The following is a 123,031-nucleotide window of genomic DNA, read 5'->3' as shown; positions in this document are numbered from 1 at the left end:
CTGTCTCTGTGCAGTGGCAGGGGAACTGGGGGAGAGGTGCACCCAGCTGAGGGGCACAGTACTGCCTCAGGACATGGCTGTCCCACCTCTGAGCCTGGGGCGTGCCACAGAGGCAATGCTTTGAGGAGCACTATCCCTGTACCAACTGGTGTCCATACAAATAGCCTGGCTGGAGACATCAGGTGCTGGGCAGCACATGAGCAGTGCCCAGCCTGTGCCCCAGGCATTGTTTTAAATAGCTGTTAGTACTCATTACTCATCACACCGCGCATCCTCTGAGAGCAAAGCAACCGTGCAGAGGATATTTTTTGCATCGGCTCATCTTCAACCACCTCCAGAATTCCTGCACGAGTTACCACTCCAGACAGAAACAGAGGAATTCACAAGTCATGGCACATACCTTCCTCATGAGCTTTAGCGTGTGGGAAGAGTCACAGAGCAAAATGCAAAGGAGATGAGAGCGTTAGGAGCATCAGAACCACCTTTCACTTGGGCAAAATGGAGCGGGGGGAAAGACTAAGACTACGTTGCAAGGAAATAAGATGAGTATGGATACCAAAAGCAGTGATGGAAGTGATGGTGCAAATGGTCTGAGATATTAAAAACATAAAGCTGATTTAAGCAGCCGTATCAGATGATATTTGTCTTATACAGCCATTCTTGCAGTCCTGCTCAAAGCCAGGAGCAGCACGCTGTTTCATAACCCTGATGCTTTACCAAATGGATTTACAACCTGAGGCCAGCAGGTTTTGGGTAGCTGCAAGCACTGCCATGAAACAGTGGCCTATAAACTCCATTATATGAGCAAGAATACCATCTTTAATCATTTGCAAAGCTAAAGCATCAAATTTATCACCACTTGCTTTATACCATAGAGTTTAAGCTGAAAAAAAGATGTGTGGAAAGGCTATTGTAAGAATATCAGCCAATCATGAGCATTTCTGCATAAAGTCTGCAGGCCAGATCCACCCCAAATGGTCCAAAATAAGCCTGCCAAGGAGACCCAACCAATCTCAGAGTAAAGGCTTTTCAACATTCATCCTTCTAAGAGGTTTACATTTCCCAGCACTTTTCAAGCTTTTATTTCATGCAACAGTTACCAGGTACATCAGCAGTACATTCAATGTCAAGACAGAACGTGACAGCAGACAGTACAAAAAACAAAGTGGTGGCAAGTTTTTTCTGTATTAATATGCTTGTTTGTAACTCCTGTTTCCTTTTGCCATCTTATGGTTTGCTGGCTAAGCCAAAGCTTACTCTTAAAGACAAGAATTCAGGAGTCATGTCACATACCTTCCTCCTGAGCTTCTTTAGGTGAGAACAGCCACGGACAGGATGCAAAGGAACATTGGGAGAAAGACATTGTTACATAAGCTGCAATAGGCTGAAAACCTTTCATAGGTTTTCTGCTCAGGGGGAAGAGTTTTATCCCAGTAAAGAACATGCTAATGGTCAGGAGGGGAAAAGAATTTGAGGCACCTGTGGCCGGGAAACAACTTCACCATGTGAAGGGAAGAAGCAAAAAATATATCAGAGAGGGAAAATCTCACAGCAAGCTCAAATATCACGTGCTGGAATTTCTCTCTGGTTCCAGTTTTAGAGGCCAGCTCCTGCCCTGGCCCAGATGGGCTTTGTGGTGAGCCCTGCACGGGGCAGGGGTGGCAGAGAGGCCGGGTTACCCCTGAGCCCACTCTGCTGGACCTCGCCCTGAGATTATTCCTGTGTGTTCCAGCAGCAGAGCCCGTCACAGAGGGGATGGACAGCAAGGACAGCAGAGGCAAAAAGGCAAAGTAACTGGTACTGCTCCTTTGCACCACCCTTGAGGCCCCACCACCACCAAGGAGACAGCAGGGAGCAGTTTGGAAGCTGATGGCACGTACCTGCTGGAGGAGCTTCGTCAGGACGTGGCAGGAAGCAAAAGCAATGAGATGGAAAATGAGAGCAGTTAGACTAAAGATTGTGTGAATGCAACAGAGGGTTTAAAAAAAAAAAGCACAGGATGTATGAAATAAGGAAACGGAGGAGGGGATGAAATGGAGACAGGTGACTAGAGCACACACAGATACAAGAAATGTAAAACCGTCTGGACCTGGATGCTGTAAAAACTCTGCAAACTGCTCAGGGTGGGTCTATCGTGGCACTACAGACAGGTTTACCCCTGTTTAAAATATGCCCATAGTGCAAAGCTTTGCAAATATGGAACCAACACACCCTTTGGCTCCTTGCACCTGGAGCACCACAGCCCAAACCTCTCGAATGCAAAGGGTGAGTTTCTTTCCAGCCCCTCTTCCACCCTGTCTGTGCCACCTTGCCAATGCTGTGTGCAATGTGGGGAGCCAGCTGGGGTCATTTACCAGCATCTGCACGGTTATAATTCTGCTGTATTATGTATATTATATATCATATTATATGTTATAGCTTACAAACTTATTACATATATGATATATTTTATACATAATATGACATTATAGCATATGTACATATACAACATATATAAGCATATATTTTACCACAGATGGATTTTGACTTCAAAATCCATCTGATCATGATCTGCCAAGCTATGTAGGAGAAACCAGTTGACACCTGATGGAAACCTTTCTAGGCAGACCCTAGTTATTCCATGGCACACAAATACCCAGGGCTAAAAATCAGCCTCAGAGCATGTTGTTTTGGATAAAGGGATGGTATCCACATTTTCTGTGCTGCTTCCTCCCCAAAACTGGAGCAGAGGTGTCTGCACAGATACTCAGGGATGTGGGGTACCCTCAGTGAAATTTGTGCAAAGGACAAGAAAAGCCCTCTGCAGATATAGTTTGTCCCAGCATCTTTTTCTTCTCTCTTGCTTTCTTCTACCACCTTGCAAAATCAAGGTGCACATCATCCTGCTGGTGCAGGAACCAGCAGGGCTGAGAAGCTGCTTCACCTACCTTCTTCCTGAGCCTCTTCTGTGGGTGGGAAACATCAGCAAAAGAAATGGGAGGAGAAAAATTAAAACAGGAAATATGTTATTGGAACATTCCTGGGGTTTGCCAAGCTCCCAGGCCATTATGGGTAAGAATACACAATGATGGAATTACAGGGTGAGAGAGAATTAAAAATAACATTTTTATGGGCACATTATGGGGTTATAAATGTTACTGAAATATGGGAATATGACCACAAGTGAAAACCACATAAAAAGGCATCCAATATGTTATTTTTTATTAGAGCTGGCTAAAATACCCCAAACCCAAACTTTGGTGAATTTTTAACCAAAAATAAAACTGTTGCCTTTTTTTTTTTTTTTTTTTGCTTTACATAATTTTCTCATATGGTGAAAATTTTCACCAATATTTATCAATTTTTGAAATTACAGACAAATTCATTCCTGAATTTTACCATAAGAATATAAACTTTGCAGGGGGTCTCCCTCCCTTTAAATTACTCATTTTGACACAATTATGCCAAAAATAAGTCAAGCAGTTCAGTAAAAAAGGTATAATAAAACAAATATATATATATGCTTGTTTTCATATACATATATGCATATACACACATATATATTTATGTGTGTACATTATATACATTTTTATACGTATATATCTATGCATTTTTTTCTTTCATATACATAAACGTTTTGATTTGTTTTTTTTTTTTTTTTAATAAATAAGAAAAAAAATTTAATAAGATGGGCCAGATTTCCTACCAGCTCAATAAACAACATCAATGTCCACTATTGCATTGATGTCTGTGGCTCAAGACAGAGTCCTGACACTGGGTGTGAAATATTTGATCTGGATTTCTTTACACACATTCTCCCTGCACACTGAGAGAGAAAGAAAGCAGAAGCCATGTCACATACCTTCTTCCTGAGCTTCAGGTGGCAAGTGTCATGGAACAAGAAGCAACAGCAAGCAGGAAAATGAAAACAGAAAATTGTTAGAAACTGATGTTGGGGTGAGCTAAGGTCTGGAGAAAAAAAGGTGGTTAGAAAGTGATGGAGAAAAGTTATATGGAAAAGAAATGGATGACATCAGAAAGAGACACAAAGGTCAAGCAAAAGTATGGAGCAAAGAGAAGATACACCTCAGAGGAGCCAGACATGCAGATTAAAAAGAAATTCACCTGCCTATTAATGTCATATCAGTCATTAAATTCTTGAAAACAAGAAGTAGACAGTTAGGGAAGAAAGAAGAAAGGAAAAAAATGCTTTTCCTTTAAGGAAGACTTGTCTGTAGGAGCTACACCCTTTGCTTGCTCTTTTGATATTTGACAAGACGTAAAGGATGAAGCATGAAAAATGCCTTCAACCTTCCTGGCTCTGCCACTCTATGCAGGACCAGAGAGACAGATGATGACTGAAGGCAGCTCTACAACCTATTGAGCGCCTCTATTTTCCTTTTCTTTTTTTGATCCCTTGATCCCTTCAGAAGCAATGCCAGGAGAAATAGTTACTTATGGACAATGTACCTTATAGCAGAAACACAACTCTCATTATGGCCACAGTTGCACCTCTGTTCCCACCACCACTGATGGGAATTTACCTGTTGCAGCAACTTAGAGGAATCCATTAAAAAAAAAAAATGCTCTGCTGTGTATAAATCCCCAAAATGGACATTCCTACACAGGCACAACTCTCTGTCTCTGAGCTGGTCTCATACCCTCCGTGTGCAAATATTCCACCTCCAGTAAAGGGTTTTCCTTTTGACACCTTAGAAGATGCCTTGGGCACTAAGGGCAGATCCTGGGAGGCATTCCAAGAGTTTGGCCCTTAGCTCTCTTCCAGACACCTTGGGAAAATGAAGGATGACAACTGGCATCTACACTTGCCTGAACTGAAGCCAGTGTGTCAAAAGTGCCCAGCAAAGACAGTGATACATCTCCAAATTATCTTCTCCCTGCTGCCTACAAAAGGTGAAACAACTTGGGTGAGAAGGATTTTTCATGCTCCATCTTTCCAGATCAGCACTCTGTGTCTCACAGCTTGTCAAATCACATTTTGCCAGCTAAAGGCATGGTAAGAAACTTCATCTTTGCCAGTTGGTTCTCTGCCTTGCCTTTTCCATCCTCAGCAGTGCCCTGTGGGCTGCTCCTCAGGAGCTGGACAACCTGCTCTTCTTTTCAGTTTCAAAATTTAAATGCAATCTGTGGACACTGCCAAAATGAGAATGGCGGGAGTTCACCAATGATATGTTATGGGGGATCTGCAGTAGTCCCTGCTCTAAAAAGCTCCAAGCTTATGGGCAGATGAGCCCCCAGCCTGTTCACCATCCCCTCATACAAACACTCCATTTCACTGTCACATGAAGGCTCTGCACACTGCAGCCCCAAGAAACTTGATTGTTTTTTTGTTTTCCAACTGGTTTACTGATCAAGTGTTTCAGATCGCCTTTAGCAGCAAGCACCAAAGAGAAGGGTGAATGTAGACAAGAGAAAAGCAGGACCAAGAATCAAAGAAAGATAAATTACGTTCCGCTTTTTTTTGTTACCTTCTTCTTCGTACTCCTCTGCATTGAAATGGGAGAGGGGGGAAAAAAGCAGACAAATCAACCATCAGCCTTGACACATCAGTAGGACATTACCCATGGCAGAGCCCTCTGTGCTCACAGGGATGCTGGGCAAGATGGTTTCTGAGAAGCCACTTGCAAACCAGCAAGTCAAATAATAGATTAAATGACTTTGAAAATAAAAAAGTAGTTATAAAAAGGGGAAGAAGATAATAAAGTATTGGATTTTTCCTTGGGCAATGGAGACTCAAGGTTAGACGTGCATTAGAAGGGAAAAGGTAGCAGAGAGGCCCTCTAAATATAAGAAAAGTGTTTATTGCTTATAAACATTGTGGGGATTTATGTTTTAAAACCAGAATATACTACACATACAGAAGCTTCAAAATGAATTGCCAGCAGATGGCAGTGCCCTTACAAAAACTAGCAGCGTCCCCTCCCGCCAGGGCATCAATTTGGGGCTGAAACCCCACAGGCTGCCCGCAGCACGGACACGGCCAGGGTGCCACAGGTATTGTAAAAACCCCAGAAGCTGCTGACAGTCAGACAGACAGGAGCACAAAAAAGAAACTTCAGATTTGTCTAACCATACCAGCTGGCACAGCCAGCAAATGTTGCAGGCTTGCACAGAAGCAATTACAGACAGATTTAAGACTTACCCTCTCCTTGTTCCCTGTGAGAGAGGAAAAAAGGATATTGAAACGAGGTAAGTATTTCTCCTGCTCTGTACTGATGTCAAGCTTTAAACTATACACTAAAGCAAACGAATGCAATGTTGCTTAAATTCTGTTGTCTGCAGGTCTGTCCATGATTTCTCTGATCCCATGACTGCCCTAAATCTCCCTTCTGTGCTACTGATGCAAAAATGTCAAATGATCCCATTGGGTTTGGTCATACTACTCCAGATTTGTTAAACCAAGGCAGAAAGCACTGCAGTGTGGGTTTTACTCCCCCTCCTCCAGGTGCAGTGCCACAGCCACAGAGGGCAGGCTGAGCAGGGTGGAGGTGTTTGGGGGTGTCCTGTGTTGGACAGGGGGCTCCTTGATACTCTGAGTCAAGATGATCCTTCCCCACTGCCTCGGGGGGGTCAGGCTGAGCACAGAGCAGCACCCTGCAGGGATGCCCTGGCTGTGCTGTGGGGAGCCAAGCTGAGCAGGTAAACACGCAGACAACTTTCTCTCTACTTACACTTCCTCGGTATCAGACATGTTGGCGATTAGTTTCTAGACAAGAGAAGAAAAGGAAAACAAACAAGAAGAAGAAAAAAGGTGTTATTAGTGAGTGCACCTCATAAAAAATACCAAGACAGAAGCAGATGGATTGGCATTTGAGGACAAAAAAAGCCAAGCACCTGCTTTCCCACACACCAACCAGTTCCCCACCAACACTGACATTTTGGGAGAAGCACAAACCTTTGCCACCCATATCAGAGGACAAAGGGCGGGGGAGAGAAAGATCATATGGAAAGATATATCCCACTGCTTCCCAGGGGCTGCCTAGTCCCAGCTTTGAATTACAAAATCCCCAGAGCTCAGGGAGACAGGCAAGGCCAGGGTGTCCTCCTGCACCCATCTGACATTTCCATTGCTCCAGCAAGATCAGAGGAATTTTTCCTTCTTTTGTGCTGTCATAGGTTAGAAGGTGCCAGCTCCAAAGCCTCATTCAGTTACAAAAATAACTGAAGCTACCAATAAACCTAGAGATAAGTACTTATTTGTCAGCACCCAAAAGTGTGTCTGGTTTATACAACTGATGAGTGAGTGAACAATAATTTGATGAATAGTTTAAGATGAAAACCAGCCACCTGCCTAGTCAGGCAGTTCACATTGATATAACCATTTCTATATAATGCAACACTGGCTTTCCTAACAGCATCAGCTGCCCTGAGGCCAGGGGAGAGATGAGGAAAGGCCCCAAAACTTTCTCCAAATCCACAGCAGATCTTAAATTAGAAAGCCAGGCTTCTCCTTGCTGGCCCAAACCCTAACTTTCATGACTTCATTATTCAGCTGATATATGAGAGATGTCTTGAAGGAGCAGGTGGGCTGACTTAGGTTCAAAAGGAACAACTGCAGCTCAGCAGCTTTCTATTTCAGAGGAAGGCAGTAATCCCACAGGCTCCAGCCCTGCCCTATAAGGGATTCTCTCCATTCCCCAGCAATGACCTTGGGCACCATACATTAACATCAACAGGATTTAAAACCCCCATGTTGCAAGGAGAGATAAACAGCCAACATTTTTTATTCTAGTTTCCCATTTATTCTTTTCCAGAAATTCAGCATTGCCCTGGAAGTGGTGCTAGCAGTGTCTGTGTTATGACCTGACCTGAGGTGCTGGATAGGAGGGGTAATCTACAGCCAGGTCACCTGAGATTTGGGTTCAGTGGTCTCTTGGTCCCAAGGCTGCTTTTAACTTCATAGCTATGGTTGCCCACTCCTTGGTTGCAACAGCTATCCCAAGGATGACTCTGGGGACTCTAGTTCTACCAGGCAGAAGGAACAGGGGGAATTTTGTGTTTGGGAGGAATTTCAGCTTTTAAAAGTCTTTTCTGCTCACCAATTTACACTGCTTCTTCTGTTAATTACTTGAATGTTACAACACTCTCTCCCCTGGTCTTTTCAGTCTAGATTTCATAAAATCTTCAGGATGAAGACTTGCACTTGCTATTTCCTCAGTGGGCTATCATGTTAGCAGTCTCATTTCAGGTTTCAAAAATTATTCAAGCTATTAGTAATAATGCTTGACAGCATGTTGTTTTAAGCAACAGGACAGCAGAGCTTCTCCAGGCAAAAGCCTGCAGAGGGAACCTGCCTACAGCCCAGCTGTTGGCTTCTTCCAAAATACATGTTCTGTAAAGACTCAGGGCAATGGCCAATCCTCCCATGGATTGAGCCTCTATAAATGCAGCTTTCCTTCTTCCCAAGGTGGAGGATTAAAAAAAATAATAATAAAATAAAATAGGACTTTTTAAAGGCTGTGGGCTAAAGTCCACTCTCATTCTAGTAAGAAGAAGAGTAATACCACTAGATGGTGAAGAAATCAGCTCGAGAACCCTCTGTGTGCAGACAGAGAGTGTCTGCTCAGTGCAGGGCAGGCACGTAGCGCAGTGCACGCTGTTCTTTCCAAGGCAATTGAAGTCAATGGGAGCCTTTGCAATCAGGCTTTCCATTAGCAGTTATTGGAATGAGCTCATCTCGTCCCCAATTTAGCTCTAAGGACATCTTGCTGAGCGTTGTCACAGTGGCTGTTCCCCTGCCCCCTTCCATATTTGTTAATCCAAGCGCTGCAAATGCGAATGGGATTTTGCATGGCATCTGTCCGTGTGCTATAAAAGCAGAGTGAGAATGCCAGCATCCCTAACACCATAAGACCCCAACCTTGAGGGGATTTCTTGGCCCCAGATAAAATGAATTAATAACAAGTGCGTTGGCAGACTTTGTACAAAGATGAGCCAGATGCAGGAACCCCATAGGCGAGGGCAGGGGGGACAAAAAAATCCAGGGGAAGATCACTGATTTCAGCCTTGCAAGGGCCAACCATTCAGCCAGGTTTGGTCCCTCTGTCAGGAGAAGCTGGCATTTAAGGCAGTACCTGACTGCCACTGCCCTGGCTGGAAAGGCAAAAAGGTTTAGTTTCAAGAAGAGCAAGGTGTCTGTCCACTTCATGGCATTCAAAAGCCATCTGGTCCCTTAAAGCCAGGGGCAAAATGCAGACTGGCATAGCTACAGCCACCAAAGACTAGAAAGGCTCTTTGATGCCCAGCACTATCCACATAGCTAACTCTCTCATCAAAGCAGCCAGGAAAATTGGACTATATTTACATCCAAAAGGCAATAAAGAAAGCAATCTGTTAAGAGCGGCAGTTTTTGCAACTAGGATTAAGTTTGCCCGAAGGCAATGGAAAGTCTCCAGCTGGCTCGGGATTAGCCTTTGGTGGAAATTACTTTACACACAGCAAATGCAGCCCAGGATTAAGGCTGTTAGCACCTTCAGGCAATAATTGGGCTTTGTTTGTATAGTGGCAGAAAAACGGATTCTGGTCTTGACTGAGGTTTAAGGATGTAATAAAATCAATTAGTTAATTCTGCCCACCCTTTGGAAGGAAATCAAAACACATGGGAAAGTTTCACCAGACAGAAAACTTCCTGCCTGCTCCCACCCCCTAAAGGTGAAAGCAAAGGTTATTCTGCATTTTGCTCAAGCCAAGCAGGTCACTGGAAGGACAAATACACCGATCCTTAGCCCCAGGTGGGCAGGAATACCATGTCCCTTTTGGCCCCAAGTGCTCCTGGCCTCAGCTGAAAGAGCAGAGCCAGCACATCCCAAGAAGCCTCTTAGCAGCTGGGAATGCACCCGGGAGGGGGAGTGGGCTGCCTTGCACCTCCAGGCCATCCCTGGAAATAACCCACCCATCAATCATCCCCTCCAAGCCAGGCCATACAAGGTAGGCAAGGTGGCAAGAGCCATATGGAAAGGGGGCAGCACAGAAGTGGCCATGCATGGGCAATGGGACCTGGCAGGGACAGCTCTGGGGCAAGGACTGGGGCCATGATCCACCAAACACCACACAGCCACTCTTTCCCAGCAGGAGCCACTGCAAACCCACTGCATGGATTTTTTTCATATACATACATATCATATTAAAAGAGAGGAGTATTATATATAATATATCTAGTAAATATGTAAACATATGCATATACTTCTCTCTGGTGCTGAAACAGAGTAGCAGGACTCCAGCACTGCTTCAGGGTCATAGGAAAATCCCAACTCCCTGTCCCAAAATGTACCCTTTATTCTTGTCTGCAGGGTAGTATGAGCTGCCTAATCCCTGCAAGGGGTTTTCTAAGGATAACAAAGCCGAGACAGAGAACAAAAAGCCAATGACTGTGCTCAGCTCACATCCCCTGCCTTTCCTTGGTCTTAGAATCACCAAGGTAGGAGCAGACCCAACAAGATCATCCAGTCCAGCCATCCACCAGGCACTCGCACTGTAACCCCTAAAGCACTCAGCCAGGTGCCTCCTGAACATCTCCTGGGGACCCCACCAGCTCCCTGAGTCTTGCCTCCCTGAGGGATGGCAGCCTGCCCTGGCAGTCACCCACAGCCCCCTGGAGCTGCCCCACACCAGCAGCACAGCTCCCAGCCAAATTGTTGGAGTCACCTGTTCTGCTGTGCCTGCTGCCCCTGTAGGATATCCACCACCTGACAGCAAGAAGCTGATCCAAGAAATATAAATATGCTCATGGAAAACTTTCCACTCTCACAGAAAATAAGAAAATTGTGAGAGAAATTCCTTGTGCGTGCAGAGGGGCAGGAGGAGGGGGTTAAATTCAGAGTGGTGATGGGATGCTCTCCATGTTCATGACTTCAAACTCCTTCACTTTGCTAGCCTGACCATGCAAAACTCAATTTTCTTCTTTCCTGTGGGAGGGGACAGTTTTCCTTGGCCACATATTTTTTTCCTGGATCTCCCTCTATACCTACAGCCCTCTTCATGCACCAGAAGCTCCCTGATGGTCTGCCCTTCATACCTCCTGCCTCAGCCATCCATTTCTCCAGGTGACAGGGCAGGGAAGGTCAGCATTTTCTTCCTGCTGCTAGAGGGAACTTTCCCTGATTGCCCCAAGAGATAATTTCCCAAATCCTGGTTTGGAAGGATCTATTCTCCCACTACTAATCCTTGAGAGTTCCAAGCACCCAAACCTCTGCGGGTGACATGAGACTTGTGAGATGCCCAGCTAAAGCTCAGACCTACAAGTGCCTTTTCCTTGGGATCCTGTATCAGATCCCAAATCCTGTGGACCCCAACCCTGCCCTGGTGCTTCTCCATTCAAACCAAGGTTCATCCCTTGTGTAGTGTTGCCCCCCTTGCCAGGGATCCCACTTACCTGGGAGGAGTGGAGAGAAGCACCAAGCTCCCTGTCAGAGGGGACGGGCAGGCTGGGATCTGCAAGCGTCCCAAGGTGATGCAGCTCTCAACTTATAGTGACATTTGATCGTCTGGAGGAGCTGATTGGCCCCAGGCTCCCTGTGCTGGGCAGGGAAGGGAGCAGGGATGGGCGGGGAAGGGGTGAGATGGAGGGGGAAGCAAGGGAAGGGGAAAAAAAAGGTCATACCATGTATAGGAGCAGCTGGAGGAATTGCACAGATGATGCTGAGATGGGAGGGACATGTTTGGAGAAAAAAAATCTCCAGGGCTTATGTTTCTATATTTACAGGCAGGCAGGGCTCAAAGAGGGGTATCTGAGGCAAAGGCACCACAGAAAAAAATTGGGGGCTCCCACAGCTCCGTGTTACATGATCACTGCTAAAAACCTGGCTGTGGCAGCCTGGATCTCACAGCCTCAGCACACAGCAGTGACCTCCACTCTCCCCCCTGGCCAGGGGCTCTTCCCAGCTGCCCCTCCACATGCAAAGGGTTTTGGCTGTGCTGCAGGGTGAGAGCTGTGGGAAGGGCTGTGGATCTTCCACATCCAGGCTCTTGGAAACCAGCAGCCACAGGCACATAAGAAGGCACAGGCACTTGGCACATGTTGCCTTAAATGCATCTGTGTGTGAGTGCTGTGTGCCTCACACCCACCTCTCACTGAGACTGCTGGGGCTCTGCCACACACCAGGGCTGGAGGGGACCTGGAGCAAAAAGCAAGAGAGCAGAAATGCAGCAAAAGAGCTCGCAAGCCTTTCTTAGCATGACATGAAATCGTTATTTAAGTCAGGACTTCTTAGGGAGGGCAACCCCAGCTGGCTGGAGCTTGGGTGCCTGGAGTGGTTTTGCTGCCAGAGCACTCTCCACAGTTGCCTGACTATTCCAGCAGAGGATTGCAGTGCCTCACACAACCCTCTGGTTCACGGTTTCCATTTCACTAAATATCCCAGGCTTCAGCTTCCCGTCCCCTCCCTCCTGCCCCTCTCCCTTGGCAGGGCTCCCCAGCAACAGAGCGTGTGCCCTCCTGTGTGCCTGGCAGCTCCAGCACCCCCTTCCTCCCCGCCTGTAGGAGCACAGAAGAAGTCCAGGAGCTGTGGGGCAGGCGATATTTTTGGCTCAGCTCACAGATTGATTCCTGCCCACTCTTTCCCTGCTGCTTGCAAGAAAGGGTCCCCATCCGAGGATGTAGAGAAAGCTTTCAAAGCCGTGGAGTGGGAGCACAGTGCTGCAGCTTCCCAGGCACCAGGTAACATGCATGAGCTAAAAATCTCCCATCCAGCTTGCCTTTTCTAGCTGTCCTGCAGCTTATCCCCTTGCCGCCCTCCTGCAACCCACCAGCCCACTCCAGCCAATGCTTTTGTTATTTGTCAGGTGGTGGGGGGGGGGGGACAGTACATCCATCCTCAGCACCCCAGCACCATGTGGGAGTTTGCTGGGTGGGGTGGGGAGATGGGTGGGCACCCCGTGCTGCTGAGGAGAGCAGCAGCTGCATGGGAACACATGGCCAGACCCGGTATCATCACCTCCACACCCCCTGCAGCTCTGCCCAAAGCACTAACACGGCAAAGCAGCGTTCACGCTGTGCTTTCGGAACCACCAAGCAGTTCTGCTGCCTTCCACTGGCTCCTTTCCCTCAAGCTCTCCACCAGCTGGGCATGCCTCCAAGAAATACCACATTTGCCCAAACTAGCAGCAGAGTGGGGATGCATGGGAGGGGAGGCTCCCAGCTGTTTCTCTTTTCATGCCTGTGGTGGGCCCAGTTTGGCAATGGCCTTCACCAGCCCCCTGTGCCCGCCTGGATCCAGCTACAGACTGTCCAGCCAATGGGGGCTGCAGCTCAGGCCTGTCACACCAAGGACTGGATCAATCAGCTCAAAAGAAAGCGTGTGTGTGTGTGGTTGTGTGCCCAAGTGCACGCAGAGCCTGGGCTTACAGCAGGGTGTTCCCAGCAGGTGTGGACTGAGCTCTCCCGTGGGCCCACGTGCTGCCAGCCATTTGGCAGGAGCAGAGTGAGCATCTTGCAGGGCTGCACAGCCTCCACCAGAGCAGTGCTGCTGGGCCAGGGGAGTGCTCACATCCCTCAGGTTTCACTGGAAGCATCCTGACAAACGTGCAGCTGGTACAAGCAATGGGAAGGGCAGGTAATCAGACCTCTCTGCTGCAGCTCCATTTGCAAATGGATGAGAAACAAACATTACTGCCTGCAGGATCCACTCAGTTCCTGTCAAGCAACAGCTCCAGACAACACCCATCTTCAGATCATGTGTCACGTCCATGCTCTGTCCTCCCCACCACCATCACCTGGGAGCATGGCCTTTCTGCTCAGTACTGTCCCTAAGGACATCTTTGCATCCCATGGGCTGCCTCTGTCAACTCATGTCCATGTCATCCATCTCGTTTCCAGTCCCAGCATGATCTGGATCCCTCCTCCCATGGGATTGAGGGTACCTTATTCATCCCTTGGTGAAGAGGGCTTGTCTGATGCACACCTCTTACATTTGCTCTGCTGACTCCTGGCTCACAACCAAGGCTCATTCCCCACAGCCCAATTTGTGTTTGTCCTTTCTTCCCCTTGTGGGTCTCTCTATCCAGTTTAGCATGTAACTACAGGCCTCTCCAGCATTTGTTTCATAGCTTAGCCACATACCCTGCTTTTCACACATTCTGTGTCAAGCCTTTATTTCTCCTCTTGATTCCATCACGCAGCAGTTTCGTTCACAACCTGCCACATTTTCCTCATCAGCTTTGTCTCTGGCTATTTTAGATGCTCCTGCTCTAGGATATATAATTATTGCATCATCTGCTGTCCCTGCACCAGCAGCAAGGTGTCTGGGGCTCTCCTCTGAGCTCCACAGCAAACACCACCAAGTGCCTCACACTCCCTACTGATCACAGAGACCAGATGAGGGGGAGATGATCCCAGCTGTGCCTGCCCAGCTGCCAAAAGCCACCCAATTTCATTAGGTGAGGGTGCAGCAAGCACCTGTCAGAGAAGCCCCTCTCTCCCACCAGGTTAGGAGACAGCACCAAAGCTAAAGAGCACACATGGGGTCACAGACATGAACCAGGGTCTCAAACCACAGAATGTCCCTCTGCCAGCTGACCTCAAGCCAGAGCCTGGCATGCTTTTACTGTGACAGCATACAGCAAACCAGCGTCCCTCCTTGAACAGGAACTAGAAGCTGGGGCAGAGATCTAGACAGGTTTCCATAGGTAGCCTGGCCCAATGTCACATTTCTTCTTGCTAAGTAGGAACACCCAGACTGGCTGCTTGAGAAGGGCCACAGGAATTTATTGTGTTGCAGTGAAGCTGTAATCAACTCTTCTCATCTTTTCTGGCTTTTGGTTGACCTATTGCAGCAGCCAGTGCACTCAAGGGAGATGATCTTACACACAATATGCACTCACATTAGCCCAGATAATTTTACAAACTGCATGAAGATGTGCACCATGGTCAAAGGCTGGTGTGTGTGTTTTGTTTGGTTGGTTTTTTTAAAATATCCTTTCCCTGTGTTCATAGCACACCAGTCAGCAGGCAGCATTTTCATGGATCATTGCCTCCATGGCTGGCTAATACTCAGCCAGCAAGCTGAAATAGCACTGGAAAAGTTCATCCGAAAACCTCTACAGCCCTGGAAGGCTGAAATCCTACATGTTCATTAAAGACTACAGAGTTTGTAAATAAAATCAGCTACATCCTTCCCATAAAAGTGCCCAAGAGAGATCCAATTTCTGAGATAAAGCAATGCCTATCCCTATTACTCTCAAACAGAACAAACAGATCTACTTTCAAAGCAGACTTTGCTTTGGCCCTGGAGTTGGGCAAGAGGAGCTCCCGAGGTCCTTCCTCACCCAGACTTGCCCATGACTGCACTTACACCTTCATGGTAGAGCTGCAGAGGAAGTTTCACTGAGACTCTCTGTCATTCTTAAATGGTTCAGCTATCCAGAGTGAATTTAGTTATGAGGAAAATGTATTTTACTTGAGCTCACAGTCCGAGTCGTTCTTTATACCCCCTCCTCTCCAAAGTCATGTTTGAATGCTTTCAAAACATTTTTTACTCTTTTGCATGATATAGATATTTTGGGTTTGGCATTGGGTTTGTTTGCTTCTACAAATAACAGCCTTGAAATAATTGAAGGTATCCAGAAAAATGTATTAAGCTGACTGGGAAAGTGTGCAGAAGTGTTTTTCTGCTCTGTGGCATTCAGTTATAAACCTTTTACCATGATTCAGGGCAGAGGGGAAATGGGAATCACAAAAGCCATTTAAGAAAGCAAAGTAAATTTTATACAGTTCCCCTATGCCCTTTCTGCTCTTCATCCCACCCCAGAGAGAGGGATTCTGCAGGGGGGTTTATTCAGCAGTTCAAGGTTAGAGTAGATGCCCTAAGTTCATTGAACACTCTTTCCAAGTTAATTGAAGTAGCTGTCAATAAAAAGGCAGATCAGATAGCAGCTAAGTAAGTACATTCAGAGAAAGGACAGAATATAAATACATATATATATATATATAATTATTTTCAGTTCCTGGGCAAAATCCAATGACCTGTTTTACACAGCCAGTCAGGAAGAGATCAGAATAGCCTTAAACTTTATAACCAGCTCCTCTGAGTTATCAGCAGACCACTATCATTTTACTGGTGATAATGGGATCCTGGGGAATATGAAACAGCCCAAAGGGGCTGAGCAGAGACTATCTTTTCCCCCAGGCTCCTCTAACACCATCCTCTTGGCACTTGGGCTCAGGATCTCTGTCCTTGGTTGCCTTTCCTCTCCCCAGAAGTGCCCTGGTGCAGGCTTTGCATGCACAGTGATGCACCTCTTGCAGCAGCCATTCAGGTAACAAGGAGAGCAAACAGTTGCCAGGCTCTGGGTTCACCTACCTGAATCCTGGAAGGCGGCTGGGGAGCCTCAGCGTGCCAACAGCTTCTCCTGGTTGTGGCTTCACGAAATCACAGTTCAGAGGCAAAGAAAGGAGAATAAAAGGCAACAAACTAGCATTCTCTTATTGATGACCACATTCCCTACACACACCTGCATTTAGCTTCCTGGCACCGCTGTTCTCCTCCTGGTATCTGGCGGGAGGGAGTCAACCAACATTTCCATGGAGGTCTCTAGTGTGTCATCCCTTCTGTGAAACTTGGTTGGTAGAAACATCTGCCTGTCTTATCCCCTCTTAGCCTGTAAGAACAGAAACTCTGCATCTTTGTTAAGAAATAGGAATGGATCTGGGCACTCCCTGCTTCAGCATGTGCAAACACAAGCCAGCCCTTTGCATCATTCATACAGCGTGTGCTGCAAATACATGCATTAGGCTGGTGTGGTTTCAGTGGTGACAGTGGCAGAGCAGGGTAAAATGTGTCCTTGGGCATTTCTGAAGTCTGTTAAAATATTCAGAACATGGGGTTTCTTCAGTTTCCAGTTGGGTTGTGATTGCCTGGTTGGTCGTTTTTTTTTTCTCCCCAGCAACATCTTCAGTGTTGGGGGCCCACAAAGTCACTAGCACTCCAAAAAAATGAGGGCATTTTGAGACATTGAAATTGTCAGTCAAAGAGGAATTAACTGCATTAGGGTATCTGTATGAAGGGCTGAGCAGCTACCCCAAATCCTCCCGGAGGTCTGCGCTGCAATAAGGAACAGCATGTCCTGCAGAGCCAGGCAGGACCTCACCAGTCATCAGGGAGGGGAAGAAAGCAAATGGAGAGCTCACCTCTGACACCCACTCCAAAGCACCAGCACATGCCCTCCTTCCCACAAGAATCAGCCTCATCAGATGGGCCAGACCTCTGATGGATGAAGGAAGAGCTTTGCTACCTTGATCCATGAGGGGGTAACTCAGATCAGAGAGCAGTCAGTGGGCAACAAGGCTCAGCAGGGAGAAACAGAAGGAATTTGCCTTCAGAGATGGCTTTGTGGAGTGGCTCACCAGCATCTCAAATGCCATATGAAACAGCCCAAGCTTAACCTGGGCATAAAGCTGCTCTGTAGACCTCCAGGAAGCTGTTCTCACGTGTCCCCTTCTTCCTGGGAACATGTTTAACTCCCCAGCTGCCATGGCATTCACATTTAAAGGCTCCTGAAAGCCTGGGAAAAAGCAAAACCTGAGAAGTCAGCTGGAAAACGGGATGAAATGCCTCAAGGCCAAGAGGCAGTAAGCACCTGCATGGTGTCTGGGCAGCTCACAGGCTGCCCCAGACAAGGCAGGCATTGATGCCATCCTTTCCAGCTCACTTCAGCAGCCTTAGCTGAGATCTTGGAGTCAAACCATAAACCCCTCAACCAAAATTCACCAAAGTAATCAACTCCAAACCTTCTCTGCTCTCAGCGCAGCATTTTTTACACTTGCATCCTCTGCACATTGCATGTCCCTTGCTAGGAACAAGTAAAGACAGAGCCAGAGTTTGCTCTCTTCCTCTCTCGGGAAGGTAATAATCAAAGCACAGATCCAAATTTGCATTTTGCAACCCTGACTTTTGCAAAACAGTAAATCTTACCACCCAACTTGAAAAGCCTCCAACTGGTTTCATCGCCTGGAGCTACTGTGCTAGAATAGCTGTCCTGGCACCATCACCATCCTCTGCCCTTCACCTCTCCAGTACTTCAGATGCTGAACTTTGCAGAGCCAAAGTTGGGAGCACGCAGAGGTGTCACTCGATAGCCCCTCTTCACTCTAATTTTAGGTGTTAGAACTTTAATGCTTTTAAAAAGTCCCTTTATTTATTTTTGAGAAACCTCTTTTACTTAGTGACTACCATAAACGCTTTTCTATCTGATGTTTTGAACTGACCTACAGGGCTGTAGAAGTCACAACCAACCAGCACCTGGCATGATCTCAAAGGAACAATCACCTGTTAAATTTTGTAAACTGGACTGAGTAGCATGATGCTCCCAACATGCAAATGATTTCAGATGGAAACAAATTACACATCAGTAAGTAATACATTTCTTTTTGGTTTGTTTTTTGGGGTGTTTTTTAGTTAATATTGATTTCTGATTTTTGTGGTAGACTGTTCCTCCATCACTCATTTGTTTTCCCTGGGACATGTCCTTGCTGCATCTGCTTTAGACAACTAAGGCACAATCCCAGTGGGATTCAGGGGATCCTGCCTGGACACCCTAGATTTAGTCTAGGTACCTCTCCAAGGATAAGTCAGGGTGGGCCATTCAAGAGAGGGGCTAGGTCTCATCCTCACACTATTTACACCTAAATGGATGAGAGAGGTTGACAGTGAGGATGATGACTGAGCAGCAGGATGGGAGTCAGGACCAATGCCTGGAGCTGCAGTTTTATGTCCCCAGATGGGGTGAGCAAGGCAGGAGACCAGTCATGGTGCTCACAGCTGCTCCACAACCTTGGGGAAGACCCACCTATCCAACCAAGCATCTCATTGGATAATTACACTTGGAATTTGCTGCTTTCATGCCTTAAAGGGCTCACTTGTATAAATCCAAGTGGGATCTCCCCCTTACTTTTACTCAACCTTCCCCCATTCTTCCCATCATCCTCACATGTCCCAAGTCCATGACACTTTTTTCTATTTATTTAATGCTGGTCTTCAGCATTGCTAAGCCACTATTTCTGAGAGTTATCAGGAAGAGAAGAAGCACTTTTCTGAAAATTTGTGATCTAAATCAAATCACTCCGCTGCAACCAATGCAAAATTCCAGGGGAACAACCTGTCTCAACATCAGGATCCTTGGAATGGTTCCATTTCTAAAGTAAATCCTAGCTCCAACTGCACTTTTGTCAATGTGAAATACATTTTCTCTCTTAACCTGCTTATATACAGATATAATGCAGCATCAGGGAAAATGTCTTGAGCTGGCAAGGAGTTACCAACAGACCAAGCTCAGAGCCTTGTTCAGCAGCATATCAGCTGCCACCTCAGTATTTATAGCCACCCTGCTCTTTGAGCTTGTTTATTTTCCTTCCCAAAGGTGGTGGTGGCAGGAGGCAAAGCTCTGATATTCAGGCTCAGGTGTCCCCAAGGCTGACCTTTCCTTCAAAGAGCAGAAGCTGCAGACACATTTCAAGGAACAAAGTCATTTGGAAACTCTAGACTCTTATGTCCATTACCACCCAGTGCAGAGCTGCAAACAAGGGCTGAGCAGAGGTCTGATAATTAGCATGCTCACATGTACACTAGGATGGATGTAAAAATGAACCTGTAATTATTTTATACCTGGAAAGAGAACCAGATGAAGTCCAGCCCCCAGTCTTGAGGCAGAATAAGTTTTACATGAAGACGTAGCACTCAAAACAGCCTTGAGTTTTCCACTATTTAAGTTTCCCCCAAGTTTAAATAATGCTGTTTTATAGCATTACAGTAGTCATGGACCACATTTTTCAATCCCATCTTGCATACATTCATGTAGAATTCATCTGTTAGACCCTGTTGGGGAATAAAGCAGTCCTGAAGCCTGCCACAGAAAAACAAACAGCACATTTCAGTAACACTAGAGCCTCCACAGATTTATTTCCAAGCCGATGCTGCCAAAATTATGTTCCCCTTCTGCATAATCTAGACAAGATGGGTAAAGAAACAACACCTCAAGGTATGCCACCAGCTCAGAGCACTGAGAGCCCACACAGGGGTTCCCAGTCTCTCTTTTTGGGCACTGCCAACCTGCCAAGGGGATGGCAATTTGGGGAAGCATGGCAGCACAGGGGATGCAGGCAGCTAGCAGATGCAGGCATCAGGAAAGCATCACTCCTCTCCACCAGGCTTTTGATGGTAAAAACTAATCCTGCAAGACTCACTCAGTGTGACAGTTTGTCCTTGCTAAGCTCAAAATGCAGCAGTCTCAGGAGAAGACAGAGCTAAGGTCTCATAGCAGAAGCCTCTGAGATGCCAGTACTGCAGAAACCACAATGCTGGGTAAAATGAACAGAGGAAAGAGAGGAAGCAGTCAGCAACTGACACCAGAGCAGTAACTGCTGCAGAGTGGCACCAGCCTGCTCTCCTTCACTCACAAAATCAGCCACAGGTCCCTACAGGTTCCTGCTGAGGGAAGAGATGAGCCTCCATGCCCTCATCCCCTCTTAGCATTGCCCAAAATGCACATCCAGCATATCTCAGCCCCAGCATCCCTTTTTTTCATTTTGGGGAGGTAGGGGAAGATTCTGGTAACCCCACTGTCAGTCCCACCACCCTGTGCACACCATGTTCCTTTGGGAGGAGAAACAGCACAGCATCAAGTTAATTCAGCTGTGGAAACATTCCCCTGGCAGATGTAAGTACCTCATAAAGAGCTGCACACATTCACTCCGAGCCAGTTCTCTCCCTGGTTCCTGACCACCACTAGAGAGCTCTGGTCTCCCACAACCTGCTCACTTCCCTGCTGTCACCACAACCTGAATTACAGCAGTTGTTTATTGAAACCACAGCTTGGTCCCTTGTGGGCTTTAAGTGGAGAAAATATACTCTGCAAATTAACCCTCCTTAGAGGAGGAATCTCACACAAACAGCCTTTAGGGCCTTCTCTGCCCTCTCCAAACTGGCAGGGCACAGGAGTAGTAACTGGAGAAGTTTTCAGCCATCATTTCCACCTGCCAGCTACAGAACTGTATTGAAAAATCAGTGCAACCAGTTTGCACACATGCAAAGTAGTGTTATTTTCACCTCAAGCCAGAGCTCTGCTCCTGCTCCAGCCCCACTTGAAAATCCCAGCACAGCAGAGGAAGGGCTGAAGGGAGGAAAATGGGGCCATGCTGCTCAGTGCTTTGAGGACCCCTTGAATTCCTCCATTCCCAGAACTGAAGCAGAGGATGGAGAGAACAAGGGTACCAATCATCAGAAATGCAAGAAGTTATATTTGGAATTCTCCTTCCGCACCTACCCTTTCCTAAAGTGTTAGGATAGCACAAGCTCTCCATTGTCTCTACATCATAAAAGTGTTATTACTTGGAAGGTCGCCCCCATAAAAAGGTTCTTCCATAAAAAGGTAGATGGTTCCAGATAGAGCCATCAGCTCATTAGTGTGCTGGGCTCCAGTACAGACAGCTATACTGACCTTATCAAAGCTGGATGAGCAGGATTCAGAGGATTTTTATTTTTTAATAGTTGATATCACCAGTGATTTTGGTTGAAGCCTGTGATGTTGCTCAGGTCTCTTACCTGGGGAGTTCAGCTCTGTGCTTCTCCTAGCAGATCACACTCCCCAGGAAGTCTCTGCAGGCTGCTCCATTGCTCACCCAAGCATTACTCCTTCCCCTTTTAGAGGGGAATTACAATTACTCCCAATGAAAAGTACAGCAAAAATAGCATGGATGTAGATGGGGCAGGCACACAGAAAGCCCCTTTCCTGAATATGCCAAGCTCCTTTTCTTCTTGTCATTCAGACTGATGCTTCTTCTCCTCCACCTCACATTCAAGCAGAGTTTCAAGGTCTTGGAAAACAGCTTTGCTGCAGACTCCTATATGAACAAAATCCTCAGAGCTGCCATCATTACAACATCTTCAAATTTTATTAAATGCTTACCAAAAAAAGAAAATCCAGGGGGCAGAAAGTTTTAAGCAGAAATCACACTGATGCAGGAGGAAAAACAAGCTGCCCTCCCTCCTCCAGGAGGGTAGAAATAAGTTGCAAAATTATGTTGATGTAGGAAGAAGGTAGGAACGAGACTAAAGAGGGGATGGGGGACATGTTAACACCATGAAGTATGAAGACATAGGAGAGTTCAGGAACAACCCTAGAAGCTGATTTGCAGACCTCAGGCCCAAGGCCAGACATGCCACTCTTGAGGGACTCAGTTTCCTCACATTCACAGCAAGCCTCGGTCTCCCCAAACAATTCACCAGGATGCCATTTCACCAAGATAGCTTCCAGCAGCAGCAGCCATTTCCCAGATATCCTGCTCAGCCTCAGGAACACAGCTCACAAGATACCAAGGTGCCACCACATCTAACTTTTAGAAGTGCTTCAGTCACTGGCACTGCAGCCCACAGGTTAGAGAATGAGGAAATCACCTTCCCAGAGAAGGGAGATAACACCAGTGGTCAGCACTCCTCACCTGGGAAAGGAGATCTCCAATCCATCTTAGGCAGAGGAAGGCAGCAGCTATTTGAAACAAAGCTGCTATGGCCCAACTGAGACAGAAAAGTGGCAGGAACATTTTGGCATGGGTACATAACTGATTAAAGAATGATCTGGGAAAAAAGAAAAGACTAAATTGAATGCAGTTTGATGTACACAGCAGTGATGGAAGTCCCTCAAAGCAGATGACAGAGGGACAGAGGCTGCATCATAAACAGGGCAAGACTTGACCCACAGCTGGCACCAACCAAGTGACAAGTGGTCCTTGCACTCTCATCACACTCCCCTTACAGTCTTTTTACACTCAGGACCTGCCCACTGCCCTCATTTCAAACATCAATTCTTCAGTAGATTTCTGCTGAGTTCCCTTCTCTGCCGCCACCCACCCACCAAGGGCCACAAAACCAGAAATTCTTAATCACATAACAAAAGCCTTGCCTGCTCAGCAGGGCAGCAGATCCCTCTCTTCCAACACTTCAGGTGAGGGAACAGAACCACTCATCTCCATAGCAGAGACAGATTTAAAAAAATATAGAAAAAAAAGCCAAGGAGTCACATAGAAAGTTAAAACAGGAATGAGTTTTCTCAGCTGATCTAGTTCCTTTCATCCATCTGGAGGCAGTGTGGGGTATTGCTCAAACCCCAAGAGGAGCCAGGCTGTATCCAAAGCAGACTGACAGCAGTCAGGAGAAGAGAAACATCCTTCAATTATCTTCTGTGGAGCAGAGGAAATAGTGGCATGGAGGGTCGCAGTGAGTCAGGACCAAGCTCAGCTGCAAGACAAGAAAACAATGTTATGGATGTCATTTGGCCACTCACGAGCAATACCCTGGGCTACACAAAAACTGTATCTCCTCCAGCAATTACAGGTTGGTTTCTCCCACCCATTTTCACAAAGCCCTGTGAATCATAAAGCTTTGGCATAAGTGAACTGTGCTGGGAATGTCCATGCCCATGGCAGAGGAGATGCCGAGGGCTGCACGCCCCGCAGAGGTCATGGCTGCACTCCTGCCACACTGTCCCCCGCCCCAATAAAAGAGTTTCACAGGCTTCCTCCCAAGCCCAAGAAAGCCACTAAAGCAGAGAGTGTCCCCACAGCCCCTGACAGCCGCAGCTCTGCTTGGGACCATCTGCAGCAGTGTTGGGTTCCTGCAGCTCTCCATCTGCTCCACGCACGACAGCTGGTGCAGCCAAGGGGCTCCAGCACACAAATGACTTTTCCATCACTTGATAAACGACTCCTGCATGCTGACACTCTCCCCACTATTCCCGATTTGGGGCTGACTGCAAATGGAGCCAAGTCAGGAGAACAGTTGGGGTCCAAGAGTGGATGAGCATCCATCCACCCATGGGAGCTCAACCAGCAGCAGAGGAACTTAACCCTTTGAAAGCCTCTTGACTTCAAGGTTCACCTCCTTCTAGCTTATCACAAACCCACACAAGTTTCTCAGGCAGTGCTTCCCCTATTATCCCCAGGCTTTCAGCTCCAGCCTTTCCACTGGCAATAAAGCAAATTTGTCTGCCCCTTTATTTTTGCTTCATTAGGTGGCAAGGGAGAAGACAAATCTTCCTTGATGAGAATTTCTCCTGAGCACACAAAGCTCTGAAGGAGATTCAAAACAAAGCCAGGCATGACAGGGAAGACAAATAAATTAACAGCTGATTTCCTTTTGCTGTCTCTCAGCATCTCACTGCTCCATTAGTCAAGCACACAGATTCCAGTACAGTCACATGCCATGGAAGTCACCACCCATAAGGACCCCAAGACCCACAGCACAGCAGGTTTCAAGTCAGATGGGATGCTGAGATAGGAACAAGAGTGATTTTTAAAGCAGAGACTATTTGTAAGAGACAACAAACCTTGAGGTTATACAGCATGAAGCAGCCTCTGACTTTGGGAGCAAAGGGATTTTCCTGGTGTGTGCATACTAAACTCTGAGAGCCCCCATGCCCCCCTCAGCAGCATCTGGCAGCTTGCAGCAAATCCCAGGCAAGCTCCTTCTCTGACTTACGTGGGGAGCTGCATTTTTCTGGAGTGCAGCAGTCCATAGGACAAGGAAAACACTCCAAGAGCTGATCAGTAGCTGGGAAGTTCACTGCCCTGCCTCTTTAGTATTCCCTACACAAGCCTGAAGCAGGTCAACCTTATAAATCTGGTTTACCAGTGCTGCTGGACCATAGCTCATCTTGTAGTACAGGCTGTCCATGGGACCACATTAAACAGAAGCAGATTAAGTCATTCCACAATAAATCCTACCATGAAGTGCAGATATTTGCTCACCCTTCAGCAGGTTTTTAAAAAGGCACAAAAAAACCCCCATAAACAAATACCAATTCCTACACAAAAAGAGCCAGAGCAGTGTCACACAAAAGTACCTACATGTCCCTCCAACTGAGACATTTTGCCTTTCTGACCCAGAAGGACCTAAAACACCCATGAGGCTGGGGAGGAAAGCAGGTATATGACAAAGGAATGGGCTCTCAGCCTTTTTTTGGAACAGTGCAGACTTGCCTCTAAGAGTAGCTCCTAGAACAAAGCAAATCCTAATGACAGCCTTGTGCCTAAGGAATGAAGCTGATAAGACACTGGGAATGTCCAACAGTTGTCACCCCCAGCTGACACAAATCCCCTCCAAGCCCCCTCACAGAAAACAGCAGGTCTCTCATGCCTACAGCTAAAGCAAATCATAGAATGATAGAATAGCTTGAATGGGACCTTTAGTTGAAAGGGACCTTTAAAGGTCATCTAATCCAACACCCATGCAATGAACAGGGACATCTGCAACTAAATCAGGCTGCCCAGACCCCCATCCAGCCTAACCTGGAATGTTTCCAGGGATAGGGCATGCACCACCTCTCTGAGAAACCCGTTCCAGTGTTTCAACACCCTCATGATAAAAAAAAAAACCACCAAACATCTTCCTTATATCTAGTGTGAATCTACCCTCTTAGTTTAAAAGCTTTACCTTTATTCTATTGCAACATGCCCTACTAAAACTCCTGTCCCCATCTCTCTTATGAGGCAACTTTACATATTTAAAGGCCATAATAAAGTCTCCCCAGAGCCTTCACTTCTCCAGGATGAAGAGCCCTAACTCTCTCAAGCCTGTCCTCATAGAAGTGTTCCATCCCTCTGATCATTTTCGTGGTCCTCCTCAGGACTTGCTCCAGCAGATCCATGTCTCTGGTACTGAATGCACCACTTGCTGGACACTGCCTGTACCCTGCCCACCACAGCCTCTGGAGGGCAGCTCATCCACCACGCTGAGGCCTTGAAGCTTTTGAGCTCAACATGCCACCTCTCCAGTGCTTTTATTTGCTGCTGCCTTAAAAAAAAGAAAAGCCATCCTTCTCCCACCATGGCCAACCAGTTTTGGCAGACACACCACCTGCTTGCTGGGTATGGATCACCTTCCCAGCCCAGTGCTGACAGCAGCACTGCAAGCCCAAAGCCAGCACTGGGCACTCAAGCACAAATAGCTGTTCTGCACTTTCCAGAGCTCTAATCAGGATAGTTTTCCCCACACAGCAGGTATATCACATTACACACCCACACTAACCAGAGCAGGCTGGGAGCCACCAGGAGCAGGACACAGCACATGAAATAAATGGGCCCCCAGGCAAGCCTGACATCACCCTGCCTTCCCCTTCCTTGTTTCAGGATGCTCAGTTGCATCCAGCACCAGGGATTAAGGGGCTCAGTGATTTATGCCTCATTTCATGGCAAAACTCAGCAACTCTGTGCTGAGCAAGAGCCAGGATAGAGTCAGATTTCCTTCCTGGGGCTGCCAAAGAGTCATTGCAGGTCACAGGCTGTTTGGTGCTCCCCAGCTTGCTCAGGAAGAGAAAGGAGAGAACAGAGACAAGTTTTATCTTTGCATCCCCAACACAAACCCTTAGCTCCACTGTGCTCCCTGATCACTCACTGAGCTTCACCGACCAGCACTCACCAAAAAGGAGGCACTGATGAGTTACAATAAAGAGCAGGAAAAGCAGCCATGCATCCCTGCAGGAGCAGCCCGGTATTGGCCAAAGGGCTGCAATTACCACTGCAGATTAAACCTGACACAGAGCGCAAGCCATTGCTGCTTCATTCAAGAATGAGTGAAAAAGGCAAGATGGGGAAAGCCTTCCAATGGAAAGGGAAAACTTGGTTTTATCTCAGAGGAAAATGTTGTCCCTGTGCTTCATGCAGTGAGAGACAACCAGCCAGAGTCAGTGCTGTGACAAAGCACTTCCCCACTGATAAACAGAGCTTCTGAGAAGCCTGTATTTCACAGGGGTGTCTTCATGCCAGCTGAAATGAATCAAGGCCAGCATTGACTTTGATTCAAATGACACATGTAGTTTATGGCTGTTCTGTTGTATGTAACATTGTATCAGAGTATTAATAACTGAAATTTGGAAAGCCATGAAACATTCCTGCTTTTTGCCTCTGGAGTTGTTTCAAAGCTTCAAAATTTCAAACCCACTTTGTTTCCCTTGACATTTCCTTCCAAATCCCATTAGGGCTTGCCAAGACACGAACATCTGGGGTCCCCAGGAGCTCTCACTGTGCTCATGCCAGGAGCAGAAGGGCTCCAGGTTTGGCAATACAGCTTCCCCCCAGGACATCTCTTGCCCTGCCACACCCACCCTCAAGACTGGCTGAGGTTACCTCAGGAGAGTAACTAAACAAAGACTGATGCTCTTCTCTCGCAATACTGACTCCATAGCTTTTAGACAGAGGAAGAGGAGGACTTGTATATAAATATTTCAGAATGCAGCCCAGTGCTAAAGCCCACACCAACTCTAAACTTGGTCTTTTCTTGCAGGAAATGACAATGCTGATAACAGTATCATCCTCCACCCAGCCTATTCCCAACCACCACCCCCTTTCTCCCCCTCCCACCCTACCAAAGCCTGGGAAGGACAACCTGCGGCTGCAGCGGCTGCTGAAGAAGGCAGCCAGGAAGAACGCCATCCTCACCTCGGAGCAGGGCAAGGCCTTCCGCTCCAGCCTTTCGCCTGTCAACGAAGCCAGCCCCGACCAAGAGCGTGCAGAGAGCGCTGCCCCAGCTGCAGAGAGCCCTGAGGCCACAGCAGCCCCCTGTGCCCCGCTGCCCACCCAGCTCTCCGTCAGGCCCGTCGGCCACCGCGCGCCCTCCCCGTTCCGCAAGGGGAAGCCTTTCGCGCTGAAGGTCACCGAGCAGCGGCGCATCGCCGAACACGTCAAGCTCACAGCCTCCTCAGCCATGCCCCTGCTGCAGAAGCCAGAAGCTCCTGAGACTCCACAGCAGCCTGAAGGCATGGGCTCCCACCTTCCCTCTCCATCTGACCCTTCAGTATCTGTTTTCTCCCAGCCTCCTCCTTCCAGTACACCCAGCAAAGAAAGGGCACTGGAGGTTACCTATGTCACCAAGGTGAACACGTTTTTCCACAGTGTCAAGCCACCCAGGGCTAAGACTCCCACACCAAACCCGACCCAAGGAACTGTCAGCCATGAAGACAAAAGGCCTACTACCCCAGCGCCTCAAACAAGCAGCTCTGAACCACCTCCAGAGCAGACACCAACCTCACTTAAAGACAGCAAGGCTGCTCCCCCCTTGCCAAAACCTCCCCTCGTTCCTGCTGCAGAGACAGAGCCTCCTGATCAGGCTCCCAAGCCTGTTCCTACGGAGAAGCCCAGCACCTCTGATGCCCACACCAGTAAGCCTACAACCCATGGAAGTGACACTGAAATATCCAGATCCAAGACAGCTCCTGAATTACTGGAACAAGACAGAGACATCCCAGAACCATCAACATCCAGCGCTCCCTGGAGGCAAGCACGCCCAGCAACAGTGACTCCAGCACAAGCTGAAGGTACCGGGTCCACGTCCACAGACACCAAGGCAGAACACGTCACTGAACCCCAGATGAATCCCAGCTTACCCAGCACCAGCTGTCCCCCCAAGGCTGAGCCAGTACTGTCATCAGGAGAAGCACCAAGACCTCCTGGAACCAGTGCCAGTGGCTGGCATCGCCTCAGGAAGCACTTGATGGTGCAGCCAGAAGCAACCAGCTTCCCAGAGTCCAAGCCAGAAAATCTGGAACAGGAGGAAGGGAATAAAGAGGATGCTGCTCAAGCAGTCATCAAACAAGACTGCATGCTGGTTAAATCGAAAGCCATGAGAATGTGGGATGCCATTTTATACCAGGTGGCACTCGGCAAGGAGAAGAAGCAGCAAGCAGAAGAGAAGAAGCCACAGAAGGAAGAAGGCTTCTTCCTTCCCCGCCGCTTACCCATCCTTCTACACAAGCCGCGCTTTGACGCCCGGAAGCTGAAGGAACTGGCTGCCAAGCCCATGACCAAGATCAGCACCGTGTTCGAGGTGAGCCGCTTCCGGCCCAAAGGGGCCGAGGAGCACGCCAAGAGCTTCAACAGAACGGCATCCGGATGGTCGGTCCACTGACGCCAGGCTGCTCCACGCCTCGGAGGGGCACCAGCCTCTGACCCCGCTGACTGCCCAGTGGAGCCAAGTGCAAGGAAAAAAGGAAATTAAATAAAACCCCTCCAAGCCAGCCGCCCCACATGCTGCAGGTTTAAGGATTACTCTCCATAAATTTGAAAGCTCAAATGTGTAACTACCGCATCCACAGGTCACAGGAAAACAAACATGTTTGTTTTAGGAAGAGTCAACAACAATCACTGGAGGCAGTAACAGATTGAAGGCACACAGGGAAGAGGACAAGCTGCCTATAGAAAAAAAGACCAGTTTAGAATAGGATAATGGAATCTGAATTTTTTTTGTTGCATTTATCTAAGAGATTGATCCTAGGAACAGCAGCAGTTGCATCTGAAATGAAAGAATCTGGGTTGCTCCACATCTCTAGGGAGCATCTTAGAAACCAAAGAGGGTACGTACAGCCTCTAACTCCTCCACTGAAAGTGTGCCCCACACCCATTTGCTGAGAACAAAATGGAAACTCATCCTTTCACCCAAGGCACAGACAAGAGACAGAGTAAGAAATCTTGCTCTCACCAAGCATTTCATCTGCCTATCAAAATGGGCATCATCTGACATCCTCCTAGGCCAGTCTACTAAATAATAATTCACACAAGAATAATTTTGGTTCAATAATCAAGTTCTGTATGTGTTTTCTCCACAATAGCTGATGGTTAATGTTTCCACTATAACCAACAAGACCCTGCTTTAGCATGTGGGTATCCAACTCTGTATTTAACAAGGTGCTGGTTTCTGAGGGGTTCTGCTAACCACGTGTAGTCTCATTTTCAGGGTGAACATCATGACAGTTGCACACCTGCTTGTCCCTGACATCCTGAAAAAAGGGCATTTAAAAGGAAAATCCCCAACTCTGCCCACTCACAGAAACAACAGGGCTTTCCAGTATTGCCCTTTGTGACTCCACTGCCAGCAGGCTTGTGAGCATGAAAGATTGGTTATTTCTGTTTCACAAGGGACTTGGACTTGCTGGGGTGTTCCTACACAGCTAATATAGGATTGCTATGTTTAGCCCAAACAGAATATAAAGAGCTGTGTACAGAGTTTCCTTTTACATGCACAGAGAGTATGGAACTGACCAACAGTTCCTCAGGCCAAACTGCAAACAGACTTAGAAACAGAGTCCCTTTTGCCTTTTTTGAAGTCTTCCTATTTTCAGTGATGCTATAAGAGCTGTTCATTTAGCAAACTTTCTCTTAAGTTTTCACTTTACCAGTCTTATCTCTATTCTGTAACCCCTTCCCTAATCAAAGGGCAAAAAGCAAGTAAGGATAACCCAATTATTTAAGGAGGGGATTTCTTCAAACCCCCAGTTTTCAAAGAAAAAGGTAACAAGAGGATGGAAATCACAAGTGAATCCTAGGTAAGCCTCTGCAGGATAATTTAACATTGCTGCAAGTGAAGGCTACAGAGAAACATCCACACAGCAGCACAGCCATAAAAATGTAAAGAGTGCAGTGTAAAACATGTAAAGCAGATAAAGGCAGCCTTACCAGAGAATGATAAATGGCACCTCACTGCAGCGCAGCCAGATGGATGCCTCTGCACAAAGGTCTCTATGCACAAGAGCCACAGTACTGGCAGGAAGCACAGCAGCCAACATCAATTACATTTGGGAGACTAAGTGAAGGTGGTTTAAGAAGCACTTGTGCTTTAAAGCAGCTTTTGTCCTGCACTGAGGACAACCACCCAGAGCAAACCAGCAACTCTCACCCAAGGCTTAGGTTTTGCATCTGCTGGGCTTCCAGTCAGGCTGCATTCACACCCCAGCCCCACTGCACATGGAGGAAGGATGGGGAAATGCCATTGATGAAGGATAAGGAATGATGGGGAGAGCAATTCCCACAAGCAGAAGGAAGGAGACAGAGGAAAGCAGGTCAGGGTGCATGGTTTAGCCCTTTTACCCCATATAAAGGGCAGAGGCACACAGCAAGCATGGCAAATCCTGCAGAGACAGACCCTGACACAAGAGTACCACAGATGGGAGGACACATCCCTGTAGGCAACAGACTTCTACCAATGGCTGCTCACTGGAAGTCACTGTGGGGTGTTCCAGCCTGAGCTGCTGTGCTGAAGAAGACAAGAGCAATGCTCCAGGGCACAGAATTTGCCTATTTTTCAATACCAAATGGCATCAGGCAATTGCTAAATGCCCAACTTGACACTTGCAGAAAAACCCTTGTTCCATTGCCTGCAGTGAGGTCCTGCAGCCTAGAAAGAGAGGGAAGGAGAAAAAAAAAAACACACCTGTGTTTAAGCAATTAGAAAGCTGCTAAGGTGATGTAAAGCAAGTGACAGGGGTGAGCCAGAAGGGTTTGGGAGCAAGAAGGTCATGACAGCGATCCAGCAGGAGGGAAAAAGGATAAATATAGTTCAAGGGGATGCAGAGGAGCTGGGGAGCAGCTCCCCAGAGAGCTAGAGCATACAAAACAGACAGCTAAGAACCTAAGTACACAAACAAGCCAAGCTCCTTTAGCTATCACAGCCATTTTGCTATTCACAGTAGAAAAAAAATCAATACTTCCATGTGAACAAACCCAGAGAACAACAGTGTTGTGCCATGGCTGTCTGGAGCACTGGGTGGATCCTAGGGGACATCCTGTGACAGTGCCTTGCCTTTCAAGAAAGGCTGCTGGACAAAGACCAGAGCCAAAGGCACTTTCATTTGAGCTGCTCAGAGAAAACCAGGTAGGGCAAACAAAACCTGCTGACAACCTAGCAAAACCTGTTTGCTGCAGAGAACTGAAGCTCAGTAGGTTCCACCTGGTGCACTGAAACAGACTTCAGGAGAAAGAGGAGACTGATCGAAGGGGAGACCTTACAATAGGTTTCTCAAAGTCACAGGCAGAGAAGCAAGTTGAGGATGGAAGTTCTGTGGACTAAAAACACAGCTTCAGGCAGTCTTGGGCTTGTACTGCTGCCCATCTCAAAGCAGCATTCAAAGGGCATCTCCTGTAAATGGGCACTACAAAAGGAAAAAACAAGCCTAAACAAACAAAACAATATGCAACACTCAGAAGCCAGCTCCTTAAGGGTGGGAGGGAGGGGAAAGAAGGAACACAAGCCCCAGAAGAATTCAGAAACAAAAGGTGTTTTGTAGCAGGCAGAGCTATTTTAACCTTGGCAATGAAATAAAGCTTCTTTTTTTATAGTAGGAAAAAAAAAGAGAATGAGCTTGTTTTCACCCTGAACTTCCTCCCCATTCACTGTGCCAGATGCTGCCCAGTTGGATCCAACCAGTTATCACCTCCCTCTACACCATTCCTCTATTGCCACAACCCTCTACTATCATCCACTCAAGATAACACCAGGATATCTATGAGCCTAAACACAGCAGGAACATGAGATCCAAAGGCCATTTCAAGAGAGCACAGAGCCAGCAGCACAGCTCTCCTTGCCCTTGCTGCACATCAGAGAACAGTCCTTTCTGCTCTGCTGGTCTACCCAGTACAGCAGATGTTCACATCCTTCCTGCTACAACCTTATTACAGACTGGTTCCAAGAGGTTACTGAAGTCATTAAAAGTTTTCTCCCTGATTAATTCAAGAAACCTGGGAATTAAACTCCAGAAACATTTGAATTTCAGAAGTAAATCAGCCCCCACCTCCAGCTATCTCTACTCCATGCAACTTAAGAGAGCATAAGGAAAGACAGCAGATAGAGACCATTCCTTTGAACTAGCAAAGGCAAACACATCTTCACCCAAACAGCAGCAGCTAAGAGACCTGCCCTGCAGATTAAACTAACAGAGGTATCCAGCAGCATCAGCAAGGCAGAGACCAAAACAAACCCCTGCTGTGTACCCACTCTGTTCCAGCCCAGACAGTCAGGCCCAGAAGCCAGGCTCCAGCTGTTCCCACAGAGCACCTTCCAACTCACCCAAAGTGCTGCTGGCAGAAACAACCCCAGCATCCTGCCAGAACAGCCCAGGAGGCTGTTACACAGAGCAGAGCCATATCCCACCTACCTGGTTAATGAGTTCTCCAGACATACTATTGCTCTGCAGCATCGTCTATCAACACCTTCTTGTACTGGCCGTGGCCTGTTGCAACAAATTTGTACTTTTTGCCAGAAGGAATGGACTGAACAGGAGAGAAAGGAAGAGCCCAAGTCAGCATTTTTCTCTGTTAAATAAGCAGTCAAAAATCAAGTAACTGATGCCAGAGGAGAACATAATTTGCCTTTAATCCCTGAGCCCATTCTGTACTGCCTTCTTGCCCCCTTCACACAAACACTCTGCACAGATCCATCACCTCCTTCTGTAAGCATAAGGCAACACAACAGGAACAGGATATGCAACAGGGAAGTAGATGCAATGCAGGCATTGTCAGGGAGGGCTCATCTAAGAGCCCAGACCCCCAAGCCAGGGTTGTTTTTCTCCATGGCAGGAGACTGTGGGATTTACCAGGTACTGGCAGCTTCAACACAGGAACTGACAAGATACTTTGATCTTCCTCTGCCAGCCTAGACAGTCTGAGCAGTAGCTGCTTGCTGCATTTTAGAAGACATTGCCACACAGCCCCAGATCCATCTGCAAGTGATACTGTCTTAGGTTCAGTTCCACTTAGTTTTGCATGTTTTGTTTACCCTCAGTGCCAAAAAGCATAACAAGAGCAAAATTGCTCAAATTTGCAGCTCCATTTGAGCCTAGAAGGCTGGGACTCCCAGCCCATGGGCTGAGAACCACATGCTACTCAAGAGACCTTTCAGAATTACAGGATATAGAAGTATTTTTGCCCCCATTTTCACTAGAGCTGAACCAACAGCAATCCACTGTTAGGAAGAGCTCTTAAGCATGCAATTGCATTGACAGATACAGGTAGCCCTTGTCCCTACAGAACATCTTCTCAATAGTGCCAACCCAGCCAACAGCTCTGTTCTTTTTCAGCAGAGCAAGTGCTCTCACACTCACAGACACCAACTCACCTTGATATTGCTCTCAGGTTTGGGATTCCCCTTCTGTTCCCAAAGGCTTCTTTTACTCACAATGTCTCCAGCCACGATATCCTGAGAAAATGATGCTTTCATTACCCTTCACTGCTAATGCTGCTGAACGTGCCTTTGTTCACATCCATTTCCAACCCACACATCTGACCTCCTTTTTTTATTTATAATATCACATCTGACCTATAACAGCTGCTGCTAAAACCCATGACTGTGAAAATGTCTTCCTGTTCCCAGTATACCCTATGTTTTCCTATAACTCTTCCACAAGAGTCTGAACTAGCTCCAAGATGTTTATTTTCTTAACTTTGTTAACTATTTAGGACATGTAAACATCGAGGCTTCTCTACCAAAAGGAATTCTGCTCTCATAAACAGACTTGCAACCAACATATTACAGAACCAGCCTCACCCACAACAACCAGAAAGTGAAATCCCTGAGAGCAATACGTAATGCTCTCTGCATTTTCCAAGTTTACAAGATTTATCACCTTGGTACTAGATGCAACTTCATGCTTGACAGCTGGAGCTCAGCCCTAGCCCCTGCAGGAGACACATGCATTCCCCACACCAGCTGATTTTATTCCCATTTCAAATCAGAGCTTCTTTTTATTCCCATTTCAAATCAGAGCTTCAACCAGTAACACAGAGATTTTCCGGCATGTACCACCAAGGAACAATTGGGGACCCTGTCAGAAAAATTGACTCTCCAGGGTGCAAAGCCTTACAACATGATGGAAGATCTCTAATATCAATGCCTTTGGAGCCTGTAGGCCCCACAAACAAGATGTACCAACAGGACAAACAAGGTCAATGCATGCTGTGCCCAGGGATCAGTCCCTGCCTGTGGCACAAGCAAGGCAAGTGCTCCAAGGGCTGTACCTTACAGGTTGAGGGCTTCACAGCAGACTGGGCTGTGACCTCCCCAGTCTCCCAGAGGCTTTTTGTGCTGGCCACCATCATGCTCGTGGTGGGAAGGTCAAGAGAGGGCTGCCGGACAGGTTTTGCAGCCTTTGTGGAGGTCTGGAAAACAAATGGAGACAGTTTGCCATCAGAGTGTGCCTCTTGATTATTTCTAACCCTGGAAGAACCTTGGAGATAAGGGGGTGTAAAAGGAGATTTGTACAGTCCTACTAGTTCCTGTCAGATATGCCCACACTAAGCAGAGAACACGAGAAAATAAGCATGGGACAGCCAAAGAAACCTACTTCATCTATAGAGGGACACACAGACAGGAGCAAGGAGTGCTCCCATCCAAGGGAGGACAATTTAGTCATCACCCCACAGATGGTAAGGCTGGGAGGCACAGTGCAGGAACAACACCAGCAAAGAGGGCTCCTGGCAGGGTGGGGCAGACACAGCACAGCAACCCACCTCAATAGCCTGTGTGTACTGCTCCAGCCTGTCATCAATCTTCGACACAGGGAGAGGAGGCTGACTCTTCTTTATGCTGTTGCTGCAGAACAGAGAGGAGCATTAAGGGGTTCCCCCAGTGCCTTGGGCAGAAGGGAGGACTCTGTGAGCCACAGGCAGCCTGTCACTCCTGCCCTTCCCCACAGCAGGACCTGCTGACCACCTCCCTCTGCAGCAAGTGACCTGCTTTACCCTGAGGCCAGCCCAGAAATACCTTTTCTGTATTGAGCGGTTCAGCGACTCGGTTCTGTCCGTGATCTAAAGGGGAGAAAAGACAAAGATATGACTTTTGTCCAGGGACCTCAGATGGATGCAGGTCACCTTAACTGGCCATTTCTTGGCCCTCATCTCTCACCCATATTTTGGCTAGAAGTGACTCACTCAGCCCCCATGTTCCCCTACAGATCAGTGGCAGTGAGCATTCTCCTTCCCCCTTCCCAAGCAGGGGAAGAGAATCCCAGCCAATTTCAGGGGCAAACCAACAATGTGTAAAATGGCTGACAGCTGAAACACCAACCAAGACCATTTTTTCTACTCCCTCTGGTGAAGGAGAAGGTCTCTCTCAGACCTTTGGTTTCCTAGCCAGACACAAAAAGGGAAATGGCAAGTACAGAAAGACAAGGAGAAAACTAAAGACCACATCTGCAGAAGAGAAGCCAAGCACAGGAACAGTACAGGCATGGGTTAGGTCAACTTGTCCACACCAGAGAAGCACACAGACAGGGCAAATCAGCACATGAAGCCACCTGTGAGGCAGCTCTTCATGTCAAGCCATCAGGAAAAAGAGCTTTGCACCAGGCTCCTGTGCAATAACTCTTTGGCCAAGACAGGAAGGCAAGCAAACACTTCACAACCACTGCAGGAAAGGAAAGCTGAAATGTTGCTAAACCTTGTGACTCTTTCATGCCCCAGAAAACAAGCATACAGAGAGAAAAATCACCTTGAAGCCAAAGAGGGGGCTTTCTTAACACCAGCTCCCACAGAGTCAAGGAGCAGCAACCAAGTAAAAAGGAGCCTTCTCCCCCTGTAAAACTGCTGCCTGTTGCCACAGGAAACATCACCTACCAAGTTAGCAGATAAAAAACAACACTAAATGATCCTTTAAGATGCTTTCAGGATGCCAGTGCTAAATTTCAGCTAAACAGAAGACAAGACAGTGTCACATAGAGGACACATTTACCAGATGTGCTCAAGAGCACGAGGCCCATTAGAGAACAACCAAATAGTGTAACCCTGGCTAATAGAGATGACCTGGGGAGAGCCACTCTGCAGGACCCCTGAAGCAGCACAAGAGAAGCCAGCTCTGTCTGCAGGGCAGGCTGGCTGCCTGCTGTCAGCTCGCTGCTGCCTGCCTCTGAGCTGTGACTTCAGACACTTCACCTGCTCTCTGATGGGCAGGCTGTACCTGGCAGGGCACAGCACCAACCTGAAAGGGGAATCTGGTAGAGCCTTGCCCCAGCTCCCCAAACACAAGTACATGTCAATAGGAAAAAGCCAACCCTGCCAGGGAGATGGTGTGCAGGTGCAAACCATACACAGGCATTCCTGAAAGGTCATGAACAAGCATCAGGTTAAACACAGAGGGGCCTAGACAAAGCTCTAAGTGACAATACATCTCAGTATGATAGCCTAGGTAGGAACAAGCTTTCACTGTGCTATTTTGGAGACCACCTCCCCCCACCCCTGGCATTTCCTTGTGGTGAGAATTGTGCATCTCCCTGGTCCCCAAGCACTTTCTGAAGGCCAGAAGAAGCCACAGCTGCTCATTCAGCCAGCCTCAAAGCTCAGGGCTCACAAGCAGCCTGTGACAAAACAGGACTGGTGCAAAACTTCCCCTTTGCCTCCATTCCCTCTATTTCAGCCCCCAGGCCACAATGGCCCCCTAAATCCCAAACACCCCAACATTAGCCTGCCCCAGGTAGGTGCTTTGGCCTTTCTGCTCCAAGCAGGGATTCTGCTGAGCTTCCTGTGCCAAAACACCTTCTTGGTGGCCAGTGTGCTTAGTTTTGAGTGCTCACAGAGCCCTACCAGCTGGGGTGTAAAGATCATCTTAGCTGGGGTGTAAAGATCATCCTTCCAAGCACAGATTTTTCCTGGACAGTTTTACATCCAGCTTGGTATGTGGGTGAGCTCTGACATCACCATTACAAAACAGACACTGCATCTCTAAACCTTTCCCTGGGCCAATCCTAGCAGCAGCAGTTCAGCTGAGGTTGAGAAGCTATGTGTGTTTTGGGGTTTTAAGGACAGAAGGTTCTGCACATACAAGCTGCTGAAAGCATTTTTTACATTTTCCAACCAGCCCCACTTCAGGAATATGCTTTGGCTACCCCCACCACTTTTCAAACCTGGCATTTGCACCCAGCCTGCATCCACACCTACTCTGCCTCCCCTCTTTTAATTTGGCTATAAAATGGATCCTCCACTAAGAGCAAGAATCTGATGGCTGTAGATGATGAAACCTTCCTCTTGCCATCTACTGACTGATGCAAAAGAAAGTACTTATACAATCATTCCCACTCAGGAAATATTGAGTAAGCTGAAAATAGCACAAAGCTAAACTCAAAAAAAAAAACCCAAAAAAACCTCCAAAGATTGTGCAGCCTTTTAATCTGCTATTAGAACTGACTCCTCACCATCTCCCTCACCCTCCCTGCAATCAAAAAGGTTGGTGCTTACAAAGGCAGAAAAAACCATTCAGTACAGAAACACTTATCTGTATCTATTGTATTCAAAAGCACACACACAGAAGTGAGGGTTTGTAGTAAATGCAACACAAGTCATAAGATGCAATTCAGGTGGTGTTAATAATGGGAGTTTCACAAGAGCACCAATGCAAACAGATGTGGTTGGGAAGGACACAGTGCTTCAGAGATCAGAAATCCCCATTTGTTTAAACAACTTCAGTCACACATTTTGTTCTAATTAAGAGAGAAATGCCACTGTTGCAGTTATTGGGGTTTTTTCCCTTTGGAAGGGAAATTTCATTAAGATTAAGTTCTTGTGAGTTTTGTTAAAGACTGCAGAAGTTGAAAGCACAGCTATCTCAGTATCACAATATTCCCTGGAGCCCTCAAGGAGCTTGAGGCTTTTAGAGTGACTGCTACAGCCTCCAACAGCTCAAGCAGGCAAAGTAGGAGGAGAGGAGGCTGACAGCCATGAAAGATGAGGCAAATTGCTCAGGTGGTTTGTCCCAGCCTGTAGCAGGAGGGATAATGGGATTCACACCCCACATTGCTGTAAACCTGGATAATCCTTCCCCATCACTAGCTGGGACCTCTGTTGTGACAGTTGTCATGCATCCAGCAGGGCCCAGGAACACAAACCTTTGTGGAGCACACTGCAGTGTGGTCAGAGCACAGCTCCTCCTCTTCCAGGCTGGCAACGCTTGGGGCCTTCTGGCGTTTCTCTGGTGTTTCTTCTTTCTCTCCATCATTTCGCCTTCTCTTCTTTTCCTAAGTGCAGAAAAAAAACAAGCCAGGAAGTGAGTTGGTCAAACTGCTTATTATGCAACAACAGTGATTTTTTTTCCCATCCCTCAGGCTTCCTACTTTACACTAAATAAACACAAAAGCACAGAAACTTTGAGTTAACATTATCTAATTTGGAAGCATTCAGGAAGAAGCTCATATGTCATTTGGAAGGGAGGGCAGAATCAGAAATTTTGCAGGCTCAATATTCCCAAATGATATGAAAAGGGGTCCTTGCATCAGTTATAAAGATCTCTTACCACAACTGAGATAGGAAAACATTAATTCCTCATTTAAAGGCCAAAAGGAGAGAGAGAAGCTGCCTTTAGAATAAATGGTTGGAAAGGGTAACAGTTCAAATACAAAAATCTTGCTAGCCCCAGACAGTCAAAGTCCATTTATAACAAATGATATTTGAAGCTCAGCCCCCTGACCTGCACACCACTTGAATTCCAGCTTTGTCTCTCTCCCCCCCTCCCCTTAGCCAGGAATTATCAGAACAAAAAAAACCTCAGCTGGGAGCAATGCAATGCTAAGTACAATCAAGACAAAGTACTCCAAAGGTGTGATAAAGGCTGGGGAGAGGAAAACAAGCAGTATCATTTAGATTTGAGCTCTCCTGTAAAGCTACTCACTGCCCACAAAGCCACAGGAGAAATAACACTTTCCTCCTCAGCATGACAGGTCATGGCAAAGCCACCACAAACTCTGAGAGCAAGCACACCCCCCTCACAAAAGGGCAGAGGCTGCCTGCAGTGACCCCAAGAAGGCACAGCACGCAGGCAGGAGGGGCACCAGCCCCAGGTTATGCCATGAAAGCACATCTGATGTGTCTGCATGGGCTCAGCTTCCAGCAAAAATGCTGAGCCAGGACACGGGGGAGCAGCCCCCAGCATCAGCTCTCCCACCAGCCCTCTGGAAAGAATTCAGCTCCCACCTCTTGCTCAGCTTGTGCCTCTTCCTCCTGCTCTTGAACCTCTTCTTCCTCCTGACACAGCCTCTCTTCCTCTCTGATAACCATGTTCTCCTCTGGGCTTTCCTGATCCAGCTGGATCTGCTCCAGTTTGACTTCGGCTTCTCTCACACCACTGTCCTCTTCCTCATAGGACTGCCTTGGAGACCTACAGATGGGGGAAGGGATCAAAGAACAAAAGCAGTTATGAGCCTACAGACACCATGAGGTACCTCACACCTCTAGAACTCCACTTTTATCACTTCCCCAAACCTGCAGCATGCTGGGTATTCCACACCAGGGCTCACAGCCAGTTCCAGGCACCCGGATGCAACAGCATCACAGCTCACTGCCCCCACTTTAAGTGCCCAAGACTCAGCTCAGCTAAGAACTGTGGCAGAGCTGAAGGGACCTGCACATTACCAGCATCATGATGGGCAAAACCCATAGGAAAGCACAGAAGAGCCCTCTGTTCAAACCCCTGGCAGACAGGGCACTGCTACCATGATGTGGTGCTGGCTCAATTCCCTGCCTGGCTACAGCTGAAATTCCAGGTGCACCAGCACATCCTGCAGTCAAACACCAATCTGATGCTGCCACCGTGGTTCCCAGCACTAATTCAGTGTGAGGCACCAAACACAGCCCTTCTCTGTCTGAACTCATCTTCCACGTTAACAGTCTCTTGCTGCAGGAGAGCACAAACAACACCACATGAGCATGCTTCTTAAGCTGAAGCTGAACTCTAGGGCAAGGCAGCAGAGCCACTCCCCTGGAATCATTCCATGGGCAAGGCACAGTGCTTCACAGGCCATGCTGTATTAGCACTTGGTCCCAAGCCTCAGTTTTGGCCACTGGAAAAAATTACACCTCTACTCACATCACTCATCTCATATCCCAGCAAAACAAAGGAGCTCCAAAGCAGATGGGGTCATCCCCTGGCTTAGGGGTTTAAAAGCCACAGTGGGTTTGGTACAAGAGAATTGCTCTGGGTCTCCAAGGCTGCAAGAGGAGACCCAGGAGTAAGTTTATGCAATCAGCTTTGCAAGAGCAGGGCAGCCCATGCCTTTGGGCACAGGACACTGGGAGTACAGAGCCCCAGAACTCTCACTGGCTCCCAGCCATGCACCAAGCTGCTATTGCCATCTTAGCTCTTTTGGCTGGGGAGAGTTTCTCCTCCCACCCAGTTCTTAGAAAATCTGGCTTGAGAGAGCAGGGCTAGAGAGCTGGCTAGCAGGCAGCTGCCAAAGGGCAAGGCTGACTCACTGCTCCTCCCTCAGCAGGCACAAAACACAAAAACAAGTTCCAACAAGACCTTTCCACCCACCTCTCTGCTGCTGGGAAGGCAGCTCACAGGTCAGCCACCATCCAGCCCTCCACAGTGACTACATGGTGAAAAAGATGATGCATGTGCTGGCTCACTTGGCTTGTTTCTCATCATCCTCTCACCAAGAGCAAACAGGCCCTGAAGGCCCAGCAGCTCTCCACCAGGATGGCAGCAATGTCTCCAGCTCAAGTACAAGCTCATATCAAAAATTAAGGCCAGCAAACACAGTGCAGTCTATAGGATGCCTTTCACACCACAGCCATGCTGTATGGGAGGCAGCTAGGCTGGCACAGCTTCACGTCCTTGCACAGCTGATGGCATGGATCTCCTACCTCATAGAGGAGAGCCAGGACCAAAAAGACCAGGACCAAAGCACCAAGGCCCTCAGGGGATGCAGGACCTGGTTTAGTTGCATCCAGCAGAGAGCAGCTGTCTCCATCCACTCTTTCACAGCCACCACCTAAAACCCAGGATTTGCCTCATCTTTAGCTAAACAGGAGAGAAGGGAGTTGGGAAAGTCTGACCACGGCACTGCTTGTCCCAGCACAGGCAGACACACAACCTACCTGTGCTCACACCACACTCCAAGCTCACCCCTTGGATGAGGCAGGTCCCCAGGGAGAAAGCTGTCACAGGGACCTTACAGCCCCTGGTGTGAGGACAAGCCAGCCTTTCCAGAAAAAGCTCACCCACAGAGTCTGAACTGCTCCAGGTGCCTCCCCCAACCAGCCCTCACCTTCAGCTCCTGCTTTTAAAGTACCACCTCCCACTGATGGGCTTCACCTGCCATGAACACCACCCGCCCTGCTCAGCACCCTTCCCTCCTGCTACAGGACAAACACATAAAAACCCAACGACAAATACCTGCAGAGGATAATGTTCATTCCAACTAATTCCCTTTGAAGGCCAAAGAGGGAAAAGCAGTAGCCTTTCTTTCCAGAAAAGCTCTTTGCAAGGGGGGCTTGGAAAAGAGCAGCAAACCAAAAAGCAGATGATTTCTAATTGCTCCCACAGATGTTATAATTACGTTGTGCTGGGCCTTAGAGGTGCTTGAGAAGTGCTTGTGGGATCAGGGCTGCAAAGGTACAGTTTGCAATGTGGTTTAGCCACAAGGTCTGGAGAAAAGTAACAAAACTTTGAGCTCATTTTTATTTATTCAGCAGTAAATATTAATCTTAAGCACTTTTTCAGTCACAGAATAGTTTGGGTTGGAAAGGACCTTTAAAGGTCATCTAGTCCAATCCCTCTGAAATAAGCAGGAACCTTTTCAATCAGATCAGGTTTCTCAGAGCCCTGTCCAACCTGACCTTGAATGTTTCCAGGGAAGGGGCATCCACCACCTCTCTGTGCAAAGAATTCTTCAGGGTAAAGCAGAGGCTATGCCAAAAATTCCCTACAAAATGAAGCTGCCAAGAGAGCTGAGTCACAGAGTTCGTGTGCAGGTAGATAGAATCCAAGGGAAGTGGTTCAGGCAGGAGTTTGGTTTAGTTCTGTAAGGGAGGAGTGATGGGAGGGCTCTCAGGGCTCTTTGCTGCCTGTTTTTCCCTGCTCAAAGAGGAGTCAGGCACAAGGTGGGTTGGGGCCATAACACCCACTATGCTGACATGAGCCAGGAAGCAGCAATAACTTAGAACAGCTTTTTAGGCTGGCCTGGATTATGTTAGAGACCATTTCAGCCCCTGCAGCAGCTCAGGTGGCTTAAATCTGCTGTTGTCACTCCTCCAAACCCAGGAGTCCTGGCAGGCTGCCACTGCTTGGAGCACAGAGCTCAATCCAAACATCGCCAAAGCTTGGGGCCATCCCTGGGCCATTCCCCCCTGCTAGCCCAAATGGCAGGCAGAGAGCAGCTGTCCCAGTGGTGTGGAGCCTGCTCTGTCCTGCTGATGCTCCAGACTTGACCTGGCTTTGGTCACCCCTCCTCAGGGACAGTCCTTTTGCTGGGGTACCCCTCCCCTTGGTTCATCTGTGTCCTACCCACCTCTGCTTGCGCTGCTCGAGCTTCTGGGACCAGTCACTGAACCCCTCATCTTCCTCCAGCTCCGAAGTCCCAGATGGCTTAAAGTCATAGCTGAAACACAGCAAGAAGGAAAATTAGCATGAGAGGCATGCAGAAAAATGCCTAAACCTGGCCTGAAAGAGCCACAGCCTGACACAGTTCTTCTCCTTTCAGTTACTCCATTTATTCTTCTCTGAGTGAGCTGTACTGCTGAAGATAGCCATGGCAAAATCATTCCAGCATCTTTGGCCCTGGCCACAAATGTGTGCTCAGGCTAACAGAAAAGCTCCCAGGGAGCAAGGGAGACTGGCTGAATGCTGACAGAAGACTGGCTGCTTCCCTGTGTCCCTCTGCAAACCCAGCCCCAGGAGAAGCACAAAGCCAGCACAGCCCCATCATCACCACTTCAGCTGATGTCCATCCCTCTGGCTCCCAAGAACACTCCTGTCTTTTTCCTGCAAACCCTCTGTCCTCCTGACTGTTTCTGGCTTTCTTTAGTGGGGGTAAGGTAGAACAGGAGGTAAACTCTGTCCCTTTGGAGCAAGGAAATGCAAGGGTGAGTTTGAACTAAGGGGAGTGACATGGATAGGACGAGTCCCAGCGTGGGAAGAGCCACAGGAAGGAGGGGGCAGGATTTACACAAGAGAGAATGAAGCTTTTCAGAAGATTAATAGCCAGGGCTGACCCTGGCTGCATGAGCAAGCCCAGGTGGCTGTCAGCAGCTGTAAACAAAACCAGGGAATGGCCGGAGAAGAAGAAACATCCTTGTGGTTGAGCCTGGCCCAGCAAGCTTTGGCATCATGGAGCAGGGAGCAAAACCCTTCATTTTAGGACTTGTTCTTGTCCTTGTCCTCTGAATTGGGCAATGCCAATGGTGCTGTGGGGCCAGCAGCACAGGTGTGCCCATGGCAAGAGGACTGGAGCCTGCAGCCTGGGTTACTGGGGCTGCTGCACACTCCCTGGGCCTGAGGCTGCTCACAGCACCAACCAGGAAGAAGGAGACCAGAGATCTCATCTGCTGTTTTAAAGACCTTTTCAAATTATTTCCCAGTCCCCACGTGAAGGGGGGGGGGGTTGGAAAAGCTAATAACTATTATTACTTTCCAGACCTTCTGTTTGCTTTTAGAGCAGACTGCAGCAGGTTTGTCTGCACAATATCACCGTGTGTATTTCCACAGAAGATTGTGAAGGAGTTTTGCAATGCTCTTCTATTAAAAAAAAAAATCCTAAATAATTTTGGAAGTATCATGAGGGAAGAAAATCTTTTAATGGAAAAAAAAATAGGTTTTCATAAATAACTTTTGCTTTTTTCCCAGTAAAATGAAGATGTTGCTTCTCTGTGACTATAACTCCAAATCCTGCCACCACTTTTCCATGGTGTTCAATAAATTTAGAAATACGTTGAACACATAAATAGTGGTAAGACTGAAGACTTTGAGACAAGAATTTGGCAATTCAGAGTGCAGACTAGTTTTTGTGCTAGCCCCAGTGCTGCACAGCATCTGGACTGCTGAACCACGGACATGGGAGGCTGCAGCAGGATGTGGTGTGGGATGCTGGGGATGTCATCCTATCCCTTCTCCAGGTGTTTCCTCTTTGACAGCAGAGAGCCCAGCATCTCCAAAAATGCCTCCTGAGATATTTCCATCTAGGACTTGCCCCATTAAAGCACAAAGTTAATTTTAACCCTTGGAGCTGTGAACTGCACCAGCTCAGGTGCTGCTTCATGCTATCCAGTGCCAGGGCAGCATCCTCTGAAGGAGGAATGGGAAGCTCAGCCAGGATAGGTGATTGCTTGCACTGTGATCTGCTTGGGATTGTGCATCACCTCCTCAGGCACATCTGTCTTTGCATGTATCAGGAAACTCCATTACTTTCGCTGTAGGATGACTCCCAGGTTGAAATTTAACCAAGCACTGATATCACTGGCAATGGGGACTCCCTACCAGAGCCCAGCCTGCCCCAAGCTGTCCCAGAGTAAACTCTCAGGGCAGTAAAACCCCCAGCCTCCAGCCAAGAAAATAGTCAAAACAGGACTTGTGGGGTTTTCTGCCCAAAGAAGAAAGCACACTATTTGCTAATGTGCAGCCCAAACCTATTAGAGAACTTCCCCATCTTCCCCAATCCACCCCGAACGCCAGGGACACACACTCAGTGGCTGCAGGAGGGTTTTGCTGCAAGGAAAACGTGCTGCTGCAGGATTTATGCACTGGTTTTCTTACTGGTTTTCCTGTGGCAGAGCAGCACTCTCTGAGCAGGGGACAGTGCCATTCAGGCCCTCTTCTGCCTGGGACCGCAGCTGCTTCTCCCGCTCCCGCCGCCGCCGCTCTCTCGCCGCCTCCTCCTCATCTTCCACGCTCCACTGCGCTGTCAGCCTGCCAAGCCAGAGGGAAAACCCATCTTTAATGCCATCAGGCAGTCCTGTGAAAGCTGGTAACAACCCTCTGAGGTGTCTGGGCTGCCCCCGGCAAGCAGGAGCCTTCTGCAGAGGAGAGCTCCCAGCACGAGCGGTGATCCTCCAAGTGGCATCCTCACCTCCATCGGCACAGCTCCGCAGCAGGACTGACTGATGGGCAAGGACAGGGTGGGACACAGGGACTGGGAGAGGGGTGCAGGAGAGCCTGCAAGTCTCCAGAAGGAAGATGTGGTACATATCCTCTTCCCACCTGCCTGTGGGCTGAAGCCCACTGGAAAGCACCATTCCCTGCAAAAACAGCCTTGCACTCCCACTTTGGAAGGTTTTGTAAATAGTCTTGCAATGCTGCAAGGCGTCTGAAGGGTTTGTAAAGGGTCTTGCAGTGCTGCCAGATATCCAACACCTGTCAAGCTTTGGCCCACAGAAGGCAAGATCTGTACCCTGGGGATGGGTTTCCTTAGGCAGTTGAGCTGCTCCTGCCTGACCAGAAGCCAAGGAAACAGCAGTGGATGGCAGCACCTATGTCCTGCCCTGCTCTGCCCTGCCTGGCTTCCTGTCAACCCTGTGGAGAAGAAAAACCTGCCCTGACTTCTCCCAGACATCTCAACTGCTGCACAATAATGCCTCTGTCAGCAGAACAGCCTCCTGCATCCCTAAGGAAGTGATAAGGCGGATGCCACATTCCTTCTCCGGTGATAACGCCAGTCCAGGCACTCCCCACGTGGGAACAGCTCCTGCTCCACTGGCAGCACCAGCTGAGATTCAGGCAGACAGGGACATGCCATGGGGTGACCACCACTCATCCAAAGGGCCTCTGATGGCTGCTGGAGCTGGGCAGGTCTGATTTGGGGTACACAAGGCTGATGCTGTGGCAGATGCCTCCTCACCCCTGGCTCAGCCAGGTGCAAAGCAGACACTAAAGCTGTTTTCCCTGGCATTTTCAAGCCCATTTACAGAAAGGTCTTTCAGGAAGGCACATACACATGGGAGCTGGGAAGTCAATCTCCCAGAGCAGCAGGACCCAGACCAACGTGCACTTCTACACCTCAGGCACACCCCGAGGACCACAATCCTCTTAGGATGAACCTGCTCAATGGGAGATACCGTGCAACATTATTCAGATTGGAACAAAGAGCCTGTGGAAGGGAAAATGGGGAAAAAACCCAAAGAGAAATGCCTTAGCTGAGATGTGTTTCAGCCCAGTTTGAGTGAATGAGGGACAGGTTTCAGCTGGCCCCAGGAGTGCCACTCTGCAGCCTGCCCAGCTTTGCCCTCACATCAGAGGGCCTCACTTCACCATGGGTCTCACCAAAAAGCTGATTTCTTTTGAAGTTCAGGGCAGATACCTCCCTATCCCAGCAATGGGAGGGGAAAAAAGCCCATTGGGATTAATTCATGAAAAATGTAGCCTTACACTGTGAACCTTGTTAGCCTTTCTAAGGAAGACTGACTCAGAGCCTATTTTAGACTCACTCAGAGCCTCTTTTACTCTGCAGTGCGAGCAGGATTGTTGAGCTTAGCCCCAGTAGCAAGGGGATGCACAGTAGCTTGGCACTGTGCATCCCCTTGCACAGTGGTCCCACCACCACCCTGTCAGGAAGCTGGGGATGACTCCAAATCACTGCCCTCCCAAACTCCCACCTGCCCCAAGGCAGCAAAGCCAGGTTGTGAGCCCAGTGAAGAAAGGTTGCCCATGCCTGCTGCGCCCACAGAGGAGCAGGGAACAAAGCAGACCCCAGGACTAGCCCGAGAGAATGCTCCACTGCAGTGTAGTTACTGCCTGCCTTATTTTGGGTGGGGTCTTTCTGCAAGCACCAAATTCAGCTCTTTCCCTTTTTACCCCATCATCGCCCCTTGCCACCTTGGTCTCCATGAGGAAAAAAGCAGACCCAGACCCGAGCCTGAGCTCCCCTCCTCCCTTCCCTACTCATCCCACACTCCTATTTATTATTTTTCCTCAGGTTCCCATAGAAACCCTTGTCTGTGGACCTGGCAGGAAGCCACCATGTTGTTGTTGGTTTTTTTTTTTTTTAATATATAAATGAAGTCATTCATTAAACTCTGCCATGATCTCCCTCCCTTGTGCGACAGCTCCAGATAGTCTCCAATTCGGAAAGGCTCTTAACCCCCTCTCGCCCATATTGCCCCAGTTATGAGAAGCAAAGTCCACATTCATGCCAGAAAGTTAGATATTTGATTAAAATCTTTCACTCCTTCCTCCAGTTCCTTGGGAAGCTGCTGCAGAGGCAGTGCTCCACCAACACCCCCAGCTTGGCCAGGGTGCTCTGGAGGGGGGGGTCCCTTCTGAACCACATGAGCTTTCCACACTGTGAGAGCAGCACTGGTTGGCAGCCCTCTCCCTTTCCCAGTTGGATGTGACTAACTCTCTCCCCATGACCTCACCGGCTCGCTATTCTGTCCCTGCATCCTTCGAGCAGGCTGAGGACAGAGCCGGGGGCGACCGTTCTGGGGAGAAGGATTTTTCTGCAAAAGCAGAGAAATAACTTTCCCAGCTCCCCTTGCCACAGAGCAATCCAGATTTGTCACAGAGCAATCCCAGCTTCCAGGTTTCCTGCTGCTGTGTTGGGATGTATCTCAGACACTTCTGAGCATCCTGGGGTGGGGGGCTGCAATGGGAACACCATGCCTCTGCTCAGCAAAAAGGGCTGCAGATAAAGCCCCCACAGATTCAAAGATACCAGCACACTCCAGCAAACACCTAAACTGAATTTATTTTCAGATTCTGAGCTCTCTGTCATGCTCAAATAGGCTGGTAGGGGAGGGAGGTTTAATAAGTGATGCGTTGGGGTTCAGTAATCACACTGACAAGCAGAGGAAAAAGGATGATTACTTTTGGACTGACCGAGCAGCACAAATATTTGTCTTTAGTGAAAAACAAACAAAACAAAATGAAGCAAAAAAATACAAGCAAATGAGAAACTAAGCCTTGCCAAAGTCCTTGTGTTTGGGTCAGCTACAGGCGTTTGTTGGACCCCAGACAAAATGTGCCATTTCAATTTGGACAAGCACAAGTGTGAGCAGGGGGTCAGCTGTTAAATTGCCTTTCGAAGCAAAAAGGTGGAAAGATTTAATTTCCAAATGGTTCCATTTACTAAAACGGGGCCATGGTCGCCCGTTTGCTCTAATTGTTCACAACCGCATTCAGTAACTCAACGTGCTCAGCCCACAGTGGCATTTCACAACCATCTTTCCCAATCCCAGAAATAATTACCCAGTGCTTCAGGATCAGGCTGATCCCACGTATCTTCACCTCCAGCCAGCACTGTGCCAGGTTGGTCCCAGGCTGGGGAGGTTTGGGGAAGAAGCAGGCTCACAGCTGCCAGTGGGACCAAGAGTTCTCAACTTCATTTCACTCATCACAGGATGGGGAAATGGAAAGCAAGACTTGAAGCTTGAGGAGCTGCAAGATGAGCTACGGCATGCTACACTCCTGAATCCAGCCACCTGCATTTATAAAATCCCTCCATAGAGGAATTTTCATGAAATGTGAAAGGAAAATCACCCCCTTAAACAGACTTTAGTGTGACTGGAGAAGGGAGGAGAAAAGGTGGAGAGATCTCATTGGTCCCAGCAGCCCAGAGCTCTGGCAAGATTTGCTCCAGCAAGAGCTCGTCACAGGGCTGGGTCATTCTCTCACACGGTCCCTACATCTCTGCCAACAGCTTTTGGATGTCTTGGTTGGGCCAAACACGCTTTGTGGAATGGGCTTCTCTCTTCCTGAGCACATCCTGCAGGTGTGAGAATGAGCTGAAAGCCCCCTGGTTCAGCTGTGCCCACAGAGACCCTGCCTGCCAAGCATTTGGGATGCTTCGGTTTCTTCTCTGAGCGGGGCCAGCTGCCTGTTTCAGATCCAGCTCTTGACCTCACCTCCCTCCGGACCCCCAGCCACGGGAGGGGCTTGATTTGTTTGCACTACAGAACACCTCTTCCTGCAGCACGGCACTACAGGCACCCACACTCTGGCTGCCCTGTTCCACGTGGCCACAATTGCTCCAGACAAGCCAGCATGGCTGGGAAGGTCACGTTTCCTTTGGGCAATTCCTCACCGGCACTTGAGGAGATTTTAATATTCAGGCAAGGGAAATTTCTGGCAGCAGATGAGCTGTGTTTAAGGGAAACTCTGCAGACTCGAGGAGTCTTTTGCATGGTTGACGGCTCAAAGGAAGCTTTGCTGGCCCAAACCCAACCTCCAGCACTAAAGTTAATTCCAGAAAGGAAAATCAAATGCCTCCCAGAGGCTTTGGGCTTCGCAGACCTGCGCCAGAAAAACTCAGGAACCCTCTACCAACACACTGGACATTCCTGTCTCCTGAGCTCACCGGGGTACCAGGCCAGGAGTGTCCTGGTTGGTTGCCGTCTCTGTTGGGTAGGTTGCCCCCACAAAGCCAGGGCACAAGAGGAAAGAGGTTTTGGGAACAGGATTTAGGAGAAGCCATGTGCAACCCCAGAAGATAGATTACCCCAACACCTGTGAAAAACCCAGTGTCCACCACAGCTGGAAATATCCCCTGGGAGCCATGGGGCTGCATAAATTAGAGAAGAACTGGGAAGGGCAGCCATCCTATCTCCCCTCTGCTGAGGTTTAGGGGAAGGGAGATGCCAGAAACCAACGCAAGGGAGTTTCCCCTTCCATGCAATCCACTGCAGCCTGCATTGCCCTGTCACAGTGCCAGGTAACAGAGTGCAGAATATGGCCTAGGATCATCAACAAGCTCATCTGCCGCCGAGCAGAGCTGCCAGGCTTTATTTCATATTGCATTTATCACACATCTACAAAGGGCCCTGACTGCTGGCAGGAGATGTGCAGCTCACCCTGTCACACGAAAGGGAAGAGGACACCCTCCGAAGGCTACAACTCCCTCACCCACTTGACCTTCTGCCAACAAATTAATCACTTATTAGTGGCATATAATGGCTCTGTGTGACTGAGTCAAGCATGCTGAAGTACACAGATAAAGCCTCCACTCATGTCATTCAGGACCACTGGTGTCAGGCCACCACAGAACTCATGGGTTTCCATGCCTCAGGAGTAACGTGGCTGGATAGCAAAGATTACAGCTGGGTCATCGTCCTGCTGAATAAGGAACGGGGTGAGGATAGCAGTACAATACAGGGAGACTGAGAAAAGAAATAAAATCAAGAATTATTATGTCACATCCTGAAGTTTATTTCAGCCTTGCCTCGGGAGAGTTATTCTAGCTCCGCAACAGCAGTGTGTCAGTCAAAGGAAGCCAGAGATACTCCACAAGCCTCTCCCTCCCATACATTCATGTAATTCCTCAGCTGCATTGCTCCGTTCAGAGTCCAGGCTACAGAGTTTGAACAAGAAGGGGGGCAGGGGGAGAGGAAAAAATGCATCTATGTGCTTCACCCTCAGCCTTGTTCTCATACCAAGCTTCCCCACCCCACACGTAGCTGTGCAGTCTCGGCCACGTCTCCCCATTTCTCCTATAAATCACAGGCCACCTTGAGGATGTGAACAGCAGGATGGAGCTGCTTCACACGCAGGAGTGGCCACAGAGCCCTGCTAGAACTGGGGGTGTGGAGAGGCAGCACGTATGGGGTGATAAGGACACACCAAGGCATCCGAACAGAACATGATACATCCCAAACTTTCATCAAGCAGAAATAGAAGGAAAACCACATTTAGCATTGTAGAGAGCTACCTCCCTTTTAAAAATAAAAGCAACTCTTCTTTTTTTAAACAGATCTTGTATTTCCTCCGTACAAGCACATCCCTTTTTTGCCCTGAGAAGGATGTGCAGATGTACAGCCATGCATCACATGTGTCACATATAAAACTCTGCCTAGTTTAGCCTTCACTAAATCCCCTGCAAAGATTGACCTGTCACTGTGGCATGACAGGCAGGGAAAGCCCCAGGATGGTAATTTACTGCTTCCACAAGCAAAACAAGACACACTTGAGAACGCTGGTGGACAATGGCAGGAGCAGATCCTGGAGGAGGGATGAAAGCAAGGCTGGTCCTTCACCATGAGCTTCATCTGTCCCCTGCTGCCACTCACAGGACTGTGGCTCCAACAAGGTACATGGAATGCTCCATGCTTCCAGACGCCATAGGTGAGGCACAACCACTCAAAGAAGCACAAGGCAACCAGTGGGAACAACTGTTTCTTTTTATTATTATTGATTTTGATCACAGCAGACAGAATCCAAACGAATCGCCTTCAAGATGATGAATTGCACTCTCAGGACCGTGGGTCCTTAGCACACAGATAGGCTGGTGCAATCATGTATCAACATCACCGGCCAGGAATTTGGCAGGGGGGAGGAAAGGGCTGGAGCCCCAGCCCTCCCAGCACTCCACTGCATTCAGTAGGTGTGAGAAATCGGCGCTGGGTACGACCTCGAACCATGGCTCTTTCTCACGGTCTCTCCATCTCAGCCCGAAGGTTCAAGGAATTAGAGGGTTTTTTCTACAGGGCAGGAAGTCTGGCCTCTGTTTTTGCAAGGGAGAAGCATGTCAGAAGAAAAAATAGCCTTGCCAAAGAGATGCAGACTGCCTTACCCAGCTTTTGTATTTTATTCTTCTCCTCCTTAAGAGGGAAGCAAGACTCCACAGCCTCCCTGCCTCGGCTGCAGTCAGCCAGCATCCTTCCCGACACACTCCTGCTGGAAAACAAGTCTGAGCCTAGAAAGGTGAACAATTACCTTATCCCTGCTTCAGGCCGGGATTAGGAGCAAGATCTGTGTCAGTGTGGTGTTTTTAATGGCACAGCTGGCTGGGCCCTGCTTGGCAGCCCTGGGGGCGAGGCAGTGCCCCGGCAGCAGGAGGGAGTTTGCAGTCTGAGCACGGGCAGGAGCCCGTGAGAACACTGCTGCCCGCTTCCTGGGACAGTCCAGGCTCTCCTTGATGGCCAATGCTGAGGAGCTGTGCTGCAGCAGGAACCCCATCACAGCAAGCCTCGCTCCCTGCTGCGCTAGGTCTCCACCAGGAAAAAGAGTCTGCCCCAACATACTGATCCCAAAATCCTGCGTTTGAGGGCAGCTTCTTGCTGTGGGACAGAGGCACTTGGCAGCCCCAGGTGCCCTTTGCCCACCATAGAGCTGAGGGATGGTGCTGATGCTGTTTGATGCTCCATCGAAAGAGTTAGAAATGGAGGGAGAAGGGGAAATCAAAAAAATCTGGAAGCTGAAAATTAGTTTTCAGACACCATCCCAGCTGGTGTCTCAGGCCTCAGCTTCTCCAACCAGTGCTCCTTCTAGCTGAACCACACTCAGATACACATGGTGGTCTTTCTCCACACCATCAGAGGATGACAATGACCTGTGGTTGCAGCCCTGATGGGCTCAAAGGCTCACTACAGCTTCCAAAAATTTCCATGGGCTCAAAGTTCAGGCCCTGAATATCCAATTGCTTGAGAGAAGGTAAAAATCTGGGTCAGGCCAGGCTAAAGGCAAATAAAACCCATGCACTGGTTTCTGGGAAAGGTCAGTAGTAGGTGGAACTCTGACAAAATAAACGCCGGGGCTGGAAAAAATCTGGGAATGGACCCACAGAGTACGCAGAGGGGACAGATGAGCTGCTTCAACTGGAGAGAAAGGATGAGCTGCTATCCTTGAGGTCAAAGCTGAGGGTGGGCACCCCACAAGACACCCAGGGAGGGACTTACCCACCATGCACTGGCTTAGCCCTTACCCTCACCCTGCCCCACAGCTCAGCTGGGCTGCAAATCTCCAGGCTCCTCCTGGCTTGCAAAATATGGTGGCATCACTCAGCAAGCAGTTGGCACCACAGAAAGCACCCTGGGATGTGGAAATCCCCCAGGCACGCCATCAGTCAGGCCCAAAGGGCTCTCCTGGATGCTCCTCCCTGCCAGCAGCCTCTGCTCATGTCTCCCTTTCCATCTGCCCTCCACTTGTGGGGTCCACAAAGATGCCCATCTGTTCTGCCCTGTCCATGGCAATGGGGCACAGAGGGATAAAAAAATGAATGCCACTAACAAAAGCATCAAAATAGGGGACGCTCAAGAAGGGAAGTACCACAGGCTCCTCATGACACATTGAGGCAGCATTGCAAAGCATGAATCACACTGATGAAGGCCCTGTGTCCCCTGGTGTCCCCATGCAGGTATCCCTCCCTCCTCTTCTCACACAACTGCTCTGCTACTGGCTCCTTCCTACACATTTCAGTTTCTCCATCTTCCCATAAAGAGCTGCCCCACTTCTTCACAGCAAGAATTCCTCGCTCCCTACACCTATCCAGGAGCCAGGGAGCTGAAGCAAAGTGGTGCTGCAATAGCCCCTGGAGGCAGTAGCTATCTCTAGGCAACAAACTGTGTCCAGACCATGTCCTGGCATCAACCACACACTCCCCCACCCCACAAAAAATGTTCTTCCCCTTCAAAACGCCATCCAGCCCTCCCAAATGCTTCAAGTTCCTTGTTCCCAGCTCAGCACACAGGAGGTCAAGACAAAAATACTGGAGTAGCATCTTCCCTGCTGAGACACATCCTGGCAAGCTTCGGGAAACATCGAACGCAGACGGAAAGGAAAGCATCCCACAGGGCTGGGCAGAGCCCCCATATCCTGATCAAACTAAATATTGCACTCATGACACACACCAAAATTCAAGTTCAGGGATTTTTAAAGCTACCACTGCGCTGAGGAACTCTGAGAATCACAAAGGATATTGCTTGGAAATGCAGTAACTTGTTGTAGGGAGAAAGAAGGAGCCCTGCAGCCGCCTCACGGGTGCCAGGACATGAGTGCTGGAGGTGGCAAGCATCTCATCACATACAGCAGGCCAAAACACAGCACTGTGCAAGATTCATTTCAGATCTCATATTCTGGCTTCCCATGTTAATGGCTCCACAGAAGATAACAAAGCAAAAATCCCATCCTACAGAGTTCTGTCTCGTGATCACATTTTCTGACTTGTTTTCTTCCCTTGGGATTTTTCATCCTCAAGATTCAGCCCCTTTTCCCACAGGATTATTTGCACTTCAAACTCCGTGGCACTGCAAAGACATACAATTAGAGACACTGGTTTATTTGTCTCTCTGGAGCAGCCATGCTCTGGAGCCCCTGTTCTGGACCAGGTCCCCGTTGTGCTGGGAAGCAAAGGGGTGTTGTAGCATGTAAGAACACTGTCCTTTTTCCCCAAGAACAAACCACAGCTTGCTTCCGAATGGCACCCCAGATTCAGCCACGTGCCAAATTAAAGAGACAAGGGCAGCAGTGCTTCCAACTCACATCCATATGCCCACACACCCCACCCCAGGGCCACACATCCCAGCCAGGCACCCAGAGCCCAGCGATGGGTACACAACTGCAGCAAGCCACCACAGCACCCAGTGGGAGCAGCATCAGCCACGAGGCCAAATAATCCAGTTCCAAGGAGCAGCACAGCTGCTTTACAGAGAGGCTGATTTGTAGGTTAATTAAACAGCCATATTCTTCTGTGAAACACTTCAGGCTCGATAAATAGAGGGAGAGTAAAATTCCAGCAGGAGCAGATAATGAACTGAATGAATCGACATGACAGGTGCTGGATCCCTATCTTATTTATAGGAATTCATTAGAAGGAGAAGGAGAAAGAGATCATGATAACAAGATAAAGTGGCTCATGTTTGGAGAGGACTTTAAAAAAACACAAAGCCTTGTGGGCGTGTGAGGGATCATCGCTGTAAGGGCGCTGCAAAGGGAGAAATATTTCCCCAGTGATATCCTGATAGAGAAACTATGCTGGACAAGGGGAGTGCCTGGGCGCACGGGCCAAAGCAGGGAAGGTAGATAGCCCTGCAATTGCCCATTCTTCTCATACCTTTCCCAGGTAATTACTCAGCCACTCTGCTCTGCACTTGCAAGGCCTCACCCTGGGCTCTTTTCAGCCTCCAACTTTTCCGATGTCAACGGAACGTCCCTGCCTGCTCCTTCTGCACAGCCACTGAGGAAAAAGGAGGGCTAATTTTTCCAGTCCACCTCCTGGCTGGGCAGAGGTGAAAGATGGTTCCCAGAGTACTGGCTCAGTGCTTCAGCCTCCAGTTGTCTCCAACGTACACCAGTGATCCCAAGCACACCAAACCACTCCGGAGCACTAAGCCTGGCAGCAGTCAGCGGAAAAGCCATTCAATGCAAATCTGACTCCTGGGACTGATATTCGGGTGATGCTTCACCCATGGGCCCCTTTGTCTGAAATGCTGGGGTTTTGTTTCAAGCACAAGGCAGGATGCTGAAAGCATTGGGACTCAGCTCTTCAGCCCAAAATCCACAAGACTAACACTGGTTTCAGCTCAGAAACCCTTAACCCAGCTGTTGGACAACTGGCTAGCAGCACCTGTAGCTGGGCAATGCCAAGAGAAGGCAACTCCCTGGTTATCCCTGCTGTTGCCCTGCAGCAGGAGCAGCCAGGTAAATCCTGACACCACACTGATGTCCCCAGTGCTCGTGGTTATGGCTCTGAGCAGCTGTTTTTACTGTGTGCTCCAGGTCTCCAAAGCACTCGGACACACCAGAAGAGGCCAGGACCTACACAGTGTACAACCACTCTGTTGCAGTCACTTTGGGACAGAAAAAAGCAGAGCACAGAATCTTGACAGCAACCTATCTTCAAGGCAGCAGCCTCGAGCCACTCACTAAAGAAGCTCTTTCCTTCCTGCAGCCAAGCTGGCAGGACTTGCAGAGCCAGCCCTTCAGCTGATCTCAGGAACTCCAGGAGAAACTGCTCCAGGAGAAAAATACAGCTGCAGAATGGGCTACGGTGTGTATGGAGCAGACCCTGCCTGTTCCACTGTTGAATCCTGTGAGCATAAGTGAGGGTTTTTGTGTGTAAACCATGGAAATCCCTCACACCCCGCTCTGCTCCTCATCTGTAAGCAGGACTGGAAAACACAGCCACAAAGCTAAACCTCAATCAGGTTAAGCGTAATAACCCTACTCAGGAAACATGTCACCTTGTAAAAAAAGTCCCTGTGAGTCTCTGGGACACCAAAAGTCCCTTATCCAAAGCAGGAGGAACTTGGAGATGTCACTCAGGACAGGAAAACACCCCTGGTTTCGACTGAGGACAGTCCTTTGGACACCCCTTTTCTCTGCATGAAGCACATGTGCTTCCCCTTGCTCCCCCTCATCTGTCACCCTGCAAAATAAATTGCTGCCCAGCTGTAAGCAGGCGATTCCCACCCCAGTTCATTTGCCTGGCCCTCCTCAGTACCAGCTGGCCCCAAATCCGAGCTCGTCCTGCCTTCTGCACACCCACAGAGGTTTCCCTACCCCTCGCAAGCCGCTGACAAAGCCCTGCTCTATAACAGGGATGTGTAACTCAGATCCCAGTCCCCCTGGGCTGAGACCAGGGAATGGGTCCAAGAGGCCAAACAAAAGATGAACCCAGAGGAGTCAGATTCTCCTGCCCATTTTCCACCCGGGGGCCTGTGCAACCAGTGGGAGCTTCTCTGCCAGCCTCCCTGGGTCCAGAAGGGCAGAAAGAGGCAAGGACCGGATGGGAAATTTACCTTCCAAGGCAAGAAACTTATTTGAGAGATGAGGTTTAGAGGCTGCATTACCAATCAGAGATCCCAAACTGAGTGGAAAATGCCTGGTGAAATAAACCCCACGGTGACATCCTCCACCTCTCAGCTGGAGACCAGCAGTCCCAGCGAGCACAAGGGAGCCAAGAGGCGCCCAAGGGGCAGAGTGTGAGTCCAGCACTGCCTAATCCCACCTCTCACCCATCCATCTGCTCGACTAAATACGAAAAGGTGAGAAGTGCCTCTCTCCAGCCCAGTCAGGGCCATCACCATGGCACACCAGCATCACCCAGAGATGGATCCCAGAGACCCATGGAGGGAAGCAGCAATTCCAGCCCCCAGGGAAGAGCACAGTGACCGCATGGCAGGGAATCTCAAAGCCGGCAGACAATGTAGCCGTCCTCCCGGGCTCAGCGCCGGCTGACAAACGGGAATGAGCCCAACTGAGCCATCCACCTCCCTGCCCTGGCAATTATACTCTGAGAGAAAGGTTCAAAGCACTATTGTGATCAATTAAATCGAAAAAAAGAGCGGTGTCAGCTTGCAGCCCTGGGAGGATCCAGCCCTTCAGTGATCTCTGAATTAAAAACGCGCATCACAGCGTGCACAACGTACAGCTCCTGCGGGGAAAAAAGAAAAATCCTTTTTCTAGGCAGAAGCGTTCGGCACTCGGGAGACACAAAAAGCCACGTACTGAGACATCCCTCGCAGGGAGAGGGGAAACCAGCGGCTCAGGTGAGTGTCACAGTACAGTTGTGCTCAGTTATTTCAGTTGCGAGCTCCTGGAAAAGCCATCACTAAGTTCAAATCTGCTTTCCTCATACAGCTTTGGGGGAGGAGAGGGAGGCTTATCTATTATCCTTCCTTCCCATGCACGGGGTCTGCTGGAAAACCAGCGTTAAGGGCGAAATCCCGCCGATTTAAAGGGGCACGGAGACGCTCGGCTCCCTCTCCCCTTCCCGCACCGCGCCCCTGGGCGCGGGCACATCCCGCCGGGGCGGGCGGCGGGTCCCGGCGGGCAGGTGGGCGCTCACCTGATGAGGTTCTGCAGGCCCTGCTTGCTGGAGTTCCTCCTGAGGATCGCGCTGGTCATGGTGGCCGAGCCGCGGCGGGCAGGGTCCCGCTGCCGCCCCCTCCCCAGCGCCGCAGGCAGCCGCCCGGCACTGCGCGCTCCCGCGGCCCCCTCTCCGCCTTCAGGAAGTTCTGCAGCTGGTTTCCTTTTGTTTCTGCTAGCCCCCCCCCCCCCCCGCCCCCCTGCTCCACACCCCCGGCTTGTCTCCTCCACCTCCTCCTCCCCCTGTGCCTCGTGGAAGTGCCACGGGAGAATCTCGGGCCCCGCGGCACAAAGCCCGGCGCTCCCCACTCCCCTGCCAGGGGGATTCTCTCCTGCCTTTAACTCATCTTCTCCGGCCCCCTCCTCTCCCCCGCCCTTTTTTTTTCTTCCCCCCCCCCCCCTTCTGTTTTTTTCCCACCTTGACCACTGTTTTTCTGATTACACAAAGCGGCCAGGGAGCAGACATCCAGGTTGGCAGCTTGCACCCGACGGGCTGTAAATCACTCCTGCTCCATTCACAGCAGAAGTCGTGCATGAAGGTCTCGCCTCCAAAGAGTCCCTGCACGCCCGAAGGTGAGCCAAGAGTCAGATTAACACGGAAGGGGCTTAGCACTGGGAAATGCCACACCAGAGGAAAATGTTCTCCTGGGATGGAGATAGCAGCAAGATTCTGGGGGAAGCCACGGAGCTGCAGCCTCAGGCAGGCTACACGCTGCTCCTGCTCTCAAACATTGCCCCCTCACCGAGTCACCAAGTCGCCCATGCCTCAGTTTTCCCAGCCATCAAATTGGGCAAGAGGCAAAAAATTCAGCTAAATGTGGCTTGCCTCCATGAAACACTGATATTTCAGGAGATAAAAGAAGTGCAAGAGTGTCTGATGAAGGACTAAGATAAAACAAAATGCTAAAACAAATTGCCCATCTGCCACACATTCAGATTGTTGTTCTTCCTCATGGGAGTAGTCTTGGGAGGAAAAAACAGAAGAGTCTTTCTCCCTAAACTGAATCTCCGTGTGCTTTTTGGGTGAAAAGAGAACCTCTGCTATGCCAAACCAACAGGTGCCTGGACTTGTACCTAGCAAGTTCCTGCCCTGCCCTATACTTGCCATTATGGTGCTCATGGCATGGCCTGCCCATGTTCCCCAATGTAAGAGGGAATATTCCTCTGGCTGTCTGCAAAATGGGAGCAGTTATGATGGAACCACTCTGCTGAGACCTTCACCTTCCTTCTGCTTTCAGTCCCTCTCATCTCATTTACACGTTACCTTTCGATCTCTTCTGCAGAAATGTTTCTTGACTCCTGGTAAGCTGAAATGGGGAAGTTGCCCATGAAATACACCAAGAAATCTCAATAAAAAAAAGGAAGTACCTGCCCTCCCTTCCCCTGTCTCTTCATTTCAAAACAGCTTGGTTTTTTTCCCCCTGCAGGTATTTACTAGCCATCACCTAAGTGATTATGAACAACGAAATCCACAAAGCGCAGACATTGATGCTGGCCTCACTCTGTGGGCTGCTCAGATGATGGCACACTGCATATTTTTCTTTCTAAATTCAGTGAGAAGATGCAAGAGATCCACCACAAAAGATCTCTTGCTAAAAAAAAAAAAAAAGCTTGTCCCAGCCCTGCAAGTGCTTGCAGGAGTAATTAGGTTTAAGCATGAGAACATTCCTCTTGACTTCACCACAATTGGCCAGAGTTGAGATGAAGTGTGCACCTACAGGGTTTTTGTTTTGGAGAGAATCGGCCCAAACCTGCCACTGACTCCCATGGTCTGAGCCAGGCAAGGAGGGAACTAGAAGGAGCCCTGGCAGGCAGGGATGTAGCTCAGCAGCCATGGGCCGGCAGCAGCTGGGGCTGAATGAAATCACTGCAAGCGTTCTTCATTCAGAAGGAAGGCAGAGATGCCAGACGATCCTCAGGGAGCCAAGGAGGGGCAGGGAGGAATGCAGCCACTGCCACCGGGAGAAGGCAGGAGCCTCCTGGAGGTAACAGCACACTGCTACCTATGGGAGGTGAAAGTTTCTGTGTAAGTGGGCAGAGGAAAAGCTGCTAATTCCCCCAGCAAGAGAGCCTTGGCTCCACACGGGTTTGACTCCCAGAGGATGCCAGCATGAGCTCCTTGTCTTGAAAGCACTTGGCAGACTTCCACCCCAGTTCCAGGACAGACTGCCTCTCAGAGATGGGGCTTTCAGTGAACAGGGCTGACAGAAACCATGCTTGGATGATGAAATGCAGGGCTGGGGAGAGGTCATGACATTAGCTCTTAGTGGTCTAAGGTGCTAAGATAATTTGGAAACACCAGAAGTGAGGCAGTGAGGAAGGGGGTCCCTTAACAGCAACAGGCATCAGGCTGAGCTCTGTGTTCTTCCCAGGGAGAGAAATTCCTGGTACTGAACTCTACCTGGAAAAATCTTTTAAGGTGGCTGGGCCACTCGACCTCTGGGGAAGGCTTCATGCCCTTCTCCTGGCTTTCATCTTTGAGAAAGATATTAAATATTACAAGAAAACTCATCCTTCCTCCAGCATCAGCAGGGTCCTGCAGGACCACAGGGAGAAGAGAGCAGGACAGGACCCACAGCTTGCAAGAAGGGCAATGGACAGGTCACTATCCCCATCTCTGTGGGGCAGGGAACATTTAACCACTATTCAAAAGCACAAAGGACATGCCTACAGAGAAATCCCAGGAGAAATCCCACACCACTGCCTTAGAGTGCAGAGGCACCTTGGGTCCCCTCTCCTCTCCTGCCCCTCACTGCCACGTGCACCAGTGTGAGTCACACCACGTGTCCAGGAGCAGTAAGGTCAGCATCAGTCCCACAGCTGCTTGGATCCTTTCACAGAAACAAACCCCCTGGTCCCACCAGGAAGTGGGTAGGAGTACAGTGGACACAGGAAGAAAGAAAAAAAGAATTAATTCATCTGTTATTTTTTGGCACAGTTTAAGCTAGGAGAAGCACCATAAATCTCTGCAGCAAAACACCACCCCAGTACAGGAACTGGAGCACCCAGGAGCACATTGTGTGGCACTGGAGTTCCCCAAAGCTCTTCCCAGCAGCAGGGAAGGCAGAGAAGGTGAAATGCTGTGAGAGAGAGCGGGTCTGCCTCCATCCCTGTGGGAAGGAGGGCTGGAGTCCCAGAGAGATAGGGCTGCACCAGTTCCCGTTAATTACACAATCATTCTGCTATGTAGTTGCAAAATCAGTTGAAGGCTCACACATGGTCAAAGGGAAAAAAAAAAGAAAAAAAAAAGAAACAAAAATACCCTAGTTCTGCTAAATACAGCTCAAGCATTTCTCTCCAATACTGCTGGGATGTCAACCACTGTCAGCATAAGCCCCAAAGCACAGCCACTGCAAGGGCCAGTCCTTTACAAGTGCCACCATCTGCCAGCATGGTTCCCAGAGGTCCATGCCTGCATGTCAGTGGTGGGATCCCACCCTGAGAAGATGTTTCCACAGGGACAGCCTCACACCTTCAGCAAGGACTAAGAGCCCTGGAGCCTCTCTCCCAGGTAGAGACCCTGTGCCTCCACCAGCAGCCCCTAGGACAATGGAATAGATGGGGGTGGTCTCTGGTTTTCTTTTTAAATGATGCATCTTTCCCTCTGCCATCCCACACCTCTCCCCCTATCCTGACATCCCACCAGCCTCTCCTCACTAGGCACATGCATCCAGCACTTTGAAGCCACCTCTCCTTCACCCTGAACTCCCATTTAACTCAGTCCACCTTACTCTGCCAGCACTCACTTTCAGGCAGCCAAATACAGAGACCAAGACAGGCAAACAAGAGATAATCCTGAGGAGAGAGAGGACTAGCAGCCAAGAGCAGCACACTGTCTGCTTCCCACCAGAACAGCTCTTCAGCAGCACCAAAGTGTGCTGCCAGGAGGGCAGGGCGCCCCACCTCTGCAATTAGCTCAGGGTGCAGGGCAAGGAGTCCAGTGCACGTGGTGCTCCCCAGCACCCCTTCTTCTGTCCTGGCATGAGTCAGGAGAGGATGTTCCCAAGGCAATCCACGACCCCATGGGTGTCCGTGCTGCAGGCAGGAGCCAACTCTTTTGGCTCAGGGCTGTTGCTCAGAGGAGCACCATGAAAAACACGTATCATTGTGGGTCTAAACAGCCAACAAACACTGTCATACAAAGTCTGAAATATTTGGCATGGGATCAGTGATGACTTTCTTCCTCTGACATCCAAAGAGGCAGAAATGAGAGGGAATCAGAAGCTGGATGTAGAAGGAGCATTCTTCTTCCTCTACCCCACTGCCACCTCTCACCCTCACACAGAATGGAAAACAGACACTCCCTGGGGAACTTAAGGGGTACATCCATAAACCTAAAATCACTAGGTTCCATCATGAAGTTTGCTTCATTTATCAGTGAGAGTGGAAGATGCAAGTTTACAAGCCTTGTAAGAGAAGATGCTTTTGCCCCAGGGGTGATACACACAAGGACAAAGGATGGATTTAAAAAACAGGGGGAGAGGAGCATTACCAGGGCAGCCCAGCAGGGTTAGAGGAGATCTGGGCTCCTCTTGCACCAAGGGCTGGGCAAACAGCAAGAGACCACCTGAGCCACTGCAGTGAGCCACCATCCAGGTTTCCCAGGGCCAAGAGCTAAGGCCAAGTGACTGAGCCAAGCCCTGGAGGAGTGCAGCTGGCCCAGCACCATTTCTGATACTGTGCACTGCTATCTATATATTATGTTAAATCAACAAAGCCATTGGGAAAGAGACAGGAAGACAAAACAATGGTTGCAGATAAGACACTCCCATCCCACACAGGAGGGTCATTACAGGACAAGAGGAGAACTATTGGCCCCGAGGAGGCAGGCTCCATCTCTTAGGGATGCTTGTCTACCGCAAGGCCAAGAAGCAGGACAAAGGATTCCAGCCAGGATGGATAAGATGTAGGCAGCTGCTGCCAAGAGGTTGTCTTCCCCCAGCAGACACTGTAAGGAAAATCTGAAAAAGTCCTTTTTATAGCATCACATTGCTTTGTCATGAGTCTCTGCTCAGCAACATTTGGAAAGCTGCTGAATGAATTTGAATTTTGAATGTCTATTTAAAATAAATGGAGTGGTCTTTGCTTCGATTAGGTGGATTAGATGGACACTGGGCAGCTGAAGACACCTTCAGACATCTTCCATGCTGGGTACAAGCAGTGCAGTACCAGTAGCAGAGGCACCACCTTCCTTCAGCAGGTGGCATCTGTGTGACACGTTTAAGCATCGCCCAGAGCCATGCAGCACCATTTGTGGATGGGCCCGTGGGTGAGTTCCACTGCACTGTGAGTGCAGCCCTGTCTCAGAGCCGTGCTGCTCAGCTGACCACACAGCTTTCAAGAAGTAAAATACAGCTTCTGCCCAATATAAACTTATTAGCTCATCTGCAGCTGGCTCCAGGCTCTGATGCAGCACCGTGTTGTGCAACACAAGCAGTTTTAGCAACTATTAATCTCCGCTTTACACTGCTGGGCTGTCACTCCAGCTGGGGTCAGAGGAGACTGGATGGATCAGAAGGAACTCCCGAGCACCACTGGGTAGTTCCTGCATCCCTCACTTCAAGCTGCTCCTTGTCCCAGGGAAAGGCACCTAATATCAGCTTGTCCATATCCATCCATGCTTCCCTCGCTAAGCTGGGCAAAAGACAGGAGCTGTTTTGAAAGGGCTCGCAAAAGCATCATCGTGTGTTCAAAAAGCTTGAAGATACATGGCTCCATCAAGGGGGAATAGTCATTAATGCTCCAAAGTGAGGCCCAAAGGAAAGCTGAGAGGAGCCTTTCTGCACAAAGGGCAGCTAATGCTGTATGCAGGAAGATGGCACCTGGAATGCAGAAGCAGCAGAAGAGACAAATGCCACCCCCAGGAAAAGGTCCCACCAGAGCAGGGGTGCACAGCCTGTGTATCACAGTAGTCTGCCCTTCAAGACAGCTCAGCTTGGGCAAAATGCTGTCAGCTCCTGGTATGAGAAGCTATGTGACAACTGCAAGGAGGCACTTACTTCAAAAGGAAATTATTATTGTCATCAATTTTATTGGGAGAGAACTCTGCCCCTGCTAAATAGCTGGCAGCCGTGATTGTTTGGGGTCTGTCAATAATTCAGAGTTTGTCAATGCTAATGGCTCCAAAGCAAGCTTGCACTGGAAAGGAAACTGCTTCAGCAGCAGAAAAACACAAGCACAGAAGAAGAGATCATATTTTCCAAGCTATCTGGCAAGGACTTGATAAAAGGCACTGCACAAACTGTCTAGTCAGCTGCAGCAAGCAACAGATACCTAGAGCTGGGAGAGAGGCTTCCTTGGTAATGCAGAATGAATCCCTAACAAAAAATATCTGGTTTCAAAATGAGTGCGTAAGCAAAAGAACCAAAGGCCTCCAGCTGATGCAAACTGGCAGAGCTTTCTCTGTGGCAGGCAGAGGGATGGTGCTGACACACACTGGCAAAAGCATTTGGGCCTACATGTCTGTGCAATAGCAAGAGAAACGCAAATAAACTGAGCTCCAGCTAATCTGAGTCTTGCTCTTCTCAGATCAATTGCTTGCAGATTGCCCCCAGCTTTCAGACCACTGGATGGAAGTCACCAATTAAGCCAATAGAAGCCCACTGACTGCCATTTCCATTCATTAATAAATCCAGCTGGGTTTGCTCCTGTATCTGCCTCTCTATCCATGTATTTCTTGGACAGTTACCAGATGCACCAGGCTGCTGGGGACCACCACTGCTCATGTGGGACTGGCTGAACCCAGGTAGTTCAGGGTTTGACACTCCCACTGAACATGGGCTGAATATGGAGCTCTGCTGCCAGCCCCAGCAGCCCATCCCAGGAGGGACTTGCTTAAAGTAGCAAATAACAGAAGATATTTTGTCCTACCTTGCTGCCAGTTCTCCTGCAGGGGATGGGGGCTGCAGGAGTGGAGCCCAGAGACCTGCCCGTGAGAAAGACAGCTCTGAGTGCCGAAACCTGGGATAAAGGACACTTCAAAGGCTGCCTCACACATCTGGTGTGTGTTAGGATGGATGCACTGGCAAGGAAAACATACATGGGCTCCAAGCGGGGCTGGTTAACCCACTCGTGACTGAGCCTCTGTGGAACATGAGGACAGGCTGAGGACTGTGAGACACCTGGCCAAGCCTCAGGAGAGCAGAGCTCAAATCTCACTAGTGGCCTGTGCTTCCTAGCTGATTCTGGGAAATCAGGGAGTGATTCAGGTGCCTGAACATAGAGTCAAATGTGGGATGTCTTGGGTTACCTCAGACAGCTGCCAAGGCCTGGCAGATGTCACACAGGTCAGGTAGGAAACCACCTCTTCTGGGTACCAAACCACAGTGGGCAAGTTCTACAGTCAGGGCATCCCTTCCCCTTCCTGAACATCTCAGCCTCAGCTGTCTGGTCTTACAGTAGAGATAACCTGTCCTCTGTCCCTGAGGCAGTAGCCACGGGCATAGCCACAGAACACCCACCATGGTGGCACCCTGACCTTGGCTGGGCACCGTGGGTGCTCCTCTAGCACTGATCATACCAAATTCATGTCATGCAGGACAGCTGCTTTCCCAGAATGTGCAGCACCTCCTAGGATGTATTTTTTGACCCATACCAGATGGCCATAATCCAGAACAAACCTGGGTAAAGAGGCCTGAGCCCCTTTCATACACCCCTGTGTCTTCCTTTCATTGATGTACATCCCCAAGGCTTCTTCTCATGAAAGGCTTTAGGACAGAACCACACCATGAAGATCCATTCCCTGTGCATTTGGCTTCAAAGGATGCCAGAGCACCCCCTCAGTAATCCCAAAGACAGCCTGAGGAGGAGTTTATTGGACTCATAAAGAAAGAGGAACTGCAGCTACAGGAGGTCCAAGCTGCTGTGCAAGCTGGGGGAGCAGAGCCCTCCCTGGGCTGCTCCAGGTGAGCAGGCACCATCCCTCCCAGGCAGGTTTGCAAAGCTGGACTGTGCCAGGAGAACAGCATGGGGAGGGTGGAGTGAGAGCACCAAATCCTTGCGATGTTCCCTCTGAGCCCCACTACAGGTTTGCAGTCAGTCAGAGCCAGATTACACTCTCAGGAGCCTGGTGGTCATACCAATGCCTCCTGGAACCTGAGCAACAAGTTTGGGTCAGGATTCCCACCCCCCTCAAAGAGAAAGCTGTTCCCAACAAAAACATGACACTGAGGAGGTCTCGGAGCACCTCCTGGCCAGGTGGTGTGTCCAGAAGTGAGCCAGTGTCCTGACAGAGGCAGCAGCCAGGCTGGGTGAGTGCCTGGCTGGGAACAAGCCCAGCTCTGAAGAGAGCACCAGGGCAGCAAGGAGTCAGCTCAGCCCCCAGGCAGACCCCACAGTTGGGCTTGTGGGTCACAGGGGTGACAGATGCAAAGGGGGATGCAGGCAGAGCATCAGTCAGGGCTGGATTAGCAAGGTCAGTGAAGGTCAGAGCAGAGGGGCCCAGGATCCCCAGGGCATCCCAAGGTTAAGCATTTCCCTGCTGCACAGCCAGCCTTTCCAGTTATCACAGGGTTTTCAGATTTGGGGAAAAGCCCTAAACCCTCTGAAGTAAGTTCACCTTACAAAATCCAGGGCAAGGGATTCCCACAAACTTCAGAGCCAGAGTTCACACCAGTAGTTTTTAAAAAGTCAGCCTTTCAGCCAGCAGAGAGTCTTCTGTGTTTCAAAAAGCAAAGTGCAATTCAAATGAAGGCTGCTGGGCAATCCCTTGCTTTAATACACACTCCTCCAAACCCATAGCTTTACATAGCAAAATAAGCCTGGAGGGAAGGCGAGGCAAGCCAGGCTTTATTTATTTTTTTTCCTCAAGGAGAAAAGGACAGTGAAGGCACCTGATACCTCCTATAATTAGAGACAGTTCTTTATCCCTAATGCCACTGCCAGAGCACCTATATCCAATTTGGAAACCAGAAGTATAACCCAGCTTCATTAAATAATCCATCTGGTCCTCCCCTGTTAATTTCCCTACTATTTTTCCACTTTAATGAGCCCAGCTGGGTCAAACTGTGACCAGTTACTCCTGGGCAGGGATCAGCCATCCCTCCATTCTACCCACAAGGAATCTGGTGCACTGAGGGGGTCCAAAAACTCTCCAAGTATCAGTTTTCCCAAACAGCCTCCTTCCAACCATGGGTATACTTAGCAACAGCAGTCATTTCAGCAAAGACCCTTGAGACTCCTCTAAGGATCTGGAGAATTCAAGACAGCTGGGGATGGACGTGGCAAGGAAAAGCCTGGGCTTGCTGGCACAGCAGAGCCTCTCCCCAGGCAGTGACCATACATGGGCTGCCTGCCCTGCAGCTCATGGGGAGGGAAGCCCCAGGAGCACAGAGGCAGGGGAATTTGGGAAAAGCCAGTCTGCCTCCCAGGTGCAGATATCTGTGCAGATATCCTGCAGAGCACAGCCCAAGGGACGTGCCCAGCCACGGGTGTAGGAACTAAGGGCAGGAGTTACCTGAAGTCTCCAAAGCTTTACAGAGAGCTCTGAGTAACAGAGCCTGTGCATACTGAGCTCCCAACCTCTCCCCATCAAGGCAGGACAGCCCAAGCAGCCACCTCTCCAGAGCTCCCCCCAGCTTCTCGCTTATTTGGGAATGCTCACACCTCAGCAGTTGCCCATATAGCAATTCCAGTTCATGGAAGAGAGCATAACACCAGTCTGGTTTAAGCAGAGTTACAGCAGCCTCAGCAGGGCTTTGCCAGCATGTCCCAATTTGTATGAGGAAACAGAGTAGGCTGTGTTCAAATTAATATTTCTAGGACATTTTCTAATGCATGCTGCTATATACACTGGGCACAGTCAAATAGACAAGGTTCATTGTCTATGGAAACACAGCACCAATATTTCTCTCCTGACATCTCCCACTGTGCATTACACCCAGGAGCCTTGGGATTTACTTTCCTGGCAGCTCCATCACAAGATGGTTGCTCTGACATCCATCATGATTTAGGTTGTCCTTAGAGCCTTGTCCTGCCTCCATCCGTACATGAGTCAGCTTGAAAAGAGCTTTTTCATCAAAGAGAGGAGATCAGGGAGATAAGCTAGCCACAGGGTGAGAAAAGGTAGACCCAAACAGCAAATAAACATTTCCTTCCTCCATTTTGGGAGTGGAAATCACCAGAGTCTAGCAAGCGTTTAAACAGTACAAGAAAAAGCAAGAGAAGTTTAGATCTGCACATGAAACTATTATACAAATTGTAAGGGAAAGTAATTCTTCATATATTTGAAACAAAGAGGAACTCATTTCTGCTCACTATTTTTGCCATCAATTTTCATATTTCATTAAGATTCTAAAAACACAGCTAGAGAGGAAAGGATGTGCCACCCTGCTGTCAGCGTTCACACTCTTTTTAAACAAGGCTGTAAGGGTCTGCGTGCTACAGAACAGACTCCTCCAAACAGCCTTTTATTTAGCTGAAACTCCAGCAGGAAACAGAAAGGGGAACAAGCTGACCCAGCCCCACCAGCAGACCCCAGTGGTGGCCCTGCATGCACCAAAGTACCTGCACTCCCTGCAGCAGAGGGGAGCAGGAAGGTTTGGTGCCTCGGGCCCTGCACAGCACCTGCTCCTTGCTGCTGCAAGGTGAGCTGAGCCTGAGCACCGGCACAGCCAGGCAGGAACAATGCCGGGAATCACATCCATCCCGCTGATGAGGAAACCCCTGTGCTCCCCCAGCAGCCAAGGCTTCCCCTTTGTTCATGTACAGAGCCTTGCAGCACCTTTTGAAGCTTCCAGTCCAATCTTCAGCCGCGGCTAATTGCTGTCAGGTGTCAGCCGAAGCACTTACTGCAACCACTGGTGACAGGAGATGACACACCTTTCTCCTCTCTTTGTCACTCAAGGGTTTTTTTTCCTATCAACATTAGCTGTGCCAGCTCTCAGAAGCCTTGGGGAGAAATGCTAATGTGAGCTTTGAAGCTGGAGGTGAAAAATCAGGCAACCTCCCAAGCTCCCTGGATGCTCAGCCTGAATCCAGTCCAAACCTGAGCACTTTGGGTGATGCACTTTGGCCGAGCTTATCTGTCTGCCTCCACCACAGACAGATGTGGTCTCTGCTACTGATCTTCTTTTAGCCCTCATGGAAAGCTGTCTGTATTCAAGTGAAGAGACCCCAAATTTTACAGTCTCTCCTGATAAAGCAATAAAGCAGAGCAGAGGCACAGGGAGATATATAATTTTACAGCAGCCAGCCTGAAACATTGGCAGGTTAATTCGGCTGGAGACATAGGGGATGCAGCAAGAAATCAGATGTGCCCAGCAAGGAGAGAATGCAGCTGATCTCCACATTAGAGAGGTCTTAGAGATGGGGCTGCTTTCAGCTGCAGAGCAGTTCCAGGTCACCAGATCTCTCACTTGAGCTTTCCTGCTTCTGGAGCTGGGGTTCCCACTCAATCAACCCCTTCCCAAGGGTTTGAAGTTCAAAGGGGATGAGACATTTAGGGAATCTAAGTCTCATCCTGGCTGGAGAAACTTGTCAAAAGCCTGATGGAACATCTGACTTATTCCAGCCTCATGGGTCATCATTGTTCTGGCTGCACATCCTCCTTTCCCTCCGTGCCCCCCCCAGCTTCCCACCTTCCCAGCATCCTGGGACTGGAAGGGAGCTGTGGTGTCCCCAAGCCTCACCTCTCGTTCTCCTCAGGGGATTCATCTCCCACTTGGCTCACTCCTTCTGCACCCTCCTGGCACCCCTCCGAGTCTGACATCTTCTGCCCTGGTTGGCACAGCAGCCCCACAGACAGCTCCAGCACCAGGGTGCTGCCACAGTTTCACTTTTCCTGCGCTCAGCAGAAGTGAGCTGTGCCGGAAACTTCATGGGCTGAGGGTTTGGGGGGATGGGAGAGGCCAGAAGGAAGGTGAACTTGGGTGTTTGTTTTGTTCTCTTTTAAAAACCATTGAGGCTGATTTAAGATTTTACTTGTCGGCAGCTAAAATTTGGAAGTCCTGGGCTAACCCAAAAGAAAAGTGGGCAGCATGGACATCCCCGCCATGGCAGGGAAAGGAGTGACCCACTGCCCCCCCCACCCCCAGCTCCCCATGCCACTCTGGTGACAGCCATCATCTCTAAACCACAGCACCCTACACTGTACCAGTCCCAGGGTGCTGCTGCAGGTGCTGCCAAGGTTCTCCTGACTTCACACCCCTCAAATCCTACCAGAGCCAAAGGGTCTGCTTCTGCCCTGCAGATCCCACCCCTCTCCCCCTTTGTCGGCTCTTCCCCACAGCTTCCTGCTGATGCCATAATGGGCTGAGGTTCTGCAACACCTCCTGGGGCTTGGATTGTTGTCTCTTTGTCTCTTCACCACTGGGGAAGGGCAGGAGCACCTGCAGCTTTGGACAGGGACCAAGAGCAGAGAGGTCTCCCATCTCCTCAGCACAGCCCTGCCACAATGAGGCAGTTCCTGCTGGCACCATGGCATGAGTCAGGGTCTGGCCACCCAGGCAGGCAACACCCACCTCTCCCACCAAAGCTTTATTTACATCACTGCTGCCATGATGCAGCTCTTCACAAAACTAGAGAGAAATGGCTCCCAGTCAGCGCCCCTGATCCCGGCGGGGCAGCGGGGACAGCGGGGAGAGGAGGACAGCTGTGGAGACACAGGTGCTTAGGACTCGCCAGCCTCAAACATCTTCTTTCTGCCCTCCATGCCGGACTTCTCCTCGATGTTCTTCCTCCAGTCACCGACATCACGCAGATCCTTCTCCTGGGGGAGGGATGGTTGCATTGGTGTGAATGGTGCCGTGGTAAGAACCCACCTGGCCCCAGCCCCACACCAGTCCACCCATGGAGACCCCCATGTCAGCTAGAGGAACCCAGTTCCACCCATGCTATCCATCTTTTTGAACTGCACCCTCCTTTTTCAACATAATGGGTGCCAGAGAAGGAAACACCGAGCAGAAAGAAGAACATTATGGAGAAAGAGTCATTCTGAACCCTGTCTATCTTACAGGGAGGTGTGAGCCCTGAAGGGTGGGGGCAACTCCGGTTAGGGAAAAAAGGAAGAGGGAAGGATACCTTCTCAGTGTCCTCCTTCTTCACTTGCTTCAGGTTGGCTCGGAGGTCCATGCAGACCTTGTGCTTGGAGCCCAGCAGGGCGCGCAGCATCGCGTCAGCCGACATGCGCACCCTGCGCAGCGGCGGCCGCTTGAACTTGCCACGCAGGTCAAAGAGTTTCTGGCTCAAGTCTTCCAGCTGGAGGGGATGAAATGAGGGGGAGTGGAGAGAGAGGGGCATGGGTTTAATGAGATGGACCCAAGCAGTGCAGGGAGGCATGAGGAATGGGCTGCAGACTCCCCTGAAGGATGGCTCCAGAGGAAACTCACCTCCTTTGTAGTCTTCTGTAGCTTCACCTCTGTGTCATACCTCTCCTCATCCACTGACTCTATCTTGGCATGAAGCTTTTTGCACAGCTCCTGGGAAGCAAGTAAAGAGGGATGTTGACTGCTAGGACGCACACATGATTCCTCTCTCCTGACCCCTCTGGCTCTGAAAGCCCTCAGTCCAGAAGGCTAGATGGGACTGAGGTGAAGAGGGGCTTGTCAGCCAGCTCCTAACCTCCATGCTACTGGCTGCACACAAATGCTGCCTCAACACACAATTTAAAACACATCTTTCCTGCCAGCCAGACCATTTTTGTTTACAGAGAGACCCCACCTGCCTCTCAAGCCAGCTGCATGTTCATCTGGCTCCAGGGTAACACAGGGTGAGGAGAGGGTCAAGATGGGAATGCCAGTCTAGATTCACCAGGCTGACTGATGGAGTCAAATCTTTTCTGCTCCAGCACTGAAAGCGTTAAAGTAGCCTGTACCTGAAGTTCCTGCATGGATCCTGGGAGTGACAGAGGAGGGCAATGTTCTGCCAGGTAGTTTTGCTTCTCCACTTCTTTGGCAGCTGCTTCCTTTTCTATTTCAGTGACAGCAAGCTGGAGCATAGCACTCTGGAAGGCAGCAGGAGAAGCGTCAGCGCAGGGTGGAAGCAAGGAAGGAGGGTAGGGGGCTCACCGGGGGGTGGGAGTCCTGATGGAGAGGGGAGTTCCCATAAATACCAGCATTTCCAAGAAAGGGATAAGATAGAGACCCAGTAAGGAGCGGGGTGGGACTGCATTGTGGTTTCTTCCAGTAGGGAGAGTGCTGAGAGCTGGCTGGCTTGGGATGGGAGGTGGGAAGTCACACATCCCACAGCCACAGCAGTGCCACGTACCTTCAGGTGCTGCCGACGGGCAGTGGCTGCCCTCCTCTTTTTCTGCAAGTGGAAGGAAAGACAAGAGAAAAGAAGGTTATCAGGTGCCCATTCCCCTTTCCATTGCCCTTCTCCATGCAATGCCCACCAAGGAGCTGCAGCCCTGCCAGGGAGATGGCTCCATCCTGACACACAGTCTGTCTCCAAACCAGCAGCACTCAAGGAAGAGGCTCCCTGCTGAACCCGCTTTGCCAACCTCAGGTACCCAAACCTCCAAAGTCCCAGAAGAGAAGATAACAAGGGTGATGAACTTGAAAATATATGTATAAAATTTGGCTTCAAACTTGGCATCTTGGGACTTCTAGCCTTTTCTCTAATTTCCTCTTCACTCAGATGTGTTTTACATTGTGCTCAAGCTAATGGCCCCCATGTTCCTGGGCACTCAGGAGCTGTGGGATGTCTTTCTGAGCAGTCCAGGGCATGTGTCCTTCTGACACTCTGGTGACAAGGATAGCCAGGCAGGTTGAACATGAAGGCTGTGTAATTTCTTGGAGCTGGGAAGACCCAGCACAAGTGATGCTGAAGCAGGGGTTCATCACAGCTGGAGGACAGACCTGACCACGGGCTGCCCTTCTGTCCCTGCCAAGCTGGACCAGCAGCCACAGGACTCCAATTTATAATAAACCCACAACTTCTGCATTTCAGCTCTTTCCTGAGGATTTCACTGAGAAGACATGGCACGGCTGAGTTGGGCTGGCCCAGGGGAAGCACATCTGATATGCTGAGGGGTAGGGAGTAGAAAGCAGCACTTGGGTGTGGGTCTGTGCTGCAGAGAGGAGGAAGTGGATAAGGATGCGCAGAGTGAAGTATAACAAAACCTGACATGTCTCACATATGTAAATGATGCCACATATGTAAATGGTGCCAAGGCCCTCCTGACAGGGCTGGAGGGCACTGCAAGTAAAAGGCACCCAGCTCAGAGATGCAGCACACTATTAACCATCAGTCAATCAGATCCCTTGAGGTCTATTAGCCCAGGGCTTATTCTCCATCTGAAAACTGGTACCTTAGCAAAGAGTGTTCTCCCAGCCTTTTCTGGGAGGTCTGGGCTTGACAGGGAGAAAAATAACATGTTGGTTATCAGCACCATTTTGTGGCATTTCTATGTCCCTGACATCCTCTTTTCTCTCAGTGAAAACAAGCTGGAGCTCGTGGTGTTGCAGACATATGGGGAGATGCCAAGCAGAAATGAAGGATGGAGCAATTCGCTAAGAGGAAATGTGGAGTGACAAAGCCACAAACAATCCTCCCACACCTTCCCCTGCATTTCTCCAGACACCCCCAGCCCCACCTGGCTTTGCCAGAAGCCAGAGAAAACTTGCTAAGAATGAAACTTCCACCCTGCTCACATTCCCCTGGATCCAGGTCTCCTTGAATTGCCTTTGGGAAGGGATTTGTCAGTGCTCAGTGGGTAGAAAATGAAGGGCTAGATGTGGGGAAGGAGGAGAGGATGCGAGGCCAAAGGCGGATGGATGATGGGGGAGAGGCAGCTCTGGACCACTGCCTTCCCAGCACCATCTCGTGGCCGGCTGGGGAAGCAGGAATGGAGGGAAAAAAGCATCTACCTCCAAGCCAGGGCACAAAAAAAAGTCTTTCAAAAGGGATTTTCCTTCATGTGTTTACCAGGAGGAGTCAGCAAGAAAATAACCATGAACCATTCTTCCCCCACACACACTCAGCAGCTGATTTTCCTAGGGAGGAATGGTGGAGCCAGGACTGCTGCCATAAGCATTGCTAAAGGAAAAACCCCAGCAAAACACACTTACCTCTTCACTGTTCAGGAAAAGCAGATGGACAAGGAAAGGAAGGAAGAGAAAGGGGAAAGAGGAAAAAAAAAGACAGTTAGCATCCTGACTGGAAACAAGCAGAAGAATCTTGACAAGCATAAAAGTTGATGGTTGAACAAAAGTTTTTAAATGCCAACAGTGTATTAGAGACAGAAAAATGGGAACTTACTCAGACATCTTGGTTTAGATGGTTGTGAGCCTGAAATGAAAACCAAGAGAAAAAGTTAACAATTATTCATGCTTGTGGTCACTTTTTCTGTGGGTTTTAAACACACTTTTTTTTGTGGGTTTAAAAACAAAGCAAGACTACTCTAGAAAATAAAAAGAGGAACAGGTCTTTTCTTATTTCTCAACTTCACCAATTTTTCATCATATAGGGAACTGCAGTTTGTAGACAAGAGACAAACATCTCCTCATAGCAACACAAACCACAGCATCAAGGGACTTCTGGAAAAGACCAGATGGGGCTGAGCCAGAAAAAGAGAGATTTGTGACAGTGATTCCTGCAGGTATGTTTCTTGTCTGACACCCACAAAAATCCATTTTGTTCAATGAGGGAAGAAAAGGCAAAAACTATTTTCAGTTTGCTGCTTTACTTTGCCATTCAACCTTGCTTCACTTCATAAACAAGAAATATTCTAAAGCCAGCAAAGGGTCGGCAATGACCCCAGGTGACAAGGAAGGACTTCAGAGGATGCTGCTGCCACTGTAGGCTCTCATTCTGTGGGACAGGGGAGCCTGTTACAGCAGCTTCAGTGCAGCTGGAAGTTGTGGTTGAGTTGATACAAGCACAAAAAAATTCCCTAGGCAATCCCTTGCATTTGCTTTAAGTGGAGATTTTACACATACAACACAGAGTATTAGGGAAGAGATGGAAGAGCACCTTTGGTTTGCTGTAAATGATTTCCTCACAAATAGAATTTTACTTTTCTATCAGAGCAATATCTACTTGCATCTCCTAAGCCTGTCCTTTGCAGAGCAGACGAGGCCCCCAAACGCAGCCTGCAGTCCTGGGAGGCTCTGTCAGGAGGGGAAGTGTTAATGGGGGCTCATGCCCGAGGCAGGAGGCACAGCTTGCAAAGCCAAGGAAACTTTATCCTGGAAAATGTGCGGGCCCATCACATTACTTCAGAGAGGAGGGGTGGGGGGGGGGGGGGAGGGAAAGTGCTTCTAAAAATGGCCAGGGAGCTGCAGAAGGAGCTGCAGCTGTCTCCTGGGACGGCAGCCTTTCCGCGGTGCCAGCCCCGTGACTCGGGGCGGTGGCGGCGATGCGGGGCGCAGGTGGCGGGGCGAGGAGCCCGGGCTGTGTCCATGGACATCCCTGCCCCGCACACGCTCCCGCTCCGGCTGAGCAATGCGGGCTGTGTCCATGGACATCCCTGCCCCGCACACGCTCCCGCTCAGGCTGAGGAATGCGGGCTGTGTCCATGGACATCCCTGCCCCGCACACGCTCCGGCTGAGGAATGCGGGCTGTGTCCATGGACATCCCTGCCCCGCACACGCTCCGGCTGAGGAATGCGGGCTGTGTCCATGCACATCCCTGCCCCGCACACGCTCCCGCTCCGGCTGAGGAATGCGGGCTGTGTCCATGGACATCCCTGCCCCGCACACGCTCCCGCTCCGGCTGAGGAATGCGGGCTGTGTCCATGGACATCCCTGCCCCGCACACGCTCCCGCTCCGGCCGCGGCCACGCCGCGGGGACAGCGCCGGGCTGCAGCTCGCTGCCCACCTGTTCTGCGGGCAGCACACCATAAATTTGGATGTCGGTGGCTGCCCGAGGGTGTTTTTGGGAAGGAAGGCGCTGCAAGGGCACGGTAGGGAGCTGAGGAAGGGGTGTAAGCAGCGAGCACAGCCGAGTCCCGCAGGCAAGGATCCTGAATCCTATGGCCCTGCGGAGGTCAGCGTTAGGCTCCACTTGCTCTCGCCACTCAAGCTGAGAGCACAACCAGCCAAGGCAGGGGAAAGCATGAAATCGGAAAGAGAAAAGCTCACTGGAAGAGACAGAGCAAACCTTTCCGAGGCACAGACCCTCTCCAATCAGCAGAGGATGGAGGAAGTGTTATTCGCACCCCTGTTTCTCCCAGCAGTCCACCCCCACCTGGTATTTATCTCCTTAGGACTCAGGTAAGTAAATCTGCTCCCCCGTCACTCCCTCAGAGCAAGCTGGGTCATTAGCAGACATGCAGAAAGGCTCACCCAAGTCTGGAGAAAATCAGAGTCGTGCTGGCTGGACGGGATGGACAGACGAGCCGCAGGCAGCTGGCTGAGTAAGGAGGTATAAAAGGGCTTCTCGGGTGGCTCAGCAGAAAATCCACCTTCTCTTTAAGGGCATGGAGACCTTCTCAGACCAATGATGTGCAAGAGTCCGCTGTGCACCTCCCTTGGCTGGGGCAGGCCAGGCCGGCAGGAGAGCAGGAGAGGGCAGCCCCCAGGGAAGGAGGGGTGGGGAGGAGGAGAACGTCTTCTACCCGTGGGATCTGGAGGAGCTGGGAGGTGTTTTTCCTCAGAAGTGCCAAGTAGGGAGCCTTCCTCTCCCTTCTCCTGCCACCAACCAGTCAAAATAGATATGGCTTCACATCTGTGGGGAGCCCAGGCTCCCTGCACACGGCCATCCATCTGCAAGGCCTCTAATTAAACTTTCCCCTTGGATACAAAGAGTGGCTTATCCATGGACAAGGGCATGACTCAATTTGCCTTCAAGGGCTTGGGAGCAATTCTGCCCTTCAGGAAGGAAGAGAGGAAAGAGCTTACACCCCAAATATCCACTGCCAACAGCATATGCAAGAGCAATCCCTTAATAAGCCATCCAGCACTAGCATGCTTTTCTAACCTCAGTTATTTCCCTCCCACAGTAAATACTTGTAGCTCTTCCCTGTGTGAAATATTTCAACACAACTCAGGGGGGTTTTTTGAAAAACAAGCTATGGATCTGCTGCAGGCAGTCTCAAGCCTCAAATCCAGCCAGGGGCTGGGCAGAGGCAGCAGAGCATGGGGGAGCAGCTCCATGTGACAGCAAGAAGGGTAATCCCCTCTGTGGGATGACCCAGACCCATATCTCCATGGATCTGAAGGAGAAGCAGGTGGAAACGTGGCTGGAAATATTCCCCAGCCCTTGTCACAGCAATGTAGAGAGTGTGTGTAGGGGATCCCATGGAGACAGGGACCCAAACAGCTCCTGCTCTCCTCCCCCAGGCCAGGCACTCCCTCCTCTTCCAGCCGGGGCTCTTTAGGCTGATTCAGACATGGCCCTGACAATATTTTGCAGGCGCCTCCCAGACATTATATAGATAGTGGCAAATCCCTTGCTGCAGGCCTCCTGTTTCACCATGCTCAGCACCATGCAAGTGCTGCTGCAGGTGCTGCTGAAGGACAAACAAGTCCTGGGTATGGGGCTGGTGTCTGGCAGGGGTGTGCCTGGTATAGGTGGAGGAGGGAGAAACCCCTAGCATGGGCAAGGCTGGATCCGCTTGGACCCACAAATCCCACTTGGGATATGTCCCTTTGAAATGCTGCAGCTACACATTCTGGCCTCGGCTGGCCCATCAGTCCTCCAGAGAGCCGCTCAGCTCTTGGTGGAGGAATCAAAACTGGGGGAGTTCTCCATTCGAAATTCCCCACAGGCAGGGAGTTTCCTTCAGCTCTGTGAGAGGAAGGCATCCTGGACCTCCTGGAGTCCAGGCATGCAGCACAGCCAAAGAGATCTGCTCAGAATTTCAAGGGTGTGGTTATCACCTTGTGACAGGAAAGTGTTGGCCTGATATAGTGGAAGAATGAAGTTCAAAGAAAGAAGTCCCATGACCAAAATATTGGCCAACAGGAGTGTTTGTAGGATACAGGAGGAGTGGATGGTAAGGTGTGATAATAGGATGAGCAGAAGGTCAGGTCTCCAAGTCTGCAGAAGGCTTTCCTTGGAGCTGTCTTACACAGGGCTTAAGTTGCAAGGCAGCTCTCCCAGAAAAAGAAAGAAGCACCAGACTTAAATGGCATAAGGATGAAACCCAGTGAAGAGAAGGAAGAACAGAAAAACAAATCTGTGTCAAAGTTAGGAGCCATGGTTAACATTAGGAAAGACAGGTTTCCAAAGGAATTATATAAGTGTTTGAGTGATTAAAGAACAAGTTTCTTGCAAAAAGCTCAATGAATGCATAAGGAAGCTCCAGGAACATCCTTCAAAGAGGTGTTTGGCTCTGAATACTAGGTATTAGTGAGGTAATCAGGCAGGGGCCAGGAATGCACTGTTCATACTTGGATATTTTCCTATGGAGCATCTGACCTTGTTCCTTTCCCTCATTTCCCTCCACCTGAGCTAGAGGAATGCACCATGGGTGTGGGCCACCATTCCAAGAGCACTTCCACCATCCTGTGAGGTCAGACAGAGGGGAGACCTGTCACACACAGGAGCTTCTGCACGATGTTTAGAGGGGTTTTTTACTCAGGTGTAGCTTTTCTGGGCCAGGCTCCTCCACGGAATCACCATGTGTTGGAAGGATGAGGCTGATAAACCCATGCAAGCTGCTCCTCATGACACTCTCCTACACCTTTACACCTTGCCTCCTCTTCAGCATCCCACAAGGATCAAATGGAAAGGCACTATGACACCAGATTAACAAAACACAAACATGCTGCTCAGCAGCAATGATGATCACAGTAAAAGTTCAGGCAAGGTCACTGGGGAAACCTGTACTTGACTGCCCTTTGCTTTCCCAAAATCACATTGCACCAAAGCAAAGCACATGGCTCCCATCCTGCCCAGGACACACCCGCTACCCTCCAGTGTGTCCCTAAAAGAGCTCCCCATTTCTCTACTTCTGCTGACACCAACCCCCAGGAACTCTACCATCACTTTCACACCTTTGCACCAGTGCTGTCCTACATCCCACAGCTACAGTCACCTCATTTGCCCATGGAATGGGATTAAGGTTTTTGGCTGTTCCTGTACAGGGCAGCTGCCAACCAACACAGCCACCCTGTCCATTTAGCTCCATGCTGTCTTCCTTGACAGGGAGTGCTGCAGGCACATGATGTTGATGCCCTCAGGCTCCAGCAGGTCCTGATGACACTCCTCCTGTTCAGCAGATACATCACAAATTCATAAGCTGACAGCTGCTTCATGCTGTGTTTGACCATCAGCTGCACAATGATGCACACAGGACCCTGGGAGAAGCCATCCCAGCAGTGGATGAGGACACAATTCCCTTTTTCCAGTGAGGCTTCGATATCCCACAAACAGGGCTGCCCCATTCCATGACAGTCCCCATGGAGCAGAGCCCAGATGTCAGCCTTGAGGTGTGAGCAGAACCCTCTCTGTGGCAGAGGTAGGGATGACACTCAGGCTGCCATCGCTGGGCAGGCAGCTCGTGTCAGGGAAGCTGTCACTGCTGGAGCTGTCACTGATGGAGCTGTCAGTGCTGTCCAGGCACAGCCCTGCCCACTGTTGGTGTTCCCCAGGGGGATGCAGTCATTACCTGAGTGATGATGGGTCCTGTGAAGGGGCAACACACAGGTTTCTGACAAGTGGGTTCCTTGGGATGCAGCTTTTTCTTGTTCCTCCTGAGAGATTTCTTGGAGCTGGCATGTGGTGCAGGGGGCTGAAATTGGGCTCAGAACAGCAGCAAAAAGAGGGACAAGTGACAGGAGAGCTTGGCCTTGAAGGGGAGTCTGCTGGAGATGGCAGGGGAGGAGCAGGGTTGGGACTGGATCTGTGGGCCTGCATTAGGGACCCCATGTTGTGGACTGCCCCTCTGCTCTCAGCCTCTTCCATCTGCCAAACAGTATTAAAAAAAGGACTGGTGAGACCAGAACAGCTCATCTCTGCAGCTGCATGAGCAAGGAGACATGCAAACCAATCTTGCTGAAGCAGTCATTGCCTCCTGCTGATGGTGCTAAGAAGAGTGATCAGGGTATCTTGCCACGTTGCAGGAGTATGAACACCACATCCCCACCCTCCTCTTCATTCACCTCACTTTTATAGTCACCAGCTTCGGACAAGTGCCTGTAGGAACAGAACAACTCCCTATGGACACACAGAAGTATTCACACATGGCTGCTTTTGATATAAACACGGGCCTTGAGGAGAAACAAGGCATTTTAATGATCCCTTCCACTCCAAAGGGACACTTTTTGGTGTGGGCTTCCAGAAGAGTTTGCAGCTCACTGCAAGCTGGAGCCTGCAGGAAGGGCTGCATTTCAAAATGAAAACACAGAAGGGTGAAGAGAGGCTTGAGGGAGAAGGTAAAAACCAGGAAACTCCTCTGGGTGAAGTCCCTTCTGACCATGGTAGCATAGAGGGGTTTCAGTCTCCAGTGATGGAGAGTCTGTGTTCATAGCCAGGGTTAGGATCACTCAGTTCCCAGCACAGCCCTGGACACAAACCTCACTCCTCTGAGGAGCTTTTCTCACTTCTGCCCCGGACCAGAAGCCTTGGACTCTTCCACAGTGTGGCACTTCCTCCATGACCCCAGGCTGAGTTGGCAGCCCCCTGGAAAGTGAACACCTCTGACAAGCACTGCTCCGTGCCCAGGCCTTCAGCATTTAATGTGTACAGGAGGTGATCCCTCTGGAATTTCCACCCAGCTTGCCCCTGGATAGTATTACCGAAGTGACCCAACACCTGATCACAATCCTTCATGTGTATGCACATCCTCAAAGCCTGGTTAAGACCAGGGTATGACCCAGAGCGTGTCTGGAGAACAGGCTGAGACCTCTGTGTGCTCAAATGAGTATGGCTGAAATATATGTTTGCTCTCAAAAGGTCTTTCAGGCTCTCTGTGCCAAGACAAAGCAGCAGCAAGAACATAGTGTTAGTTAAAAAAAAAAAAAAGGCTACAGAGCTCAAAAAAAACCTGATAAATCACAAAGCTCTTCTCTCCCCAAGGTCAGCAATTGCTCTACAAACAAGTAGCCATGCAAGGAATGATTCTCCAGAATTTACCCATTCCAAGCACACTGGCTTTTTGTAAATGCTCTGTGACCCCAGACACCTCATTTTACAAAGAACACCTGTCAGCTGCAAAGATCCTTGGCAGCCTCACCTAGATGCACACATTGAGAAAGCCTTGGTAGAAGACAGCTGCAAGGAGATGGGCCTCTGGAAGCTCTTCTGGAGGTGCTTCTAATCCAGGTTTGGCAATGGAGGGGATGAGCTCAGAGTAGGAGAGGGCTGCGCCAGGAAATCTCAACACCCAACCCCACTGAGCATCTCTCAAGAACATCCCCAAAGCCAATTAATCCAGAGTATCTGGAACATTAATGTTCTTTTATAAAGGCAGACCTGAGCAAAAGTTGGGGGTGGTGTGGGATGAGTGCATCCAAAGCAGAGAAACATTCAGGAGAGGCCTTTGCAGGTATGAACACATCCTCTGTCACATCCAGAGTGAGCACCAAAGCCAAGTGTTTTAACTGGACTGTCTTATGTGAAAACCTTTGTGCCAAGATTCAGGCTTCTATGTCTAAACTGCTCTGACTTGTATGTAAAAGTTAAGAGGAAAATGCTCTCTATCCAGGGCAAAACCAGATGCCAAGTGGGCTGGTTTCCACGTGAGACAGGCACCTCTTTCATGGGCACTGGCTCTTCACTGGCTCTTCCAAGAGGGCAATGTTTCTTTCACTAAGTCAGCAATGACTGATTCACTCAAAGTGCCTGTTTCCCACAAAGAGATTTTCAGGCTCAGACAAGGACATCTGCAATGTCCATGTTCACGAGCAGGGTGATGAAACACTCGTTTGCAAACCCACCATCTTCCCAGATGCTGCTCACAGAATGTAAAATACAATACAGGCTGAGTTGTTTGCAGGTCAAGGCCTCTTTTCAGCTCAGTTAAACTCCTTTTCCTAACTGGCTCTGTGCTTGTTTCTGCAGTTGAGTGGCAATAAGTGCCTGCAGGGGTTTCATCACCTCTCTGTGAAGTCAGCAAAGCTGGTTGAGAAATTCCCATCTTGTTGACATGCAACAAGTCATCACTGATGGGTACCCATTCACCCAGAATGCTGAACTTCAGGGAGCACTTTTTGCCCAGCAGCATAAAAGCTGTGAAATCCTCATGCTGCTTCTCCTTTGGTTCCATCCTACCTAGACCTGAAATCTGGAGAAATGAGAAGTCTGTTTTTTCCAGGTCTGCCCACAAAGTTCAAATTGGAACTTTGGGGAGCACCTCTGTGCACCCATTATTATTCCTGTTTCTCAGACTGGACTGTCTGGGGCTTCTACCCCTCCCTTCCTGCCCATGGCAGAGCACTGAGATGTAAAGTGGTCTAAACAATATTTCTGTATCCAGAAGCAAAACAAGCCCAAGCTGGGGCAGGAACAGTCCCAGACAGAAGAGCCCCAGCAGCAGTCAGAGCAGGTGAAAGGGGCTGGGAAAATGGAACAGACAAAAAGGGGGAGAAAAAGGTAGGAGAATAAGGATAGAGAAAGGAAACTAGGGATAAGGATCCAGGAGCTGGAGCTTTTAAAAAATAAGCCCATGTATGACAAAAGTACACATTTTGCCCATAAAATTGCAAGGCAAAGAGATGCTAGCTAAGGAATATTTATAAAGCAGGCATGCTTGCTCCTAGTGAGAAGAGCTTAGATGCTCTCCAGCTCCCAAAAACTCTAAGACTAGCCAAAAAATCTGTGGCTGGAGGACAGCCAGCCCATACCCAGGCCGAACGATGACAGCCCGTAATCATTTTTGTCTCACTGCAGACGACTGGTGACAAGCACATATGAGGCTCAGCCTTCTCCTTGTGCAGCCTTCCCATTTGATTTCCTTGAGTGCAGGGACAAATAGCCAAAAAAAATCACCGAATGAGGGAATAATTAACTTTGGGAGGGACTTCTGGAGGTCAGAAGTCTTGGATCTGGATGTAAATAATCGAGATTATAAATCTTAATAACAAACACCTCAATTTTCACTGCTTCTTGTCTCTTTTAACAGACCTCTGCTTGGCCCAAGCCCTGCTTTTTGCCCTGCCACTGACCTGCAAAGCTGCTAATTAAATGCAAAGAGACAAACTCCCCAACAACCACCTGGGCACTTTGGATGGATTGGATCCCTGCTTTTACCCCCCTTAACCACCAGCAAAACCCTCTTTGCCCCTGTGGTGGAGGATCAGGCAAGGGCTGGCTCCTGCCTCCTGGAAAAAGCCACTCCAGCATTGCCCCATGGCTGTGCAGCCATGGGAACGGGCTTGCACAGCATCGCTGCTTTCTCTGCCTCTTGAACAGGGAATCCATCTCCAGAAGAAGAAATCTGGGCTGCTGAGGCTCTAGCGGGGGCCACAGACCAGATGACACAGGGACCCAGCCCAGAGCACGTACTGCCCTGCCCTCTAGATGCAGACACGAGAATACAGCACTGACAAAAGCTGAGCAGTTGGTTTTCCCCCTCCTTTACTTCTCCTGTCTCATCTTCCACCCTCCAAGTGCAGGAGGAGCACTGGTGAGGCAGAAGATGCTCAGACATCTGGTTTTGATCGATGAGGGACAACCAGCCCCGCCAAGGCCACAGGGAGGTGAAAAGGAGATGGCTTGCACACGAGACAGGGCTGTCTGCCTCCCTGCAAACAGGCTCCCGAGCAGGCTGCGTTCATTTGGGGTGAAATAAGGCATGAAATGAAGCCCAGATCCACCAGCCCTGCTTCAAACAGCTGCCAGCAGACACTAAGAGGATCCTGCCAGAGGAGGAGAGTGCTCAAAGCCGTGCTGTGAGCACACAAGGCTTACTGAGAAAGAGAAATGGTGACGGAGGGAAAAAGCAGCCTTGGCGGTGCATTAAAAACTGGAGCTGGGTGGAGAACATCCTCACCTGCTCGCCTCTCCCTCCTGAACAAACAACTCAGTTTGCTGAGATTTACTGCACAAAGGCTCACTCCAGGTCGCCCAGAGCCAGCCCAGCTGGGTGCTCACTCCCACATTCCCCGGCCTTTCCCTAAAAGCACCATGGGCTTCCCTCTCCAGCTCTGCTCACCCAGCACTGCACTGGTGATCCAGGCGCTGAACAAGGCCAGAGCTGGAGAGAGAAGGGGCAGGCACTGGTATGGGGAGTAAGTAAGGCTTCTCAAGGAGGGGCTGTCTCTGTTTTGGGACTAATACGCACATACTTTTATGCCCAGCTCCATAAATTATGCAGTGAACCTCAAGGCTGTGACTTCAAAATAGGGGGACTGGAAAAAGCACACATACACAGACACAAAAATGAGAACTGCCATTTCTGGATGCTGCATGGCCCTAAATCACCACAACAGCATCACCAAAAACCAACCTGGCAATAGATTTGGAACCCCAAACCCAATTCAGAGATGTTCCCTTCTGCACAGCCTGTTCTAGGCTGATTCTAATGTGGAGACTGAAGGCTGAGTCTTTAAAACCTCCCGTTACAAGTCTTTCTCAGGTGACTGATTTCCTCCTCCATCTCATTAGCGGCTGCCAGCAGATGCTGTTTCCCCAGCAGAAGCCACACTTCACTTGTTACAGTCATCTCAAAACCACCCTGTCATTTCTCCCCTCCTCATGGCCACAGCGAAGCCTGGAGAATATTCATCAAGAGGCAGACACAGCAGCAGCTTTTTATGGTTAAGCTCAGGTCATTAATCTCTATCGAGACTTTTCATAATCTTCCTCAGCTTCATGTTTGTTTAACTCTTGGGTAGTCACTCTGTGGAGCTCTGGGTAATCACAGATTAACTGCTTTTTAATATTAATAGCTTTTCATTAATGTGCCAGGCTCTCTCCCCTCCAGAGTCCAGGCAATAGCTATTAGCACTGAGCCTGCAGCTCCCTGTGGTGAAAAATACTTTTTTCTTTGGGGCCAAAATTCCACAGCATGAGCCCAGATCTTGTGCTCTGCGGCTGCTTTGTAGCAGAAGGATTTTAGAACAGGAGCAATTCCCAGTGCAGGGAGCTTCCTCCTGCAGATGGCTCAGAAAAGCTGCTCTGGAGTCACCCCAAACTACAGCATACTCAAGGGCATGTAGCAGCACCACTCCATGTCCTCATCCTTCTAGGAGAGATCTTTGCTTACGTAGCCCCAACACCAAGGCCCACAAAGCAGGGTGGGGCAGGACATGTGGCCACAAAAAACCTCCCAGATTAAACACGAAACCTGAAGTGACGTGAGGGCTGCAAGCCAGCCTTTACCAGGGTGGTATGATCACAGTGTGAAAGCAAGAGCCTCAGCCCCCTCCACCCTGGCAGGACCTCCAGGTGCCAGAGGTGCAAACCCTGCTGTGCCATTCCTGTAGGACCATGTGAGGTGAAAGGAGCTGACACTGCATCTTCACCCGTGTGGGGCATGGGGATGGCCACTGGTGAGTCCCAGAGCTGAATCACATCTTAGTGTGCACAAATCATCATGGGCTGAGAACGGGCTAAGTGTGAAGCTCCATTGCTTCTCATTTAGCCTCTAGCCAGGACACAGAGCACACATTGCAGAGACACTAAAGAGCAAGTCCAACATCTCCAACACCTTCCCCATCCACTTGTATTCCTGCTCTCAAGCCTCTTACATTCTTCAGTATCTTGGTCTTGTTTAAAAGCCTTCACAGGAAACATGAAGCCTTTCCAAGAACACACTTCTTGCCAAGTTATTCACCACTAAAGAAACTTCCCACCCATGCCACCAGCACGTTAACCCTCTATTTTATAAATATCAATGGACTCTGTTTTGCATGAGCCTGAAGCTCTGTGTATTTCCACCCCCAGCCCATGAGCAGTTGGGATGAGCTGGCTCCTGCACCCATGACATCCCCTCTAGCACCTTCTGCTCCATGTCCAGCCTTCCTCTGGGATGCCGAGCTGCCGTCCCAGGTGTAACACAGAGCACGAGCTGACCAGCAGCCAGATCATCTCTTGGCCAGAAGGAGTCGCAGTCCCCTCTTTGCTGACAATGAGCTGGGACCAACATGTCTCGAGCTTGCTGAGCAGAACCTTCTCACTCCTCCACAAGCCCACCATCCTGCTCCTGGGGTGGAGGAGGAGACCTCCACTATCTGGAGTGCAGGGGCAGCTTGAGGTGGGACTTGAGTCCCAGGGCTTTGTCCACCACCTCCGGGGGCTGCAGGATGTGCCACTGGGCGAGGGGCCGGCGTGGGTGGGACAGCATGTCGGACCAGTGCCGCAGCTGGTTCCCTGTGGCGCGGCAGCCCAGGAAGAGTTTGCCAATGGGCTCGTTCTTGGTCACTTTGTCATGATCCCAGACGGAGATGACCACGTCCACATTCTGTGGGGGACACAAGAAAGAGGGTCAGTGGGAAGAGGTTTGCTGCAGTGGGGACCTGCTCAACCCTGGGCACTTCAGGGAAACCCACCTGGATCTGACTGAAAGGCACCTCAAAAACAAACACCTCGTTGAAGTAAGGGCTTAAAGTGTTTTTCTTCACACTTGTCCTTTTTTTCTTCCATTTCTTCCTGTTCAGTATGAGATGCACCTTGACAAAAGGATCTGAAGAGAGAGAAGGCACAACTGGGACAAGTCACAGTTTTTGACTGAAGAACTCAGCCACAAAACAACTTTCCTGAGCCATTCCCAAGGAGACCATGGCATCCCACTTGTCACTCCCCATGGTGAGAAAGCCCCCTCAGAGCTCATTTCCTCCTGCTGTACAATCCAGCTGCCTGTACAATCCAGCCATGACATCTCCTCCTGGGAGACACCTCCAGTACTGCCCAAAGCTGGAGTATCTGTGTTGAGAGTCAGCCAAGGGCTGAATATGGTGGTTGCAGCAGGAAGCAGATCTTAACACCAAGAGTTTTCAAGGCTTTGCAGCTCTTGGTGCCACCACTGAGGCCTGGGCAGGAGTAGGAAGGTCTGAGCACAAGCAGCCCCCACTGACCTGAAAGTCCATCAGAGTCCATCCGTTTCAGCTGCCTGGCTTCCAGGATGAGCACTGTCAGCTTGCCAGTGCTGGGGACGTAGCGCAGCGAGAAGCAGATCTCACCCAGATGCTCTTCCTGATGGAGAGATGACAGTAATTAGCACCAGCAGAGGAGCCAGCTCACCTGAGGCTGGAGCACCAGGCTGGCCCCAGGTTTCCTGCATCTCCCCCACTCTCATGCTTGCCCCTAAGGGCTTTCTTCTTGGGGCGGTGGCAAGCCAAGCAACAGCACATCCCTCCCAGCAGTTTCCCACCCACCAGCACCAACCTCCACTTTACTGGCCACCGCCAGGTCACTCCACTGCTCAATGACATGCTGCAGGTCGACACTGGCCAGGGGCAGCTGGACCTCACCAATGATGTCGTGCTTGGAAAAGCGGTTGAAGTCATAGACCTGCATCACCAGTGTGGATTCAGACACCTCAGCCTGGGGTACCTGCAGGGGAGGACCCAAAAGCCTGGACTCAGTCCTCAGTGGCAGCCCTGCCCCATGAGGGTATTCCTCTCTCACATTTCCCAGTCCTGATTGCATAAGCATCTCCTAGTCCAGAGAGGTTTTTGCCCAGGGAGCAGTGTCTATCCAACACTCTTGATGGGACCAAAAAACCATCATTGGCTTTGGTTTGTACCTGGAAAGTGAAGCTCTCGTTGAAGATGGGGTTCAGGGTTTTGCGGTAAACCTTGGTCTCGTATCTCTTCCTCCTGTCGGACGTTAGGTAGACAATCACATATGGATCAGATGTGCCTCCGCTGTCCATGGCCTTCAGCTCAACTGCCCGCTTCACGCCCACCTTCAGCTGGAGAGGAGTGAGGCACAAGGTCACCGACTGGAGAAGGATGGGGCCAGGCAGCAGGGGGCTCAGTGGGAAGGGAGTGCAGCAGTGAGGAACACCTTGACACCACACAAGCATGAGAGACAGTGGGCTGCAGGCAGGTGGGAGAGGGCAGCAAAGAGGGACCAAGCAAGAGCATGTTTTTTCGCTGCTGTGCCATAGCCATGAGCATCCCCACCTCCTGCATGCGGAAGTTGTACTCCAGGGAGTACTGCAGCTTTCCTCGCCGCTTCTGCTCTACTTCCCGCTCCAGGTCCTCCATCTCAGGCTGGACCTGTGGCAGAGAGAACACTCAGCTATATCCCTGCCATGCCATGCTCCCACCATCCTGGGGCTGGGCAGTGCAGCAGCAAACCCCTCAGGAAGGAGGGAGGTGGGATTGAGGGGAAGGCAGGACGCACAAGGTTGATCGTGGTGGGGTTGCTGACGGCGCACAAGCCAATTCTCTCCTTCTTCTTGGGCTTCCTCTTGGTGCAGCAGCACTTGATGATGCAGATGAGGAAGAGAAGGAGGAGGATGGCCCCTGCCACAGCCACAGTGATGAGTGCCCATTTGGGTACTGGTGCAATGTTCAGGGAGCAGAGTTGGATAGAAGAGTTAAAACCATGCAAAACATACAGAGTACATTTAAACCTCTTCTTGGTCCTTCAGCATTAAGGAGTTGTACTTTCAAAATTGCCCCTAGAATCCTTGACAGGCCCCAGTCAGGGAGACTGAGGCTGAAAACCATTCCCCAAATGGGTAGCAAAGATACCCTCTGCTTCTGAAGCAGTGTGGTACCATACTGCAGTAATACCTCCCTGATGGAGTCTACTAGAAAATAGAATTTGAAGGGAGGGTGAAGTGAATACACAGCCTCAGAGTCCAGAAGCCCCACCAGGTAACACTGCCTGGGAGAGGAGGGCAGGAGACGCTGTACTCACACGGGATCCAGCTAAGCCAGCTGTCCAGGGAGCCCGGCCAAGCCGTGGTGGTGATGCTGGTGTGTGGGGAGGCTGTAGTCCTGCCTTTCCTGGCTGCCACTGCCATGGCTAATCTGCGGTGACCTGGGAACACAGGCAAAATTAACAGGGTGGGGATTTCCTCTCCGGTAGCACGTGTGCTGCCCGTAGCCCAGGGCTCTAATGAGAGCAAACACAATTAAAATATAGAGCTTAGGGTAAGTGATTAGAGCTTGGCCACATTGACAATGAGATATGAAATGGAGCGGGAGGGAGCTGCTGGCAGGGAGGGCTCTGCGCCAGCTGACCCCTCCCATCAAGCCTTCTCCTTCATATCCTTGCAAGTCTGCCTGCTGAACGCGGAGAGATTGAGGGGTCCAGGGCATTATAAGAGGAATCACTTGGCTGCAGGGGACAAAAGCCAAGACCTGTTTTGTGCTGGCTCCTCCCCGCCCAGGCAGAGTGAGCTGAAGGGTTTGCTCAGCTCCAGGAAAGCCCCATCATCAGCTAACACCAATTTTTGGCTATTTCCCCTCCTGTCGCAGGGCTGAGGAGCAGTAAGGTTGGCTCCTGGGCTTGCAACAGGGCTGGTGGCAGTGCTGCCACCAGGCTGGGGCCACACCGGCTCGGAAACTTTCCATGAGCTCGGCCTGTGCACATGGCAGTGCTGACACAGCCTGAGGGAAGGCTTCAGATTTAAAGCAGGATGGTTTTACAGCATTGCTTTCCCCATGGCAAAGCTCTTATTCCAGCATGAACACTTCCTCATAGCCAGATTCCTTTCGCGTCAGCGGCACAGGTGTGTCCGGAGATGTGCTGCACGGTGAGAGGCTCTGCAGGTAGGGCTGGCAGGTATGTGCCTGTGGCTGCCTGTGGCTGCCCAGCCTCCTGCCCTGTGTACCAGCGGGTCCCTGCTCAAGCAGCCAACTCCACCTCACTCTGCCTGCATCCTGACCACGCTCTGCCCATCCCAAGGTGCTCCTTGCATGGGGATCTTCCCGGGGAGGAGGAGACCACGTCTGCACTTCGCTGAGCCCACAAAGCCAGCAAGCACCCTTTCTTTTTCCAGCAGTGTGCTTTGCTGCATGCGGGCATGGGGCTAGAGAGACATGGGAATTGCTGTCACCCCGTGGCTTCATTGCTGGGACTACGAGTGCAGGTTAAATGACTTGTCCAGGGCCACCTGGGACTTCTGTGTCATTGGACACCCGAAGCATCTCTCAGGTATTTTAGAGGTGCCAGACTGCAGCTTTGGAGTGAAGGGTGGACAGGACAGCACAGGTGAGCAGGCATCCACCCAGCACTCAATTAGGAGTGCCAGTACATTTTGCCTGCCACAAGCTGTGTCACATTAGTCTAACATTGACCCTACTTTAAAAAAAAAACCTTTACCCCAACCCGAAGAATGAACTACAGCACCACTTTGGGAACAATGGGGACAGCCCCGCTGCAGTCTGGCACAGGAGGCAAAGTCTCAATGGGCAGTCTGCTGGGAGCATCAAGCATCCATGTTCCTGGAAAAGGGGCTAGGGGAGCCCTGACTCTCACTCCCACCCTGTGCTGACTGGGTGCCCAAATCCAGACTTACCCACAAGTATCCTTCCCAGCGTCAGCCTCCCCTCCCTGCCGCCCAGGCGCCAGTCAAGCCACCACATGTGGCAGGGGCATGCTGTGGGCTGAGATGGGAGCCCAGCAGGCACACAGCTGAGGGTGCAGAAGGGATGGTGGCTGCACAGCACGGCCGAAACAGGAAAGTCTGCTTTGCCAGCTCAGGAGCCGGGTGGCCCCAGCAGCTCCGCTGGCCCCACCTCACCGCTGACCCAAGCAGCGTTCATGCAGGCGAAAAGCCAGCGGGGAACTCCCTGCTGGACTAGGAAGCAAAACCTGCCCTCCTGCCTGCAAGAAGCTGGAGGGCATTGCTCCCAGCTCTGGGAAATTTGCTTCTCCAAGTTATCCCTGCAGTGATGCTGGGCTGGACTGTGTGGCTGCAGGCACTCAGCACAAGGGAATGGACACTGTCAAGGGGATGGGTGCACGACTGCATGCGTCCCTGGTGAGCTCTGCACTGGGGAAGGCCAGCTCCTTGGCCCACAGGGCATGCACTGAGTGAGGGCCTGCAAAATGTGTGTGTGGATGAACAGGAATGCTCTGCTACAACACAGCAAGGAGGACAGACAGGACAAGGGGATACTGCTTGGGTGGTTTCATCCTCCAGCGCCAACAGAAGCACCAGGCACACAGCCAGAAGCAATTTCACAGGCTTCCATTGCATTAAATTTATGCTTATAAACTTCCTCCCTTGCTGCCAATTCAGCAGAACCTACCTTTTTGCCACGTAAATTTGGGGTGGTGTCAGGAGCAGGGACCCATACTACAAAACTGCCAGTGTCTAGTGGATGATGTAGTGATGAGAGGAGATGCCCCAGAAACCAGAGCTGTCCCAGCTCTGTCACACCACCCTGACTCACCAGCCCTTCCAGATTTTCACATGGCCACCAAGGCATTGCCACAGCCTGTGGAGAGGGGCTAGGGCTGCCCCTCAACCCCCCAAAAAACAGCCACACTCACAAGGGCCTTTCACTCCTGCTGCTCAGAAAAGCACCATCTCCAGGAGCAGGAGATGCAGGAATGATGATGCAGCAAACCTCTGGGGGAACTTTTTGCACTAAACTGGAAGTCTCAAGGAATGCACAAGAGAAATGCATTAGGGGGATGGGGGAATAAGGAATATTAAAATCCTCCAGGGAAAGGGGGTCTGCATAAGCACACTAAGATCTGAGCATGTAAGTAGCCTTTTCAACAGGTTGTTTGCTAGAGACAGCTAAAAGAGAAGAAATTCAGATCTTAGGAAGAAATTCTTTACTTAGAGGGTAATGAGACACTGGAACACATCACCCAAAGAAGTTGTGGCCTCATCCCTGGAAGAGTTTAAGGCCAGATTGGACGGGGCCCTGAGCAAGCTGATCTGGTGCATGGCATCCCTGCCTGTGGTGGAAGAGGTTGAAACCAGATGGTCCTTAGGACCTTTCCAACCAAAATCACTCTATGATTCTTATGACCTCACTGAGACCAAGCTTCACAGGACCCTGATGCCTTCCCACATTTTGGGAGGAGATTGGGTGATCCTGGTAATAGCCTGATATCATGTGGGTGGACAACTGCTCAGCCTTAGTGCAGGTGAGTTTGGTCTCTATTTGGTCTCCAAGGATGGGCAGGCTGCAGCAGTGGACCTTGTTCCAGCAGTGGGGCAAAGGAAAAGCTGCAGGATGGTCCTGGGTCCCTGAGCCCCCCTCCCATCATCCTCTTCCCCCCACATCCCTGACAGTCACACTCTTGGACAGAAAAGGGGTGTTGAACTATCCTGGCACCATGAGCCCCACAGGGCTGGGTGCCACACAGCCTACCCAGGAAAGTAAAATCCTACCCCAAAATCAACCCTACTCAGGACAGCATGTGAGACATGGCTTTCAGGGAAAAAAAAAAAAAAAAAAAAAAAAAAAAAAAAAAAAAAAAAAAAAAAAAAAAAAAAAAAAAGAGGGGGAAAGGGACCCCAAACCATTACAGTAAAATTGTGAACGTGCTGCACCCAGCCACGCTCTGCACCTGCCTTTGCTCCCTGCATCCCTGCGAGCCACTCTGGACCAGGTACCCCCATTTTTTTCAGTCAAAAATACAGCCATTCAGGGGCTGGGAAATGAGAGGACTAGAAGCACGCTATAAATACTCCAGCTGCAGCAAAAAGCCATCGCGGCTTGCAGACAGCGATCTGAGCCCAAGCGCCGAGCGGGCTCCGGCAGCAGGAACAGCGCCGAGCCCCCTGCCCACGGTGGCCGCGGCCGTGTCCGAAGCCAGGCCCAGGTGCCCGCGATCCTGTGCGATGCCAGCTGGGAAATGCAGTCTGGCCGGGGCAGGGCGCTGCCTACAAATCCCAGCGCTCCGGGGAGCGGAGCTGCGCCCATCCCGGCTCCCGGCTGCTTCCTGCGGCGCGGCAGGGGGAAATATAAACAGCGGCGCCGGGCAGCGCGGGATGCTGCCGCTGGACGGGCCGGGAGCAGAGGCAGCGCTCGGGTGAGTGAGCGAGTGTGGGCTTCTCTCCGGCAGAACCCTGCCTGTGTGCAGGGGAAACATCTGCTCCGGGACCAGCAGCACCCGCCGGGAATGTTTTCCTGGGGTCTCGCAGCGAGACGTGTGCCTGCGCGGATCCCTGTGTCTGGATGCGAACAGCGCTGCGGGTTATCGGGGCAGGGAGGTGGAAAGGAGAAGTCGAGCTTGGTTTGCAGTGCTTGGAAGAGCGAAGCAGAAATTAGAGGTGGGTTCTCCCACCAGGAAGGGCTGCTCAGCTCCGTTGCCTCCTTGGCATTTGACTTTCAGAGAATACTTGGCTGAGATTATGTCAGAGGAAAGTTTCTGCCTGCGCTGGGCTGGTGTTTGCCATCCTCTCTGGAAGGAGACCCCTTCCCAGCATGGATGGGCCAGGGGGTGGAGGAAGCAGAGGGATGCTCAGCATCTCCTGGCTCTCCAGGTAGCCCTGGCTTTCTACTTTCTACTCCTGGGGCAGTCGGGGAGTGCACATGCAAGCTCTGAGCCCCCCATGGCAAGGCTGTGGCTCTCACGGCTGGCATCAGCCAAGTGTGTTGCCTACTGGCCCAGGCAACATTTTGCAGTCCCTGAACAATAAACATTAATTAAATAAAACTGGGGCACAAGGCAGGTCTCTGTGGAACCCTGACTTGTCCTTTACACTGCATGTTGGCTTTGCTCTTTGCTTGCCCAGCCCCCCAGTGCAGTAATCAGGCAGGGCCTGACTGGCTCACAGGGCTGTGAGGGGCAGACCAACCCCACTGCAGGGGTCTCAGCTTTATCCAAGCCCTCACCACACTCTTCTACTTACTCTGGACTTTTACAGCTGCAGTTGAGCTGTTGATGCAGTGAACTCCTTCATTTGTAGATACAAATTCACCATTCAAGCTAAAGGGGCAAAAAAGACAAGGTTGTGAACTAGAAACCTACCTGTAAGATCTAACCTACTGTGGCTTTTAAAGACAGCCTTATTTTGCTTGGAAAAGAGATCCACAACAGCTTTCAGCAGTTCCACACAGAGTGGAATAAAGTAAAAATAAAGAAGTGATCTGTGTTTGAAAAGCCATTTTTCCATCACATTTAGTTGGAACTATTAGAATAGTTTTTCTCGGAGCAAAGTGGCTGTCAACAGAAACAGGTTCATTTGGGCTGCTGTACTTAGTGTGTAGGGTGTTTCCTGTCTCCTTTCCACTCTCCCCCCTCTCAAGAATGACTATAGATTGTCTACATTATAATCTTTCAGTTTAATTTTATATTTTCTTTTAAAGGCTGAGAGCTGAAGATGGCAGACCTGGAAAGCACAGTCATAAACACCAATGTAAAACAGGTAAAAGGCTGTCCATTACAAAACACACATCCTGTATTTCCAAACCAAGTCTTGAAATGCCACCACAGAAGAGAACACACCACAACCCAGAACTGTGGTGGCCTGAGTTGCTCATGCCTGGGTTTCAGCAGAAGTGGCTGTCCCAGGGCTGCTGGGCACCTGGTCCCACTGAAGTCCATGTGATTTCCAGTTGCTCGGACTGGGCAGGTACATTTGCTCACACTTAAATTTTGGAGCACCAGGGAGAAAGCAGCAGCTTCTCTACATACACAGAGACTTTGTTCAGCTGTCCAGAACAGACACAAAGAGTAGTACCACCAGTATATGCAGAGAAACTCAGCACAAACAGATGACTGTGGCTGTGCTGTCCCCACAAAGAACAAAATTATGGAGCAATCCCCTCTGTGTGAGCTGTCTTTGGATCATGTGGCACTTATCAGACAGGTTAGGGTTTCACAACTGCCAGCCCCATCCTTGGTGGCCTGAAGATGAAGACTGGGTGTGGTATCTCTGGCATCAGAAACCGTGACACAGGGGTGACACCTCCAGCACCCAACCCTACCACTCTGCTTGGTGCCCCCTGCTCACCCCACCTCCCTGAGCTCCTTCTCTGCTGTCTCCTGACTCCTCTTTCCTCCCTGTCCTGCAGAAGGACCCCAGCACAGCACTGGTCATTGCTGTGACCACCAGAGCCATCTTCAACCTGGAGGAGGAGCACAAGCTCTACCTGGAGAAGGGCAAGGAGGAGTACACAAGGCACCAGCAGGCCAACCAGGACAAGCCCCTGCCACCAGGCACAGCCTTTGCCTTCATCCAGGTGAGCCCCACACCTGGCACGGGGAACATGCAGACACTCACAGGATGGGGTGGAAGCTCAGCTTTCCCAGCTTTAAGTCTCAACTCCCATCACGGGGTGTAGTTACGCCTGTGCTGATCTCTTGGCCTCATTGCAGGGCACTGAGACCTGTGCTCCTGACCAGTCCATCTCCCCTGGCTTTTCCAGGATGGTTGCTCTGTCTGGCTCTCCATAACATGCCAGCCTTTCCATAGCTGACAGATGCAGCACAAACCACTAACCTTAACTGAAAAAGAACCCCTGCAAAGGTACTGCAGTCATGCCTCTTTAAAAGAGTCCCATCTCCTCCCAGGCAGTGCAGTATGTTAACAAGAAGATCCTGGAGAGCAACCCAGCAGAGAGGGACCTCTTTGACATCGTGGTGCTCTCCAACAACAGCCCAGAGAGCGGCGTGCGCATCATCAACAGCGCCAAGCACTACGGTAAGGGGGACCCGTCCCTGGCAGTGCCTGATGCCCCTGGGAGGCTGCAGGGCAGATCAGGCACCACAGTGCATCATCAGTGGCAAACAGAGAGCCAGGGGATACAAGGGGAAGTGGGGAAGGGGTTCTCTTGGAGGCCAGCTCCCCTCAGCCATATCTTTCACACCAAGAAGTCGCAGCATTTTGCACAGCCTGGGAATGTTAAGGCAGGTACTGAAAATAAAAAAAAAAAGTTGTTTAAAAAAGCCACCCTAAATCTCAGAGTGCTGTCAGGAGGAATGCTCATTTAAGAGAGGGATGGAGGGAATATTTACCTGCACTCTGCAGTTTTATAGGAGCAAAAACAGGTCAAGAAGATGCAGCAAGAGCACAGGCATTGGGAAATTCATTGCCCTGCACTCTTGCAGAAAAGCACACTGAGACCTGGGGAGGGAGTGAGGGGCTGTGAGGAGGATGTTGCTCCATAAGACTTCACTCACATCCCTTGTCCTGAAGGCCTGGAGATCTCCAAGTTCTGTTTTGTCAGTGATGAGGACTCCACCCAGTACCTGAAGTCCCACGGTGTCAAGCTGTTCCTCTCAGCTGACAGGACAGATGTCTGCAATGCCCTCCGGAGAGGTACATTCTCCCCTCCATCCCACGTCCCCAAACCCACCACACTTTTTCCAAGCAGCTCAGTACCAAGAGACAACACCAGAGCCTGTGATTTCACAGGGACAAGGGGTGGATGGCACACTGATTACCACTACAGTCCTGAACAATTTAATCTCCTCTTCTGTCCTTACCAGTAGCCTGCAAACACACCAGGCTTGCTCAGATGACCTCACAAGTCACTGAGTGCATTATGCATCAATCTGAACACAGCTCTGCCATGGGCTGGTCATTCCCTGCCTGACATTTAAGCCTTTCTAACCAAAAGTGCAATTCCATTCATCAATGAGAGTTTATCAGTGATTCCCAGGACTTTGTGAGGATGCCACAGAAATTTGCTGTCTTGGTACATGCAGAGTTACCATGTGCTCAGTAAGCACGTGTCTGACCTCAGTGAGATGAAGTGCAGTCTCCCCAACTCCTCTAATGGGGTTAATCACCTTCTTATTAATTGACTTGGGTATGAGCACATCAATTGGCCACCATCCTTCAAGGTCAGGAGCAAGCCATCTGCAACCTGGACTTTCCTTCACTACACAGCACATTCTTGGAACCTCCTTGAGAGAATCATTGCCCTGACAAGTGTCTCCCATCTGGGAGCCTGGGTCCACATATGAGGGTGGGCAGGGAGCAGCTTGTAAGAGGAGACTGTAATTAAGCCAATTACCACAATCAATGAAGATGCCAGCCCGTATTATTCACACAACAGTGTGCTAAATCTGGGCATTAAAGATTGAGGCTTGGCAGTCTGAGCAAGCACCAGGAGGAGGGGTGCTTATGTCTTGACAGCCACCCACCATCTCTTACCACACTTCAGTATCTCTCCAGACCTCAGTTTCTGATCAGCAGCACTTTCTCAGGGGATTACACAGCCAGGGAAAGGCTGGGCTGACTCCCTGAGAAATCTCCCTGGCTTGGAGGCCCTGGCATGGTGATGTGGGACAGGGCTGCAGCAGATGCATGGGGAGCAGCTGGCCATGCATGAGCTGCCCCAGGGAGGGCTGTCTCTCCTGACCCCACCTTGCTGTGCCTCACAGGGGTCTCAGCGGCGCTCGTCTTCCAGCAAGAGGTGCAGGCCCCCAGCACTCCACTCCGCGTGGTGTTTGACGGGGATGCCGTGCTCTTCTCCGACGAGACAGACCAGATCTTCCAGGAGCAGGGCCTGGAGAGGGCAGTGCAGTACGAGCGGGCGATGGAGGCCGTCCCCATAGGAGAGGTGAGCATGCCACCTCGCTTCCATGGGCACCCACAGGCTCTGCCATCTCTTCTGCTAGGGCTTTGGCATGAACAGTCACAAAAGCAGAAATCCTTACAGAGTCCCTATGTATCCAGTACTCAGTCCCTGGTGTGGGCCTGATCTGGAGTCTCACTGGAAATGGATCTGTTACCTCCTGTAAATAAGCGCTAAATATCTAGGATTGTGGCTGATCCCAACACCACCTTTTGTAGGCTGTGCCCTCTTGCTGCCCCTACAGGCCTCAGACCCAGAGGCACTGCTGGCTGGGATGTACCTTGCTGGTCACTTTGGGATTAGGATGAGCACCACAAGGCTCACCTTCCTCCCAGGAACCGCAGTGCACAGCCCCAGTCCCAGCATTGCCCGGTCCTGGAGCCCACAGGCATTGTGTGCTCTGCAGAGCCCTGACAAAGCCTGCGAGAGGCATGAGTGGCTTGTACAGGCAGAGTAGGTGTTTCCTTATTTCCCACACACCCCCAACTGTCTTGCTGTCCTTCCAGGGTCCCCTGAAGGCTTTTGCCATGCACCTCGGGAAGATGTGTAAGAAGTTTGGCCAGGAAGAGTGCCCCATCCGCACCTACCTGGTGACGGCGCGCAGCGGCCGGGACATGGGCGTCCGAGCCATCAAGACGCTCCGGGAATGGGGTCTGCCCATCGACGAGGCTTTCTTCATGGATGGGGCTCCCAAAGGCCCCATCCTCGCCCAGATCCAGCCTCACATTTTCTTTGATGATGGGCTTCATAACATCCAAGGGGCCCAGAACGTGGGGGTACCCTCCGCCTGGGTCCCTTCCTGCTGCTGATGGGCTGCAGGCCAGCAGTCCTCCCTTCCAGCAACAGTTGGAGGCAAAACTTCTGGGGGAGAAGGAAAGATCTCCTAATGTGCAGCAAGCAAATCTCAGGGAAAGGGGACGAGAGCATGGACTCCCATGCAAAGCTTGATGCATATTTCTGCTCCTGATAAGAGGTTCTCTACGTCTTAGGACAAAGCCAAAAGACACAACTGCCCCACGATGGGAGGACACCTTTGCTGTGACACTGAGGACTACACCAACCTGCCATGTAGGACCTGAGGACATCTCTCAAAGAAATTAGTGAGGCTAATGCCTCACACACAAGCTGAAAGAAGCAAGAAAAAAAGTGCTAGTTTTGGCTGTGCTCAGACAGTCTCCAAGATTGAGCAACACAGGAAGGACATCAGCCTGTTGAGCCGAGTCCAGAGGAGGCAGACCAAGATGATTAAAGGGATAGAGCACCTCTCCTGTGAGGAAAGGCTGAGAGAATTGGGATTGCTCAGCCTGGAAAAGAGAAGGCTTGAGGGTAACCTAACTGCGGCCTTCCAGGACCTGAAGGGAACCTACAGGAAAGATGTAGAGGGATTATTTACAAAAGCATGTAGTGACAGGACAAGGGGGAATGGCTTCAAACTGAACAAAGGCAGGTTTACATCAGATATTACGAAGAAATTATTTTCTGTGAGGGTGATGAGGCACTGAAATAGGTTGCCCAGGGAAGTTGTGGATGCCCCATCCCTGGGAGTGTTAAAGGTCATGTTGGATAGAGCTCTGAGTAACCTGGTCTAGTGAAAGGTGTCCCTGCTCACACCAGGGTGGCTGAAACTGGATCATCTTTAAGGTCTCTTCCAACCCAAACCATTCTATTATTCTATTATTCTATGATTTATTCCCATCTGCCTAAAGGGAGCCCTCAAGACCCTGCCTCACTGGACACACTCATATTGGTTTGCTGAGGAGACCGATGTGCTAGTGAGTGCTTCAGGAAGCTCCAGCCTAACTCAAAGAGGGAGAAAGACTTCAAAACTGTAAAGGACCTACAAACCTTTTAGAAATGTGTGAATGGGTTGAAGAAAGAAAGCCCAAGCTATTCCTCCTCATAAAAGAGATTATAGCACAAGACAGCTTTCCTTAGACATGCATACTGCTCAGAGTGATTTTAGGAGACAGACCTGTGGGACACAGCTCCTGGAGCTGCAAGACAGGGACAAGGCTACAACCCAGCACTGAGGTCCCACCAGGAGAGGGCACTGGAGATAGGCTGCCTGCAGCACAAGCCATGGAGGGGCCCGGGCTGCAGACCAGCACGACAGGGGCTGGGGCAGGACTGGGAACTGTGGCCAGCCTTAAATGGATCTCCAGAGCCGTGGGTGGAGGGCAGGGGTGGGGGTCTCAGGAGCAACTGCTCCTTGCACATGGGGTACGTGGGTGTGCTCGGTTCCCTGCCTGACATCACACCACACCCCGAACAGGGACGCCTCTCCTCTGGACTCCATTCTTAATTTTCCTGGGGAACAAGGAACCTGCAAGGTTAACCTGCAGATTTCTTTCCCCAGGGCTGGATGTGAATTGCCACTAGAGGCCACTGTGCTGCCTGGGGACACGGCACCTCAAAATCCCTGCCGGCTGTCCAGAAACACCTCCTAAAAAAACAAACTGGCTGCTCAGGCAGCAGCAGGATTATGGACAAGGAGATAAAGATGATGCTGACTTTTTTTAATCACAATGTAATCAGAAAATAATTATTTTTAAAGGCTTCATAAGTGTTGCTCTCACCAAAGCTTATTTCCTCCCCAATAAATAAATAAACAAACATCCCAGTGTGAGTGCTTGTTCCTCATGCCTGTGTCTAACAGTGTGGGAGGAAGGGTGGGAATGAGGAATGTATCTCATTTACATACATTCATTTATCAGGTGTTTGGCATGTTCATCAAAATGGCTTAAATACACAAGAAATCTTCAGTGGGCTTTGGATTAGTCCCCTGAATGTCATCTTGTATCTGTCTCCAAGCTCAGTCCTGCTACCTTGAGCGTGGGATTCTGCACTTCCTGCCTTAGCAAGGGCAGCTGCTGGCCCTGACATGCCACTGACAGAGGTCCTGTCCCTGCCTTCGTGGCCACCGCTTGGGTCCAAACTTGGGGCTGCTAGGGCAGGGCAGGGATGCCCATGTGCACAAATTTGCTCAAAAAAAGCAAAGCCTGGCAGGGTCTTGGTACCAGCTGTCTGGCCCCTGGCCCTTTTGCTCAGTGCAGATGCTGAAATTAGATGTTTTGAGGTAGCAACAGCAACAACATCAGCCACTCATCATTCGCTAATAATGCTAAGCAGCCGTCAGCTGAACAAACATTAATTACAGGATGCTCCAAACATGCTCAGTAAGCAGGTGCAGATATTTGTCCCACTTTTGTGCAGGTCAGATACCACGACGCTCCATGCTGGGATGCAAGCCCCCACCTCCAGCCCTGCCTGCCACACACAGCCAGCTGCTTCTGTGGCAACTGCTGCTGGACACGGACCCAGTGCTGGAGGTGCTGGTGGTCCTGGGCATCTTCCACCACCCTGACCCATCGCATTTGCCGATGCCTGGATGGGGCCAGCAGGATCTTGGTCACCGCCTTGGGCGAGAGGAAATTAGCTGAGTCAAGGCTGGTGGGGACAGGAGCACGTGAGCCGCTGCAGTGTGTGGGATGCTAAGGCAGCGGGAAAGCGCCACATGCCTTCCTCCAGCACTGTCAGCACAGTGGGGGATGACAGGGCAAAACGTGCCCAAAATAGGAAAAAAGGAAGGAAACTCGGGGCTTGTGGGGTTGCATCATATAGGGCCAAGTACAGCTGCTTCAGGCCATAGTTCAACCTTGTAGCATCAAAACTGCCCTTATTGCCTTGCTCCAATGATGTGCCATCAAAAACACCCTCTGTCAAGGACTGCTGCAGCTTCATGCCCTACTGCAAGGACAAACTTGCTGTTTCTGTCTTACAGGCAGCTGTAATAAGTTCATTTATGCTTGGGATGCTCCTCAGGTTTTGGCTTTCTGAGGCATCTTAAGCTCCTTCCTTCAAGGGATTGCTGATGCCCCAGGGTCTTGTGATGCAGCTGCAACCTGAAGAGGGTTTAGCTGCTGGGGCTGGTCATGGCATGCTTCTCTGATACCCATTTCAGGTTTTGTTGGCCAGGGCAAGGCAGGAGCAGAGCACACTGCTGTGTCACCACCACACACAGGCTCCCTTTGAACCCTGCTGGGTTTCATACCTTTCCATTACGGGAAGAGAAGTGCAAAGGGCGCTCTGAGGACCTGCACTTGATTCTGACCATTCCTTTCCAACAACCTGCCTCAAACCCAGCCAAAGCTGCCTGGTGTCTGGGTTCCCCTCTGAGACACCCTCCTGGTCCAGAAAAGGAAGTGGGCCCCTACTCTTCTCAGCCACAGGCAGGCCAGCTGCCTCCTCTGCAGGGCCCAGTTCTGCCAGCGATGCCAAACAAGTGGCCCTTGTTCAGGGTGGGGCGCGTGACCCCAGGGATCAGAGGCTGCAGCTGGTTGGCCCCGAGGAGTTGTGGGAGACCTTTGCCCAGGACCGTGCCCTTAATCCCTCCCTCACTGCACCAGTCAATTTAGAGTTGCAATGCTAAGAACAAAACAACTCAGTGCTAAGCAAGAGAAAGGGTTTTATGAAATGGTGGTACTGCAGGGAGGGAAGATTGGCAGCTATTTGTCTGCTAATAGAGATCTGCAGTGGCAGTGTCCGAGCTGTTCAGCTTCATTGACTCCTGGCTGCAGAGGGAAGGATGCTGGAGGCTGCAGGACCTGGTGCAGCTGCAGTGTCTGCCAAGGATGCTCCCACACCTCCCTAACCTACAAACACCTTTGATCATGAGCACTGAGCAAGACATCTTTACATTTTTGACCATAACCCTAACCCTAAGTCACCCTGCTGGCAGTGTACCTTGAGAAACACCCAGGAGTTCTCAGCCTGAGAGGCTGAGATGCCACGTCCCACGCTGCAAAAAATTATTAACAGGCTGTTGTGCATGTAGAAGGTCAGAGAGAGGGTGTGCAAAGCCACAGATTGTGTTTGCCAACGTGCTTAAAACTGGTTTCAAGATCTTAACCTCAGGCAGTCACACTTAAAATAGTGGCTGTGGTGGCAAGTAAAGATGGAGCTTAGCAGAAAGGTGACAATAAATTAGAATTTGGAGCCTTTGTGGAAATATTGACACAGCAGAAACTGCCCCAGGAGGTCCAGACTGACTCACCAAATCACCAGTGAGAGCTGGTTGCTCCCACTTCAAGAAAACACATTGCAACTTTTAAGCTGATCCTTGGGTTGCGATGGGGTGTTGAGCCTCATCTTTCTGAGCCCACACTCCTCCCAGGATCAGAAGTGACAATTGCTTCAGTGTTTTGTTATGTGGAAGAGAAATGATTGTATAAATGATGGTCGTCTTAGGGCAGCTTCTGCTGAAAACTAAAGGAAATAATTAAATGACATCTAGTGCTGGCAAAGGAAATGAAATGTGTGCTTGATTGTGGCTGGAGGCTTTTCTCTGCATCATGATGGAAACTCCACCAGCATGCCAATACCCCCCTCCCAAGTCAGGTTTACATGGGGGACAGAAGCAGGAATTGCTCAAGGTGGTGACAAGGTGAGTTGGGTCCCTGTGTTCCCCATCACATCCTGGCGTGGGTGGGGATGAATCAATAGCATCATTGTCACTTATCACCCCATCCTGTCAGCCACGGGTCACGCTGCCTTGCTGCCAGGGTCTGCCAGGATTGTTGTTCCCTTCCCTGGCAATTTCAGCCTGCTGCAAAATAACTCAGGTGAGGCAAACAACATGAGATCCCTGCCCTGAGGAGCAGACAAGGGCCAGCAGCCAGGGAGAGGCAGGTCTCCTCCTCCCCAGGGTGGGTGCCAGATGTGTCACTAGCCATGGGGGAGGATGGGCCAGGGGATGACGAAGAACATCCAACGTTGAGCGGGGTCAGGAGCGGGCAGGAGGTGTGGGGGTGGCAAGGATTTGGGCAGGGCCATGAAGTGCGTGGGACACAGGGACAGGCGACGTCAAGCTTGGCAGCAGCCCACTGAGACAAGGTAGTGTGTAAGTAAACTCTAGTAAAGACACCAGAGCAGCTCAGAATCTTAAAGACAGTAAATAGATTTCACTTATTAAATCCTTTCTGAGTTTTGTTTTTAAATAGCTAGGAAAAAGATGGAAGAGCAAGATGTGATGAAAACACTCCACGTTTGAAGGCTGCTGCAAATGGCCCTGATGAGGATGGAGCCATGCTCAGGGCTCCTGCCTGTTATGACATCCAGTTGTGTCACACGGCCACAATGAGCCACCTTCACCTGCCAGCAGGCTCACGGTTTGCAGCATGAGGGACACCAAACGAAAAAATACCAGCCTTGGCCTTTTGCAACTCCATTTAGCATTTCCCCAAGGTCACTGAAGCCCATGATGGCAGCTAGAACATGTTTCAGCAGGCTGCTGGCCAGCTGTGCCTCCAAACCAGCCCCAGCCAGCTGGTATGAATGGACTGGGGATTGCCACCACCCCTGATGCCAAGGACATCTTCCCCACTGGGACACAATAGCCAGGGCCTGCATGAGTCACCTTGTTGTGCTCAGCGCAACCCTTCCTCTGCTCCCAGGTTTCCCACCACCCAGAGCTGCTACTAAACCACCTTTTAGTCTTGTTTTTGTGGGTGTTACCCTGAAAAAGGGTGTAGTTTGGGATGCGCCAGTGCCACCACAAAACGCACCCTCACCTTGTGAATTGTACATCAGTTTAAGAAACGGTGTAGGGAGTGGGCGAAGTCCTGGCACCGTGCCAGGAAAAAGTTACCACTGCTTCCCTCGGGATCTCAGGGATGGTGAATCAGGCTCGGCTAATGAGCTGCATCCAGCACCTTCACAGCAGAGGCAGGCTGTTTGAAACCAGACTTGCCCAGGCTTGTGCACCCGTAGGCTCTGCTCAACTCAGATGGGAGAATGGTTTTCTTTTCTTTTAGCAACGAGCTTCAAAATCAGAAATGCACTTTCTTGAATTTGAAGACACCCTCTAAAAACCCCACCCACAGCTGAGCAAAAAGTAATCTGCATCTCTGAGCTGAAGCTTTCCGTGCCCTGTAGGTCATTGCAGTTCACAACATTGGTGCTGCTGTGATAAATAAATTTATGAAAAAAACACTGAGGAAAGGGTGAAGGCAAACACACAGACATGTGTAAGGACAAAAAGACCACTGCAGCAACCCTGGCAGAGGTCTGCCAGACTGCAAATGGGAGACCTGCTAGAACCCCCCAAAATAAGGCATTTGAAACTGAACATGAGCCAGTGTGCTCTGGTGACCAAGGAAACCAGTGGCATCCTGGCCTGTATCAAAAATAGTGAATAGCCAGCAGGATTAGGGCAGTGATTATCCCTCTGCACTGCATGCTGGTGAGGCTGCACCTCAAGTCCTGTGTCCAGTTCTGGGTCCGTCACTACAAGAAAGTCATTGAAGTGCTGAAGCATGTCCAAAGAAGGGGAGTGGAGCTGGTGAAGGGCCTGGAGCACAAGTCCTGTGAGGAGAAGCTGAGAGAGCTGGGGGTGTTTAGCCTGGAGAAAAGGAAGCTCAGGAGAGACCTCATCACTCTCTACAACTGCTTGAAAGGGGACTGCAGTGAGGTGGGAGCTTGTTTTCCCAGGTAACAGATGACAGGATAAGAGAAAATGGCCTCAAGTTGTGCCAGGGAAGCTTTAGACTGGATATTGGAAAAATTTATTCCCTGAAATGGTGATCAGGCATTGGAACAGACTGCCCAGGAAAATGGTGGAATCACCATTGCCAAAGTCATTTAAAAGCCATGCAAATGTGGCACTTAGGGACATGGTTTAGTGGTGGACTTGGCAGTACTGGGTTAATGGTTGGACCCGATGATATTGCAGGTCCTTTCCAACCTAAAGGATTCTATGTTTATAAACTAAGCTGCATCAGGTCCCTGCCTGTGGGGCAAAGGGCAGATGGGACAGCCAGATGTCACTTGCAGAGGAGACCCCAATCTCCCAGAGCTGGGGTGCTCTTCCCAACTGGAGCTATTGGAGCTGAGTCATTTGACCCCACCTTGGGAATCCTCTCAAGCAGGCACCAAGGTTGCGAAAGCATGGCTGGGCCCCAGGGGCGTGTCACCCCACACCCACAGCTGGGGCTGCAGGGGAAGATGCGCTGGTTCACCCCTTGGAGCCACGGGGGAGGCAGGGGGCTAGGGAGACAGGGCAGCAAGGAAAGGGGTTCATCCACTGTGACAAAAATAGGAGTGAGGAGGGATAGACCCCTCCGTTGTGTCTCACACGTTCTCTAGATACCTCAGCTATGGCACTCCCTGTTTGCTCCACAAACAAGGAAAAGTGTAAAAAACCTTAAGCCCAGGCTCGTGCTACTCTATCTTTTTAAGATAATATGGTGCAACTTTCACAGTCCCAGCCTATAAATACCTAGACGTGCTCCCAGCTCCTGGTTAAACATACCCACTGTACTTCTCAAGGCTTTAACATCAGGGCAAACATTCCACAGAGGTGCTGAGGGAGCCTGAATGCAGAAATCCTGTCTCCTTGCTGGAGCCACTGGCCTCCCAGCATGCAGGCACTGCAGTGTCAGCTCCAAACTCGTGGTGCCAAGGGACAGAGACAGATTAAAAACTCGGGGGATAAGACCCCCAGTCCCTTCCCATCCTGCAAGCACCCAGGAGAGGATCGCTATTATAACATTCCCTGACACAGCCCCATTCTCCCTTTTTCCCAGTAAACCATTGGAAACGTGGGACATGTAAGTCAGCACAAAAAGCAGCAACCCTCTTGCACTGGTATGAGAGCAGTCCCAGACGAGAACACAAGCCTTGCTACCATGAAACTCAAGATAAGACTCATTCATAACAGCAAAGCTTGCCTCTAATCCCTTGGAATCAAAAAACCAGCCACAGCCTGGGTCCAGAGTTCTTTACTCTGCTGAAGCACTTTGCTGTGCATTGTGTGATGGTACGTGACTAGTGAGGCATGCTGTACTCACCGGCCCATCCCTGCACACTGGAGCCCACTCCATAGCCACGGGATTCTAGCAGAGACTGGCCAGACTGGAAACGCTCGAGGAGCTGCCATATGGCCCTAGCCTGGGGGCCAAGGTGCAGGTTGTCTGGCCAGCTACAGTTTCCCAGCCACTTCAAAGAGAAGGGAGGAGGACTGGTACTTCACTCGCTCTGCCACAGGCTCCAGGAAAGCCTATAAGGGACGTAGGGGAGGCCTGGGCCTGGCGTCAGGGCTGTCCTTTTTGTCTGCAAAGCACATTTGTAAAGGGGTTTAGTCCCCTTTGTGAGGGTGGGTTTGCTTGGATGGGGCCACGGTCGGGCTGGTTTATGTCTGACCCACTCCTGCCCATGAGCATCCAGGGGGATGAGAGGAGGAGACCCGTGAGCTGGAGCCCTCAGCAGCAGCAGCAGTGCCTCTGGGGTCAGGTACCGGAGCTGCAGACCCGCTATGCCTTGGCCCCTTGCCCGAATGAGCCACACGGGATTTTGCTGAGTCATGCAGTGCCTCGGGGCCGGGAGGGCAGCAGGTTTTGCTGACTCATGGTCAGTGGCACCCGGCTTGACCACACGCCCGCAGGGGCAGGAGGGAAGCAGGTGCTGGCCGAAGTAACGGGACCCACCAGGTCCAACCAATGCCTCCAGAAATCCTCATCCCCACAAGCAGGCAGCAGGCTTCCTGAAGCCCATCAGCTTGACCAAGATGTGGCAATTCGGAGAGCTCGTGGGACAAGATACAGAAATGCCCTCTAAAAATACTCAGGATGGATCATGGCTGGGGGGGACCCAGGGCAGCAGGGTCCTGTATGAGGCCATGGGACGGAGTATGGGAAGGCGATGGTGCAAGTGAGGTGCCAGTAACATGACCCAGCAATTTTACAGAAGTTGCATGAACACGAATGTGATGGGAGAGGGACAGGAACCTCATCGCAAAGCTAGGGGTCCCCCACTCCAGCAGTGCCCAGCTCGTCCCACAGGCTGCTACTTTCCCATCCCCAGGACTAGGCACAAGCAGAACAGAAAACAAGCACCCCCAGCCCCCAGGAAGGGAAGGGAAAATGACTGTAAATCCGATTTAATTTTTATTGTTTTTCCAGCAGGTCTCGTGGCTCTGTAGGAGCTCTGCCGGGGCAAACTGGACAGAGATTAGCTGTGGCCTCCTGAGTTGGTGGGGTGACACCTCTGAACCCTGTTACCACACTCCAGTGGTGGTGAAGAGCCCATCCCAGGACTCATTTTGAGGAAGGGGCAGACCTCAGGGACTGCTGGTGGCCGGTGTCCCCCCGGCTCTGCCCTGCACCAGCATCGTTCTCGGTGGCTGCAGGCAGCACAGTACCACCACAGTGCATTTTGAGGGGGTGGCAGATACGGCTTGACATCCCCTCCTGGCACCCCACCGCACCTCCCAAAAAAGCTGTGGCCTAGGATATGCCCGTCTTCTCCAGAAACACCCAGCGGGGAGGGGTTGGAGGGATGAATCCCCCAAGCTGGCGGTGTCCTGGGGCCAGGGAGCAACACGGGGCTGGGGGGGCTGCCAGGGCCCCTTGGGCGGGGTGCACAATGAAACCCCCGTGGTGACAGCGGGTGACAGGGCGGCCGAGCTCCGTGAGCAGCCCAGCCCCGCCAGGATCTGGGGGTCTGCTGCTGGGGCCCTGCGGGTGTCCTGCGTCCCCTCCTTTCCACTTCCCTGGGAGAGAACGCAAAATGCACCAGCCCAGCAGAAGGAAGTTAAAGGCAGTCCATAACGGGGCACGCGCGGCCGGGCGGGCATCTCGTGACTGATTTCATGGTGTTTATTCCCCTTTCCCGGGGGCTGAGTCACGGCCCGAGGCGCCGGGGGTCAGCCCGGGGGGAGCCGTGAGGCGGCGCCCCCGGCCCCGCTCCCCGCCCCGGCCCGCCCTCACGTGACGCCGCTGGTTGCAATTTTAGACCGTCAGCTGACTCCAGAAATCCGTGGAGAGGGGCCGCTCTGCCTACAAAAACAGGGACGGGAGGCGGCAGCGGCGTCGCGGCCTCTCAGCGTCGGGAAGCTCCAGCCTCTGACCCCTCGCCACCGCCGCCAGCAGCGCCATCGCCGCCATGGGCCCCCGCGGCCTCCTCCTGCTGCTCGCCCTGGCCGGGTCCTGCGCCGCCCTCATCAGGTGAGAGGAGGGGGTTCCTCAGGGCCTGCTGAGCCCCCCGGGTTGGGGGGACGTGGGAAGAGCACCCCCGGTGCTGCTGCAGCGGCGGCCTCCGAGCTCCTGTCACAGCCCTCCGTAGCGGGTGGCTCCCCCTCCATGGAAGCAAGGAGGGCAAGGTTCGGAACATCCCCCCATCCTGCGCATGGAGGGGCCTCGCCCCAGCTTCCCCTACACCTGGTGACCCTGGCAGCCCGCCGGCCTTTCCCCCTTTCCTCTGGCTTTGGGAAAAACACTGAACGCAGCGCGGCGAGGGGGATCTAGCATAGGGCGCTGGCAGGAGCCCAAACCTCACCCACCTCGTACCGGCGTGTCCCCTGTTTCGAGTGGAGCCCTGCTGCCCCCCTTCCCTAGGTATCCGTGCCCTACACACCCCCTCTAACAGGTGTGTGCTTGCCGTCCCCACGCAGGATCCCCCTGACCAAATTCCCTTCCATGCGGCGGATCCTGAGAGAGGCAGGCAGTGAGATCCCAGATATGAATGCCATCACCCAGGCCATCAAGTACAAGCTGGGCTTTGTCGAGGAGGGTAAACCCACTCCGGAGATTTTGAAGAACTACATGGATGTGAGTAACAACCCCCCTGCAGACCATCCCCTGCACTGCAACAGGCCCCAGCACAATGTCACCTGTAGGGGTACCCATCCCAGGGAGGGTGGGACATGCCAGCCTCCCACCAGCCAGGAAGGCAAAGGAGGGAGAGATGTTGATCCTCTTGGACAGATTCATGCACCCCCGTGGCTTAGTGAGTGCATACCAAAAGGTGCTTCCCATCGTTACTAAATTGAAAATACTAATACTAGTAATTATAACAACAACAAACAAGCCGCTGCCACCCAAGCAGGAGCTTTTCAGTTTGTGACCTATTTCCTTTCCCCTTTGTCACTAATTAACAATCATAAATAGGGGCCTGCTGACTTACAATCCTTCCTATCATCTTCTGGCCATTTGGACTCTACTTCTGGCAAGACAGGGGCATAAAAATCATGCTCCACTCCTTGAGGATGCTAGTTTACTATGGTGCTGGGGATGCAGGACCCTTCCTCTCACTATCCTTCATCTTTTGCACTGCCCTGGGAAAAGCCACCTTTTATCTCCGCTTTCTTGTCAGCAGCTTAGGGAGCAAAGCGAGCTGGGTGGTGGCGGAAAGAGAAGCCAGATAAAGGGCATGAAGTTTGCCCTTGCCCTGCTGCCAGGCACGTGTGGGGTTTACTATTTCAGGGTTCCTTACCGGGCAGTGTAGGATATGAGCATTAGCTGGCAGAATAAAACTGGGCCCAGATATTTCGGCCTTAATTCAGCGTATGTTGCCCCTGCTGCCCTTCCCCAGCGGCTCTTGTCACCCAGCCAGCGCCGTCCTGTCCTGGGAAGGGCCACCGGTGTTTCAGTTGGCAGTGTTGAAAGCCAGGCCGAGCGGTTGTGTCACGCTGCTGTCTCTTGCAGCCACAGCTCACACCGCCACTCAGGGCAGCACTGTTTTCCCTTGTCACAGAGACACCAATCCAACCTGTGGCGGCAGATAAGGGACCACTGGGTCGCTCCCAGCCTGGCTGAATGAATTTTTGCTGCTAAATGAATTCTTTGGACAAGCCCCACTAGCCTGCTTTTTATGTTTCCTGCCCTGGGACCCTTCACGGGTCTGTGTGTGTGAGAAACGGAGCCCCTGTACCCGGGGTTAATTTTCAAGCCCCAGCAATAATTACAGAACCACTGGAAGCAAGTGCTGCCTCCCCATTATGGCTAATTGCAATGTTGCAATGGATTGTTAATTAGTTAGTGAGCAAGCCTTGCAAACTAAGCGCGCAGGAGGTGAACAGCTTTGATAATCCTGTTTTCTTCCCTTCCCCCCTTTCCCCCCCTCTTAATTAAGTACACGTGGGGTTTGGAAAGGCTACTGGCTGACTTCCCTTGCTAGCAGCCTTCTCTCCAGAACCCTGAACCAGCTGCTCACCAGGCAGGACACAGCTCCCTGCCTGTTTGGGAGGACTGGGGAAAAATGAGTCCATGTACCACCTGCCTAGTATTTTCCATTTGTCCTCTCCTCTGTGGAGAGAGGGATACTTTGCCAACAACTCAGCCATTCAGGTTTCTTCCAGTTCCAGCAGAAATGTAGCCTTAGAGCAAAGGTGTATCCATCACATACCTGTGCTACAGGGACTTCTCCTCGTCTTTCACCCTGGAGGTCTAAACCCATCTTTGGTGATGCTGCTCATGCTCTTTGCTCCCACCACTCCTCCAGTCTTCCACCTCTCGAGACTGAGCATTTGTTTGTTCCCCCCCATTCTCAGAGCTCACCAGCAAGCACCAAAACCCCCAGCAGCTGTACCTCCACCTGCAGTGGGCAGTGCTGCTGCTCGCTGCAAGCCACAGTTTCTCTGCAAACCCACGAGCAAAGCAGCTTCCCAGCCAGTTTCAGCTTTTCAATAACGCAGGTGTTTTGCTTGGCTTTCTTCCATCATTTTTTCTCATCCTTGTAGTGAACTGCATGCTAGCCTGCAGACCTTCCCCCTTCTCTTCCTTCTCTGTCTCCGTGCCCCAAATGTCCTCCCCCGCACACACCCATCCCACTTGTCCTCAATTTATCCTTTTCACACCCGCTGTAATGAACGCTGAAGGGGAACCTCCCTTCCAGAGGACAAAGGCTGGGAACCTATCGGTGTCAAAACCAAGAGGAGGGCAATGTCTAGATAAGAAACTGATCTTCTATTCAGCCCGAAGAGATTTTTTGATCTTTAATCTCTGCTTTTAGCCAGCTCCTTCTGCTCATGGTTCCCTTCTTCTGCCCTGCAGGCCCAGTATTTTGGTGTGATTGGTATCGGGACACCCCCCCAGAATTTCACTGTGATCTTTGACACTGGCTCCTCCAACCTCTGGGTGCCATCCGTGCACTGCTCCATGCTGGACATCGCCTGCAGTAAGTGTCACAAGTGCAGAAGCTGCTAAACAGCTTCTCCTTCCCTGCAAAATGCAGAGCCTTGTATTGCAAGAGGAGAAACTGAGGCAGCAGCATGAAAGGACTTGCCAGAGGCTGATGGGCTCTTTAGGATGAGAGCTGGAAATACAGTCCCAGCTTCATTAGTCCTTTTCTGGGTTTTTGTGTTTTCCAAGTAACCCCTATACAGGGCCAAATCTTCCCCAACAGCTTCAGCCCTACAGCAGGGGAGCAGCATCATGGCTGTGATGTTTCTCCCCAAATTATAGACCAATGCTGCTGTTATCCCATTGCGCAAGGCTGACTTTTTTTAAGTCAGCCTCTTGCCAGATCTGATACAAACTGCCCTAGTTTCTGGTTTATTGCTGCACAGAGCATGTGTGTGCATGTTTATGGAGTTATAATTAACAAGAGCCAGGTAGGCACAATGAAATGAGAATGTCTTAGGGACTAGAAGTTGGTTTTTTTTATTCTGTGGCATTCCTATGCAATAAACTTCCACAGCTGAAGATGTCAAACCTGGCTATGGGAAAATGCCATTCAAAAGCTACTGGTTGTGCTGCTTAAGCAAAGTGGGGAAACCTGTGGAGTCAACAAATGCAACCATGAAAGGCATTCCACAGTGCTCATTGGGAGTAGAGTAGAAATTTGGACTTCTTGTACACAGGCCTTCTCTTTGCATGTGTGAAATGAGATTTTGGACACTGACAGGGTGGTGAGGTTCAGACCTGGTATGCCTAGGGGGTTCCTGATTTGTAGCAGGGAGATGGTTTCTCAAGGCAGTGCCTTGGGAGGTGCTGGGACCAAAGAGCTCATTTTGTGAATATGCAAGGAGCTTAGCCTCCTGCCAGACTGGAATCCAAACTGGGACCGAGACAGCCTAGCTGAGAAACTGCTTGTGTAGCTCTGTCACTTTGTGCAGGGCTCAGCTGGTTCACCCTCAGCTGCTGTCTGCACCACTCAGCAACCAGCCATGGGACTGCGCTGGCCAGCTCGTGACTCGGGAGGAGTCTGGGGAGGAGGAATCTGCCTGCCCATAAAACCAGGGCTATCCTACAGCTCCCAGCCCAGCCAAGGGGAAAAGCAGCTTAGACTAGGGGAAAGCCCTTCTCCTCTGCAAATAAAGGAATATTTTGTATTCTTTCTGTACTAAAAACAATGTTTGAAAAATTTCCAGCTACTGCTAGTAAAAGAAACAGATAAGTCCATGAGGTGAAAACGTTCCTACCCAAAGCAGATTATTTAAAGCCACCCTGGTTCTCCATGGTGTGTGGAGGGATACATTTTGCTCTGCTGACTAACACACCACACCAACCACATAACCTCTAGGCTTTTAATACCTAGTGGCCAAATCGGATTTAACAGCCTGAATTGGATCTGCCCACCTAATTCCCCAGACACTGGAAATGCTTTATTAAGCAATCTGGGCTTGGCAAACCCTGGGTTCAGGCCCGTCTTCTCATCATTGAGTGTCCATTTGTGTGGGTAGACTGGATGGTGTGGGGTTAGGTTTTGGGGAACTGTAGGTATAGAGGAGCACTAATGCTGTGTGTCCCCTTGTGTCCCCTTTCCCACCTGCAGTGCTGCACCACAAGTATGACTCTGGTAAATCCAGCACCTATGTGAAGAACGGCACCAAGTTTGCCATCCGCTATGGGACAGGGAGCCTTTCCGGCTTCCTCAGCCAGGACGTGGTCACGGTGAGTTACAACTGCCCCAGACTGCTTTCAGTACAGTGCTCGGAGCTGTTAGATTTCAATGGATCTCCTTTCTTGAGTGTCCTACTCGTATAGAACATCCTTCAGTGCTGTGTTTCCAAGTCCTTTGAACTGACATGGAAATGATGACTGTTAAGGGAGCAATAACCCTGGCAGGCTGAGAAGGGAGAAGGGATTAATCTTCAGGTCAGCAGGGTTGGGGTGGAGACTGCTCACATGATGTCCCTGCAAATATGGTCTCTGGCCATCCCTCCAACCCTTTTCCTGGTGACCCCAAAACTTACCAGCCCAAGCATATGCCAACACCACTTCACAGACTGCTGGTGGTGCCCACCTTGTTCTTGGCCAATATCCACACATTAGTGGATGCCCACATGGGCAGCTGCCCAAACACAGACCAGAAAAGGTCTCTTTACTGCCCCATCCTGGTCTCACATCAAGAACTGGTGCTTACGCTTATAAAGGCTGGGTAACATCCTGGGGAGAGGTTCTCCAGCAGTGTTCAGGGTGCAGTTTGAGTTAGCTGGGTGGTAGTTGCTTCACAGTTTGCTTTTCAGCAGGCAAAGACTGAGCTTTCTGTCCTGTGAAGGACAAGTGCCTTTCATGACTTCCTCCCAGGTACAGATGCTCGGGAGAGTTTGCCAGCTGCCAAACATCAGGGGTGCATGTGCTCTCAGATTACTCACTCTCCTGGCAAGGGATAAGAGCATATGTTTGCTTTGCAGGGGGGGGAGAAACAAAGCAAAAGTTTTGAATAAGCATATAAATCTGGGGATTTGGAGGTTTCTGTTTGGGTTCAGCTGAAAAGTATTGGCTTACCAATTTCATCAGAATCAAAAAGTATCCAGGAGAAGGTTAAAGTGTGTGACTCTTGCAGGATGCCCTCTTTAGCCCATCCTTACAGCACGAAGATTTCAGGCTAGCCTGGAAGCATCAGCTGTTGCCTCTATGCTGCATCCAGAGATGCAGTAAGGCAAACAGCAAACTTCATTGTCCTTAGAAAGTGTGGGCTTAATGCAAGGGCTGAAATGAGTCAGAAAGAGGATTGCCATTTTTTCTCTTTGTTTCTGGTTTGTAATTGTCACCCTAGTGCCTGTTTGCTGATTAGTTCTCCACTTCCCAGCAGCTCAGAGGAAGGATTTTGTGCCTCAGTTTGTCTGGGAAGTGGGGATGGCTCCTGTCAGACAGCACAGCTTGCAGCATTTGGTTTCTGTCTGTGCAGAAGCAAGAGAAACCTCTTGCATGGAGCTGAGCAATGTTAGGCTTGTAGTAGGCAGGAGCAGGGGTGACTCTGAAGGTCAGGGACAGAGAGCTTGGACACAAGGATGCATCTTCTGATGCACAACATGTTGTAGGCAAACTCCCAGTCAGGGATAGTGTTGAAAGAAAGACATTGAAATAACCTTCAGGGTGACCCTCTTGGCTCCAGCCACGTGGGTGGGTGAAAGCAGCCACAGCAACCTCTGGTAGCACTGACATCTGACCAAAAGATGCTTGTTGGCAGGTAGTCCAGAATCCCTCAGCCCTAATGTTTTTTTGAGAGGGTGATGAGCTCATGTCAAACATCCTCTCTCGTTTGCAATGCCCTGTAGCACTCCGCAGTGCTGCTTGCTCTCCTAAGAGCAGCAGGTTCAGCCAGCCCTCTGCTGCTCAGATATCTCATCTCTTTATCACAGCCCAACCTTGGGATGTCCTTCAAGGACAGCAGAGGAAACTTAGCTGACCATGGGGCACAGTGTCTCTCCCATAACTGCAGTGCAGGTACACTGCACAGGAGATTACTTTCCTTGCCCTCTCCCTTGTGCCTCTACATCCCAAGCCCTGGTACCAGGCTGTGCCTTAGAGGCCCTCACCTCTTGGCCTTTGCCATCCAGTGCTTACCTGCTGGCTGAGGCTACAAACAAGGAGGCCAGGCGAGCTGTGGAGTGCTGACGGCCGTCTGCAAAGTGCTGGAGGGTGACCACCGCACAGCCATCCACTGGTCATGATTTTTGGTTGCTCAGTGTCGGGGCAAGAGCCAGCCAAGAGACAGAGACGAAGGATCTGTGACCTGGCAGGAGCACTCTGCTAAAGATAGTCTTGGGTTTCAGCCCTGCTGAGGACCAAGTGCAGGCAGGGTCTGCTGAGAATCCATGACTGGGCAGAAATCTGCCTCCCCCTTGGGATGTGCAAGCAGAGCAATATTCAAACAAACCTGACACTCAGTGTTATCAGTCCATTGCATTTTACTTTAAGTAGAAGCTTCATTGAACTGAGGATCAGTGGTGCCAAGGGGTGGCTTTTATAAACCTGGAGTGTACAACTGGGGCAGGCGCTGGCGGGCGGATGCGTTGCTGTGTGCTTTCCCCCCACATCCTGCCCTGTGGCTTTTAGCTTTCGCAAGGCTCGATCGCCCTTTCCTACTGCAGTTCTCCAATGCCATTAAAGGCAGCACTGCTGTCCCAGCCTTGCACTAACCCTGGGGGGATATTAGTAATTTACAGGGATCGTTATCTGCCATCAGGTAGGAGAGGCCAGCTTGTCAGTCCAGCCTGGCTCACTACAGGGCTGCTAGCTGCAGGCTGAGAGGCTGAAATTGTCCTAGTGTGGATGCTAAAATTGCCTGTGGTCAGCCAGAAGCTCACAAGCCTCCTGAACTGCTAGAGCCAGAAGCCAGCAGATGCATCCTTCTCCCCATTAGCAGAGCTATCCTCCTTTCTCTGATCATCTTCTTTCTGGGGATCTGCCCTTGGAAGGCGTTTCAGCTTTCCGGTGGGGAATGCCAGTCCTTCTCATGGCTGGCAAGGGAGGTGACCTTTGAATTCTCAGTACTCTGCTTGCTATTTTCGTGCTTCATGCTCAACCTCACTTTCTTGGCTGGGTCATCTCCGCTTTCACGGGAGGTCTCTGCAGGCTGGTGGCTCTTGCAAGAGATTCAGCAGTATCCCGGGGATGTTTCTTATGTGGGGGAGATCACATGGATTGTGGGCAGAGGTGGGAGGGATTTGTGCTCCCAACCAAGGATGGGTGCAGCGCCCAAGGAGGTAGGATACACAGATGACTTAGAAGATGTCCAGAGTGGAGAAGAGGATAAAAGGAACAGCACAAGAGCTTTTCAGACTGGGAGGAAATGATGAAGTAGGTGATAGAGGAGGAAATGGAGGAGGACAAATGGATATGGGTCCCCTGTGCAAAGAGGAGGGGCTGCAGAACAGCAAGGCCAGTGCTGGGACACTGCAAAAGGCTAAAGGGATTCTCCTGCCCTTAAAATTTTGCTGGGCTTTGCAGGGACTTGGGAGGTTCCACTGAGCCAGAGTTGCCAGTCTCTTCCCCTGACAAGAGTGGCACCAGGGTATCTGGTTTCTGCAGCTGCCTGCAAATGCAGTGGTGGAAGCAGGCAGGAGTGTGGCAGCACACTGAGGGACATGCTACAGCCTGTGCTCAGTGAGGTTCTGTTACCACCCAGGTCCCACGAGTCAGTTTTTTTTACAATCTGCTTTTCCCTTCTCTCCCCATCTCCCCACAGCTTGGTGACTTGAAAATCCTGGATCAGACCTTTGGGGAGGCCACGAAGCAGCCAGGCATAACATTCATCGCTGCCAAGTTTGATGGCATCCTGGGCCTGGCATTCCCAAAGATCTCTGTGGAGGGTGCCGAGCCTTTCTTCGATAATGTCATGAAACAGAAGCTGGTTGAAAAAAATATGTTCTCTTTCTACCTAAACAGGTAGTGTTGGGTTTGGTGGCACACCTCTGGTTGCGAGGGCAAGGCCAGTGGGCTTTTCTCTGTTTTCCAGTAGCACCTCTTGTCATCTGCTGTTTTACACTCTGGACAGCACTTCCCAGTTGGGGAAGTCACAGCAAGTTCTGCAAGTTCTGCTTGCAGGAGCAGTCAGGCCAAAATCTCTTATGTTTGCTGCTATGAAGTAAGGAGAAGGGAAGTAGAAATGCAGTTCTTTTACTGATAAAAAGCTGGGTGGATCTGTGACCAGATTTCTTAACTGATGAATAGACAGAGGATGTTTCCAGAGGAAAGAGAAATAAAGATAAACAGGGTTGTGATCATGAGATTGATATTAGTGCAGTTCCCTTTAGAGAGGTAAACAGCCCCAGTCTGCTGCCAAAATCTGTAAGCCATGTGGTCATCACCATGTCGCCTCCCCAGCAAAGGTGTCTCCCCATCAGTCATCACTAATGAGGAGGCCATTGCTCTCACCAGTCTGGGAAATCCTCCTCTGCAGCTGCCAGCACCTTCCCACCCACTCCTGCTCCCCGCGGGGCAGCCCGTCAGTTTTCTGACACCACAGCCGCGACTCTGAACTACTTCAGCCCAAAAAGTAGCACACCAAGAGCAGGGAGGGCAGAGAGGGCTGCTGCTGGCCATTCAAGTACCAGCCCTCCCCCATCACCATATTTCTTCCCATCTGCTCACTAGTGAGCTCTTATCTGATGGTAACCTTGAGGATTCACTTCAAGGCTGCTGGTTGGCAGAGTAGAGGGCAGATGACCTAACCCTGCAGCAGCTGTGTCCAGCCCTGCACAGGCACTTTTTACAAGCTGATTTAGGAAGTCCCTGTGTCAGTGCCTAGTTCCCCTTTGCCATCCCCCTTCCTGCCATGAGTTTCTCCAGGTTTCTGTGAGAAAGTACCACGTGTAAAGCTGCAGGATGCTTTGGCTGGGCCAAAATATTCCCATTTCCCCATCCCAGCCTATCTCACAGTATCTGTCCTTATATTGATAGAACATAGCATAACATAAGTTATGTGTCTCCAGTACTGTTAATGCTGTGCTTCACCTCCAAGCACCCCAGCAGGTGTTTTGGGAGGCACTTGAAGCACGTTGTTCTCACCCTGCCCTTGATGTTCACAGGTTTGGGTATTGTTTTTCAGAGATCCCTCTGGTGTCCCTGGCGGTGAGATGGTCCTGGGAGGAACCGACCCCAAGTATTACAAGGGCGAGTTCAGCTGGTTTAATGTGACACGCAAGGCCTACTGGCAGATCCACATGGACTCGTAAGTTCCCTATCCACCTGACTACATGTATGGGGTCACATGTGCTGACAGCACATGCCTGAGGCTTCAGTGAGATCCTCCTCAAAAAGGAATCATCCTGCAACACATCCACACCACAAAAAGCAGATTAAATCCCACCCTTGGGCTGGGTTGTTTGTTGCTGGAAGGAGACAAAAGGCAGAAGCCGTAAGGAGATGTTCTGCAAAATCCTTTCCTCTTGTTTGTGGCTTGACCCTTGACCTTTGAAAGGATGCCTGCTGCGTCCCTGTCAAGCAGAGAAGAATGCCAGTGTGTCCTCCTTGCAGGCAGGGCGAGCCCCATAGATTAAGCCCCAATTTTGCTCAGCTCTCAGCAAGGCCTGAGCTGCGTGGCTGTCCTGCACACAGCTCCGGAGGAGCAGGATGAGGCCTCAGGAAGGCAGCCCTTGACTGAAGGGCATGGCGCAGCAATCAGCGCGCATTGTTGGAGGCAGAGGGGAGGAGAGCAGGCTGAGCTGACGGCCGCCAGCCCCACGTCTATTCTGAGCTCTCCCACGTGATGGGAACTTAAAAGTGCCCTGTGATCAGAGTGTGTCCTTTTCCTGGGAATTGCATCCCTCCCCAGCGTGGCGTTTCAGTTCTCATTTTCCCCCAGAGCTGCAGCGTTGGCAAAGTATGGCAGACTCTTGGCTAGAAGGCTTTGTCTTTCTGCACTGCTGTGAAATGTAATGCGGGCAAGGAAGCCAAGCAGCTCCTGGCTTGCCTTTCCTCTGCACAGGAACCATTCCCTTGCCCCCATGGCTGTCACACCACGCCTTTAACCCTTTTTTTTCTGCGGTAGCACAGGCCATAAAAGTCCATACTTCATTGTCCTTAGCTCTCTGCCATGTCCATTAGCTGTGGCACTAGCTCTGGAGTGCAGGTAGCAGGCAGGGTACGCAGGCAGCATTCAGACTCTGCAGAAATGCAGCTACACTTCAAAGCACCTGCTCAGTCACGAGCAGACAACAGGGAGCCAGGGGGTCTGTGCATTTAGTTGGTGCTGCATCAGTGTTTCTGAACATCTGTCCTTCCTGGGTGTCTGTTATAGCCCTCCCTTGCCTGCCTGCATATTGCTTCCTGCAGCGTTCTCTGGGAGGTCTTTAAGGGTTGTCTAATGTCTGGGCATCTCTCCCCAGGGTGGATGTTGCCAACGGGCCAAGCGTGTGTGAGGGCGGCTGTGAGGCCATTGTGGACACAGGAACTTCACTCATCACTGGCCCCACCAAAGAAGTGAAGAAGATACAGGAGGCCATTGGTGCAAAACCACTCATAAAAGGCGAGGTGAGGCCAGGCTGAAAATGTGGGGGTCTATGGCCATCACAGCACCTATGCTTGCACCCTACTTTGTACTCAAATGCTTGTTGAGACCCTAGTCTTCTGCTCCCTGTCATCTTTGTTCTCAGCCTGTGCTCCTGGAAAAGCCACTGGCACAGCAGGGACCCCTTCATCTTTTCACCCTGGGCAGCATTCACTATCCTACTCATGCTCACAGCAGAAAGCCCAGGTCCCATGAACTTTGGGAAGCTTTGAGTCACCTCTGCCACCCATCTCTGGAAGGTGGAAGAGAAGGGATTTCAGTTGCAGCTGAGACAAAGGATTCACATTAATATGAGTCCAGAGACACTTTAATAAAAGTATATTTCATGCAAATGGCAACCCTTTGCATGAAAGTTTTCAACCATCAAAGCTAATCTCACAAGACTCTCTCCCTAAATTGTGGAAGAATATGGATTATAAAGACCCTGTAGAAAAAAAATTGCCTGTTCTGAAAGCCCTCCCAAATCAGAGCCATGAGCATTTGTTGGGGTTTTCTGCAGTGTCAGAGACCCCAAGCTGCAGCAACAGTTGGCTTAGACCTGCCATCATCCCCAAGACCTGCCATTGCTAATGAAACTGGTTTTGTCTGTGTACTGAGCCACAGCTGCCTCTCCTCTGGTAAATACCCCCAGCCATACCACATCAGCTGTGGCACTCTGGGACTCAGCAAAGCCAAAAGCTGAATCCAACATCCTTTGTCTCCGTGCCTATCCATAAAGCCCTCTTGCCCCTCAGCTTGCAGCCCTAGGCAGGGAGCAGCCTGCTTATCCCAGGGCGACCTTCTGCAGTCTGAGCTGAGCTGGCTTTAGGGAAAACCACCGCAAAGATGTGACTGTGCTCAAGGAAGACTGTGGGAGAGTGTGGGAGGTCCAATCTAAAGCCTTTACTGTTGCAATTTCAGTACATGGTGCCCTGTGAAAAAGTGCCGACCCTGCCTGTCGTCTCCATGAAACTAGGAGGGAAGTCCTTCAGCCTCACAGGAGACCAGTATATCCTCAAGGTATGTCCAGGCAGATTTTTCCAGCCTTATACTTCTTCCCCAAGGCCTGGCTTTTGCTTCTACTGCCACAAAACACAAGAGCAGCCAAAGCAGTGCTGGAGCTGGTGCTCAAGAAGAAATCTGAAAGGTTGGGGTGTCAAAGTCTCACAGGAATAAGACCCCCTGCATAGTGCTCGTGAGGGATAGCAGGATGGTTAAGGAAGGTGAGGCAAGCTGTTGCATCACTTTCATTAAACAAACATTTAGCTCTTTTCTGCTGTATTCTGGTGCCATGAGGCCAGCCTTATTATAGCAGAGGCCACCAGCCCGTCATTTAAGCCATCAAAATCAACTTGCAAGGACCATGTTGTGCAGACCTTCACCAATGGCTCTAATTCAGAGCTGTGTGGGCTGGGAGGTTTGTGGCTATGTGCAGCTTTGCTTGGTGCTTTAGTGCTTAAGGGAAGGGGAGCTGGGTTTGCAGTTGTAGAAGCAGTGGGTTGGGAGTCACTTTTGCAATCTGTGAATCTCAGTCTGGGAGAGGCTGAGGCAAAGGCAGCCTTGCAGATGTTCTTGTCAAGCCTGCAAGGTTGAGGAAAGGGAATGGCCTGCTTAAATTGAAGTTCTCACTCCTTTTTCTAGATTACTGCACAAGGAGAGACTATCTGCATGAGTGGTTTTTCAGGCCTGGACATCCCACCCCCCGGGGGCCCTCTCTGGATCCTGGGAGATGTCTTTATTGGACCCTACTACTCCGCCTTTGACCGTGATAACAACCGTGTTGGCTTTGCCACAAGTGCCTAAACAGCTGCCCCCCACTGCCTCTGCCACACACACAAACTTAAACACATACACACAGGAGCCGTAGAGAAAGGTTACCAGTATTAGAAATCCAGTGAGTGGAAAGGAGAAAAAAAAAAAAAAAGGAAAAAGAAATGGAACTAGATTTAAAATTATATGGGAAATAGTTATTAGTGCCCTGCTAGCTACTTTTTCCACTCTGAGTAAGTGGTGCTGGGAGGTCTCTAGCTGACAGCTCCAGCTGGAGTAGTCCCTTGCTTTACTGCTAGGTCTTCCAGTAGTTCTTTTTGAGAATGATTCTCAGAGCTGAACAAGGCCCTCTCACATCTCCCAGCACTGGTGTCCTTCCTGGAGGGTGGGGGGGGGGTGCAGCTGGCTGAAGCCAGCCCCTGGCACATCTGTTCGTGCAGAGAGGCTGTGCTACTGCTCTTGGGTTAGGGGAGAGGGACAAGGGAAGGCTGTCCTGCACATTAGTTCTTACTGCTTTTTCACTCCTGAAGTGGGGGAGTGGATGGCCTGGGAGAATCTGTCTTTGTGACCCCTCCTTGGCAGGTTGAGGCAGTAATCAGGAGGTCATTTCTCAAGGAGTTTGTGCTGGTTTGGTCCTAGGAGAGCGTGTCCTGAGCTGCAGTGATGGGGAAGCACGGTAATGTGCCCAGAGGATGAGTTTCAAAGCCTAAGGGCTGTAATGGTGTGTTTTGTTTAGTGATGGCATTAGTGAGAGGGCTGGGAGGCATGGCGTCCACATCCCTGACATAATGGGACATGGCTGTGTAGGGGGGCTCTAGACAGTGGGACTTTTCAGTCAGTATGAATATTAAGGGGGTCAAGATAGGTTATAATAGAGGTTACTTGAATTCAGGGCCATGAAGGTCCAGCCTTCTGCTGAGCAAAGTCATGTGGCACAAGTTCTCTTGAGTTTAGTGACCTTCTCCCAGGTTCCCCAAACAGCAAATCTTCCCAGCTTCAACCACAGCCAGCAAGTTGAGAATAATGTTTCCTGAAGCAACTAAGTGATCTACAAGCTGAAATCATACTGGTAAAATCTGTGTTTGTCAGCCACATAAGAGCTTTTGGAAACATGATTCACAGCATTTTGAACTGCCCAAAACTCAAGAGACAGTTGGCAGAGCCAGCAAACCTCCTGGGCAGGAGGATGCCATGGCAGCTGCTGGACTTACATTCACTTTCCCTGCTGCCCTGTCCCAACTGCTTTTAACACCCTCTGTACCTGCTTTCCACTTCACTAACACTGGTGAGGTCTGTTCATGTCCAGCTGTGTTGCAGAGAGAGTGAGGCACGATCCTGCTTCGGATTTAGCTGTGCACACAGATCCTCCCAGGGAGTCGGGATCTGCGCGTGTGGAGCCACTTGTTGGGCTGGCACTGGTAGGCAAACACTGGTGGAGCTGGGAAGATGATAAAACTAGTTTTAAGCAGTACTGGAAAGCAGAAGAGAGCCTGCCAAGAATCCCAAGCCCTGTGCTGGGAGTAAAAGACTCTCTTCATTTTCCCAGTGTGCTGGATCAGGTCCTGAAGTTAAGGGAGTGGCAGCAAATAAGGAACAAAGCTTGGAGTGGCAAAAAGATAAGATCAGTGGCGGCCATGACCTCAAACCAGGCTAAACAGATGGCAAAATCCTGGCTACCCACAATTCACTGATAATCCTGCCAGCAGTAGCAGTGGGGCCAAGAAATCTATTGAGAAAGGTCTTTGGGCAGTGAGAGAACAGACAGTTTTGCCTGGTGGAATAAGTTTGGCATTATAACCATGATTCACCTTGGAGGGGTCTGGCATGGACAGTGGGGACAGGCATAGGCACACATGGGACACATGCATTGTCCCCTACAACCCCAGATGTGACAAATGCTGCTCCCCAAAGCTTGCTTCTGCCTCCTCATAATCTTCACCTGGAGCTCTGCATCTGGACACCAAAGGACATCTGTTTTAGACTGACAGTAGCATGTTACCAAAAAAATGAAAATCTTCAGTAGCTGCTCCAA

General features: G+C 50.4%; 6 protein-coding genes and 1 long non-coding RNA gene across 8 annotated transcripts; 3 read left to right on the top strand and 4 right to left on the bottom strand.

Moving 5' to 3' along the window:
* Positions 1-6,143: 6,143 nt before the first annotated feature.
* On the bottom strand, positions 6,144-12,370 carry LOC135303420 (uncharacterized). The gene is made up of 3 exons (XR_010364907.1): positions 11,372-12,370; positions 6,672-6,706; positions 6,144-6,156 (listed from the first exon to the last, which is right to left on the bottom strand). It is a non-coding gene; the product is annotated as an uncharacterized LOC135303420 (long non-coding RNA).
* A 9,491-nt stretch (positions 12,371-21,861) lies between these two features.
* On the bottom strand, positions 21,862-69,781 carry LSP1 (lymphocyte specific protein 1). Of its 2 annotated transcripts, none has more exons than XM_064425225.1 (11): positions 69,638-69,781; positions 45,255-45,407; positions 43,015-43,104; positions 39,698-39,881; positions 38,617-38,745; positions 35,505-35,548; positions 35,252-35,333; positions 34,760-34,900; positions 33,861-33,941; positions 32,902-33,016; positions 21,862-23,222 (listed from the first exon to the last, which is right to left on the bottom strand). In XM_064425225.1, the coding sequence occupies exons 1-10, from the start codon at positions 69,715-69,717 to the stop codon at positions 32,927-32,929; spliced, it is 1,074 nt and encodes a 357-aa protein (XP_064281295.1). In that variant the 5' UTR covers positions 69,718-69,781; the 3' UTR covers positions 21,862-23,222; positions 32,902-32,926. The 2 variants fall into 2 exon arrangements, with proteins under 2 accessions (XP_064281295.1, XP_064281296.1); XM_064425226.1 differs by lacking the exon at positions 69,638-69,781 and adding an exon at positions 57,991-58,173.
* Positions 27,273-29,502, top strand: PRR33 (proline rich 33). Its single transcript, XM_064422691.1, has one exon. The coding sequence runs from the start codon at positions 27,273-27,275 to the stop codon at positions 28,881-28,883; it is 1,611 nt and encodes a 536-aa protein (XP_064278761.1). The 3' UTR covers positions 28,884-29,502.
* Positions 69,782-70,436: 655 nt separating the features above from the next.
* TNNI2 (troponin I2, fast skeletal type) lies at positions 70,437-73,323 on the bottom strand. The gene is made up of 6 exons (XM_064422548.1): positions 73,258-73,323; positions 72,213-72,254; positions 71,821-71,949; positions 71,336-71,425; positions 71,028-71,204; positions 70,437-70,716 (listed from the first exon to the last, which is right to left on the bottom strand). The coding sequence occupies exons 1-6, from the start codon at positions 73,321-73,323 to the stop codon at positions 70,618-70,620; spliced, it is 603 nt and encodes a 200-aa protein (XP_064278618.1). The 3' UTR covers positions 70,437-70,617.
* Positions 73,324-79,529: 6,206 nt separating this feature from the next.
* Positions 79,530-94,729, bottom strand: SYT8 (synaptotagmin 8). Its single transcript, XM_064425223.1, has 9 exons — positions 93,561-94,729; positions 88,652-88,774; positions 88,130-88,287; positions 87,907-88,002; positions 87,525-87,692; positions 87,164-87,331; positions 86,854-86,971; positions 86,329-86,462; positions 79,530-86,240 (listed from the first exon to the last, which is right to left on the bottom strand). The coding sequence occupies exons 2-9, from the start codon at positions 88,755-88,757 to the stop codon at positions 86,007-86,009; spliced, it is 1,182 nt and encodes a 393-aa protein (XP_064281293.1). The 5' UTR covers positions 88,758-88,774; positions 93,561-94,729; the 3' UTR covers positions 79,530-86,006.
* On the top strand, positions 92,598-99,862 carry LOC135303418 (cytosolic 5'-nucleotidase 1A-like). Its single transcript, XM_064425224.1, has 7 exons — positions 92,598-92,737; positions 94,018-94,076; positions 94,726-94,893; positions 95,225-95,354; positions 95,850-95,972; positions 97,043-97,221; positions 97,743-99,862. The coding sequence occupies exons 2-7, from the start codon at positions 94,032-94,034 to the stop codon at positions 98,043-98,045; spliced, it is 948 nt and encodes a 315-aa protein (XP_064281294.1). The 5' UTR covers positions 92,598-92,737; positions 94,018-94,031; the 3' UTR covers positions 98,046-99,862.
* Positions 99,863-107,882: 8,020 nt separating this feature from the next.
* CTSD (cathepsin D) lies at positions 107,883-121,164 on the top strand. Its single transcript, XM_064425220.1, has 9 exons — positions 107,883-108,236; positions 108,683-108,839; positions 111,063-111,186; positions 112,786-112,904; positions 116,428-116,627; positions 117,790-117,912; positions 119,069-119,213; positions 120,151-120,249; positions 120,871-121,164. Exons 1-9 carry the CDS (start codon positions 108,175-108,177, stop codon positions 121,030-121,032), a joined length of 1,191 nt encoding a protein of 396 aa, XP_064281290.1. The 5' UTR covers positions 107,883-108,174; the 3' UTR covers positions 121,033-121,164.
* The last annotated feature ends 1,867 nt before the right edge of the window (positions 121,165-123,031 follow it).

This window comes from Passer domesticus, chromosome 6 (genome assembly GCF_036417665.1).
Source record: "Passer domesticus isolate bPasDom1 chromosome 6, bPasDom1.hap1, whole genome shotgun sequence".
Taxonomy (NCBI): Eukaryota; Metazoa; Chordata; class Aves; order Passeriformes; family Passeridae; genus Passer; species Passer domesticus.
This window is presented reverse-complemented; position numbering and strand designations above follow the sequence as displayed.

Excerpts from the sequence above, each read along its gene's own strand:
- PRR33 (XM_064422691.1), top strand. The coding sequence starts at position 27,273 with ATGCTGATAACAGTATCATCCTCCACCCAGCCTATTCCCAACCACCAC.
- LSP1 (XM_064425225.1), bottom strand. The coding sequence starts at position 69,717 with ATGTCAGACTCGGAGGGGTGCCAGGAGGGTGCAGAAGGAGTGAGCCAA. Across the intron at positions 43,105-45,254 it reads GCTCTGCCACAGGAAAACCA|CTATGACTTTAAGCCATCTG; the intron begins GTAAGAAAACCA and ends GCTGTGTTTCAG. Across the intron at positions 33,017-33,860 it reads AACCTGAGAGCAATATCAAG|TCCATTCCTTCTGGCAAAAA; the intron begins GTGAGTTGGTGT and ends TCTCCTGTTCAG.
- TNNI2 (XM_064422548.1), bottom strand. The coding sequence starts at position 73,323 with ATGTTATTTTTCTCCCTGTCAAGCCCAGACCTCCCAGAAAAGGCTGGG. Across the intron at positions 72,255-73,257 it reads GGAGAACACTCTTTGCTAAG|AAAAAGAGGAGGGCAGCCAC; the intron begins GTACCAGTTTTC and ends TTCCACTTGCAG. Across the intron at positions 71,205-71,335 it reads TACAGAAGACTACAAAGGAG|CTGGAAGACTTGAGCCAGAA; the intron begins GTGAGTTTCCTC and ends CATCCCCTCCAG.
- SYT8 (XM_064425223.1), bottom strand. The coding sequence starts at position 88,757 with ATGGCAGTGGCAGCCAGGAAAGGCAGGACTACAGCCTCCCCACACACC. Across the intron at positions 87,332-87,524 it reads ACGAGAGCTTCACTTTCCAG|GTACCCCAGGCTGAGGTGTC; the intron begins GTACAAACCAAA and ends CCTCCCCTGCAG. Across the intron at positions 86,241-86,328 it reads TGCCTTTCAGTCAGATCCAG|AATGTGGACGTGGTCATCTC; the intron begins GTGGGTTTCCCT and ends TGTCCCCCACAG.
- LOC135303418 (XM_064425224.1), top strand. The coding sequence starts at position 94,032 with ATGGCAGACCTGGAAAGCACAGTCATAAACACCAATGTAAAACAG. Across the intron at positions 94,894-95,224 it reads CAGCCTTTGCCTTCATCCAG|GCAGTGCAGTATGTTAACAA; the intron begins GTGAGCCCCACA and ends ATCTCCTCCCAG. Across the intron at positions 95,355-95,849 it reads CAACAGCGCCAAGCACTACG|GCCTGGAGATCTCCAAGTTC; the intron begins GTAAGGGGGACC and ends CTTGTCCTGAAG.
- CTSD (XM_064425220.1), top strand. The coding sequence starts at position 108,175 with ATGGGCCCCCGCGGCCTCCTCCTGCTGCTCGCCCTGGCCGGGTCCTGC. Across the intron at positions 108,237-108,682 it reads TCCTGCGCCGCCCTCATCAG|GATCCCCCTGACCAAATTCC; the intron begins GTGAGAGGAGGG and ends GTCCCCACGCAG. Across the intron at positions 116,628-117,789 it reads TTCTCTTTCTACCTAAACAG|AGATCCCTCTGGTGTCCCTG; the intron begins GTAGTGTTGGGT and ends ATTGTTTTTCAG.